Source organism: Lithobates pipiens, unplaced genomic scaffold (genome assembly GCF_037356315.1).
Source record: "Lithobates pipiens isolate NorthernLeopardFrog02 unplaced genomic scaffold, aLitPip1_a1.2 Scaffold_25, whole genome shotgun sequence".
Lineage (NCBI taxonomy): Eukaryota > Metazoa > Chordata > Amphibia > Anura > Ranidae > Lithobates > Lithobates pipiens.
The window spans coordinates 164,716,607-164,860,785 of NW_027507787.1; the positions used below are offsets into that span (position 1 = coordinate 164,716,607).

At 44.3% G+C, this 144,179-nt stretch overlaps 1 protein-coding gene across 1 annotated transcript; it reads right to left on the minus strand.

Annotated features, from left to right (window-relative positions):
- Nucleotides 1-6,363: 6,363 nt before the first annotated feature.
- On the minus strand, nucleotides 6,364-115,961 carry CFAP58 (cilia and flagella associated protein 58). Its single transcript, XM_077455088.1, has 18 exons — nucleotides 115,838-115,961; nucleotides 111,068-111,352; nucleotides 101,431-101,579; nucleotides 94,697-94,853; nucleotides 94,171-94,365; nucleotides 87,764-87,901; nucleotides 84,074-84,233; nucleotides 81,526-81,608; nucleotides 78,743-78,934; nucleotides 71,761-71,922; nucleotides 66,315-66,461; nucleotides 61,872-62,012; nucleotides 61,301-61,524; nucleotides 44,708-44,819; nucleotides 42,074-42,178; nucleotides 12,264-12,383; nucleotides 11,081-11,214; nucleotides 6,364-6,564 (listed from the first exon to the last, which is right to left on the minus strand). Exons 1-18 carry the CDS (start codon nucleotides 115,844-115,846, stop codon nucleotides 6,444-6,446), a joined length of 2,634 nt encoding a protein of 877 aa, XP_077311214.1. The 5' UTR covers nucleotides 115,847-115,961; the 3' UTR covers nucleotides 6,364-6,443.
- Between the last annotated feature and the right edge of the window lie 28,218 nt (nucleotides 115,962-144,179).

The following is a 144,179-nucleotide window of genomic DNA, read 5'->3' on the forward strand; positions in this document are numbered from 1 at the left end:
TACAACTTTTGGAGACATGGGGCTAAGTCAGCTATATACATTTTGTACCAGTCTCCTGGGAGCCCGTCAGGGTCCAGTGTCTTGTTAGGGGGGAGTGAGTGGATTTACGTTTCAATCTCAGTCAACTGAGCATCATTTCAATGGCACGGCCTACCTGTGTATTGTTGCTGACCATGTCCATCCCTTTATGACTACAGTGTGCCCATCTTCTGATGGCTTCTTCCAGCAGGATAATGAACCATGTTACAAAGCTCAAATCATCTCACCACTGGTTTCTTGAACATGACAATGAGGTCCCTGTACTCCAATGGCCTCCACAGTCATTAGATCTCAATCCGATAGAGCTCCTTGGGGATGTAGTGGAATGGGGAATATTCCTCATTGATGTGCAGCCAACAAATCTGCAGCAACTGCGTGATGCTATCAAGTCAATATGGACCAAAATCTCAGAGGAATGTTTCCAAAACCTTGTTGAATCTATGCCAGGAAGAATGAAGGCAGTTCTGAAGGCAAAAGGGGGTCCAACCCGGTACTAGCCAGGTGTACCTAATAAAGTGGCCTGTGAGTGCACATTTCGTGTGATGAGACTATGTTGAGTAATACATTTGTATAGAGGAAGAGTAACATACTATAAGTTTAATTGGGCTTCACTGTGTTCTGTAGATTACACATAGCAGACAAACCTGGTCATTTTTTTGCATGTGGTTTAAGAGTTTTAGGAGTGTCGGGTTAAGCATCTAAAATGAAAATGAAATGCATTATCCGTTGTAACTGGTATGACACCGTCATCGATTTATATAATAGAATTACCAGGGGTGGAAGAATGATTTAGCTTCACTGGAGGTTTGGTATCACAAAAAATGGAGAATGTTTCACAATACAAAATCATTGTCAGATTAGCCGAATTACAAAAGAGAATTCTACATGACCGGTGTTACCGGTCAGTAAAAGAACACATCACCAGCTGATATGGAACTAAAGATCCCAGCATGTCATCCCATTCCCTAGCTGCCATTATGCATTCTTTGGATGAGAAGGGACACGTAGGCTCACTGCAGATTTAGTGGCGTTGATTGACTTTCAATACTATACAATAAATAAAGACACCAGTTTTATACATTTCCTGCTTTTCAACATTTCCCTGCACAATAAAAATGTAAAACACATTATATGGCCAAAAGTTGGTTGACACCTCACAGTCACACTTACATAAGCGGATTTGACATAACATTCCATAATCATGGTCAGGAAAGCCCAATTAACCACTTGCCTACAGGGCACTTACAGCCCCTTCCTGCCCAGACCATTTTTCAGCTGTCAGCGCTGTCGCACTTTGCATGACAATTGCGCGGTCATGCTACACTGTAATCAAACACATTTTTTATCATTTTCTTCACACAAATAGAGCTTTATTTTGGTGGTATTTAATCACTGCTTAGTTTATTATTTTTTACAAAAAAAAATAAACATTTTGAAAAAAATATGTTTTTTACATTTTTTCTGTCAGTAAATTTTGTAACAAATTTTTCACCTTCACTGATGTGCGCTGATGAGGTGGCACTGATAGGCTGAACTGGTGGGCATTGATGAGGTGGTACTTATGGGCACTGATAGGTGGCACTGGTGGGCACTGATAGGCAGCATGGATAGGCGGTACTGATGGGCATTGATTGACAGCACTGACTGGCATTGCTAATGAGCACTGATTGCTGGCAGTTGTGGGCACTGATTGCTGCCACTGGTGGGTACTGATTGCTGCCATTGATGGGCAATGGTGGGCACTGATTGGTAATACTATATTGCTATATTGTATTCAGGGCACTGATGATCAGTGCCCTGATTACATTCCTAGATGTCCCCTTGCATGGAGATGCCACTGATTGGCTCTCCTCGCCACACACTCTGTCAGTGTGAGGCGAGGAGCGCTGATTACTGGCATCTCCACACAGCCAATCACATGGTTAAAGAGCTGCGTCCACGGCTCTTTACAGAGATTGGGGTCGCGCCGTGTCCTAGCAACACTGCGCAGCCGTGATCGGCGTGCTGCGTGTCATATGACATCATCCCAGAACAAGAGCCGCACCGCCCGCCATCATTTGACTGTGAGCAGGCAGTAAGCAGTTAAACTTCCAGCTAGCTAAATACATTCCAGGTGATCTAAACAAAAGGTGTGCAATGTCGGACAGTTTGATTTCTTTAGGAAGCAGTCACAGCCTGAGTAAAAAAGCCTGTCCCCTGCAGGATCGGCTAGTTCATAAGGGCCACAGGGGTGCCGCCACCTTAATTTGTATGCGGGGCACCAGACTCATAGGGTTCCGTGAGTTTTTTTCTTTTTAAATGATTAGGCTCGGGAAGCAGTGCTCTGACCCCACCCACACTTGTAACACTAGCGACCAATATCCACTATTGTTTTCTGGCTCCTCCTCCCAGCCAGTCAGGACAGGAAAGAGATCGGCTGGAGATGCAGAGGAAGCCGCGGCGCCCTGACCATGGAGGGGTGAGTGCAGACCTGGTGGGGTGTTTTCCACCCCCCCCCCCCCCAAAAAAAAAGTTTAGCACCAGCCGCTACTGGACCCTTGCCCTTTAAGTGGAAGCAGTGTTCTCTCTGCAGTGGTCCAACACACCCCCTGCTGAGTTAGAGCTCTCCAATCAGTTGGGAACATGAGCTTTGCTGGTTGCAGAACTATAGGTCTAATTCTGTAAGGGGAGTGTCATACCTTTGTAATGAGACCTCTGCTTCCCCTTAGAGAGCAAGGTAAGCACTGTGCAGCTGCTGATTCCACAAAGAGAGCAAGGGTCCTTCTTTACAGCAAGCTGGCAGGTAACAGACTTTTTTGCTCAAGCTGTTTTAGAAAGAAAACATACTGTATCAGCCTATTTACACCACTTGTGTTCAGGGCTGCTCGCCCACACACCTTCAAATTAGTGGCTGTATTCATGCAGCCGCTACATCCCCATATACCTAAATGGACTGCCTTCACACAGCACAAATGGCCCATTTATGGTTTTCAGTCCCTGTACACACGGTCGGACTTTCCGATGGAAAATGTGCGATCGGACTGTGTTGTCGGAAATTCCAATTGTGTGTGTGCTCCATCTGACTTTACGTCGGAATTTCCGACACACAATGTTTGAGATCTTGATCTAAAATTTTTCAACAACAAAATCCGATCACTTAAATTCCGATCGTGTGTAGACAATTCTGACGTACAAAGTGCCACGCATGCTCAGAATAAATTACGAGACGAAAGCTATTGGCTACTGGCCTCTTTATAGTCCCGTTGTAGGTGTTGTACGTCACCGCATTCTGAATGATCAGATTTTCGGACAACTTTGGGCCAAAATCCGTCTGAAAAAATCAGATTTTGTCATCGGAATGTCTGACCATGTGTACAGGGCAAAACACTAACCGCGTTTCGGGTGCAATTATCGAATAATGACATTGCAAGCATCATGTACATTTGCAGCACGTTTCCAAAACTTCAGGCAAACATTAAGGCTGGGTTCACACTGCAGAGATGCGGGAACGCCGCAAATCCGCGGCGGGTTCCCGCATCGCATGCCTCCCGGCGGCAGTTCACACTGCCCTATGCGAACTGCTGGGAGTGTCAGTGAAACGTTAATGACACCCCCAGATCAGTTCGCATATCGCAGTGCGATCTGCAAACTCGGACAGGAATCGGATCGCATGGGTGTTCACACCCATGCGATCCGATTCTGCTGCGGACCAAAAAAAAGGGTGCGAGTTTGGGGCGGGTGCGATGTAAATTCAGCCATACTATCTGTATGGCTGAACTCGCATCGCACAGAGATCGGATGTGATTTGCACTGCAGTGCGAATCACATCCGGTTCTCGTAGCAGCAGCAGTGTGAACCCAGCCTCAGTCCTGAGATTTATATAAACCAACCACACAGGCGGATAACACTTGATTTGAATACAAAGCTATCTTCTCTCCCCCATCCTCCTCACTGGACAGTGGAAGAGCAGCAGTAGGCTGAGGTCACCCCTCTGCTCTCCTCCTCTCAGGTTGCTCCTTGTTAACATATTTGCAAGCACCATATCGGATTGGCTCCAAGTCCTGCCCCCTTTTCCCATTCTGAGCTCTGCTGTATAGTGATTGCCACAGGCAGTTACTAAATCATATTTAGGTACTTAGGACCAGTTTGCATCATGCCCGCACCTTAACGAAAAGTACCAGTCAATCCAGTGCAGACAAACGCACTATGTTTGTGACCTGTGTTTGTATTGACACCCATTGCAGACTGCAAATGGAGTGCATTTTGCATGTGACGTTAAATCGCACAGGAACGCACAATACGTTCCTGTGCAATTCATGTGCGAACATGCTGTGAACCGGCCCTTACACTGCTTGTACTTGGAAAAATACATTTCATCTTGTATTAATGATAACAGAGCTCTATTCATTTGTGTCTTTTAGAACTGCCTGCAGCTCAGCCATAAAGTTGTTTCTTTTGCTGTTGATCTATCCAATCCCCTCTTGCTAATTAAAAGATAAAAGTTGGATGTAATTCATAATATAGATTTTTTTTTCCCCAAGAAGATAAAACAGTGGAGGAAGATAAAAATAATACAGGGAGATCACAAATCATCCTACTAGAGCAGGGGTAGGCAACCCCCAGCACTGGTGGTGCAAGCGGCACCACCAGTGGTATGGGGCCAGCTGTATGGGGCCCCCGTGATTTCTAACAATGGCCCTGACAAGCACCATACGCACGTGTGGGTAAATACAGAGCCAGAAGCCATTCACTTGTATTGGGGGCTATACATGGCACACGTAGTTCCCTGGGTGGCAAAAAAAGCACACAAAGCTACTAAGTGTCCTTGTGCATGAGGCCTTACATTTCCCCTTTTTGGAAGCTCTCTGCACTGTGTCCCCCTCCTCTCTGCTTCCCTGACTTCCAGTTTGTATTATCTACTGAATCAGGACTATGATTCCTTGTGTGCTGCCTGTAGGACCCATGCTTCCCCGGAGGATACTGTAGCACTAGAGCACAATTCTTCATGTTGTTTAAATGCAAAATTGTCCCCCCAAGCACACTGTATGCGTCCCCCAAGCACAGCACCAAGAGGCATGTAAAGATGCAGTACTGGTCAGGAGTCCACATATCCAGGTGACTAGGCTAGGCCTCCAGGGCGACCCTGCATGGCAGCTTAGCCACCATATAGGCATTAAATGTTCAAAGGTTTATTATGTTGCAAGGACTGCACATAGAAGTGGACAGGAAATGATAATGATGTAAGGTATGTTGCTACATTTTCTTTCAGCCAAAATATTTTTTTTAGGTCTGCTACTGATGTTGGGTGAGATGACCTGACTCACAATTGGCTTTCCAATTTATCCCAAAGATGTCCAGTAGTGTTGAAGTCAGGGCTCTGTGCAGGACACTTAAGATCCTCCACACCAAACTGGGCAAAACATGTCTTTATTAGGGATGAGCTTGGGCTCGATCTGAATCCAGAAGTTAGCTGTCAATGCTGGACCAAAGAGCAGCAGGGGAGAGATCCCCCCCCCCCCCTACCTGTAGTTGAATGTATACAAAGGGGAGTTGATGCTTGCAATATCATTGACCTAATATGACCACATTTTGGCCAATGACAATGACCTAATCTCATTGGCCCAGCAATGAAAGCTAAGTTCTGGGTTCAAACCCATTAGTCTTTATTTGGCTGGCTTTGTCCACAGGAGCACAGTCATGCTGGAACAGGGCCTTCACCAAACTAGTACCACAAGGCTTGAAACACATAATTGTCTAAAATATCTTTGTGTGCTAATGTTTGTCAATAAAGATGTGCTTGATTTTATACACTTGGTTATGAATTTGGATTTCCATGATGGTGGTGGTCAGATGACCATGAAAGTGATGGTCAGATGCCCATGATAGTGATGATCAAACTTTTGCATATATACTGTAGTGTATTTGGCTATAAGACCCCTTTTACACCGAGGGCGTTTTGCAGGTGCTATAGCACCTGCAATCTGCCCTTATACTGCTGCTCCGTTGTCTCCAGTGTGAAAGCCCGTGGAGCGGTGCTCTGGCAGGACGTCAGGAAAAGTCCTGACAGCAGCTTCTTTGGAGTGGTGAAGGAGCGGTGCTTTTACCGCTCCTCCACCACTGCTCCCCATTGAAATCAATGGGGCAGTGCTGCAAAAATGCAGATATTGCGGTGTATTGTGGGTGGTTTTAACCCTTTCTCAGCCCGCTAGCGGGGGGTAAAAGCGCCCCGCTAGCGGCAGACATGCGCTGCGAATCCGACGGTAAAACGCCACTAAATATAGCGCCGTTTTACCGCCGACGATATGGGCAGCTTGGTGTGAAAGCCATCTTAAAGTGAGATGTATATGCAGTTATCAGACTGGTCATATTTATTGGGATAGCTCAAAAGAATAGAGTAAATGAAATGTAAAACATAAGAAGGTAATTTAGGATGAAATTCTGGGGGCATGGCTGAGGGGGAATCCCCCTCCTGTAAATCGGGGCACATCCATTCTTTGCGGCTGAAGATACTGTGGGTCTGTGTCCATCATACTTCTCTCCTTTTCCCTAAACAGAGAAAAGATAGTGGCGTTAATACCCCCCAAAAAACAAGTAAATTAATTTATGCATATTAAAGAAGAACAATATATGTTCAGTATAAAAGTATATGTTCTCAGATTTCCGAGAGATCTGGCAAAAAGACAATTTGGTGCATACAAACTGGATTACAAAGTGGTCTTGTGTGATCATTGAGAAGAATATTTCAATTAAATGTTGTCTGCCCAGAGTTCAGCTTTAAGGATTTAATGGAAACTTGTAATTTGGTTGGAATGTCTGCAGCTCCTTATTTTAAAATGACATGCTGCTCTTCAGTAAGGTCTCTTTTTTACTAGTGATTGGGGAAAGGAAAAACCACAAAGTTGAGCATTTAGCTGCAAAGGCATATGCCAGAGCAAAAATGATCACCACCGTCGTGTTCAGTGGGCAGTACTGCCCACTGTATGTGGCCCATTCAACTAAATAGGGGCACTCCATAACCACCTTGCAACCATGTGCATTGCATGAGCTTGTGGAATGCTAGTGTGGGGTTCAAGGGATTAAAGCAGATGGTGAGGAGGCAATAGGAGGTCTCCTCACCATCTGTCAAATTGCTCCACATTTGAATCGCTCTTCAGAGGGCAACGTTAGTGTAAACTAACCTTTAAACTTGCTTTCTCATGCCTTGGTTTATAGATGACGTGAAACAGAAACCATAACAATGAAGAGACAACCAAAATCAGTTACCCCCCTTGTCACCAGTTTCGTGCAGTAAGCCTGACCCATCACTGCATAAATTTAATCTACATTGTGTTTGATTAAATCACATTACCCCGCAGCCTCGTCTCCCCCATGCAGCCACATAATACGCTTACACCATTATCAATATGCTTCTTTAGGTTCATTAATCTCTGCTAATTATGCATTCAAGGATTCTTGTAAGCAGATGTTTCACTGCTGTTGTGGAAGGAAAATGTACTATTTAACATAGACTGAGAATTTTGTACTAAGAAAACATACTTTTAACAAAGTGAACTTGATCTTGAGCAGAATTTCTAAAACCCCCATACATACCTTTTTTCTTCAAGTCTTCATGTCTGGTGACGACATAGCAATTTATTCTCCTGCTTCTGGTGGGCATTCTTCAGGGACTGCGAGGCACTTGCATGAGCACTGCTCAGTCCTGGAGCACTGTTAGCCCAGCCTGTGGGGTGACGCACCTCCCAGGGAGACTTGCACATGACAGGCTGGGCTCACAGGAAGTGGGCAGCATGATGGAGTATCATTCTGCGACTAGAAATGTAAATTTAAAACGGCGCCCCCAATGTGCAATTTCTAACAATAATTAACCACTGCCTTAAATTTTGGGCTAATGCCCAAAATCTATAAATATATACTCCATGTATTGGGGTGCTGGCTATGTGTTAAAACATCATAAGTGTGTATTTGAATTCATGCAATCAAAGTGAATCAAAGCCAAATAAATGACCAACAGGTTAATTCCAAAATGCCATATGCAAAAAAACTCTTGTGTCAAACAATTCCAAAATACGATATAAAGAAAGACTCATAAGTAGAGGAACTCTATTGATGAAAAACAAAAGTTTTAAACAATAATAATAATAATAACTAGGTCCTTGTAAATATATGTAATATGTCTCTTCAAATCCACTTCTTTTAATTTCACCAGGTGTATATTAGTGATACATGCTATTCTTAATACACTGTACTCTTCTTAAATAATGTGCACCACCACCTAAGGTAAGTGGGACAACTCACCAGATGGCTTAGGGCCACCAGGACCCTCACCGCTTTTGAATATTTGGTCTTTATGTTTGATATATTCTGGACATCTGTTTGCTTAACTTTAACCTTTAATGTTTCCACCAAGATTATCTCAGAATGAGAAAACAATACCCGACAATCGTGCAATATATTTATTAAAATAGGCTAATAAAATATAAAATAGCAATGCATGCACATTTACTTGTGCCCTGGAGAGGCACACACTATGCGGCGCCCTGTATAATACAATTATCGCCAACGCACGTGTCTCTGACCCAGCGTGCGTTCCACCTGGGCCGGATGTGACATCAGTGGAGACTCTGAACTTCCGCTTGAATGGTCTGAATAGTGGCGGAAGTTTTGAGTCTCCACTGACTTCATGCCCAGGTGGAACGCACGTCAGCTCAGAGACATGGGCGGTGGCGATAATTGTATTATACAAGGCTCCGCATAGTGTGTGCCTCTCCAGGGCACAAGTAAATTTGAGTGCATTGCTATTCTATATTTGCTATTTTATATTTGCTATTTTTTATCTGATTAGCCTATTTTAATAAACATATTGCACGATTATCGGGTATTGTTTTCTCATTATGAGATAATCCTGGCGGAAATGCTAAAGGTTAAAGTTAAGTAAGCAGATGTCCAGGATATACCGAACATAAAGACCAAAAATCCTCAAAAGCAGTGAGGGTCCCAGTGGCCCAAAGCCATCTGGTTAGTGCCCCACCCCCCCCTTAACTTAAGTGGTGGTGCACATTATTTAAGAATAGCACAGTGTATTAAGAACAGCATGTATCACTAATATACACCTGGTGAAATTAAAAGAAGTGAATGTGAAGAGACACATTACATATATTTACAAGGACATTATTATTATTGTTCAAAACTTTTTTTTTGCATATGAGTTTTTTTGCATATGGCATTTTGGAATTAACTTTTTGGTGAGAGTACCATTCTGCTCTGAAGAGGACTGTCAACCCTGGGCTTAAAAGGAAGTCAGGGCCAATACTGGAGTTATTATTATTATACACAATTTATATAGCGCCAACGCAGCGCTTTACAATGTATAGGGGGAGACAACACAATTACAGTACAGTTCAATACAAAAGGTACAGGAGGGGCCTGCTCGTAAAGCTTACATTCTAAAGGGAGGGGGTGGTGGTACAAAAGGTAATAGCTACAGAGAATGATTTGATGGGAGGTTTGATCGAGTTCAGAAAGGGTGAAGATCAGGCATATATTTGTATTGGGGGGGGGGGGGGGGGCTCAAAAAAAAAAATAGAATTGTAGACTTTCACTTGAATCTATTGCTAGGGGCAACACCACCACTATTATTTATAACAACAGAAAACAAATTCTTCTTTTGTGATATTTGTAATATTAATCAGCTTTGACTATTTAAAGATCCCATTATGACACTTCTAAGAAACATTTTTTTAAATTGCGTATAAAACCAGATACACTGCTTGCTTTTGCTGGACCATGTGTATCCAGCATACGGGTGACCATAAACTGGCTGACTACGAAATCATAGTCAAGGAGATGTCTGCATAGGATGTGGAGATAAGGCTAAGCGACTCAACTATGAAGGAAAACATAGGAACTGGGGCGCAAAAAAACGTCAGCAGGTGCTCTGGACTGATGAGTCAAATTGTTAAATTTTTGGCTGTAGCAGGAGGCAGTTTGTTTGCGAAGGGCTGGACAGCGGCACAATAATGAGTGTCTGCAGACAACAGTGAAGCATGGTGGTTCCTTGCAAGCTTGGGGCTGCATTTCTGCAAATTAAATTGAAGAATTGGTCAGGATCAATGGTGTCCTCAATGCTGAGAAATACAGGCAGATACTTATCCATCATGCCCTACCATCAGGGAGATGTGTGATTGGCCCCAAATTTATACTGCAGCAGGACAACGACCCCAAACATACAGCCAATGTTATTAAGAAATATCTTCAGTGTAAAGAAGAACAAGAGGTTCTGAAGTGATGGTTTGGCCCCCACAGAGCCCTCATCTCAAAACCATGGAGTCTGTCTGGGATGACATGAAGAGACAGAAGGATCTGGGGCAGGTGCCATCCACAGAAGATCTGTGGTTAGTTCTCCAAGATGTTTGAAACAACCTACCTGCCAAGTTCCTTCAAAAACTGTGTGCAAGTATACCTAGAATTAATGCTGATTTGAAGGAAAAGGGTGGTTATGCCAAATATTGATTTCATTTGGCTTTCTCTTCTATTCATTTACTTTCCATTTTGTTAACTAATAAAAATAAACTATTAACACTTCTATTTCTGAAATCTTTCTTCATTTACAGCATTTTTTCACACCCGTGTAACACTTTTCCACTGTCCTGTACATCCATCCTAATGTATGAAACATTTGAAAAATTTTAATACAATTTCTTGAACAGAAAGCTGCTAAGCAAAAGCCAGTGTACTCTACACCACTGGTTACACTTCACATTCATTAAATCTGAACCAACATTTGGATCTAGTACCTTCCATTCATAATTTCAAAGCATGACAAGATAGGGAGTAAATCACATGATCCCTGCACTTGGGCCAGTTGGGCAGCAAAGGGAAGGTAAATGCAAGAGGTTAGGAGGGCATTTAAGTGACCCTACTGCTTTACCATGCTTGGGCAAAGCATAGGTCCACTTCAGAGGATTACCTTGTGTGAAAAGTCTTGTTTCAGCCAGTCACTTTCTGATCTACCCGGTGGTGCAGACTGTATTTATAAAGGAAACAATACAAGAAACACCATTACCTGGCTTGTTGCTCTTTGCGTTTTTGGGCAAGGTATTTCTTCTTCACATTCTGAAGCTCATTGGCCAGTCTCTCAACCTCATACTTATATTCCTGACTCTGAGATTCGTACATGTTCACTTCTGATGACAGAGCCTACAAACAAGTAAAATGAGAGATGTCTTTGTGAGTACTAATGGCTGTAACTATACACAAATGGTGCCACAAAATCATTAACGGACTCCATGCAGATGCAACAATTGGGGTAAACAAGACTTCATATTAACAAAACACTGTTTGTAATTACTATTCCTCTTTAAGGTTAAATAAGCTACAAGACCAGTGTTTGTAGACACCAGAACAGCACACACACAAGCGTGCACCCCCTTCCAAAACCATGGGCAACAATATGGAATTGTCCCCCTTTCGTCCACTCTTCTGGAAGGGCTTTCCAGAAGATTTTGGTTTGTGTCTGCAAGGATATACAGTATACCCATTTAGTCATTAGAACATTTGTGAGGTTAAGTACTGATATTGGATAAGAAGACCTGGCTTACAGTTGTTGTTCCAAATCATCCCGAAGATGTTCAGTACGGTTGAGGTCAGGGTTCTGTGCAGGCCCACCCAAAATCTTCCACAGTGGAGCTGGCTTTGTGCACAGGGCACAGTCATGCTGGAACAGAAAAGAACCTTCCCAAAACTGTTCCCACAAGTTTGGGCAAATGCTGCTAGGTTGTATGATAAAAGCAAATGCATGGCTGTGTTTAATTTTATACACCCAACAAGCTCATACAGGGGTGATGGTCAGGTATCCACAACCTTTTGCCCATATACTGTAAGTATATAAAAAATTTATAATATTGGACGTAGACAAACATAGATGGCTCCAGATAAACCCATCAAGCCTTTAGAACTGAGCTGACCATACTGGCTGAAAAGTTTAGTTAGCTATTTTAAGCAAACCACTTGCACCTAAAAAAGGTTTATGAGAATGACTTGCCATCAGTGAGAAAGCATTACTTAAGGCCAGACTTTAATCCCTCATATTCTTCTGCATTTTCCAACATGAAGAGAGTTTGAGGCCATTAAGGATCGCAAGATGGCTGCTTCGCAACCACAAAAACCTGGCGTTTGTTCCCTATTTTTTGCAGCTGGAAAATTTACAGCCATACATATGAGGTATGCACATGCTGGCGACTCCTTGCCTTTAGTTGTTTTGTCTTTTCCCGTAGTGTCTGCTGATAGATTTGCAGTTGCTCAGCAGCTTCTGGTCCCGGTTGTCGTGCTAAAATGAGCTTTAACTCCACATAGAGCTTTTCTTTCTCCTAGAAGATAAAAAGAATTATAAATTACCATCACTTTTAATAATTTTAAATAAACATGCAGGTGTGGGGCTGGTGGTCCAGGCCTGGGCTCGGCACAAATTTCCATGTGGCAGACGCTCCCCGTCCCACTACTCCAGCTTGCTTGCCTGGGTGTCACTGGTTCATCAGCCCCTGCGCGGGGGGGGGGAGTGTAAACCAAGACCATACTGCCCCGGCTGAGGGAAGGGCACCACCTACAAATAGTTGGGTGGCACAGCTTACCTTACTGGCTGGGTGTGGGTGCCTCAACCCCCATAGACATGTGTGTGGGAGCAGAGCAGCCTGTGTTCTAGGTGTATGTGGGAAAGGTGGAGGTGGGAGAGTGCCACACTTCTGGAGGATTTCTCTGTACACACCATGGAGCTGAGGGGACCTCACTGGACATATATACATCTGACTGAGTCAGTCTCTCTCTCACTCTTTTTCACTCTTTTTCTCTCTCTCATTTTCATTCTCTCTCTTTTTCATTCTTTTTTTCATTCTCTCTCTCTCTTTTTTCTCTCTATTTCATTCTCTTTTTTTCCTTCTCTCTCCATTTCATTCTCTTCTCTCTCTCTCTCTCTCTCTCTTTCATTATTTTTTCTCTCTCTCTATCATTTCCTTTCTCTTTCATTCTTTCTTTCTCTCTCTCTCTCTCACACTTTCATTCTTTTTTTTTCTCTCTCTCTTTTATTTTATTTTTTTCCTCTTTTTTTCCTCTTTCATTATTTTTTCCCCTTTCTCGCTTTTTTCTTTATCTTTCTCTCTCTCTTTCTTTATCTTCTTTCTTTCTTTCTCTCTCTCTTTATCTCTCTCCCTCTCTTTATCTTTCTCTGTCTCTCTCTCTGCCTTCTTTTCTCTTTCTTTCTCCCTTTTTTCTGGGCGCTGATTTGAAATACTGGCTCCTAACTTTTAGCTGGCTCCTAGATTGAAAGCAAATTTGTCAAGCCCTGTGCTAGGGTAACATCTGGGATTGTCACAACAGTGCTGACTGGCTGTTCCTGAAACTGTCCTAAGGCACTATGACCAAAATCATTTCACTAATGCTTCAGCATTTGGTCACAAGACCAGGGTGTGGGAGTCTGATGCAGCAGTTTCCCCCATCCCCTTACCCTTCACATTTGTGTAGTGCATTACCTCATACACATTAATAGCATGTTAATTTGTGCAATAATGTGCATTGTGTTAAGGTAGTCCATTAATTTTGAATGAGCCACCAACACACCACAACACATGGAAAACTTGGCAGGAACCTTTAATTTTTTTAAGATAGTGACAGAAATGTACAGTTGGCGCATATGCAAAGTACATTTGGGTGCCATTTACCATTCATTATATATGGCACCACAACACAAATCTTGTGTTTTGGCAGGGTGTGTTAAAACGCACAATTTATCAACTCTTACTGGCAAGCAAAGATGTATTTCCACCCTGATGCCCTGTACACATGATCGGACGTTCCGACAACAAAATCCATGATTTTTTTCCGACGGATGTTGGCTCAAACTTGTCTTGCATACACACGGCCACACAAAATTGGTCGGAAATTGTGAATGTCAAGAAAATCCGACTGTGTGTACGGGGCATAAGCGTATGATCAGAATTGAGGGTATATGCTTATAGGTCTGCTTTAGATGCTGGAATTTGAAAACAAGTTTTCTATTAAGAGCTCCAAATGAGAAAATGAGGAATGCGAAGTGAATGCAATTCAAGTGGAAAAGAGGAAATGTGAAAACAACTTTATTAAGAAGAGGGAGGGAAATCTATAAAATCTCCTCTCTTCTAAATAAGACATTGCTGACAAAACCACTTTTATAAAGCGTCCATTATTCTCTCTTCTGCCTGTAAAAGAGCAAAACACTGGCGTCATTTGTTTCATCAGCTCTGTGAAAAGTTCTGACAGCCCAGGGAAGGAAGGCAGGGAGAAGGTGGGGTGTAATGGAATCCGTGTTCCTGTTTTGACATAGAAAACACACAAGAGGAATTCACCATATGATTCAACAGATCTTAATGACTGGGTTCTGGTGCTTCCAGTGAAGGAGTCACAACAGTATACAAATACATTTGAGGGCTCATGCTATGGTTGTCATGTGTCTCAGTTTCCCGCCGACAGTGTCTGTACTGAGGGGTTTGTTCCCAGAAAATGGACATTCCCAGGTTTATCCCCAGGAGTGTGTTGTTATGGCTATTTTAGTGATTTTTAGCATAGATATATGAGTGCATTTGTTGCTTTTAGAGGCTGGGCTTCCCCTATTCAAAAGCTAATGAACTGGTATGACTGGTTCATGAGCTCAGGACAGGAAGTGAGGCTACAGGAAATAGAGGGAGGGAAACAGGACATGAACAGCCACGTGCTGAAGACACAAAGGAACTGGTAGTTGAGGGAGACTCCATGATGACATGGGGGGTATGGTTTTGTGGGTCTGGCTGCAAATGAGGGTGTGGGTTTCTGGACACGGTCAGTAGGATGTCCCTGGATTTCATTTGAAAATCTGGTAACCTTAGCTCATGCACACGGCTGTCTCTCACTGTACAGTGTAAATTTCAGCATATTTTCCTGTCAACAGGCACACAGGTGCTATGTACAGCTTCCTCTAGAAGTTAATAACTGTACACAGCTATACGCATTGACATGGTGCCCTGTGACAGTTTGAGAAGGGTTAGGGGTTACCCATGATTCTCATTGATGCATATTGAGGGGCTCCAGGGTGCTTGTGTCATACAGTGGAAACTGGATTTTCAGTTTTCTCAAAGACTGGTAGAACCTGGTGTGGGTCCTGGAGCCCAGAGGCTTCACAGAGGCTTGGGAGGGATGAAGCCTTCAATCCTGAGTCCAGGTTTTGCAGATAACCAGCACACTGATGTTGCAGGTGTGCACAGCCCTTTTTAGTGTTGAGGCTGAGTATGGTTCAGGGCTTGAGTCACTTTGGGGCCCTACGTTCTATACATTACCGTATTTATCAGCGTATAATGTTTAGGAGGGAATTTTAAGGAAAAAAACTTTTAAGAGGGAAGTTTAAGGGAAAAAAACTTACATTTAAATGCCCATCAATACAGCCTTATCAGTGTCCATCTGCAGCCTTGCCCATCCATCTGCAGCCTTGTCCAGTGTCATTGCAGCCTTGTCAGTGTCAATTGCAGCCTTGTCATTGCAGTCTTGAAGTTTAAAAATGGTGCCGCCGAGATACAGAGTCCTGTGTATCTTGGTGGCTCTCTGGTCCTCTTGGCGGCTCTCGGGTCCTCTCGAGGCCTCTCGGGTCCTCTTGGTGGCTCTCGGGTCCTCTCACAGTCCCGAACGTAGCCGAGAGTACTCAGCTCGGCTCACAGTCACGCCCAGTCCCTGTGTTATGTCCATCATAGGGGGGGACTGTGAGCGTAGCCGAGCCGAGTACACTTGGCTATGTACCTCTGCAGGGCCCCCTATTGGGCGGGGCCCATGGGCTTGAGCCCAGTCAAGCCCAATGGTAAGTCCTGCCCTGGGCAAACCTAGCCCACTTCTAAAAAACACATTAAACAACCAATTTCTCACAGTTACTGCCTGTTTTATCACTTGCCCCCTCCTTTAGATTATAGCCTTTAACAAGCAGGGCCCTCCTAAACCTCTTCTATTGCAACTGTACTGTAATCACTTTACTTTGTAAAGCGCTGTGCAAACTGTTGGTGCTAAATAAATCTTGTATAGTAATGATATCTCTGAATAAAGGTAATTTAGGTATTTTATTAAAAAGAAAAATGGCAAGGATAGGATTAGGATACACACTGCTGTGTCATTCAGTTAGGACGGGGGTCCTCAATGTTTTGAAGAGCGAGGGCCACTTAGGTGGTTTGGTAACCGGTCGTGGGCCACAATGAACTATGGGGTTTCACTGCCCTCCAAACTGCAAATGTAAAAAAATCTTATTGTCCTGAGCCCTCCCCTCCCCCATAAGGCTGCTTTCACCCTGATGCGCTGCATGTTATCCGTGGCTTTCTTATGGGTTACCTGTACTGACCCATAGACTTCTATTATATCTTGCAGGTGTGGGACTGAGGAAGCATTGGCTTATGCAGCTCCTGCTCCCTATGCAAACACATGGTTCCTCCGCTGCTGTCTTCCTGCACTCTAATGCTCTAGGATGGTGGGTCGTCAACCCATTGATTGCGGGCCACATCAGATGGCCCTGGGTTCAGCACCCCTGAGCAAGGGTTTAAATCTACCTAATATACTGTATATCTGATGGCCCACTTTCAAATTACTACATCTTCTCTTCAAGCCAAATTAAAATTTCTCAAACGATGGAGGAAGCCAATATTTAAGAAGGTCTCAAATACACAAACGATGTGTAGGTTGCCTATAATGTACTTGATACCGAGAAATACGGTTTGATGGGACTTGTTGAACTTTTTCTGCTATAAAGTAGGTGTGTCATAGGACAATGGCGGTAAACCATGCTCTACATAAGCCACATTTAGTTTGGTTGCATGGTTAAAAAACAAAAAAGACCATAATATCGACCTGTAGTATCTCTCTACAAGACACTGCGACTACACTCTCAAAAAAGGTTTGATGATGGGAAATGCTGAGAGCGTTATCTGTAAATAAACACTCAATATTGTCCACCACCTGCTGACTTCTATCTCAAAACAATTTATCAAGCAGGCTACGTTCCTCCATTCCTGCATAGCCAGCACATTGCCTCCTCTCACATGGGGTCTGCAGCTGGAATTTACAGTTAAAGAAATATACATAAAAAAAAAAAGCTTGAGAAAAGCTTAATATCCTTATTTTAAACCCAAAGGAATTTTTTTCAATTGCTAAGTATTTTACATTGACATATAAAATTAAATTTTATTAACCTTGATATTTCTATATCTGATGTAATTCTAGGAATAAGTTCATCAGGAAGAGAAAATTCCTCCCCTACCTTCTCCCCTGTACTTTCCTTGCCAGCACATATCTGAAAAATAAATGCTATTGACGCACAGGCTTCAATTTACTAAAGCTAAATCTGTTGTTCCCTTTACAAAGGGAATTTGCACTTTGTAGGGAAATTTCCCTGGAGCTTAGTGAATGTGGTTAAATTTCACTTTGGAAAGGACACCCAATCAGGTGTATTTGACCACGTGACCTCTGAACCCCCTTCATGACCAGGCCATTTTTTGCGATACATTACTGTGTTACTTTAAATGAAAATTGCGTGGTCATGCAACGCTGTACCCAAATCAAATTTATGTCCTTTTTCCCACAAATAGAACTTTCTTTTGGTGGTATTTGATCACCAATTTTTTATTTTTTTTAGCTATAAACAAAAAAAGGCAAACATTTTTTTTTTACTTTCTTCTATAAAACATATTCAATGAAATCATTGAAAAGAATATAATGTATTCATAAATTTAGGGAAATATGTATTCTGTTACATTTTTTTGGTAAAAAGAAAATCTCAATAAGCATATATTGATTGGTTTCCACAAAAGTTATATCATCTACAAACTATGGGATATTTTTATTTATAGGTGACTGTGATATTGCTGCGGACATTCTGACACTAACTGACACTTTCTGGGGACCAGTGACACTAATACAGTGATCAGTGCTAAAAAATATGCACTGTCAGAATGGCAATCTACCTGTTAATCACAGCAGAAGCAAGCCGCCGGCGGTGCGCATGCACGCCCCCTACCCAGAAGAGTATATATACGTGATCTGGCGTACAGGTGCCACCTTCTAGCAGTAAAATTGCTATAGAGTGGACCTTAAGTGGTTATTAAACATTTATTCCATGACAAAGGATTTCTAGAGCACTATGGGTTAGTTAAGCAGAGAGCCTTAGCAGCCTACTTGGTAAAATGGCTTGTCTGAATAAAATCATGTTGTATCACTGGAATGAGTTGCATCTAAACCGCAATTTGACAGGCAGTAAGGAGGCAATGTGACCCCCTCCTTACCTCCTGTTTTAACCCCATTAATGCCGCAAAAGTGTGCCGCAAACTAAAAATGCCCCCCTCCCAATCACAAGTCTAAACGAGCCCATAAAATGTCCCAGATAGCAAGGATTACTTTTACAAATGTGTGGCAGTGTTGCATTGTAAGTCTGTTAACTTGCTGCACATTTTCACTGGCAAGTTGTACACTTGCAGAACACTTGAGGCACAAGTTTTAGTTGACATTTTTCCAATTTGTAGCAAATGTGTGTGGCAAGTCTTTAGCAACAGCAAAGTTGCAGTGGTGAGTCTACAGTAAGACCCCTGCAAGTCTACAGCATGAAAATTCAGCCACAGTGCCCTCCTGTGGTGGGATGACTATTGCACAACAAAACTGAACCAGAACTTGCAGCAGACTTGCAGAAAGTTGATCTGGAGTCATGCAATGCGGACTTGCTACAAATGTGCAACAAACTTGTGAAACCTGAAAGTCTAGCAATAGCTTAGCAAGTCATTTTCAAACTTGCAGCACAATTGCTTGCTATCTGGGCTAGGTCCACCCTTGGATATTGGAGGCTCCAACTGTTAGACCTCCCTTCCCTAATTTTCCTCCTGTCCACTTGGGAGTTGTGCGTGTTCCTCACTACCATTGTGTACTCCAGCTCCCCTCTGCCCTCCATTAGATTCTCCATAATATAAAATAAAATCCAGCGGGAATGGTAAAAAACCTTTCATAATGGCTACAGCAGACAGATGTGCAAACCTGAAAAATCAGTGCAGACATCTCACCAACAGTTTCCCCACTTGGGTGGACTTACCATTTATAGACCCCCTCCCACTGCACACTTGCTATATTGACTTCTGTAAAAGTGAAATAAAAGTGTTTTTTTTTTTAAATAATTGGCTGAAGTTCTTATTCAGAGAGTGTGACAAAAATATGACATTGATTATCAGGCTGCAAAAAAATATAGCAATCTATATTGCGTGCCTATGTGACATAAAGACATGAGAATATTGGAGTGAGGAAAGGCTTGGCAATGACTGGGCACTTACAGTGAGATTGCATTTAGGCTGCCAGTAATTGTCCAGAAAGACAAAGAGTGCTGAATCCGATGGCTTTTTCACAAAAATCCAAATAATGATGGGCAATATTAGCAGAATAGAGAAAAGCGGCTCCCTGCCGTAGTATCCACTGTGGTGCAGAAACAGCATAACAAAATGAGTTGGCAAGGGGAGTCCTTTTTTTTTTTTTTTTTTTAAAGGGCATCAGGCCCCTGCCAAGTTGTTTAATACAATCCTTGCTGGGCGATTTGGGAATGGGGACGGTGAAATACAATAGTCGGTGTTTACAGAGTAGGCCCCAGGAGCTGCGTTTCATTCTGCCACTGCGGCAGGCCAACAAACAGGCAGAAGAATTAAAGCCCGCAAGTGCTCCCTTGCCAGCAGTTGAGTGCGGGCGCCGAGCACATATCTCTGCGCCCGCTCTGCTGTTACAGAACACTCTCCGCTGATAAGCACTCAATAGGTCACTGCGGGCATTTCATTTACAGGATGTTTTTGTACGATGTGTTGGAGGGTGCAAGGACAAAAATGGATTTGGTGTTTTGCTTGTTTGGATACAATAGAACATCTGGAGGATTGATTCAGACAGGTAAGCTGTGACGGGGGGCAATAGCCGCCTGGGTTTTTTGATTACATGGTTACATAGTTAACTAGGTTGGATAAACACACTTTCACTAAGTTCAGCTGCTCATTAACTTCAGCAATTTTGGTCCACAGGAAGGAAAATCAATCGTTGGCCTAATTTCTCAGCTCAAAATACACTATATTGTCAAAAGTATTGGGACACCTGCCTTTACAAGTACATAAAGTTTACTGGCATCTTAGTCCGTAGGGTTTATTATTGAATTGGCTCACCCTTTTCAGCTATAACAGCTTCAACTCTTCTGGGAAGGCTGTCCACAAGGTTTAGCAGTGTGTCTCCTTTACAAGTGCACACCAGTGCACAAAGCAGGGTCCATAAAGACATGGATGAGTGAGTTTGGGGTGGAGAAACTTGACCTCAAACTGATAGAACACCTTTGGGATGAATTAGAGTGGAGACTGCGAGCCAGGTCTTCTCGTCCACATCAGTGCCTGACCTCACAAATGCGCTTCTGGAAGAATGGTCAAACATTTCCATAGACCAGGGGTAGGGAACCTCGGCTCTCCGGCTGTTTTGAAACGACAAGTCCCATGAGACATTGCAAGACCCTAACAATCACACACATGAGGCAGAGGCATGATGGAATTTGTAGTTTCAAAACAGCTGGAGAGCCGAGGTTCCCTACCCCTGCCATAGACCCCCCTAAACCTTGTGGATGGCCTTCCCAGAAAAGTTGAATCTGGTATAGCTGCAAAGGGTGGGCCAACTCAATATTGAACCCTATGGACTAATGCCCTGTACACATGACCGGAATTCTGCTGAAACTGTCTTGCGTACACATGATCACACCAAAGTCCAACCACAAGAATGTGATGACGTACAACAGGACTAAGAGAAGGAAGTTCAATAGCCAGTAGCCAATAGCTTCCGTCTCGTACTTGCTTCAGAGCATGCGTCATTTTTGCAGGGTGGGGGGTCATCATACAGACAAGCGTTTTTCCCGATAGGAATTGGTTCCATCGGAAATATTTAGAACATGTTCCATTTCTAGGTCTGTCAGAATTTTCGAAAAAGAAAAAGTCAGATGAGACATACACACAATCGCAATATACGATGAAAAGCTTCCATCAGACTTTTTCTGTCGGACATTACGCTCTTGTGTACGCGGAATAAGACTGGGATTCCATTAACCACTTCCCGACCAGCGCACGACGATGTACGTAGACAGAATGGCACGGGCAGGCATATTGGCGTACAGGTACGTCCAATATTCGATGCCGCCCTGCCATCGGGAGCGCGCCGCCGGCGGCGCGCTCCCGCGCTGGTCGGGACCCCCGTGAGTCCAGTCGCGGGACCCGCGGACTTGATCGCCGCGGGGATCCCCGCGATCGTCTCACGGAGCGGCCGAATAGAGCAAATGCTGTGTAAACAACATTTGTCTATTCTGCCTAGCAACTAGTGACGCTGATCTCTGCTCCATGTGATTGGAGCAGAGATCAGTGTACACTAAATGAAAGCCCAACCCCCCCACAGTTAGTAACACTCCCCTAGGAACACTTAACCCCTACACTGCCAACCACTGGTTAACCCTTTCACTGCCAGTGTCATTTACACAGGAATCACTGCATTTATATAGCAGTGATTACTGTATAAATGACAATGGTCCCAAAAATGTGTCAAAAATGTCCGATGGGTCCCCCACAATGTCGCAGTCACAATAAAAATCGCTGATCGCCGTCATTACTAGTAAAAAAAAAAATAATAAAAAATTATTAATAAAAATGCTATAAAACTATCCCTATTTTGTAAACGCTATAACTTTTGCGCAAACCAATCAATAATCGCTTATTGCGATTTTTTTTACCAAAAATATATAGAAGAATACGTATCGGCCTAAACTGAGGGAAAAAAATTTTTTTTATATATTTTTGGGGGATATTTATTATAACAAAAAGTAAAAAATAATGCGTTTTTTTCAAAATTGTCGCTCTATTTTTGTTTATAGCGCAAAAAATAAAAACCGCAGGGGTGATCAAATACCACCAAAAGAAAGCTCTATTTGTGGGAAAAAAATTACGTCAATTTTGTTTGGGAGCCACGTCGCACGACCGCGCAATTGTCAGTTAAAGCGACGCAGTGCCGAATCGCAAAAAGTGGTCTGGTCTTTGACCAGCATATTGGTCCGGTCTGAAAGTGGTTAAAGTGCATGTGCGTGTAAAGGCAGGAGTCACAATACTTATACAGTATAGTGTACTCCCATATGTCGACTTTTGGTGAATATGCCCCATAGGCATAAGATGATCAAGCAGTGATCTATAAATCACTTTTGTTCTCCTGCTAACAAGATGGCCCAGTGTAAGGCCTGGTTCACACCTATGTATTTTTTAGTGCGTTTTCAGTTTTGCACAAACACACTACAGTCCATTTAACATGGTTTCCTATGGATGTAGCTCACATCTGTGCATTTTATGGAAAGGGCCAGGGATTTTTTTCTGTTTTTTGTTTCCAGGCTTCAATGGATCAAAAATGATCATTGCAAAAACGCAAAATGCACCTGGAATATGCAAACTGCAAGCTGCATAGGTGTGAACCAGAGCTTAGTAAAAACACTCTATTTGTCTTCATGTGCACCAAGGCTCAGGCATCAAGCACTGCACTGTGGGCAATATATACACACCTATGCATTTGTAGTGCCTTTTGCATTTTGCAGATTTGCACTACAGTCCATTTAAAATGGTTTCCTATGGAACAGGTTCTGTAGTGCAAATCTGCAAAAAGCACTAAAAAATGCATAGGTGTGAATCCAGCCAAAGGGCCAATTAAAATTGTAAGACTAGATATCCAGAGCATCCCACCATCTGAAGTCGAGTCCCCCACCCTCCCTTATATCACAGTGCACCCACATTACCTTGTAATGCTGACAGGAAGAAGCTGGGGGTGGAGCTGGGAAACAGATAGCGCAGGGTCTGGAGGAGGACTAGAGGAGGGCTGAAGTCTGCTGAATGCTGAGAACAGGGGAGGTGGAAATGAAGGGATGTTGTGGTCACACAGAGAGGCGGAGGATCTATAGGAGCAGTTCTGTCCTCTCTTCTGCTAGCTGCTGAGATGGGGGGGGGTCAAAAATAAGTTTCTCTGCAGCTGCATGGAGAAGTGCAGGATTTGGCAGAGGAGTCCTGTTATCCTCTCTGCTCCCGACTGCTAAGACAAGACGGGGGCGGAGATGAGGGGGGTGCCACAGCTACAGGAGAAATGCGAGGGCCACATGAAATGGCCTAGTGGGCTAGATTCGGCCTGCAGGCCTTGTGTTTGACATATGTGCCATACATGAACTTGGCACCCATGCAAGACAAACATGCAGGTGCAGGCGGAGAAAAAAGAGCTTGTCCCAACTCTATACAAACACTCCTAGAAAAAAGGGTTTAAACCACCGCAGACCAGAACAGCCCAGGTGCAAAGTTAGTAAACCCGGTATCAGCCCGTCTCCATCTAGGGCGCACCCACCCCCCATGTTTCACCCATCCACAGGGCTTAAGCATGGAGTCCATGACTAAGGCCCCTGGGCAGGGTGAAATGCGTCAGTGTGTGGCCTGGACGAAGCCGAGTTTACTGACTTTGTGCCTGGGTTGTCCTGGTTTGAATCCGTTTTTCCAGATGTGCCGTCATCCTGTTACAGGTGTCGATGGTGACTACAGGTGACTATTTCTGTTTCAATATGTTTATTGAAAATTTGAATAAGTAGAAATAAACAAGAGATTACAATCTGCTCCTTGAGTGCCCTCACAGGGGTCACAAAACATGAATACAAAATCAAAGGGCAAACCATCACATTATACTTCTAATAAACATAAGATAATGAAGGGAAATGAGTAGGAGATGATATCCAGTTCCAGTACCAAACAACTTGTTCCCTTGTTGTTTCCGGGAGGTGAGCCCTTTTCCTACTACCCCCGTTCACGGATGGTAGCAGTATTTATTAACAATGGGAGAGATTACAAAGGAGAGTAAAGAGACATAGGGAACAGAAGAAGGAAGGGTAAAGAGAAGAGAGGGGGAGGAAAGGAGGGGGGAGCTCGGGCATGGACACCCCGCCAGGAGAAATTAGACCAAGCCCAGGCATGCCGCTTGGAGCGCTGGGAACTCATAGGAGATCCACGGCTCCCATATTTTTAGAAATTTAGCATGAGAATCATGGACAATACTGGACATACGTTCCTGAAGTAACATAGCAGTCATACGGGTCTTAACCCCTTGAAAATCTACCCGTTGTGACTTCCAGGCTTGGGCAATGGTCCGCTTGGCCGCTATAAATAGATAGGTAGCCAGCTTCTGTTGAGGGCCTCGCAAGCCAGGAACTGGGCAATGTAGGAGAGCTAGCTTAGCATCCCTGTGGATCGTTAGGTGAAAGAGTGTCTGCAGCAAGCCAAAAACCCTAGACCAGAACCCCACCAACCTTGGGCAAGCCCACCATGTGTGCATAACATCACCTCGCTGTCCACATTTGCGGAAGCATCTGTCAGTACTCCCAGGGAATGCCCGAGCTGTGCGGGCAGGTACCCAATACAATCGGAACATTACTTTATATGCAGCCTCAAGGGTATTTGTGTTGAACGAGCATTTGGCGACAGTTTTCCAGGCCCTGTTCCAGTCCTCTGGGTCTACTGGAGCCTGAAGGTCTTTTTCCCATTGAGTCATATAAGAGAGGGGTGCTGATGGAGGGCGACCATTCAGGGAGGCATAAATGTCAGAAATAAGGCCTGGGGACCCTGGGGCGTGATGGCATGTATGTTCAAAAAAAGTTTTTTGGAAGGGATAGGTGGACATGCGGGGCAATGTTGCAATCCAATGCTTTAATTGGATAAAGTGATAATGCTCTGTAGCAGGCGCCCTTTGTGTTTCCCGGATACTCTCCCAGGAGGGGAATGAACGCAAGGAAAGAAAATTTTGAACTTGTGAGTAGCCATGCGAAGGCCACCAGGAGAATGCCTGGGGCTCCACCAGACCGGGTGGGAAAAGAGGGTTATGGGTGATGGGGAGTAGGGGTAGGAAGGGGGACATCAGATTGTTGGAAGAGCGAACTGAGTCCCACACCTGCAGACCATGTAGCAGCATGGGGCTCAGGGAAGGAGGGCACAGATTCCTGGGGAGCCAGAGGAGTGCCTGAAGTTAACACGGGTCACAGCCAGGCACCTCCAGGAGCACCCACAGAGGAACATCCGTGGTTGCATGAAGCATAGTCAACGGGGAGATCTGGGCCGCTATGCAGTATTTAGAGATATTGGGGACCACCAAGCCTCCCTGGAGCCTATGTGTATAAAGGGTCGCTCTAGGTACCCTGGGGCGTTTGCGTGCCCATATGAATCGGAGGATCCTATTCTGCAGGAGTCGGAGGAAAAAGGCGGGTACCTGAACAGGCAAAGTGCGAAAATAATAAAGGACTTTGGGAAGGATCGTCATCTTTGCCGCTGAGATCCTCCCTACCCATGAGAGTGTGGGAAATTGCCAGGCTTGCATAAGGGTGGACACCATTCGTAACAGGGGATAATAATTGGCAGAGAAAAGGGAAGAGTAAGATGGCGTCAGTTTGACACCTAAATAGTCAATCGAGTGGGATGCCCAACGGTAAGGAAAATGGTCCTGAAGTCGCTGTACCAGTTCCAGAGGGAGGTTAACATTCAGCGCTGTGGTTTTGGAGGGGTTAATTTGAAGACCTGAGAAGGCTGAAAATCGGTCTAATACTAGTTGCAGGTTGGGCAGTGAGATGAGCGGGTTTGATATAGTCAAAAGGGCGTTGTCCGCAAATAGGTTCACTTTGTATTGAGTGCCCGCGTAAGGGATTCACGAAATATCACTATTGGCCCTGATCGCCGCCGCCAGCGGCTCCAATGCCAGGATAAACAGTGCCGGGGACAGGGGGCATCCATGTCTAGTCCCCCGGAGTATCGGGAAAGGGTCAGAAAGGAAGCCCGCATATTTTACAGACGCCGACGGTGCGGAATAGAGGGCCTGGATCCATTGCAGAAAATGTGGACCAACTCCCCATTTGGTTAGAACAAAATAAAGGTAGTCCCAGGAGAGCGAATCAAACGCTTTATAAATATCTAGGGAGAGCAAGAGTCCTGGTATTTTACGCTGACTAAGTATATGGAGGAGATGGACCACCTTGCGGACATTGTCCCCGCCTGGCAACCAGGCACAAAGCCCACCTGATCCCTGTGAATGAGGGCCTGAAGATATCTGTTGACTCGCGTGCTTAGGACCTTTCCCAGGATACAGGTGACTATTTCAACACACAATACGCAGGTATGTTGGTGTATTTTTGCTGGGGGAGTATTTTGTTGCAAGGGGGGTCTATTGTTGCTGGGGGGTATTTTGTTGCGTGGGGGGAAAGGTCTATTGTAGCTAGAGCTGACCTATTGCTGCTGGTGGACAAAGCCTCTCAGGGGTGTATTTTTGCTGGTGGTCTATTGTTGGTGGGGCTCTATTTTAGCCAGGGGTCAATTTTTGCTGGAAAATCTATTGTTGCCGAGGGTATTTTGGGTGGGGTGGCTATTGTAGCAGGGTGCTATTGGCTACCAAGGATTTATTTTACTGCTTTTCTTGTTATCATTTTAACACATTCAATACAAAGCACCACAAAACAATACTTTACTCTGTATTCTCGATACCGGGAGCTGTATACGGGGTGGAACCAAGGAATGGTGCTCGCGGGTGGGTAGGGGGTGGAGAGACACGGGGTGGCTCAGAAGGAAGGTCAAATTTCGATTTTGTTTTAGTCGTAGTCTTTTGACTAAAATGCCATTTTAGTTTTAGTCGTATTTTTGTCATCTAAATTGTTTTTGTTTTAGTCGTATTTTAGTCAACTAAAATAGTATTAATTTAGTTCATGAAAATATTTTTGTCGATGAAATTAACACTGCTGTCATGTTTTTTTGAGCAAGTGGTACAAATAGCCAATAACACGAGTGTCCTCATGGGACATCAAGAAAAAGAATTGTTAGTAAGTACAAAAAAATTATATTGCTTAAAACAGCCTCTCCATGAGTAAATTGAGTAAAATCTGAATCAGAGATATAATTAGGGGCCTCAGGTACAGTTAGTAATGTAGACCTAGAAGGATCAGAGTTAGACTAGGCTGGAGATGACATCAGAGCTTGCTTAGACCCGCTACAAGCACATTGATTCATTACTGAAAAAACCGACAAAATGTCCATCTCCTCACACATCACCAACTTACTAGAAGACATATCAGCCTGGATGTCACATCACTTTCTCAAACTTAACCTATCCAAAACTGAGCTCATGATATTTCCTCCCTCAGGTGCCAGGTCCCCTGATTTCTCTGTCAATATCAACGGCTCAACTATCAACTTGTCAACCCACGTCAAGGTCCTAGGTGTAATCCTGGACTCTGAACTAACCTTTCGGCCCCATATTCTATCACTATCCAAAATTTGCCGCCTCAACCTCCGCAACATCTCCAAGATACGCCCCTTCCTAACCAATGTCACCACAAAGCTTCTAATCCACTCCCTGGTCATCTCCCACCTCGATTACTGCAGCTCCCTCCTCATTGACTTACCTCTAAATAGGCTATCCCCACTTCAGTCCATGATGAACACTGCTGCCAGGCTCATCCACCTCACAAACCACTCAGCGTCTGCTATACCCCTCTGTCAATCCCTCCATTGGCTGCCACTCAGCCACCAAATTAAATTCAAGATACTAACTATAATTTACAAAGCCATCCACAACCTGGCCCCCAGTTACATCACTAACCTAGTCTCAAAATACCAACCTAATCGTTCTCTTCGCTCCTCCCAAGACCTCCTGCTTTCAAACTCCCTTGTCACCTAATCACACGATCACCTTCAGGACTTCTCCAGAGCCTCTCCCATCCACTGCTGGAAAGCTCAACCCCAATCTGTCTAACTTTCTCCTACTTTATCCACTTTCAGACGATCCCTGAAAACTCTAAAAACTCATCTCTTCAGAGAAGCCTATATGGCCCCCACCTAACAACTGTAAATGTATCTTCTCAATCAGTACATTGCCCACAGTTAATACCTCTTGTATCTCTTCCCTCTTAGATGGTAAGCTCTAAGGAGCAGGGCCCTCTGATTACTACTGTATTAAAGTGTATTGTATTTGTACTATCTACCCTCAAGTTGTAAAGTGATACATAAACTGTTGGCACTGTATAACGCCTGTATAATAATAATAAAAATGGACATAAGGGGCTTTGTGGACACAGGAAAGGTCTTAGTCTCATCCAATAGAGCTGAAGAAGACACCAATGAGGATTATCCAATAGCAATAGGTGGAATAAAGCGCTAGATGAAAGAGGTTAGTTCCTTCTGGGGATACCAAGAAATTCCACCTAGACATAGTAGGAGAGGTCACCCACTGCATACATTTAGTGATTTAGACTCTGCTGGGGATGACGTTGGAGCACTCTTAGCCCTTGTACACACGGTCGGACATTCCGACGGAAAATGTCCGATCGGACCGTGTTGTCGGATAATCCGACTGTATGTGGGCTCCATCGGACTGTTTCCGTCGGAAAATCCGACTGACAAACTTTTAGAGCTGGATATAAAATTTTCCGACAACATGATTCGATCGGACTTTGTCTGATCGTTTGTAGAGAATTCCGATCGGACAAAGCGACACGCATGCTCAGATCAAATTCCTAGACCAAAGCTATTGGCTACTAGCCTGAACGTAGTCCCGTTGTAACTGAATTACGTCATCACGTTCCAAACGATCGGATTTTCCAACTTTGTCCGACCGTGTGTAGGCAACACCAGTTTCGGACAAAATCCATCGGACAAAATCGGACGGATTTTGTTGTCGGAATGTCCGACTGTGTGTTCAAGGGCTTAGACCCTCTGCAAGCAGACTGTTCCATTACTTGTGTGCAAACCAACACAGAAAAAATCTGAACATCAAAAGACGCCTAAAACACAGCACATAAACCTGGTCTAAATCAATATTGGTTATAGCACTGTGACATGAACCTGGTAGAGAAACAGATTGACAGATATTTCCGTAAAAATGAAAGAGACACATAGGTACAACATCAATCATAAAAAACGATAAAATGTGGCTAGTCCAGAAATAGACATAAAAAAAAAATCTGACACTAAGGCTAAGCATGCTGCTATGTGCTGCGGAGAGGGAACGCTATGTGTTTAAGGGAGGGGAAAAACACAACACAAAAACAATTAGTATCATTAATAAAAGTGCTTTATTAAAAGACAAATTCCTACACACAAGGTATGAGTCACAGCACACATAGGGGTTGACAGGCAGGGGAAAGAAAGACCATACACCATCCACAATCCCCGGCCAGGGGCATGCATAGCTGGGCATACTGAGAAATTGTATCTAGACATAGTAGGAGATTGCTGTATGAGCTGGGGTCACCCTTTGCGGCGTGACTGTTCTCTGTGAACCTAATGCCATGTACACACGACCGGACTTTTCGAGGGACTAGGTCCGATGGTCTTTCTGATGGACTTTCGACTGACTTTCCGAATGAACAGACTTGGCCACACACAATCACACCAAAGTCTGACGGATTTGAACGTGATGACGTACGATCGGACTAGAAGGGAAGGTAGTTCATAGCCAGTAGCCAATAGCTGCCCTAGAGTTGGTTTTTGTCCGTCAGACTAGCATACACAGGAACGGATTTCTAGGTCCGGCGAAGTTCTCGTGGGAAAATTTAAAACATGTTCTATTTCTAAAGTCTGGCAGATTTGTGGCAAGCAAAGGTCCGATGGAGCCCACACACGATCGAATTGTCTGATGGACTAGTTCCATCGGACCTTTGCTGTTAAAAAGTCTGGTCGTGTGTACGTGGCATTAGAAAAGATATTTTGCACCACAAAGCAGAAAGCCATGAGGCCCAAGTGAGGCAAGGTGTCTGCAAGCTCAGAAGCTGGAGCTGATGAGGGTCGCAGGTGGGCAAATCCCTGGAGGAGAATGGATGATCAATTAGATGCTTCACCAGCAAGAACGAGATGATGCTTTTTCTAGGCTAAATGGTGGAAGAAAGCACAGAATGCATATAGTGGGGAAAATAATTATCTGATCCCCTGCAGATTTTGTAAGATTGCCCATTTATAAATAAATTAAGGGTCTATCATTTTTATCATAGGTGTATTTTAAATAATAGAAACAGAATATCAACCAAAAATTAAAAAATAACATGATAGAAATGTTATAAATTTAGTTGCAGTTCAGTGAGTAAAATAATTATTTGATCCCCAAGCAAAACATGACTTATGCCCCGTACACACGAGAGGGATTAAGTCTGACAGACCTCCAAAGGAGTTCCGCCGGAGTTCCGACGGAGTTCTGGCGGACTTTTCGACCGAACGGACTTGACCACACACCATCACACCAAACTCCGACGGAGTCGAACGTGATGACGTACGACTGGATTCGACGTAGGAAGTTCATAGACAGTAGCCAATAGCTGCCCTAGCGTCGGTTTTAGTCCGTCGGAGTAGCACACACACGAGCGAATTTTTCTAAGGGGACCGGGTCCGGCGGAGTTCCGTCGGGAAAATTTGAAGCATGCTTCATTTCTAAAGTCCGTCAGACTTTGGCGAAGCTAAAGTCCGTTGCAGCCCACACACGATCGGATAGTCTGACGGACTCGGTCCGTCGGAGTTTGGATGTCGAAAAGTCCGCTCGTGTGTACGGGGCTTTAGTACTTGGTGGAGAAAAGCTTGTTTGCGGCAATGAGACATATCGCTGCTCCAGGTGAGTATAATAATTCAAAAAGCAGTTGGCTACCAGGTTTGCACACATCTCAGGAGGGATTTTGGTCCATTCTTCTTTACAGATCTTGGCGGCGTATTGTGTTACCAATGGTTTGTTTGGTGACTGTGGTGCCAAATGCCTTTCACAAGCTATTCCCGTGTAGTTCTGGGCAGATCCCTCACTTTTCTCATGATCATCCTTCCCACATGAGGCAAAATCTTGCATGGCATTCCAGATCGAGAGAGACTAATGGTTATTTTGTGTTTCTTCCATTTGCGCATAATCGTTTTAACAGTTGTCTCCTTCTCACTACATTTCTTGCTGATGGTCTTGTAGCCCATTCCACCCTTGTGCAGGTCTACAATCTTGTCGCTGACGTCCTTTGTCACCTCTTTGGTCTTCCCATGATGGTGAGATTTGAATGGAAGAAAGAGATTCTGCGGACAGGTGTCTTTTATACACATAAAGAGTTGTCTTCAGCAACACCTTCTTAAAATGGCAGGACTAATCTGTGTACTACATAATGTAGCCAGTCTGTGGGAGCCAGGATTATTGTTGGTTGGTAGAGGATCAAATACTTATGCCGCATACATATGACCGGACTTTCTGGCAGAAAAGGTCCGACGGTCTTTCTGACAGAGTTCAGACCGAACGAACTTGCCCACACACGAATGGACCAAAGTCCGTTCATTTTGAATGTGATGACATACAACGGGACTAGAAAAGGAAGTTTAATAGCCAGTAGCCAATAGCTGCCCTTGCATTGTATTTGGGCCGTCGAACCAGCATACAGACGAACGGTTTTCCCAATAGAAATTGATTCCCTCGGAAAGATTTAAAGCATGTTATATTTCTAGGTCCCTCAGAATTTTTTTGAAGAAAAGCAATTGGAATATCCCACACATGATCGGAATATCCGACGGAATGATTCCGTCTGACCTTTTCTGCCGGAAAGTCCGGTCGTGTATACGCAACATTATTTTAGTCACTGAACTGCAACTCAATTTATAACACTTGTATCATGTGTTTTTTCTGGATTTTTGGTTGATATTCAGTTTCTATCATTTAACCACTTAACAACCGTCCGGTAGCCGAATGAAGGCTACAGGGCGGTTGCTTAACTCTGGGAGGGCGTACAGTGACGCCCTCCCAGAATTCCGCTCTCACGCCCCCCCTGGCAGCATCATGGATAATGGATCACGCTCATCGTGGCCGTTTACCACGTGGTCGCTCCATCAAATGACGGAACAATCACTTGTAAACAAACCGGCGTCATGGGCTAGATCTGTAGTTCCCACAGCTCTGCTCACTGACAATTAACCATGCAATACCCTGCCAATACTCTGCAATACCCTGCCAATACTCTGCAATACTCTTCCAATATGCAGAAATACTCTGCAATACCCAGCAATACCCTGCCAATATTCTGCAATACCCAGCAATACTCTGCCATAAACTTCTATACTCAGCAATACCCAGCCAATAATCTGCCATACCCAGCAATACCCAGCCATACTCTGCAATACCCAGCCATACTCTGCAATGTAGCTACAGGCATCATTCAGATATCAGCTTTTTCACCGCTACGATCAAAGTCGGAATCGTTTTTTTATTGTTATTTTTTTTTATTTCAGGCTTTCCAGCATAGAGGTGAGATGTGGGACCTTACTGACCCCATATCTCACTGTAAAGAGGACCTGTCATGCCATATTCCTATTACAAGGGATGTTTACATTCCTTGTAATAGGAATAAAAGTGATCAAAAAATTTACTTTTGGGGAAAAAAGTGTCAAACTAAAATAAAGTAAAATGAACAATACATATTTTTTTTTTAAAGAGCCCCTGTCCCCGTGTGCTCGCATACAGAAGCGAACGCATACGCAAGTCCCGCCCACATATGAAAACGGTGTTCAAAGCACACACGTGAGGTATCGCTGCGAACGTTAGAGTGAGAGCAATAATTTTGGCCCTAGACCTTCTCTGTAACTCAAAACATGTAACCAGTAAAAAAATTTAAAATGTCGCCTATGGGGATTTTTAAGTAGTGAAGTTTGGCACCATTCCACGAGTCTGTGCAATTTTGAAGGGTGACATGTTAGGTATCTATTTACTCGGCGTAACTATATCTTTCACATTATGCAAAAACATTGGGCTAACTTTACTGTTTTGTTTTTTTAAAGCACAAAACTTTTTTTTTTTTCAATCATTCGAAAAATTGCTGCGCAAATACAGTGTGAGATAAAAAGTTGCAATGACCACCATTGTATTCTCGAGGGTCTTTGCTAAAATAACATATACAATGTTTTGGGGTTCTATGTAATTTTCTAGCAAATAAATGAGGATTTTTACATGTAGGAGAGAAATGCCAGATTTGGCCTGGGTGCTCCAGAACGCCTGAAGGTGCTCCCTGCATGTTGGGCCTCTGTATGTGGCCACACTGTGGTAAAAGTCTCACACATGTGTTATTGCCATACACGGGAGTAATAGCAGAATGTGTTTTGGGGTGTAATTTGTGGTATGCATATGCTGTGTGTGAGAAATAACCTGATAATATGACAATTTTATGAAAAAAAAAGGAAAAAAAATCTTGATTTTGCAAAGAATTGTGGGAAAAAATTACAACTTCAAAAAACTTGAATCGAATGTCTTCTTTCTAAAAAGGGGTCATTTGGGGGGTACTTGTACCTTTCTGGCATGTTAGAGTCTCAAGAAATGAGATGGGCCATCAGTACTTCAGGTGTGATCAATTTTCAGATATTGGCGCCATAGCTTGTGGACTCTATAACTTTCACACAGACCAAATAATATACACCAATTTGTACTTATTGTTACCAAAGATATGTAGTAGTATAAATTTTCGCCAAAATTTATGAAGAAAAATTACTAATTTGCTCAATTTTATTACAGAAACGAAGAAAATTTAATTTTTTTTACATTTTTATTTTTTATTTTATAGAGCAAGAAAAAAAACAGCAGTGATTAAATACCACCAAAAGAAAGCTCTATTTGTGTGAAAAAAAGGACAACAATTTCATATAGGTACAATGTTGCATGACTGAGTAATTGTCATTCAAAATGTGAGAGCAACAAAAGCTGAAAATTGGTCTGGTTATTAAGGGGGTTTAAGTGCCCAGTGGTCAAGTGGTTAAAATACACCTATGATAACAATTATAGACCCTTCATTTCTTTGTAAGTGGGCAAACTTACAAAATCCGCAGAGAATCAAAAAATTATTTTCCCCACTGCAGCACTCCACCTAGACAAACACACAGAAAGGGTGCAAATGCCTAATGCATTACCACCAATATTTATTATTTATATCAAATCACAATGTCATCTAGCCATGCATGCTAATGTTGGTAAGCTGACTTGTTTTGGGGGACAAGCCCCCTTCCTCAGATCTAAGCCAAGCTAGTGCAACATCACATCCTAAATACAAAATGTACCTCCACAAAAGAGCAATTACGTGGGTGGACATGTAATATACGACATAAATCATATAGAACAAAAAAGGTAAGTACATAGTGCTCTCCATTTCTAAAAGGTTTATTAAAATCCCAGACTTGCCCCCGGGGTATTGGATAAACCCGTAACAAATAATGGGAGATTGATTCCTTTTTTATCACGGTTTTACTCTTGTGGAAAATGTTTAGTCTGTAAAACATCAAGAGTAAAACAATAATAATAAAAAGTAAGCATTTACTGCAACAGCTACAGGTAAAACATATGGAAAAGATTTTATCATTTGTACACCAAAACGGAGTAGCTTGTATGCTTGAGTGTCCTTGCTGTATTCAATACGTGGGATGGACCTCTAGATCTATGCAAGCAAGGATACATGAACATATTCGTGACATAAAGTAAGGGGAAAAGGAACATATCGTATCAAGGCATTTTAGTAATTTCCATAATAGGGATCAGTGCCAGGACAAGGTCACCTAGAGCCCAGGGCACATGCCATATTTTGCCCCCCCACCAAGATGTATGGGCTCCCTCAAAAAAATTGCGCACTAATCTGCATGCTAAACCCAAAAAGCATAAATTCACCCTCCTCCCAGTACAAGTCCACCTCCCTGCTGAAATCCCCCTTCCTAGCAAAAAATTTCTGTCCCTCCCGCCAAAAAAAATCTCCCCCTCGTAGGACAAATCCTCTACCCCTCAAAATTTCCCTCCAAGCACAATTCCCCCCTTCCACTCCAAATCCCTCCTTCCAGCATAACTTTCCCTCCCCCAACCTAGCACAAATCCCCCCAAATTTCTCCTTCTAGCACAAATACCTCCAATCATCCCAGCTAGCACAAATCCTCCCCAGAAATATTTCTCCTCTATCATTTTACTCTTATAGCACAAACCTTCCATATCCCCTTCCAGTATACATTCCGTTCCCCCAACCTAGCACGAATCCGCCCCAAATTTCTCCTCCTACCACAAAATACCCCCCCCCCCAATCATCCCTAATAGCACAAATCCTCCCCAAAAATATTTATCCTTTATCATTTTACTCTTATAGCACACCCCCCCCCCTTCCTAGCACAAATCCTCTTCCCCCCAACAAAAATCCCCCCAAGTCACCACTCCTTGCACACTTTCCTAAACCAGCCCTCCCAGAACAATTCTTACCCCCTGCAGCCCCCCAAATTTCCCTTCTCAACACAAATCCCCTCCCACCCAATCTCCTTGTGTTTTTTTTTTGTAAGATTTACAGTAGCAATGATCGTTCTAATTTGTGTCCTCATTAGTTTGTTTAGGATATCATGATGCTTCCGGGGTTAAGAGGATGCAGGTTTATTGAATTTGTCATGGGATGAAGTGTGTACAGTGTAGCCATGGTGATGCGGCTTGTGGCTATTTAATCGCTTGCCTACTGAGCACTTTCACCCCCTTCTTGCCCAGGCCAATTTTCAGCTTTCAGCGCTATCACACTTTGAATGACAATTGCGCAGTCATGCAACACTGCACCCATTTGACATTTTTGTAATTTTTTTCACTCAAATAGAGCTTTATTTTGGTGGTTTTTAATCACCACTTGTTTTTGTATTTTTTGCTAAACAAAATTAAAAATAAGTTTCTGTTACAAAGTTTTGTTGACAGGCAGCACTGATGGGCACCTATTAGCAGCACTGATGGGCACTGATAGGCACTGACAGGCAACACTGATGGGCACCGATTAGCAGCACTGATAGGCACCGATAGGCACTCACAGGCAGCACTGGTGGGCACTGTTGGGGTTGTACTGATAATCAGGACACTGATTATCAGTGTAAACGTCTCCTGTGTGGATTGCCGCTTATCGACTCTCCTCACGCACTGTCAGCGTGAGGAGGGGATTGCCAATAACCGGCAGATCCTGTTTTCACTGTGATCAGCTGTGATTGGACACCAGGGTAAAGAGCCGCTGTAATTGGTTCTTTATCCCAACCTGCGATCAGCTGTATCTGGTGTATCTGGAGAACACAGAGCAGCCCCGACCCTCTTCTTCTGGGGTCTTCCGCCAGCGCTCCAGGCCCCCCCCTTCATCGGGTGCCCCCAAGGAAAGCTGCCTGGGGGGGCACCTGTGCGTGCTCGCTCCTGAGTCCAGCTGCTGCGTCCATTGGCACAGACAGCGGGACTTGGCCCTGACCCCCGCTCCTGTGTCACAGGATTTAATTGACAGCAGCCAGAGCCAATGAGGAGTGCAACAGCACAAAAAAAGGGGGGGGAGCTGCAGCACAAAAGATTGTTCACCTTAATGCATAGAAGTGGTTGTTAAGCCACTATAGTATAAGCATGCCATCCCCTCTGTTAAATGACATTGTGTGTCCCTGGGCTGTATGAAAAAAATGCTGATGATACCTTATATCAGAGCGTCTCCTGGCACTCACGTGACTCCTTGGCTCTCTCCTATGCCCCGCTGACAGCTATAGCGGGAGGGACGGAGAACTCCAGCTGTCAGCACGGGAGGAGGGGAGGAGAGAGGAGAGAGAGCCGAGGAGTCACGTGAGTGCCAGGAGACACTCTGATATAGGTAGAAATCGTCATCCTTTTTATACAGCACAGGTACAGGGATACAATGTTATTTAACAGAGGGGATAGAATGCTTATACTATAGATATGATAGCAGCAGGAGGGGAGGGATCATGGAGTGGATGGCGCTGACTGGCAGGGAGGGGAGGGGAGGGGGGAGGAAGACACAGAAGAGCAAAGAGCAGGGCTGCGGATGACAGAGGCATGTAAACTGACCATGGTGTCAGGGCTCAGCAGCCATGATAAAACATGGTCAGTTTACAGAGCAGAGGGCAGAGCCAGGCAGGATCAGCCAGGTATTTCAGGTGGTATGGGGGGGGGGGGGGGTCAAGTTACACAGAATAAGCACTGTGCTGTTATTCATGCTTTAAAGAAAACAGGATCCATTTTATTGTTTATGGGTAACAAACACATTAAGTCTTTACAATCACTTTAAAATGTCAGACTGGAGTTCTGCTTTACATTTCCATACATAATAGAAGTCTGTACAACCATGCAAGAAGTTTCACTTTAAAATATGTTGCAGCTTGTGCAGCATTTATGTACTTCAGTACATAAGTATCAGTCCTTGCTTGGTGGTCCCAAGCACCGGCATTGTTCAGGTCTTTTTCAGTCTAGACCTGACTCCTGCTAAGTGCCTAGTGTGAACTGTCATGACTAATGGTTCTGTGAGCAATATGACCACCAGCACAAGTGACAGCAGCACTTAAAACTAGAACCTTAAAAATGATTCTGCTCTCAGCAAGATCAGTTTATATACAGCAACATGTCATTTTTATTTGCAAAAATACATTGTCCTCTATAAGAACATCTGCAGCCCCCCCTCCCCCCCTCAACCTCTTCCTAGTCAAACCACGAAAAAAAGCAAATCATTTAATATTATCTTTAAGTGGCAAATAGAACATCAATAAACACAGACAACAAAAATACCATTCGCCAACATCCCCGCTGACACAAATGGTACAATTAAGTCCGCCGGAGTGCCAGCCTTGGAAGGGTTTGCATAAGAATTGATAGGGTGCACTGATATTTCATTTCAAAGTCTGCCAGATGAACTCCCAGCCAAGGAGGCTTCATCTATTAAGCTCTATTGCCACCTACTGCTACGTTTGTAAACTGCATCCTGTAGACCTGAAAAGATCAAGAGCTTCAAAAGGAATTTCTGAGTGCGAGATGGCAATTACCTGCCAGGCTGAGAAACTGCTGCTCTTGCACTGTATGGATTTAGCCTTTGAACATATGTTTAGCTTTAAGAATTTTTTTTTATTATAACCTTAATTTTAACCCTGGAACTTGGCACTAACTGTTAGCACATACTAGGAATTCAGTCACCTGCCATAGGGTTGTCTAAGATGCCGCAACAGGAGATGTTCAAGTTCAGCACAACTTTGTTGAAAATAGAGAACCCAAATTCAGGTAGAATTGATATTTAAGCCCCAAGAATACAACACTGGTAGTGATTCTCTTACTACTTATTTTGTATTTTATTTATCCAGACACAGACCCCTCAGTAAATATTGGATTCCTGTAACTTCACCTACAAAGCCCAATAGACCATAGGTACATGGTTGCCCACTGGTAGACCGGGCCGCTGATAAGGCAGTACAACCAGCCCTCCTGTACTGGTCCTGGGCCCCATCAATTCAAAAGGGGGGTCCAGGAACCTGCTGAGCAGGAGGGCCGGCTGTACTGTCTTATTGCAGACACCGATCCTTTTCTGCCTCTCCCTGCAGCACTGCCAGCTTCTGCACTTCTTCTCTGCTTCACTGCAGATGGATTGGTTCTAGAACATTTCCCCTTCGATCTGCTGTCCGGGCCCCCCGTGTGTCCCTTCTCCTCACAGCGCTGCCAGCTTCCCTCCTGCTGACAGCTGCTGCAGGCACACAGGGGGATATTTCAGGATGGAGCGTGGGGGAAGGGGCCGGTAAATATATAATTTATTGGTCCCTTCCTTTCCTGAATAAACATAGTGAGTGATCGGTATCAATCATTCCTGTGTCCATTCATCACTGAAGCATGGTAAACTGTTTGCTATGCTTCAGTTTGTCAATGAGCATGAAGCCTCCGAACGCTTCCAATTCCTTTAACTGTGCAGCTAAGACTGCAGAGAAAGTGAATGATAAATCTATGTCCTCGGTCACTTTCGGACGGGGGAGGGGGTATGCTGTATGGGGCCCAGTGAATTCTAACAGTAGTCCTGCCAGCAGACATGTGCAATTTGGTTCGTTAATATTCGTTTTTCTGCCAAAAATTTAATTTTCAGAGATTTGGATGTATCCGAATTTCTGAATAGACAGTAACGAATCTGAAAAAGGTATAACAAAATTTTTGGATTCATTCATATTCGTTCAGATCATTAGGAAGAGCCAGTTGTTAAGAAGTGGGCAGCCGCCACATCCTTAACAACCATGACTCATCTGCTGTCAGCCAGATTCCTCGCTGACTGCAGAATGCAAACAAACAAGTGTCAACAATAAATAAAAAATAAAACAGTGAGGGTGAGGGTCTTCCCCAATCCACCTGCCAAACACAACGTGTCCTGTTCAGTGACACACGCCGAATGACAGGTAAACATGGGGGCAAGGCCATCCGATGACTTCACCAGGTGTCCCCACCCCCATTTTTACCTTTTATTTGGCAAATGACGTGTCCCATGGAGAAACACTCTCCAAATGACAGGTAGACATGGGGGCTGGGTCGCCTGGTGATGTCATTGGATGGCCTTGCCTCCATGTTTACCTGTCATTTGGTGCATTTCCCTGAACAGGTCACGTCGTGTCCAGCAGGCAGCAGGTTGGCATTCATCGTGATTGACGTTGGGGACATTTTTGTTTTTGTTTTTTTTTGATAAAGGATTTGTCAAAAACTGTGTTTGTGTTTTTTTTTTTTACTTTTGACATGTTTGTACCCCATACTTATTCGAGGGGGGGAATAGATTCTGATAAGCCCCAAAGCTTGCAGATCCCCACAACCCCCTCCCAGGGTTGTGGAGAAGAGTTCCTTGTCCCCATAAACATGGGGGGAAGGTGCTTTGCAGGGGAGCCAGAGTTCTTCAGAACGAATGCTGAAAATACAAAATGAATTCTAAAAAAAAAATAGGTCCATTAACGAATACATCTGAAAACAAATTCTTCAACTAACAAATGGATCCAAAAAAGAAACAAAACAAAATGTTCCAACGTGCACATGTCTATCCCCAGGATATAAAGCCCATCTTTGGGAAATTTTTAAATTATCCCTTGAAGTGGTACTGCGCCTGTACTGCAAGGGTTAATAGCTTATTTTGCCTAAGGGAGAGGAGAAACACGTTTACTTACCTTACCTCCGCTAGCCGGTAGATGGCACTCTCCTACACTCCAGCAGTGGGTTTTCCCTTGGCATCAACATGTTAAATGCAGATCCAGGGCGTTGGGATCCCAGACCACTAGAGTGCAGGGGAGAGAAAGCTGCAAGGACCGGTCTAGCAGCAAGGAGGAGTTGAGGATCAGCAAATCTTTTTTGTTCCCCTAGACCTAAATGAGAAACTAACCCCTACAGTGCAAGTGCAGCCCCATTGCAAGGGATATATTTTAGTTGCCTGGAGTTGGGCTTTAATACAGATGAAAAGTCTGGCTGTAGAATGTCACAGCCAAACCCATGGGTAAGTAAAGGAGTGACGCACCGAGCAATATCGATGACATCCTAAATCAGAGGTTTCTACATTTTTTAAACAACTTTACTGTCATTCAGAATTTAGGAGGGACAGACTGTAGCCAAAGGCAGTTGAAAATGCCCCAACATCAGTGAGAGTAAACGGTACCTTAGGCTTGGTGGTCAGTGGGAGTAAAAAAATGACATAGCGGCCATTGTTAGTGACAGTGGGAGGAATAGTGCCCCAGCATTGGCATTAGTGGGAGAAATAGTGCCACATTATTGGTGTCAGTAGATGGAATAGTGTCCCATCATTGGTTTCAGAGGAAGGATTTGTGCCCCATCATTGTGGGAGGAATACTGCCCCATCACTGGTGTCAGTGGATGGAACAGTGACCCATTGTTGGTGTCGGAGGGAGCACTATTATATCAGTGGAAGAAATAGTGCTCTATCCTTGGCATTAGTGGGAGAAATAGTGCCACATCACTGGAGTCAGTAGGAGGAATAGTACCCCATCACTGGTGTCAGCAGATGGAATAGGCTTGGATTTTTCCTGGGCAAACCCCAGGCCTTGTTGTTACCTGATTTAGCCTTCCAATGCCACTTACTGCTATAGCCAGCTATAGATGAGGGAGGTGGCGAGTTTTTTCATATCGTATTTGTATTGGTGCAGCAATGCACCAACACCTTTGCAGCCATTGTGCTACATGCTGGGTGTTTGGTGTACTGCATGTAAATTTAAGAAGGGGTGGGCTGCCGTTCAGTCCACCTGACCTCATCTATCCATTAGAATGCATGTGCCTCCACTGTGGGGACACTCATACTTTAGTGTTAGGACCACAGATACAAGGGTGCCTTGACGAGGCTCTGTGGCTTACACATGCGTTTGCAAATGCGTGCGGACTAAACCCCTGTTTTTAACGTACTGTTAGACAGGTCAATTTGGTTGTCTGCGAGCTGGTGGTAAGTAGGCTTGGATTTTTCCTGGGCAAACCCCGGGCCTTGTTGTTAGCGGATCGAATAGTGTCCCATCATTGGTGTCAGAGGAAGGAATTGTGCTCCATCACCGGTGGAACAGTGACCCTACGTTTGTGTTAGAGGAAGCAATAATATCCCCATTGTTGTCACTGGAAGTAGTACTCAATTGTTGGTGTCATTGGGAGAATAGTGCTCTATCATTGGTGCCGTGGAAGGAATATTGCTCCATCCCTGGTGTCAGTGGGAGGAATACTGTTCCATCATTGGTGTTAATAGGAGGAATAGTGCCCCATCATTAGTGTAAGTGAAAGGAATAATGATCCATTGTTGGTATTTGATGGAGAAAAAGGGCCACACCATTAGTGTCAGTGAGAGGACTAGTGCCCTATTGTTGGTGTCAGTGGGAGGAATAGTGCTCCATCAATGGTGTTAATGGGAAGAATAGTGCCCCGTCATTCAAATATGGAATATCGGTTTCATCTTCAGGGGCCCTTAAAACCAAACGCTTTCAGATTACCGTCTAGCATCAAGGTAAGGAATCTTTACTGGTTGTGCGACAGAGCACAGCGATAGCCGACGCAGGGCCACTAGCAGAGCTGAGAGGTGGAGATATCAATGTCATTGAGCCAGGAGACCCAAACCTAATGCCCCCCCCCCCCCCCCAGTCCTGATGATGACCAGCGTTCAGCCAGACGGAGAGGACAAAAGGGGCTAATCGGCTGAGTATAACGACTGTCTTACCTGTAGCAGCAGCTCCTTCTCCACCACCTCCTCGGTTTTACTAATGAGACGTTTCTGCAGAGTGTGTATCTTGTGGATGAGCTCATAGGTGCTGGGGTCACTGGCCTGTTGTGGAAAACATATCGTCAGGCTTAATTAAAATGGCAGTGCATTAATCATCCATCACTCAGGCCGATCCGCTGTATGGCGACGATTGCTAGAACTCATACTATGTACAGAAACCTTATTCTATGAATAGATCTCAAATTAAAGTAGATGTAAACCCAGTCTCTATAATATCACAAACTGCTTCACTGATACCTTTTGTTTTGTATTACTATTTTTATATTTTATTAAATGTGTCTTTAAAGTGGTATGACCCCCCCCCCCCCCCCAAAAAAAAATGTAATATATTGCAGCTTATAAATGTGGTGACTGCTGTAGTTTTCTTTTTTGAGAGTTTTGTTCCCTTTATTTTCATCTAGTGACCCAACTAACAAATTGAAGTCAAACTCCATCTCCAGCTAACACTTTTTAAGCAGTTACAGCAAGTGTTTTTTTTTCTTTTGAAATAAAGGTTTTACATAAATTAATAAAAACTGATCATTGCATGCACCCCTGGTAGTGGTAAATGATTTATGTCAACCTGGTCTGTTAAAGGACGGTGAAAAATAAGAAAATTTCAGCTGGCCATAGATGGTTCGAATCTCAGACTGCTCAGCAGGAACTGGACGAGATTCGAACCATGTATGGGCAGGCTCAATCGATCAACTTGGGTACAACCAGCCTGCTGGTTTTTAAATGCGATTAATGCTAACTGCTGTTATAGCCTCTAGCAATAATCACTGTGTTCTCCCAGCAGGTTTCCCCATCAGGAGAGCACGATGGCTTCACAGGAGCGATTACCCTGTCAACATTGTCTGTGTTAATGGGGAAATCAAACAAATTTCTTTCCTGCAACAAAGAAAATAGCTTTGTCTATAACTGGCCTTCCTGACCAAGTCACCAGGTGAAAGTAAAGGAAAAAATAAATAAAATGAATGCAGTTGTGTCTGCAGTCTCTGACTATCTCCTGCAATGTCTGCAGTCTCTGACTATCTCCTGTACTATGTTTGCCATCTCTGACCATCTCCTGTATTATGTCTGCAGTCTCTGACCATCTCCTGTATTATGTCTGCAGTCTCTGACCATTTCCTGTAGTATGTCTGCAGTCTCTGACCATTTCCTGTAGTATGTCTGCAGTCTCTGACCATTTCCTGTAGTATGTCTGCAGTCTCTGACCTTCTCCTGTAGTATGTCTGCAGTCTCTGACCTTCTCCTGTAGTATGTCTGCAGTCTCTGACCTTCTCCTGTTGTATGTCTGCAGTCTCTGACCGTCTCCTTGTATGTCTGCAGTCTCTGACCGTCTCCTGTAGTACCATCCCTTGCACCATGCCTGCAGCCTCTGACCCTCTCTGTATTTTATATGCTGCCCTTTGAGAGTCACGCATGAGGCTCCCCATATCAAGAAAGTTGACCACCACTGCTCTAGGTATATAGGCTGGGAAATACTAAAAACAATCTATCCTTCAATCACAGCATTCTAATTAGCAGAAATACAATTTTTTTACTTTTTTATTCAGGTCATGTGATCATTCTTCTTTTCTCCACTGCACAACTCCACTCTATGGGTTGGGTTAAACCACATCTACTGTCAATCATCAAATCTACCTTCTTTTCCCCACTGCATGGCCCGGATCTGTGGATGGGGCTAAGCAGTGAGCAGCTGCTGTCAATCACCCAGTGAGAGCTCCGCCCTCCAGGCGTTTCTGTCTGTGATCTGGGTATAAGGAAGATGAGGGGGGCAGAGGATGCTATGGAGCATGTGCACAGGGGTGGCAATGCTGCAGAGGAAAGATCAGCCTACAGAGTGTTGCCACTGGGAATGAGGGTAAAGCTAAAGGGAAAGTGCAGGTAACTGGCAGGATCACCAGTTATTCACTACATACTGCAATGGTTGAAAAGGAAAAAAGGAACACAAACAGATAATTGTATTGAAGAATCTCTAGTTAAGGAATACATGTCGGATTTACTGACTCTTTAATGACATTGCCCTTCATTATATCTGCACAACCCCTTTCTCTCTGTTCCACCAGGATCATGCCCACAGTTGTGGGTAGACAGTGGGGATGCCTGTTAATTGTGACATCCCTGGAAGGACAAAACTTTAAGTCCAATCACTTCTTTCTCTTCCTGGTGCTGCCTGAGCTCTGGGTCCTGCTGTCAATCTACAGTAAGAAGGGGAGTTTCTGGGTGGACATTTGAGGCACAGGCTATGCGCCTATGCAGTTCTCTAGTTCATACTGCTTGGCCCGCCTCCTGCTCACTCGCAATGATTGGCAGCAGCAGGAGGCAGTGGCCCTCACTGCTGTTTCTGAGCCAATGAGGTGGGAGAGAGACGATGCTATGGAGCACAGAGCTAGATTGAGATTGGGCTCAGGTACATTTAAGGGAGGAAGCTGCACTCAGAAGGTTTTTTACATTTATGCAGAGAATGCAAAAACCTTCAGCCTATAAAACCACTTTTAATTTAAATTTTAACCGTTGCATTGCCAAATGTTTGCATTTGCCTGGACATGCACGTCAATACCACTTCAACAAGCCCAATTTTTATACCTCGAGTTTTCTCCATCTGTGGACATTCATAGGGTTCTCCAGCTCCTCCTCCAAGGCTCTGCACCGCGTCCTTTCTTTTAGCAGCTCCCGCTGCATGTGATAGAGCTCCCGCCTATAAAGCATTACACATACCAATTTAGAAGAAATCCAGATAAAACATACACAATGAATTTAGAAGACTTTAGTGTAGTTGCAAATTTGCATCTGCTCTGTATATACTGATGTAGACCTTATTGAGACTTATTAAAACAGACTTTGCAGTTAAATGGCTTATGTACCATGTGACTGCTGTGATTGACTCCCAACCCACACTGCTGGCTCCTGATCAGACGCCTTAACCAAGAGCTGATGGCAGGGGAGATTATGGGGCCCCCAGGCAATCAGACATTATGGGGCCACACAGTATACACAAACACACACACACACAGTATACAATCACACAGTATACACAGACATGTTTCTATTGGCTGAGAAGGTACTGGAGAGGTGGGGTAGCTATAATATAAGGATTTCTAGACCAAAAGGATGTCAGTAAGGGACATTTCAGAGACAGATGTAAAAAAAAAACATAGCTTTTTACATACTTTCCCTGGTTTTCCTGAGGCTGGCAACCCTGATGGGGCCCCCTAGTGGCACGGGGCCCTCGGGCAGTGCCCGAGTGGCCCAATGGTCAGTCTGCCCCTGGCTGATGGTGACATCTCGATCAGTGTGCTGGGAGCATGCAATAAGATTGCTTTTAGCATACAACCTAAGGCCACCATGAATGCATACAGTGGTGTGAAAAAGTGTTTGCCCCCTTCCTCATTTCCTGTTCCTTTGCATGTTTGTCACACTTAAGTGTTTCGGAACATCAAACCAATTTAAACAATAGTCAAGGACAACACAAGTAAACACAAAATGCAATTTGTAAATGAAGGTGTTTATTATTAAAGGTGAAAAAAAATCCAAACCATCATGGCCCTGTGTGAAAAAGTGATTGCCCCCTTGTTAAAACATACTATAACTGTGGTTGTCCACACCTGAGTTCAATTTCTCTAGCCACACCCAGGCCTGATTATTGCCACACCTGTTCACAATCAAGGCATCACTTAAATAGGAGCTGCTTGACACAGTAAGGTCCACCAGAAGATCCTTAAAAGCTACACATCATGCCGAGACCCAAAGAAATTCAGGAACAATTGAGAAAGAAAGTAATTGAGATCTATCAGTCTGGAAAGGGTTATAAAGCCATTTCCAAAGCTTTGGGAATCCAGCGAACCACAGTGAGAGCCATTATCCACAAATGGCGAAGACATGGAACAGTGGTGAACCTTCCCAGGAGTGGCCGGCCGCCCAAAATTACCCCAAGAGTGCAGCGACGACTCATCCAAGAGGTCACAAAAGACCCCACAACAACGTCCAAGGAACTGCAGGCCTCACTTGCCTCAGTTAAGGTCAGCGTTCATGCCTCCACCATCAGGAAAAGACTGGGCAAAAATGGCCTGCATGGCAGAGTTCCAAGGAGAAAACCACTGCTGAGCAAAAAGAACATCAAAGCTCGTCTCAATTTCTCCACAACACATCTTGATGATCCCCAAGACTTTTGGGACAACATTCTGTGGACCGATGAGACAAAAGTGGAACTCTTTGGAAGGTGTGTGTCCAAGTATATCTGGCGTAGAAGGAACACTGCATTTCAGAAAAAGAACATTATACCAACAGTAAAATATGGTGGTGGTAGTGTGATGGTCTGGGGCTGTTTTGCTGCTTCAGGACCTGGAAGACTTGCCGTGATAAAAGGAACTATGAATTCTGCTGTCTACCAAGAGATCCTGAAGGAGAATGTCCGACCATCTGTTCGTGTACTCAAGCTGAAACCAACTTGGGTTCTGCAGCAGGACAATGATCCTAAACACACCAGCAAGTCCACCACCGAATGGCTGAATAAAAACAAAATGAAGACTTTGGAGTGGCCTAGCCAAAGTCCTGACCTGAATCCTATTGAGATGTTGTGGTATGACCTTAAAAAGGCCGTTCATGCTCGAAAACCCTCTAATGTAACTGAATTAGGACAATTCTGCAAAGATGAGTGGGCCAGAATTCCTCCAGGACGCTGTAAAAGCCTCATTGCACGTTATCGCAAACGTTTGGTTGCAGTTGTTGCTGCTAAGGGTGGCCCAACCAGTTATTAGGTTTAGGGGGCAATCACTTTTTCACACAGGGCCATGATGGTTTGGATTTTTTTTCACCTTTAATAATAAACACCTTCATTTACAAATTGCATTTTGTGTTTACTTGTGTTGTCCTTGACTATTGTTTAAATTGGTTTGATGTTCCGAAACACTTAAGTGTGACAAACATGCAAAGGAACAGGAAATGAGGAAGGGGGCAAACACTTTTTCACACCACTGTATGTGCAGTGGCTGAGTGTTAAGGCCCACCTTTCTTGCTGCCAAATATATGCATTACATGGTTGGCAAGAGGTTAAAGTGGAAGTAAACTCCCCTATCGTTTTCAGCCAAGGAAGCTGCTATTTTTGCCTCTGTTTAATCTTCAACTGCTATGGTTCTGCACATGTGATTCGTTATGACACCAGCCATTAGATGGTTTGATAGTTTGGCTGAGAGCACAGCCAATGTGCAGTTAGCATTCCCGGCATGCCTTTTTTTTTAACTGTTTAAATCAATGGGTTTACTTCCACTTTAAATGTATTTTTAACCCCTTCCTGCCTGTTCCAGTGTCCCTTTAAAAAGTTCTGAATTGGCACGTGACCACTGTGATTGGCTGTCTAAAAGGTCACATGATCAGGAGCTTGTCTCTCTGGTTAGCGACCGTTAGTTGGGACAGAGAGCGGTCTTTGATAATTTGGTCTCAGTGCTGGGAGTGTACAGTGAGCGCGATCTCAGCACAAAAGTATCTGTCGGCATTTGTATCTGTGGGCGTTAAACAAAAAGAAAAAGCAACTCTAAGTGCAGACTATATAAACGCTTTAATATCGGCCCACAGCATCTGCGGGATAACGTCACCGGGAGGGGGAATGAACCGCGGTGATGTCAGAGGCAGTGGGCCACACTGCAATCCAGTGCCACGTTGGAAGATTCTGGCCAGCTTCTCTATACATCCACTACTGTGGCAACAGACCCTGGTGGCTCTTTGGCAGACATTACCTCCCAGGTCTTCACTTTGATGAGTTTATCATTTAAATACATTATGTGAGTGGCCATTTTTGGTTCTATTAAAGTGTTTTCCTTTTTGTCTGATCATATATACAGCGCCTGCTTCTGCTCATTGGATTAGCTAGCCCTGATGAACGGACTACTCTGGACTTTTCATAATTTAATACATATGGACTCACTTTATGGGTTGCAAGGTGTTTGGACCTGGTTGTGCCTACATTCTTTATTTTTTTGTGCGGGCTTTCAAGCCCACCCTTTTATAACTCATATGTGTTATGTGGGTGGAAAAATCTGATCTGATATCAGCCTCCTGCAATCACCTGTATGGCATAGCTCAGACTGGGAGAGGGACAGGCAGCACAAGGAGTCAATCGGCTGTGCTGCAGTGCTCATGTGCTAATAAGGGACATGCTGAGAGTAGGGTGAAATCTTTTGCTTCTCCTTTCACTGTCCAATCACAGGCTGGGGGAGGGACCAGACCTGAAAGTGCTGCTTATCACAGCATAAAATAAATCAGGCCTCCTGACCTGCCAGTAGAGCTGTGCTGTGTGACAGAGTTGTGTAAATCTAAGGACTGGATAGACAGAAATACAAACTTTGGCAGATTAAAAAAATACCATATACGCATTTTCCTCTGTGTATTTAGCTGCTTGCCTGGATGGGATATTTTGATTTGTGCATTAGCTGGCCTGTGGCTGGTTCTCTCTAAAGAGATCTGCTATGAATGCAACAGCTGGCTGAACGTCTATCTAGACTAAAAAAAATTGAGTTAAGGTTCACATGTCAAACTTGTTTGCTGTCAGGCTGAGATGCTGCAGAAGGACAAAGCCTGGCAAACGCTCAAATCATTTTGCATTTATCGCTTTAAAAGGCTGCCAGTCACTCCGCTTGAAGAAGGTCTTGCAGGTAAGGTGAAGCTACGCACTGCCTGCCTGCGATGGGAATTTTAATTGGATGGGAGCAGCCAATTATTCCACGGTGGAGCGGTTGACTTTGCAAATTCTGCTTTTGTTGCTCAGATGAATCATTTAAAATGACAAGAGTTTGACTCTGACGGTTTTTATACTTCCCACTGCAGTATTAGAAAGTGGGGAGCAGCCTCGGGTTATCATGTCAGGGCTCTGCAAATGACCAGCTGAAAGGAGATAGGGATAATACAGTGTACAAGAGATGTCATCTAATTTACACTATTCTTCTATGGGATAATAGGAGAGATCATTGTTATGGCAAAACTAAACATGACAACCCCATCACATTTCTTGTGTTCACTGCTGCCTTCATCACTCTGGTTCTGTATACTGTCAGGTTGGGTCAAAGTGAGAGTTGATAAGGGTCATGACTTTGAGAGGCCAGAATGTAAAGTGAACATTAAAGTGATTGTAAAGGTTTGTTTTTTTGTTTTAAATAACAAACATGTTATACTTACCTGCTCTGTGCAAGTGTTTTGCACAGAGTGGCCCCGATCCTGCTCTTCTGGGGTCCCCGGCCAGCGATCCTGGCTCCTCCTCCGCATCGAGTGCCCCCACAGAGAGCTGCATTCCATGGGGGCACTCATGGTAGTGCGCTCCCGAGTCCTGCTGCTGCGTCCATTGACATAGACAGCAGGACTCGGCCCCGCCCCCGGCTCCCATGTCACTGGATTTGGTTGACAGCAGTGGGAGCCAATGGCTCCTGCTGTTATCAATCTATCCAATGAGGACCCGAGACAGCGGCTGGAGTTGCTGGGCTCGTTTTCAGCACTGGAACAATCTGGTTTAGGTAAGTAAAAGGGGGGCTCTGGGGAGCAGCTGCACCACAGAAGGTTTTTCACCTTAATGAATAGAATGCATTAAGGTGAAAAACCTAGAGGGTTTACAACTCCTTTAAACTCCCCCTACTTTTATTCCTAACAAAACCCGCCAACCACCACCACCATCGTACACATTTATTTATTATTATTCTTTATTTTAATTTTGTATTATTGTTATTTGAATGTGTTAGTATTATTATTTTCATTTATTAAATCAACATTTATTTAGTCAATTATTTATTTAATTAATGTATTTAATTTATTATTATGCTTTTTATAATTATTATTTTCATTTATTTTAATTCAAGTCATTTGAGTTCCACTATTCTTCTATGGGATAATAGGAGAGATCATTGTTACCTTAACATGACAGTTCCGTTGTATAGAGATTTTTATCTCAAGTTCCTTATTTTGTAGGAAACATGTAAAATAATCTCTAGACGAGAGAAAGTTCCAAATTACAGAAAGCACACACATACAAGGCCGCCCAGTACATGCTCTGGTGACTCTTATCAGAGCGTCACTTATATAGGATTCTTATGACACATCACTCATATCAATGGCAAACATAGCATACAATTGGCAAATTAGGGCACAATGCCAGGCCAGGCCCTTCCAATTGTTTACTCCAATCTAAGTTATCTAAGTTGTTTATCACACAAAGCTCAAGACACCATTTTAGCTTCATTTAGACAAAATGGAAAATACAACAACATATAAAAGTAATTGTAAAGGCTCCTTTTTTTTTTTTTTTTAATAACAAACATGCTATACTTACCTCCTCTGTGAAGTTGGTTTTGCACAGAGCAGCCTGGATCCTCCTCTTCTCGGGTCCCTCTTTGCTGCTCCTAGCCCCTCCCTCCTTTGAGTGCCCCTCAGCCAGCAGCTTGCTACAGGTTGTCACCCAAGCCAAGTCAGAGCTCTCTTCATCCATTCAGAAACGGAGCCCCCCCGACCTGGCCCCGCCCCCTCTCTGCCCTGATTGGCTGACTGACTTTGATTGGCAGCCATGGAAGCCAATAGCGCCACTGGACAATGCCAGAGAGAGAATGAGCTCAGGTAGGTAATTGGAGGGTGCTGGGGGGGCTGCTACACACAGGAGGCATTTTATCTTAATGAATAGAATGCATTAACATAAAAAAAAACTTCTTCCTTTATAACTCCTTTAACTATTATCATAATTATATCAAATTTCTTGTGTTCACTGCTGCTTTTATCACTCTGGCTCTGTATACTGTCAGACCAGGATCCAGGGAAAGCTGATACAGGTCGTGACATTGAGAGGCCAAAATTTAAAGCGGGCATTCCCTCACCCACTTTTATTCCCCCAACAACCCCCCACTATCGGACATTTATTTATTTTTAAAATGTTAGTTTTTTATTATTATTATTTTAATTTATTAAAGTAATACTGAAGTCTCCTTTTTTTTTTGTTTAAAAATAACAAACATGTTATACTTACCTGCCCAGATCTTCCTCTTCTTGGGTCCCCCACCGGAACTCCTGGCCCCTCTCTTCTGCCAAGTGCCCCCAAAGTCCGTCAGCTCTGCACCTTGCTAGGCATAAAGAGGTCTCGGGCCACGCCTTACCACCCACAAGGGGATCCTGAAACTGAGGGGTTTAACCAAACTTTGTTGAATATGTTGGGGACTCTGCCTCCAGAGTAGAAACAGCACTGGTAGTTACTATCATAAAAAACATCCGGGGGAACATGCGTGCATACATATACACATGGAGCAAACACACACACACCCACATAGATACATGCTCAGACAAAATAACTAAAAAAATAAATGAATAATTAATGTCTATGAAATACAATAAATGCACAAACGGAACTAATCTGAAATGTAAATATATAAATGAATTGATAATTACTGTAGCAAATATCCAATGATACATGTGTGCAGCTCCAAAAAAAATCCCAATCAGGCGACAAACATACCGAAAAATGGAAAAGTACAAGGAGAACAGTAATAGCAACAAGTCCCTACTCCCACTGTGTTGCCAGAGTAAGAGGAAGATAATGAGGACGAGGAAGATAACGAGCAAGAGGATGATGAGGAAACAGTGCCCTACTGGATGTGGCTTACAGAAACTGAGACTGATGCAAGAACAACAAATGTGAGAGAAGGAGGAGAGCTGACCAAATCAATACAAAGATAACCCATTCCAGATGTTGAAATCCTACCATCATTCAGGGAAGCTGACCAGATCAAGGTTGAGAGTACCAGTCCAACCTCTGAGAAAGAAGTAAGAGACTTGATTTGTTTTTCTGATAAACCCTTGTTATTACCTGAACCAGATTGCCCTTAAAGGGCTGCAGTCCCCTGGATGGGTGGTGAAGAAAATAGAGGATGTCAGGTGCCTACCACTGGACTCATTGAAGAGATTGATCTATTCCCTCCATGGCCAAGTTTTGAGTCTGCAGCTATGGATCTCCCTTTGGAGTCAAGCAGTCCTGATCATGCCAGGAGCCCAACAGGAAAATCTGTTCAACCCTCTGAGAAGTATTCTCCTGTTCGGTTGAGACAAAATATACATCCTCCGAAAAGACTCACTTGTGATACTTTAGGAGAGAATTCTGATGAACTGATTCATACCATTCAGAGGCAAGTTCCCACGCCTAATCCCTCTACCATCAATTGGGTAGGGGGCGACTCTGTTCTGACCTCTGACACCAATGGGTGGGACACGGCAATTGCCCTGGCCTGTTCAAAAACGAATTTTCATTTAACTGAGAATGTATATAAATGGTTTCAGCACGTGGTTAATACAATTTTAGACTTATTATTAACCCTTTCTTTTCATAAAGTTTGAATATTATGCCTGTAATCCAGAGACATTTTGCAGTATCTTTAATATGGGGTTGGCTCCCTCTTGTGTTGGCTGGACTCTATGTGTCATTTCCCTTTTCTTATAACACAACGCAGAGCAAAGCATTGTGGGGTGTGTAGTTCAGAACGCTGAAGTTTCCATTCCAGCAGGACTGGTTTGAACTATGAGTACCAGATTGCTGGGAATAGAAGAACAGACTGCTGGGAGAGGACATAAAAAGGGCTGGAGCGGCCTGCTTCACTCTCTTGGGACACTGGCCTACACAGGGAGGAGCCGTTCAGCTGCACTCAGAAGGACCTTTGCGGACAGCATCGTTTCTCTTCACCAGCAGACCGGAGGCTGTTCCAAGTTATCCAGCGATGCCTGCACTTCAGATCCGGGTAGACCGCAGTATGGTGTGGTGGACACAAGGATCCAAAGGTAGTTCCTGAAAAGTCTCATCCATCGCCTGCATTGCTTCAGCAGCTTCTTTATCCAGTGTGGTGAACGGGCATAGCCCAATTAGATTTTTCTGAACACTGCATACAGACATCTATTTGCTCTGCCCAGTTTGCTGGTAGCCACTGGAAGCTAGTTCATATATTCTTTAGGACACTGTATGCAGACATCTATGCCTGTTCACATCTTTGCTACTTTTTTTTTTATTTCAATGGTTTTTATTGAGGTTTTCTCATGTACAAAAAGATAAGATAAAAAAACAGGGCATAACCTAATATATACTAGAACATAAGGTGAAAAATAGTAGAGTAATAACATTAACATAACACAAATCACATTTGAACTTAAGTGGTAAATATATTAATAGCAATAGACGAGGGGTGAAGGCATTGTCCTCACACCCAGGCACTCCATCTAGGAACTATGTTGTGGGATGGAAGGCAAGGCCCTCCCCTCCTTCCCCCTACGCTGGGATATTTTTTTTACTTGATATGCTTTTTATTGAAAGTTTTCCAGCAATAAATAACAATATTGTACCTTGTAGAAAAGGGAAAAAAAACAGATTACATATCGAGCAAGCTAGTACGCTAGAGCTGCTATACCCCGCCTGCTCATTAGTACCTGCCCTCAATGCACTTTTCCCCCCGCCCTATCCCCCCCAAACCTCCCTCCCATCCGCCCACCCCACCTCGAGCACGCAGCGCCGGCAACAACCGTCCCGGTCGTAACCAGATAGCTATATCCGTATAAAAAGGAAGGGAGAAAAAAAAAAAAAAAAGAAAAAAAGACGAAGAAGAGAAAAAAAATAAAAAAATAAAAAATAAAAAAAAGGGAAGAGTGAGGAAGAAGAGAATCCTCCCCACAGTCCACCCCTAAGAGATTCCGCCTAAGGGGGGGAGGGAGGAATCTCCTCCCTACCACCCACCCAGCAGGTACTGGTCCATTCTTATGTTGACCTCACTCCAAAGGGAACCCCATGTCGCTCAGCCAAGGATTCCATAATATCTCGAATTTTCTTAAATTATTTAGCTTTATAAGCATTGTTCTCTCACACCATATTAAAGAATTGATTGCATTAACCCATTGTCCAGTTTCCGGGGGATTTTTAGCTTGCCAATTGATTGCTATCAGTCGCCTAGCTTGATATAAGCACTTCAGGACGGATGGCTTAATTGGCAGAGGAATTTTTGTCTCTTCAAATATCCCCAGTAAACAGGCCCTGGCCTCGGGTTTCAGGGTGGTCTTAAAAGCCCTGTTTATTTTAAGGACTATTTCTAACCAATAGCTATACAGTTTTGGGCATTTCCATACCATATGGAAGAGATCACCCGGTGCCCCACATCTAGGGCATTCATCACTAGGTTTCCTACCCATTTTCCATAGCTTCTGGGGGGTGTAGTATGCCCGGTATATAAGGAACAAATGGGACACTCGCTGAGATGGAGATATAGAGGCCAAGTGCCCCTGTTCGAGCGCTTTAGCCCATTGTTCCTGAGATATCGAGCCAATGTCCCCTATCCAGCCCTGCCTACTCTTGGCTGGGCCTTCGCCTTTCAAGAAACTACCTCTAAGCTTTGTATATAACCGCGAAATCTGGCCTTTTGCATGCCTACGGTCCATAAGGCCCTGGAGCTGGGGGATTTCGGTTCGCTCGATAGCGAGTGTCCCGTATTGGGCTTGAATTCCGTGTCTCAGCTGTAAATATTTATAGAACGTCCTATTAGGGACATTAAATTCCTGTCTAATAGTTTCAAAGGGTTTCATTACGTTCCCCTCGTAAAGATGCACCATTCTATTAATCCCCTGGCTATCCCATTCCGGAGATCTATCTACCTTGTTTAATTCGGACAGATGGCGATTGCGCCATAGAGGGATATAAGTAGTTACTCCCACGTATCCCAACTTTTGCTTTGCTTGCTGCCATACCTTCCTCATTAGGATATTGGTAGGGCATCTATGAAGAAATGAGTTAGCCTCCAGGGCTTCGGGTACCAATTTATGGGGTGCTCCTAGCATCCTCAACTTATGGTTTATAGGCCCCCCCTCTTGGAGCCCCGCCCCTGCTAAATGCTGGAGTTGGGCAGCCAGGAAATATGCGCCCAGATGGGGTATGGCCAACCCTCCCTCCGTGACGGGGAGCTGCAGCGTATGCAACCCTATCCGGGCATGCCCCTTTTTCCAGATTAATTCCCGGATAAGCGAATCCATAGTTTGGAACCATTTCTGGTTAATCCAAATTGGGGAATTATGTAAAATGTAAAGTATTTGGGGTTGCCAGAGCATTTTTACTAGGCTGCAGCGTCCCGCCACCGAGAGAGGGAGGCCGCACCACCTGTTAAGTTTCGTCTTCATTTTCAGCAGTAATGGTGCTAAATTCTCATTAGCATATTGGCTTACATCCCCAGATATCCAGATACCCAGATACTTCAGCTTAGTCACCGTCTCCAAGCCTACTATCGTTGAGGGCACCCCCTGTTCCCCATGCCTGGACAGTGGTAGAAGGGCTGATTTGCCCCAGTTGATCTCTAAGCCCGATTGTTGACCAAACTCGCCCATCAGATAGACCACTCTATTCAGGGTGGAGTCCACATCTCCAATAAAAAATAGGACATCGTCCGCGAATAGAGCAATTTTTTCCTCATCACTACCCCGCCGAAATCCCTGTATATCCGGGCAGGATCTTACCAGAGCCGCCAGGGGCTCCATAGCCAATACAAATAGGAGGGGGGACAACGGGCACCCCTGTCTTGTACCTCTCTCCAGTTGGAATATTTCAGAGACTTCAGTGCCCATCTTAATTTTGGCCCTAGGTTTATTGTACATTAGTTTTATCCACTGGATAAATAAAGGGCCGAATCCAAACCTCTCTAGGACCCTCCACAGATAGCCCCATTCCAAACTGTCAAAGGCCTTAGTGGCATCTAGTGCTAAAATAGCACCCACCCCCTCGTTATCTCTGGGTATTTGAACGTTAAGGAAAACTCTTCTAATATTGGTACTGGTTGCCCTACCCGGGATAAAGCCCGACTGGTCTGGATGTATAAGTTTATGGATATATGTATTTAACCGAATTGCTAGTGCCTTGGCTAGTATTTTAATATCCGAGCATAACAGGGATATCGGCCGGTATGATGGAACTTCCTGGCAGTCCTTCCCCTCCTTCAAAATTAAGATAATATTGGCCTCCAGCATCGAGGCGGGAAGTTCCCCCGTCTCCAGTGCATAGTTCAATGTCGCCAAGAGTTCCGGTAGCAGCGCATCCCCACAACGTTTGTAGATTTCTACTGGTAGGCCATCTGGCCCTGTAGATTTATCGTTGGGCATTGCGGCTACTGCGTTTTTTAATTCTTCCAGCGTAAGTGGTGACTCAAGGGATAATTTGTCCTCCGTTGATAATGTTGGGATTGCTGGCTGAAGTAAAAAGTCAGTAGCTAGATTACCTTGTCCCTGGATGGCGGATTTATATAAGTTTTTATAGTAGTCATGGAGTACCCTCATGATCGCGGGGGGGCTGGAGACAAGATCGCCTGTTGGAGACTTAATTACCTGGGCTACTGTTGGCGCACCATTAGTTTGAACCAGGAGGGAGAGGGCTCTGCCTACCCTTTCTCCTTCGCCAAAGTAATGCTGACGCTGAAATATCCGCCTATTCTCTGCTTTTTTTAGAAGAGCTATTTTATAGACTTGTTGACTGGCCAACCATTCCCGCTGGCTTACAATCGATGGAGCTTCTATATATGCTTGCTCTGCCTGGGCGACCTTGTTTCTCATTACTTGGTCTTGTTCTCGAGCTTTCCTCTTAATAATTGCGACTTGTTGTATTAGTGTGCCCCTGATGTAGGCTTTTAGGGAGTCCCAGACTATACCCGGAGGGGCAGAGCCCCTATTTATTTGAAGAAATTCCCCTATCTTGTCCTGGGGGGGACTTGGCCCACCCATTAGTACCAGCCAACCCGGATTTATCCTCCACTCTCTTGGACCTGGTCTAGCGCCCAAAGACAGTATCATGGACAAGGGGGAGTGGTCTGAGACCCCCCTTGCTCCGTATTCTATCTCCTGAACCACCTCCGCAGCTTCTTTATTGCCCAGCACCATATCGATTCTTGATAGTGTGCAATAGGTGCTGGAGAAGCAAGAATACTGTCTTGCTTGAGGGTGACGTGTTCGCCATAGATCATTTAATCCTATTTCAGAGACAAAGCCCTGCAAGCGCCCTATTTTGGTCACCACTGGAGCAGGAAATCTGTCCATATGCGAGTCCAGCGTTTCATTAAAATCGCCTGCTACTATCCATGGGACATCTGGCTTATCTAGACAGAACGCCATCAGTTTAACCATTACCTCCAGTTTGAAGGGAGGGGGTATATAAACGTTGGCTAAGATACATTGTCGCCCGCTCAGCAGGCCGTATAAAAAAACAAATCTTCCCTCTTTGTCAATAGAGGACTCCTTACACAGAAAATGCGTGTCCCTCTTAACGAGAACACTCACCCCTCTAGAATATGATGTATAAAAGGAGTGGTAGTATGCCAAAAACTTCCGGTTACTTAATAGTGGGGCTGTGCTAGGGGTTAGATGCGTCTCTTGAAGAAAGAGCAGGCCGGGGCCTCCCCTTGCTGTTTCCAGCAAGACTGCTGCCCTCTTTTTTGGATCTCCCAACCCACTCACGTTCCATGATATGATATGTACACTACCCATAGATGTTAATACTTTCTAATCCGGGCGGGGGAAGGGGGGAGGGAGAGGAGGGGGCCCGCCCTCCCACGACGGGCCCACCGCCCCACCCCCCCGATTCCGTTGTACCAGCTATGCGTGCCCGAGGTGCCCCCCTTAACCCTACTAAAAGGGGGGCGGAAAAGTAACTAGAGATCCTTTTTATGTTCCTCCAGCCACCTTTCCGCCTCCTCTGGAGTGCCAAAAAAGAAAGTTGAGCCCAAGGCAGTTATACGTAGCCGGGCAGGATACAGCAGAGCATAGTTTATCTTGTATTTTTGGAGAGTTCGCTTAATAGAGATAAACTCGGCTCTCTGTTTCTGTAGGTCTGGTGAAAAGTCTGGGTAGAACGAAACCCTAGATCCCTTATAAAAGACATCGTTCAATTCCCTGGTCCTTCGTAGCAAAATAATCCGGTCATTATAATTCACCAGTCTCAGTATCAGGGGCCTAGTACGGCCCTCTGGTGGGTGCGTGCCTATGGGAACTCTATGGGCCCTTTCAATGGCGAAAAGGGTGGTAAAAGAGGTGTCGCCCAGAAGTTCCCTGAACCAATTTTCCAGAAAGTTTATAGGGTTAGGCCCCTCGCTTCCCTCTGGTAGACCAATCAGACGAGCGTTATTCCTACGGTTTCTATTTTCCATCGCATCTAATTTCACTGTCTGTATTGCCATTTGTTTCTGTAGCCCAATTATTTTTTGCTGTAGTGGGGAAAAGTCATCCTCAATCGTGCTTAATCTTCCTTCCAGGACCGTGGTTCGTTCCATTGTGTTGCTCAGTAATTGGCCCATGGAGTGCAGTTCAGTTTTAATACTGCTTAACTGGTTGTCGAGGCCACCTATAGACACCTTGCATTCGTTAACTGCTTGCAATATATCGCGCAGTGTAGGTTCACCATCCTCTATTAGAGGGGATTCCAATGGGGCTATTATGTTATGCACTGTCTTACTTGCTGCTATAGCTGCGTCATGCATCTTACTACCACTGGGTGATCGGCTTGGATTAGATGTTAATTGAGTAATACTTCTCCTTTCCGAGATACCCCCCTGTGTCCTTAGCTGCCCTGCTGGCTGGTGGGGCCCTTTTCTGGTAGGAGAGGTTGCATGGGCAAAGCGTTCCAGTTTTGCTGCCGCTGTAGCAGATGCCTGGTTTGCTTTTTCTTTGGCTGCCTGGGTTTTTTGATTCCCGTCACCAATCGGCCCGTCCTCGTTAGCCCGCTTGCTAAGCATAGTAAGCAGCTAGGAGTAGTAGTTCACAATAGGCCTCCCTTAGGATGGGAATAGTAGTGATATTACTAAATTGCAGCAAAGTCACTCCCACACACAAAAAAAAAAAAAAAAAATTTTTTAGTATGAGTAGGTATGGTATAAGTCCGTACGGTATAGCAAGAGTAATACAGTGGCCTCAGATCAAGAGGACAACAAGCTGACCATACAAGCTGACCATGTAAGCAGGGGAGAGGAGATTGATCCACCGGCAATTTATCTGATTCTCAGCGCTGTATTGAGTTTGCGCAGGTTGTTAACAGTTCATCACTCTGAAAACACAGCAATGCAATCATATGGAGTAAAAAAAAAAAAAAGGAAGGAGAGGGGGGGGGGAGAGGGCTTCCCCCAACTCCCTCTTGCAAGCAGGGCCGTCGAGCCGTTCAGTGGGCCCTGATAACGCCAAGAGCCTGGCAGCCTCTACCTCCCAGCAGGCAAGTTTGGTGGGGCAATAGCTCTAGACCATTATATTAGTCATTTATATACCAACCCCCGGCTTCTGCACCCCACGATTCACTCCCGCATTACCCTTAGCCTAGGTAGGTGCCATAGGCTTCTTCACAAGTGTCTACGGGCCGCCACCTGGTTCTTCTTAGTACAGACTGCTCGCACTGCCGAGTTGCTGTAGCCAGTCTCACGGTGTCCCGCCGGGTCTGCTGGGAAGGTTCCTTCGGGGTCCCGCTGGCTCCTTCGGCTCACTCCTGATGCCACGGTACTGATAAGTGAGGTCCTAAGCTTGCGCTGGTACGAGTTCCCGCGAGAACTCCCGCTACTATCGCCAAGCTCTGCAGCGTTCAGCGTTCAGCGTGATGATTTCCACGGACTCCAAGGTAAGGAGGCTAGAGCCGCTGTAATGGGCTATATTAGGCTCGGGACCCGGCTAGGCACCGCTTCTACGAACAGGCTGACTTCTTCGCATGGAGGGGGAGTGAGGGGAGACTAGGTCCGGGCGTCCAGCATTCGCGTTCTCTCACTCACTCACTCCCACATCCGACCACCCACATCTTTGCTACTTAATCTGACCAGATACCACACATTTAAAATCATACAGGAACAGTTTAAAGTAAAATAAGGATACACTCACATAGCCACTAAATCTGTTATAGCCAATTGCCAAGGATCCCTTTAATCACAACATTACAAAGCTAGATGAAGACTTCTGGATTTAAAGGAGTAGCACTACAACCTTTTTTTTTTACCCTCTCTCCATCTGCTCAAATGACTAAAGTAATTTTAGCACAGAGGGCCTGTTCTTCTTTTTCTGGAACTTTATTTAAAGGAGCCAAATTTAACGCAATAGTTTGCATGTTGTTTACAGGTTTAATATTGCTCAATGAGCAAGGAGGATCCATGGGGTTTTTAGGTGCAGAGTGAATTACCAAAACATCAAATATAATGTTTAAAAGTTTGTTTATTTAAAAACCCCAAATAAGGTTAGAAGCTATAGCAATGGGCAAGTACAATATGATAAAGTATTATCAAGACAGTATATGATGTAGACTTCCCAACATGTTTCGATCCTTATTTTGTTTTTTAAAATAAAAAAAACTTTTAAACATTATATTTGATGCTTTGGTAATTCACTCTGCACCTAAAAAATCCCATGTATCCTCCTTGCTTATTGATCAAATTCAGGGATGTGGTGCTTAGATTAAATTGAAACGTCCAGGACCAAAAAAAATTCCTCTTTAGGTTGTAATATTGTTAATGGCCTGTGGGTTGAGGAAACAGAAGGGAGTGAGCCTGACATAGGAAATAAAGTGCCAGTTCCCCACCCCATTCTGCTGACCTGTTCACAAAGGTTTCTGTGATTTTGGTAAGGTCTAATCGTATTTGAATCATAATGTGTACTTTGTGCTTTATTGGCCACTGAAGGGTTCAAATCAAGTTTGCTTTTCATAAATAGAGTTATAGTGTTCAGATAAAAATACCTTTTACCATTTGCAGTGTGTGGTTCACATTTTTCTGTGTTCTCATTACTACAGTAAAAAATTGTAACTGTTTTACTGATAGTGTGTGAGTCTCTTATTATTGATACAGTTGGTAAGATGACTGAACCCAAGGTGTCAGAGGTGATGGAGGATTTGCAGAATTGGGGCAACCAGTGGGGTGCAGAGTCTATTAGCAGCCCTTACGAGGGTACCGCTACACTGGGTACACCACAGTGATGACTGCCTCTTGCAGTATGTCCCCACTTCCCAACCATGCCTTTAGCATATCCCTCAATCTCCGACCATTTAGAGTAACATATGTGTGGTTTCTGACAGTGTACTGTAGCATTACATATACTGAATATTATTTGTGGCACCTTCAATGATGTCACAGGCTGCAGTTGGGGCCCACTATTCTTCAGAAGTTAACCACCATCACCCACACACAATGAGGATCTCCTTACCTGAGGTCATCAACATTGGCCACAGTCTTGGTGAGGATTCCTTTCTCTCTTCTCAGCTTCTTGATCTCAAGTTTGAGCAGTCTGATGTCCTCCACCCTCTGTTTGTACTGACTCTCTCCTTTATTTAGGATAGATTGCTGGATTTTAATCTTCTCATACAGCAAAGCCAATTCATCGTTCCTACGGACCAGCTGGGTTCCTAAAATATCCCTCTCGCTGATCACCTGGGTACAAAAACAGCCATAGGTACATAGTTAACTAGACTGAAAAAACACAGATGGCCACCCCCTGCGAAGAGGAGAAGAAGGAGAAGAGAGGAAGTCACAAGAAGGGAAGAGAAGGCAAGACCAAGAGGGCACAAGAGGGGAAGAGTAGAGAAGGGCATGAGAGGAGACGGGTATGTCTAGTGAATAAAGAGCGGCATTAATTAGTGCCTTTTTTATCTTACTGAAGTTCAGCTTTAAAGGCAGTTCACCTTGCCAGCAACCACAGAAAAACTGTTTTGGGGTTGGAAACATTCTTTAATGTCACAGAATGTGTGTGGATTGGTTGTAGGTAGAGATAATAGTACCTGATCGAGTTCCTTCTTCTGCCGAAGTCTCTCTGCATCAGCATCAGACAGAATTTTCAGGAGCCTCCTCTCTTCCGCCTTCTGGCTGTCAATCAGTTGCTGTGTCTCAGTCGCTTGTTGTTTCAATTTCTGCAATTCAGCCTGTTAGTGAGAACATGATGGAGATTAGTATACAGTGAAAAGCAGAGTCAGCACTTAGGCTGCATTCACACCTGAACGTAGCGCTTTCAGGCAGGAAATCTTGCGAATTTACCACGATTTTGCGGCGGTCTTTACCACAATTTCGCAACGTTTTTTACGGTGTTTTGCCGCGATTTTGTGCAGGGCAAAAGGTCAATGTAAAAAGAAGAAAAACGCCCAAATCTGCCAGATTCGATCGACAAAAAAGGGTCCGGAACTTGTTTGAGCTTCAGGCGTTCGGCTTCAGGCGGCTTGGAGTGGAGATGTGAACCATCTCCATTGAGAATAATGGATTTTTCCCCTCTAGCGTTTTGTAGCTTCAGGCTTCAAGCTACAAAACGCCCACCTGTGAATGCAGCCTAAGAGGGAGAAATGGGCAGATCTCACTGTTAGAACAGAACTCTGAAAATGGACAAACAAAAATGGTCAGTAAAAAGATATCACATTAAACAAGCCCGCATCAACTTTTTCAGTCATTGTATTATCCAAATCAGATCTGGGATACCTTCAGCTGAAAAAATATTGACTGATTGGAAATTATTCTTGATTCAATGCATTATACTTGCAGAAAATGTTCTTAGACTAAAAAAAAAAAATACATTTATACATTGGATTTAGTTATGCTTTAAAGTGTACACTCACCTTTTCTGAAAAGGTGAACTAACAATGTGTACATGCTTCTCACTCCCCGGTCCCTGTTGTACCTCTGCTGATGATGAGCTGTCCGTGCTCATTCAGCTGTGAAGTCGTCCGGGGATTTGAAATACACACTATTTTCCCTCTTCTCCCTGTAGGGCTTCTGGGACAGATGAGAGAGATTCTGATTGGTCAACGCCATCACAAAGCATCACTCTGATCCCCCCTAGAAGCCCTAGAGTTGGGATTTCAAATCCCTGAAGTGCTACATGGGCTGAGTGAGTACTGACAGCTCATCACCCACAGAGGTAAGTACAATATGGGCCAGGATGGAGCATGTACAGAGTTAGTTCACCTTTTAATTTTTTTGTCTGAAAAGGTGAAATAACCCTTTAAATATAACCTCAGAGCCCCATTCACATGAACAAGCATTTCCACTCACGATTTTTGTTGGGCGATTTTCATGCAATTGGCAGCATACTCACTTCAATGGGATACCATATGTGCATTTGTCACCCAAAAAAAGCTCCTGCTCTTATCTGGGCGACAAGTTTAGCACACTTTAACACGTGTTTGGCCGCAAAACCGTAGGATTCTGTCGCGCAACAATTGTGGCAGAATCACACCCCATTTTGGCTGCCATCAAGCCACAGGGACTAGTCTTGCATGGGGAAGATTAGATAAATTTATCTCTGTTCTCTAATCCCCTAGACAAAAATGAGAAGTTCATTTTTTTTGCCTGAAGTTGGGCTTTAAAGCGGAGCACCACCCAAGGGGAACCTCCGCTTATTTGCCTCCTCCCCCCCTCCACTGCCACATTTGGCACCTTTCGGGGGGGGGGTGGGGCGGTTACCTGGTTTTGACAGGTACCCTCTCCTACTTTTGGCTGACTTTGCTGCTGCAAACTCATCCGGAAGTTCGCCCCCCTCCTCCATACCCTGCCACTGGACCATTCACAAATCGCAGAGCATTTTGTGCATGCGCAGTAGGGAGCCGGCTGGGAATCCACAAGGCTTCACTGCCGGTTTCTCTTAACCAAGATGGCAGCCGCAGCATCCGAGAGCCGACTGAAAAATCAGCTCGGGTGAAGACACAACTGGATTCCTGGACACGTAAGTGTCCTAATATTAAAAGCCAGCACCTACAGTATTTTTTTCTGAAGGAACCTGGAGCTCCGGTTTAAGACTAGTTAGGCTAAGGCTGGAATTCTACTTTAATTGGCAAAAAAAATATCTTCAGTCTGCAGATGCTACTATAGCCTGAAAGTGGCAATGTTCATCTGTTTAATACTGTAATTGTGAAATATAATTACAGTATTAACCAATTTTAATACAGATGTAAAAAAATATATAAATAAATGAAAATATATATAGCTATATCTATATATTTACATTGTGCAATGTAAGCCCTAAATATGAAATAATACAAAAAAAACTAGAGCAGTGATTTTATTAAAATGCTTTATGAAAAAAAAGTCTTATATGTCCTTACAAAAAATATTGAAGTCATTGTCAAGTTAACCAGTGCATGCTGAGGCTGCTAATTTAGTCCCAGCATTTAGGCATCAATCATTTCTGGTCGCAAAAGGGTTTATTAAAAAAAAATAGTGAATTCCCTTCTGTTAGGAAGTGACATCAAGGCTATAAGAATATTATCTCCAGCTAGCTGGTGAAATCAGCTGTGTGATCGGTGTAATAGGAGGACAGCGCCTTCTTACAGTTAGTTCTTTGCTCAATGCAGAAGGAAGCAATAATAATTTGGGTGACAGACCGAGCTGCCCAGGGCTTTGACTAATACGTGCCTCATTTACGGACACCTTTCCTCCTAAATAATTGAGCTGCAAAGGCGTCAGTGTCAGACTGATAACTGCTGAATCTTGAGCTGGCCGAGTAAATGAGATGCGTGTGCCGGTAGCGAGATGTACGCTGGGAGAGGATGCTGTAGATTTTCACTGACGGCGACAGGTGTGAAGAATGACGAGGAGATGAGCTTAAACTCATCAATTGTTCCTCTCGTCTGCCGATCGATCAGTAATCTGTCAACCATACCATGCATTTTTTAGGAGAAACAGCCAACAGGGGCCAGAGATAGGGCAAAGCTCAGGACAAAGAAGGAAACTAAGAGAGATGAGCGATCTGATTTGCTGGGTTCAATATTCAACCCAGAATGTTGCTGACTAGAGGCTTGAAGATCTTCAGGAGAGTAAATTTAAAAAAAAAGTTTAAAGTCTTGCTGTAATATTTCCTGATGTATTGTTGGAGAGGTTAAAGGGCTTGTTCAAGAATTGTAAATAAATAATAGGCAGCACTCTAAACCACTAGCTTTTCAGGTTTTCTACATTTGGGAAAGGAAGCTCAAAGACATAACAATAAATTGTAGTACATGCACAGTCTCACATGTCCCCAAGGTTCCTCTACATAGACAGAGCAAACAAGCATCATACATCGATCAGCCATAACATTTTGATTACCTACCTAATATTGAGTTCCCCTTTGGCTGCCAAAACAGCCCTGACCCATCAAGGCATGGACACCACTATACAAAGCATCACATTGCCTCCACCGGCTTGCTTTCTTACTATTCTGCTTCCTGGTGGCATCTCTTCCCCAGGTAAGGGATGCACATGCACCCAGCCATCCACATAATTCATCAGACCAGGCCACCTTTTCTCATTTCTCTGTGGTCCAGTTCTGACACTCACATGCCCAGTGTAGGTGATTTTATCTGTGGACTCGGGTCAGCACGGAGACCCTGACCGGTCTGCAGCTCTGCGGCTCCAGATGCAACAAACTGCAATGCTCTGTGCATGCTGACAGCTTTTCTATTGAAACCAGCATTCACTTTTTCAGCAATCTGAGCAACAGTAGCTCTTCTATTTGATGAGACTACACAGGCCAACCTTCTCACTCCGCCTGCATTAATAAGTTTCGGCTGCCCATAACCCTATCGCTGACTCACTGGTTTTCCTTCCTTCGATCACATTTGGAAGGTCCTGACCACTGCAGACTGGGAACATCCCACAAGAGCTACATACAAGAGTGTGCAGGTGAAGTGGGACAGAGAGGAGTGGGTGACAGATGGATTTATGTACTGTAGTCCAGCAGACAGTGTATGTAGGATGGGCACTTTGTTGGCTGTTCAAACAGGAAGTTGGGAGCTCACTGGATTTCTGATAGATTGACAAGTAGTTTTCTGTATTTTTAGCCTTTTTAAAGAGTTAAAAGGAATTCTGGGATAAAGCTAACTAATCATAAAAATGCTCTCTCACCCGCCTAACACCTATTCTAATTAATCTAAGATCTGTATACTTACCAATTATTGGCCGCTCTAGTCCAGTCACCTGATCCCCTGTGTCAACCAGCGGTGGCTGCAGGGGAGAGGAGAAAGCGCTCGACAACGGCTGGTAATGCCTGAGTGATGATGTCTCCCATAAGCTTACCATAGCCCATCTGTTTGTCGGAGCTCCCTCCTTTTCCTTGAAGCTGCTGCTAGCTGACATAGGGGAGCCCATCACATGACGGACCAGAGCAGTCTGAAAATAGATAACTATATACATTTTTAGGATTAGTTAGCTTTATATTGGTATGCTACTTTCAACCATCACACGTAAATTTACACAGGACGAACCCTCAGAGACTCTTTTTCTTTCTCTATACGCTGATGGTCGAGGTGAATCTTCACAAGGGCCGTCTCTTTGGAGAAAATCTCTTCTTTCAGCTGGTCCACCTGATGGTTCATGATCTTCAGCTTCCTCTTCATTTCTGTAATCTCATCCTAAGGACATAGCAGGTGTTATCATCATCATTATTATACAGAATATAAATATTCTGGCAACAATTTGCACAACACTCTATAACAGTGATGGTGAACCTTGGCACTCCAGATGTTTTGGAACTACATTTCCCACGATGCTGATGCACTCTGCAGTGTAGTGGAGCATTATGGGAAATGTAGTTCCAAAACATCTGGGGTGCCAAGGTTCACCGTCACTGCTCTATAATATAAAGCAGGCTCTCAACCAGGGGTCCATGGAAGCCTAGGGTTCCTCCAGAGGTTGCTAGGGGTTCCTTGAGCGAGGAGCAGTTTTTGCCAATCAAAAAAGTTGCCACTGAAGCCAATGATCTATTTTAGTTATGTACAGTATAAGAGGGGGGATTTTCCCACTGACCCCAATGTAAGGTACATTCTTCTCCTAGACCATCACACTAATGTACAGTGAGCTGTAGATGCAATAATTTTAAGCGATGGTTCCCTGAGACCTGGAACATTATTTTAAGGGTTCCTCCATATTAAAAAGGTTGAGAAAGGCTGATATAAAGGGAGACAGTACAGATAAAATACAATTCAATACAAGAGAGTTAGGAGGTCCCTGCTCATAAAAGCTAAATCTGGCCATAGACGGGAACATCCCACAAGAGCTACATACAAGAGTGTGCAGGTGAAGTGGGACAGAGAGGAGTGGGGGACAGATGGTTTTCTGTAGTCCAAAAAACAAGGCTGATAACACTGGTTGGGCAATTTACTGGCTGCTGAAACAGGAAGCTGGGAGGTCACTGGATTTCTGGTAGATTACAATTCAATGCAAGAGGGTTAGAAGGTCCCTGCTCATAAAAGCTAAATCTGGCCATAGACGGGTAGTTTTTTTTCTTTCGTTAAGTGGACTGATTCCTCCTTTGGGGCAGATTCCTCCATGCACTCAAATTAGGTGGATGAAGGAATCCTGCCAGGACATTGTACAGACAGCAGGACTTGCCGCTGTCAGAATACACTGCTCAACAACTGCAGCTGATTGGTTGCAGCCGCTGATTGACAAAAGTGTTCCAGCATATCCAGCTGGGACGGCCACACAGACATTAAAATTTGTCCGGTCCCTGCTGATCAAACCAAATTTCGAAGCATCTGTGGCCAGCTTTACAATCTAAAAGGGAGGGGAAAGTGATATAAAAAGGTAATAACTGTGTAGGGATGATTTGGAGAAAGTAAAAATTAAAATGGATGTAAACACTCACATATACCCAGTGAAGTGAACAGCCTCAGATGATACACAGGGATGAAACAAATCTCCCTACATAAGTTTTACATGTATATCTGCTGTCTTCAGCTTTATATACTGTTTAGAAAGTTTGGATCATGTTAGGAGATTTTCTCTCCCTGGTTAGCACTGCAGTGAAGCCTGGGCATACAGGCAAGACAGCTGATTGGAGGCAAGGCACACACCCCCTTTGCTCATAGATAGAGACTTTCAGAGGTGATTGTTGAATCTTTCAGGGCTCTGCTAATCTATTTATAGCAACCTCCCCAACACAAAACTCAAGCTGCTTTTATCATATGTGACGGAGAACTTGTCAGAAGTTATCAGGCTGATAATAGAAGAATGGAGCAGGAGACAGCTATGGCATACAGTGCTTTGAAGAGAGATAAAAAAAACACTGCAGATATATGTGCCTAGCTCACATTTTCCGAATCGGATTTACATCCCCTTTAACCGCTTCAGCCCCGGAAAATTTTGCCCCCTTCCTGACCAAAGCACTTTTTGCAATTCGGCACTGCGTCGCTTTAACTGACATTTGTGCGGTGGTGCTACATTGCACCCAAACAAAATTGATGTCCTTTTTTTTCCCCACAAATAGAGCTTTATTTTGGTGGTATTTGATCACCTCTGCATTTTTTGTTTTTTTTGCGCTATAAACAAAAAGAGAGTGACAATTTTGAAAAAAACACAATATTTTTTACTTTTTGCTGCAATAAATATCCCCCAAAAATAGAAAAACTTTTATTTCCTCAGTTTAGGCCAATATTTATTCTTCTACATATTTTTGTTTAAAAAAAAAATCGCAATAAGCGTATTGACTGGTTTGCCAAAAGTTGTAGCTTCTACAAAATAAGGGATCGTTTTATGGCATTTTTATTATTCATTTTTTTTATTAGTAATGGCAGGACTGCGACATTATGGCGGACACATAGGACACTTTTGACACTATTTTGGGCCCATTGTCATTTATACAACGATCAGTGCTCTGATGCACTGATTACTGTGTAAATGACACTGTCAGGGAAGGGGTTAACCACTAGAGGGCAATGAAGGGGTTAAGGTTGTCTTAGGGAGTGATTTTAACTGTGGAGGGGGTGGGCTACCACTGACATGTCAGTGATCACTGCTCTCAATGACAGAGAGGAGTGATCTCTGTCATGACACAAGCCAGAACGGGAAAATGCCTTGTTTCCATAGGCACTTCCGCATTCTGCGGCTCCGTAACACGATCGCCGGGAGACCAGCAGACATTGAGTCCCCCGATCCAGCGGGCCCGATCACACTGTACGAGGCAGGCGCACGTGCGTGGCTGCTATTCCCGCCTCTTTCAGGGGAAGTACAGGTATGCCCATTTGCCAACCACTGGCATTGTGCCGACGTATATCGGCGTGCAGCGGTCGGCAAGTGGTTCATTTGTTAGTTGGAGGCAGGATAGGCTTCCCTGAAGAGATGGGATTTCAAAGATTGCCTAAAGGTGGATAGAATAGAAGATAACGAGACAGAGTGGGGTAGGGAGTCCCAGAGAATGGTAGAGGCTCTGGAGATGTCCTAGAGGCAAGCACTATAGGTGACGAGGGAGCCAGAGAGCAGGATGTCTTTGGAGGAGTAAAGAGAATGGCTTGAGTGATATTTCAAGACAAGTTGAGTGAATTTAAAATTGGGCACCACAGTGGCTACATGGTTAGTCCTCCCGCCTACCAGCACTAGGGTTGTCAGTTCAAAACCCAACCACAACACTACCTGCCTGGAAATTGCATGTTCTCCCTGTGCCTGTGTGGGTTTCTTCCCACGCACCAAAAACATGCTGATAGGTTAGTTACCTGTAGTAAATAAAATAAAATAAGTGCCAAACTGTAATGCAGAAAGAAAGGGCTGTCGCACACAAGGAAAATCACTAGCATCCAATTTATTGTATGAGACATCCACTAAGATGGCAAAGACTTTCCTGGTCCTAGGGCTGCCCATTCTAATACGTCACCCAATGGATGCTAGTGATTTAACCGGTGTATGGTGGCCCTTCCTTTCTGCACTAAGTCTGTGAGCATGGATGGCTTGGTTTGCCTCCGGCTCCTGATGTTCAAGTGGCTGTGGGGAGAAGTTGCGTGGAGCGGAGAATTTCTTGTTCAATGTCTGCCACACCATAACATTCAAGTCTCAATGGAAAATGATTTCAAAGACAGATTATGTGTTACTGACAAAAAAAGACAGATTGTGTGCAAATCCAATGGGGTTGATTTACTAAAGGCAAACAGACTGTGCACTTTGCAAGAGCAGTTGTTCCAGAGTTTAGTGAATGAGATGAAGTTCTGCTGACTTCTATCGTCCAATCACGTGCAAGCAAAAATTGTGTTTTTATTTTTATTTTCCTTGCATGTGATTGGGTGTTCTTTGCAAAGTGAGGCTTCTTCTCATTTACTAAGCTCCAGAGCAACTGCATCCTGCCCCAATATGTTTTGGGGTTGTAACCCTGCCCCGCATCAGGGACCACATTTTTTATCATCTTTTCTCTGCCCTGTAATGGAAAGAAGGAGTGAAGGAAGAAGTTTTCCTGGCTACCATAGAAAGAAAGGAAAAAAAGAAAAAGAAGGAAAGCCCAAACATCATAGACACATGTCACATCTGTTGTGGGATTAGTGTGGTGAAAGCCATTTCTGCTGCATCAAAATCAATTCATCAGAAGATGAGAGTGGGATAAAAGCTTTTGATTTGATTGACCCTGATGTGGGGGGGGGGGGCAGAGGTACAGCCCCCAAAACACAATCAATTTGCAAACAATCTATCATTGGAATTAATTTGTATTTGGACTTGATTTAATTCTAAGATCACGTGTGTCTGTCACAACCCAAGGTGATTGCAGAGGCCCTTCAGCTGAATGGTTGGTAAAGTAGATCTGTCTAGCTGCAGCACTCGTGATAAACTTAGGGGGGATAGTCTGTGTAGAGGTAAGCCAATGACAAGAGAGCTGCAATAGCCAAGGCGAGAGGTAATCAGGGAGTGAATTAGTCGCATGGTGGTGTCATTGGCTAAGAAGGCCCTTCTCTATGCTCTGAGCCTGAGATAGCCCCTGCCAGAATCCCCAGCTCTGTTCCTGTCCACCTGAGATGTTTGGCTGTTCCTGTCCTTCTTTCTGTGTTCCAGCTGCTACATTCTCCATAGAATAACAATAATTAAATAATCCAGTAAGGATAGTGAGAACCATTTATAATGGGTACAGCAGGTATTCAGAACTAGGAACTCGCAGCCTCCCTGAGGGATAGAAGAGGCTGTTGGGGCATGGTGTAGCTCTCTAGTGTCTACCAAAAACTGACATCAGCAATGGATGGATTGACCCTAAACCAATGATATTTAAAACAGGATATTATAGACTATACCAGCCTTTCTCAAACTTTTCAAACAGAGAGGAACCCTTAAGGCAATATTCTGGTCTCAGGGAACCCCTGAATATAACTACAACACTTGATACATTAGTGTGATGATCAGTGGGGAGAATTTACCTTACACTTAAGGTCATTGGAAAGAATGCCCCCCCTTACAGAAAGCTAAAAAGATCAATGGTGTGATTGGGAACTTATCTGAGAGGCAGAAATTGCTCATTGCCCAAGCAACCCCTAGCAACCTCTGGAGGAACCCTAGTTGAGAATCACTGGACTATACTCTGCAAATTAAAAGGGATATCTATTGCCCATAGCCATTAAGGGGGTAAAGCAATCTAATTTCAAGGGTCTCAAGTGTTTAAATGATCAATCACAACCAACTCCCACTAAAAGACTGTAACAGCTCCATTGTGGAGGTGTATGTACAGTATATGAGCCCCATTATCCTACCATCACTCTATACCATGCTACTCATTAGGCCCTATAATCCTTTGTTTCCAATCCATCCCACGTTATCAGGTGTTGTTCAATCTCCCTCCATTTTGCACTGCTCATGTCTTTGATTATTATGGTCAAACTCTGCAATCTGTTTCTTTGGGCCTAATCCTACATCCCTATTCCTCCCCAGCCCTCAGGATTGGATTACTAGCTATGGTTTGGTTCATACCTGAGCTTCAATTAGATTTTTGCTGTACAGATTGCGGTCTGATCTCACAGCTTCATACAAGTTCTGCTGTTGCTTCAACTTCGTTTCTGCCTCTGCTATCTTCTTCTTATAGTCAAAGATTTGCATCTCCCGAACTTTAATATCCTCCATGTGCTGGAGAACCTGTGAAGAGAGAGGAAGACAATAGGAGACGTTAAAGAAAAAAACAATGTTTTACAGGCACACTGTTACATGGTAAAATAGATAGACACAGTCAGGATGAAAAATGTCTATAAAGAAAAAACTGCATCTTCAGAAACACTGGTCTATCCAGAGGAAAAGAAGCAGCCCTAAAAGGTGAGGTCTAAGTTTCTTTAACACTTTACTACTGCCATATGTTTATAAATGGTGGAGTAATGGACAGTTATTACAAATTAAAGTGGTTGTAAAGGCTACAGGTTTTTTACCTTAATGCATTCTCTGCATTAGGGTAAAAAACCTTTTAGGTGCAGCTTGCCCCTGCAGACCCCTTAACACCTACCGGAGCCCAATCTTGGTCCAGCGCTGTGTCGCGAGAGCAGCAGTGCTACTCTCCCTCCTCTCTGGACTCAGTAAGAGCAGTGGGAGCCATTGACTCCTGCTGCTATCAATCAAATCCAGTGACAAGGCGTTGGGGACAGGACTGAGCTGCACTGTGTGTGTCAATAGATGTACACAGTGCAGGTCAGAATCGAGAGATCACACGAGTACCCCTCCTAGCAAGTGGCTTGATAGGGGGCTACTCGAGGGCAGGAAGAGTCAGGAGCGATGGCAGGAGACCCCATAAGAAAAGGATCGGGGCGGTTCTGTGCAAAATCATTGGGGTGGCACAGTGGTGTAGTGGTTAGCACTCTCACCTAGCAGTAAGAAGGGTCGCTGGTTCGAACCACGACACTACCTGCCTGGAGTTTGTTCTCCCTGTGCCTGCGTGGGTTTCCTCCGGGTACTCCAGTTTCCTCCCACACCACAAAGACATGCAGGTAGGTTAATTGGCTTCTGTCCAAAGTTGGCCCTAGTATATGAATGGGGACCTTGGATTGTGGGCTCCTTGAGGGCAGGGACTGATGTGAGTGTGCAATGTGCAGGGATAGGGACAATTGTAGACACTCACTCAGGTTGAACTGGATGGACTGGTGTCTTTATTCAACCTTACTAACTATGTAACAAAGCAATTACATATAACATGTTTGAACTTTAAACAACTGATCAGCAGATTGTACAACTGAAGTCTGCAGCACTCAGTGGGCAGCAGGAAAAGGCATGCATATCTAAAGGGGTGGCAAGGATGTGTTCTTTTATAGAATGCTCAGGAACAATACAGTGACTGTCAAAAGCCCTAAAGATCATGCCCATACATGACAACAATAAAAGTGACTGATGTCAGAGAAAGCTAATAACTGTGAGAGGTAGACCAACAGCAGTAGCGATCAGGAGGAGAGAGGATTGATGATGATTGAAGTAATTCAGACAGGAAATGAAGATGGACTCAAGATAGCCGTTATAATTGCAAAGAGCTACAGTGCCTTGAAAAAGTATTCATACACCTTGACATTTTTCACATTTTGTCATGTTACAACTAAAAACTTAAATATATTTTATTGTGATTTTATGTGATAGATCAACACAAAGTGGCACATAATTGTGAAGTGAAAGGAAAATTATAAATGTACTTCTAAATGTAATTCTACTTTGTAGAATCACCTTTCACTGCAATTAGAGCTGCAAGTCTTTTTGGGGATGTCTCTACCAGCTTTACACATCTAGGGAGTGACATTTGTTCCCATTTTTCTTTGCAAAATAGCTCAAGCTCTGTCAGATTGTATGGAGAGCGTCTGTGAACAGCAATTTTCAAATCTTATATAGAAGGGGAGAGAACTAATGCGCAAAACCAAACTCACTAAGAATAATGAAATAAAGGATATGAGAAGCCGCCAACATATATAAGTGTTCCCACACAGATAGAAATGTAGCGCTGTTATGCCTAACGAGTACGCGCTATGTGTTAAATTTAGTTTTTGCCCAAAACTGTAATGAGTTTTGGGGCTAATTGTGCTAAATTGTGTTTTGGCATCAGTTTGGCTGGGCTGTATAGAAGTTCTGCCTGGTCATAGATGGGGTTGTACACCTGTGGGAGGCTGGAGAACACAGTCTGGTTGGACGCATTGAGTAGCAATCTCTATCTCTGAACCAATCAGTGGGAGTTTGTCGCACTGCATAATCCGGGAGAGGGTACTTAAGGTGCCGAAGTCACGTGGTTCGGGGTTCCGTTCCAGAAGTTGTTGCTGACTCCGTGGTCCTGGTCCTCCTGACCAGCCCCCAGAGGCCCTCATGGCCTGAGGTGCGGATCCATCTATTTCCAAGCCTCAGAACTGGTTAGTTCGAGGCACAGTAACTGGAAGGAGGATTCTAAGGTGTTCCGGTGCCGTCTTGGGTTTTGGAGAGGCCCAGCAACTCTACATGCGACCAGGGAAGGACTCTTCGGTAAGAGAGCCATGCACAAGGCTGGCTGCTCAGTAAGAGCCTGGAAGCAGAGCTGCCATGGACATTGATTGAATCCACAGTTCTTAAGGTATCGCCGGACCGACTTAATAATTCTTTTTTTTTTTTTTTGCATCAGTTTATAGCACGCCATAATCTCTCGTCAACAAATTTGTGGCAAGTTTTACGCCCTTGTGATTTTTGGGTGCCCTTCTTCTTATCGCCACTATTTTGCCTATTGGCAGTGCTGCTTTGACATCACATGCAATCCTTTTTCCTTTTTTCCTTTTTTTTAACATCTTCCTCGATTTTATTTTTATTTATTTTAAAGAAATTCGGAAAAGTAGGAATATTACAAAAATATGCTTCCTATTCCATAAACTTATATTTTCCCGTCCCCTCCCCCTCAGATCTCCCTCCCCAACCCCCCCCTCTCTCTCTCCGTCTCTCTCTCCCGCCCTCTCCCTCCCCTCCCCTCGGGACCACTCATTCTGGGACATTCCCTTGTTTCTTATACTCCAACCATTTTCCCCATTTGCTATGATAAATTTCCACTTGATCTCCTCTTTTAAATATTGATTCCTCCATTGATCTTAACCACTCTACTTTAGCTAACCATTCCCTCATGGATGGGGACCGACTTAATAATTCTGGTACAGTTAGAAAAGTTCCTACTTCTACCCTTCCAGTTGTAACCAAGTTTCCAAGTTTTCAACCAAGTCTGCGTGACAGACTTTGAAAGGCTAAAATTACCTGTTGGCTGCTAAACCTAAATCTTAAAGTGGTTCTGCACCTAAAAAAAAAATATTAAAAGCCAGCAGCTACTAATATTGCAGCTGCTGACTTTTAATAAAATCACACTTACCTGTCCCAGGGTCCAGCGATGTTGGCGGTGATCGCTCGTCTCGCTGCTGCCCCCGCCGCCATCCTCTGTCAGGGAATCGGGAAGTGAAGCATCGCGGCTTCACTGCCCGGTTCCCTACTGCACATGCGCGAGTCGCGCTGCGCGTCTCTTCTGGTCCCCCGCTGTGTCCTGGGAACTGTGTGTTTCCCAGAACACAACGGGGGGGGGGGGCGTCTGCGGGGGTCTGTGGCGGTCTGCCCGGAAGTGGGTGCAGATACCTGGATTATCCAGGTAACTGCACCCCCTTCCCCCCTGAAAGGTGCCGATTGTGGCACCGGAGGGGGGGAGGGATCAGATTAGCGGAACTTCCCCTTTAGGGTGAAGAACCGCTTTAAGGATTTATCCAACCGTTAAAGAGTCCAGTTGCGAGCGGCTGTTCCCTGGATTGTGTACATAGAGAGAGACTTTTATTGAAGTCAACAGTTCCAAGCACCTGAGATAAACTCTACCCTGATACCCTCTATTCCCAACTTAAAGACTGAGTTTGTTCAATTGTTTTTTGCAAAAATAAAAATCCTAATAAGGAATTCAAGTGTCGGTCTCTACATCAATGCTGGGAACCCCTAGACAAGGACAACGTGTACGAGCTGGAGGAGGTAATCGGTAAGCCCAGAAAAATTCAGCAGCTCCTTTGGGGGTCAGTGCTACAGAAATAATGTATATAAGAAGGTATGAGGCGCCAACTAAAAAAATGCTACACAAAATCAAGTGAAAAAATTTATTATAGTGACAAAATATAAATATAACACACTGTCAGCCACTAACAGGGATGTGCTGCAGCCAATGTGTAAGCAACTACACATGACAAATCTTCAACAAAGCACTGAGTAATAACCATACAAAACATTCATAAAGTTCAGATGGATTCATAAAGTGCAAATGGATTCCAAAGGTGTAATATATAATCTATTAACGTCTAATAATCTTTTAAAGTGCATAGAACATAATAAAGTGCAATGTCCAAAAGTGCAATCGAATTCCAATGAGAAGGGAGCAGATCTCCATATAACAGTTCATATAAGAAATCATATCATTCATTTCTTATATGAATTATTATATGGAGATCTGCTCCCTTCTCATTGGAGTTTGATTGCACTTTTGGACATTGCACTTTATTATGTTCTATGCACTTTAAGAGATTATTGGACATTAATAGATTACCCATTACACCTTTGGAATCCATTTGCACTTTATGAATTTTTTTGTATGGTTATTACTCAATTCTTTATTGAAGATTTGTCACATGTAGTTGCTTACACATTGGCTGAGGCCCACCTGTTAGTGGCTGACAGTGTGTTATATTTCTTATTTTTCACTATAATTCATTTTTTAACTTGATTTTGTTTAGAGTTTTTTTTATTTGGCGCCTCATACCTTCTTATATACACAATTTTCAACTCTTGCCACATATTCTCAATTGGATTTAGGTCTGGATTTTGACTGGGCCATTCGAACACATGAATATGCTTTGATCTAAACCAGGGGTCTCCAAACTTTCTAAACAAAGGGACGGTTTACTGTCCTTCAGATTTGAGGGAGGCCAGACTGTGGCCAGCCTGAATAGAAAATGTTCCAGGCATGAGTGGGAGTAAACAGTGCACCCCATATTTGAAATTAGGGAAGGAAAAGTGCCCCATTTTTGGTGTCAGAGGACAGAATAGCATCTCATATCAGTGGGATAAATATTGCTCCAAGCACCAGATAAAGGCAAGCAAAGGGCCACATCTGGCCCCCGGGCTGCAGTTTGGAGAACCCTGATCTAAACTATTCCATTGTAGCTCTGGCAGTATGTTTAGGGTCGTTGTCCTGCTGGAAGGTGAACCTCAAGTCTCAAGTCTTTTGCAGACTCTAACAGGTTTTCTTCTAGGATTTCCTTGTATTTGGCTCCATCCATTTTCCCATCAACTCTGACAAGCTTCTCTGTCCCTGCTGAAGAAAAGCATCCCCACAACGTGATGCTGCCACCACCATGTTTCATGGTGGGGATGGTGTGTTCAGGGTGATGTACGGTGTTAGTTTTCAGTCACACATAGTGTTTTGCTTTTAGGTCAAAAAGTAAAATTTTGGTCTCATCTGACAAGAGCACCTTCTCCCACATGTTTGCTGTGTCCCCGACATGGCTTCTCGCAAACTGCAAACGGGACTTCTAGTGGCTTTCTTTCAGCAATGGCTTTCTTCTTGCCACTCTTCCATAAAGGCCAGATTTGTGGAGTGCACAACTGATACTTGTCCTGTGGACAGATTCTCCCACTTGATCTGTGGATCTCTGCAGCACCTCCAGAGTTATCATGGGCCTCTTGGCTGCTTCTCTGATTAATGCTCTCCTTGCCCGGCCTGTCAGTTTAGGTGGACGGCCATGTCTTGGTAGGTTTGCAGTTGTGCCATACTCTTTCCATTTTCGGATGATGGATTGAACAGTGCCCTGTGAGATGTTCAAAGCTTGGGATATTTTTTTATAACCTAACCCTGCTTTATACTTCTCCACAACTTTATCCCTGACCTGTCTGGTGTGTTACTCGGCCTTCATGATGCTGTTTGTTCACTAAGGTTCTCTAACAAGCCTCTGAGGGCTTTACGGAACAGCTGTATTTATACTGAGATTCAACTGCACACAGGTGGACTCTGTTTACTAATTAGGTGACTTCTGAAGGCAGTTGGCTCCACTAGTTTTTATTTAGGGGTATCAGAGTAAAGGAGGACTGAATACAAATGCACGCCACACTTTTCAGATATTTATTTGTAAAAAAAAAATGGAAAACCATTTATCATTTTCCTTCCACTTCACAATTATGTGCCACTTTGTGTTGTCCATCACATAAAATCTCAATAAAATACATTTACGTTTTTTGTTGTCACATGACAAAATTTAGAAAATGTAAAGGGGTACGAATACATTTTCAAGGCACTTTATATTTTGGAAGTGCAGGTCTTCTGGGAATTGAGAGTATTCTCTTTCAGCACAAGGGAGAACAAGTGTGAGAAAAAAAAGGAAGACCGGAATTCAGTTTAAAGGATAAGTTCACCTTTAGGAACATGTAACATGTTCCAGCCATTTTTAACATGCTCCCAGTGCTGAAGCCACTGCCTGCCCCCCCACCCCCCCCCCTCCCTGTGACAGCAGTACAGGGAGAAGTTCCCTGTATTAGCTGTCACTTATTATCACGGCCGTGCGGGCGCATCATTGAATCACACACCTCTGTGTGTGTGAATGAACTACAAGCCCCGACATCCTTTGCGGTTGTCAGCTTAGTCTTCAATGAACTACTACGGTGCTGTGGTAGTTAAGTGATTCCTCCTGTCAGATTGTATCTGCCTGCCTGTACGGGTTGTACGGGCACACAGATACACTGACAGATCTGAAGAAGACCTTCATGGCACCAGCAATTTTCTGATTGCCGATGCAATGCTTTACAGGCCCTATAAAAAAAATGTGCATTTATTATGATTTTCTAAAAGGTGAACCTATCCTTTAAGTTCAGCACTTAAAAATGTATAGTTCTATATGAAATGACCGTACAAGAAAGGAATTGGCCTCAAGTCTGCTGATCGCTGCCTTGGATCTAAATAAAGTCAAGGACTCACCTTCTGTGTCAGCTCGCTGGCCTCATTGATGTAACGGTCCCTCTCCTTCTCCAGCTGGTAGATAATCTTCCTCTGTTTCTGGGCCTCTTCTTTATAATTAGTGATTTCTTCCTCCAAGTTCTTTTTTGACTGCTCATGGAGTTTCACCAAGTTGAGCTGCTTCTGGGTGGCCCCGGCTGCTTTCAGAAGGTTCTACATACGAGAAATTAATGATCGGTATTCTGCATTTTAACAGAGATTTAGAAAATGGTCACATTTGGACAGTTTAAAGTTTTTAGCTCTTGTAGATGGACATCACAAAAGAAAAGTTATTTCTTAACAAAAAAATGCATGGATCAACCCTGTTCTGCTATGTGCAGAGGAGGAAAAGTAAAGACCACTCATGACAGTTAGATACACTCCAGCTAAGATGAAAAGGTAAAGAGACTGTCACCTTGCCCATTCAGGGTTTCTAAAGCCCAGTGACAATCACCATTCCAGTACTTTGCCACAACCAGTGCAAAATGCCAGATTCTCACAGGTATGGGGGAGCACGGGAACCTCCTCCCCATAATGCAGTGGCCAATTGCCAGGCCAGAACACTGTCACATGACAGAGGGGGTGATATTATCACCCAGCGTAACTTCTTTGCAACCACCATTTGCAATGACAGCAGCAGAGGAAGAAGTGGTTGGTATAAGTGGATTGAAGGTATAAAGAATCCTAAACAAAGAATTTCTTTAAACTTTTTGATGTATAAACTACCTACTCAAGGCTTCCATTTTTCTCCAGGCATAGATAAAATGTATCAGTCCACCCTACTGCAACTTTTTAGTTGATAATCTGATGATCTTTTTGTTCACCTGATTTAAAGAAGAATTCCAGGTATGGACATGGTATGATCTACCTTGAACCTAATAACCATGTATATAGCATACCAGGCCCCCACTTGCTAAAGCTCCCATGTTGGCCGCTTCTCCTGCCTTCCCCTTGGCCCATCCCTAGGATCACCATATTTACAATGTATATAGCCTACCTACTCAAGGCTTCAGTATTCCTTCGGGCAAATATAACATAAATCAATCTACCCTACTCCCTTTAGTTGATAATCTGATGATCAGGGACACTTTTTGCTCACATGATTTAAAGAAGAATTCTAGGTATGAATATGGTATGGTCCAAGTGTGGTCCAGCTCTGACCAATGTAATCATGCATATGGCGTACCAGGCCCCCACTTGCTGAAGCTCCTATGGTGGCCTCCTCTTCTGCCTACTCCTTGACCCATCACTGGGATCACCATACATACAAGGCATATAGTTGACTTACTCAAGGCTTCGGTTTTCCTCCGGGCATAGATAAAACATATCAATCTACCCTACATCTTTTAGTTGATAAAGTGATGATCTTGGAACCCTTTTTGTTCACCTGATTTAAAAAAGAATTCCAGGTATGGAATTAGTATGTTCTAGCTTGGACCAATGTAACCATACATTAAGCATACGTGGCCCCTACTTGCTTGCTCCCACGGTGGCCAACTCTTCTGCCTACTCCTTGGCCTACTCCTTGGTCCATCCTTGGGATCATCTTATGTACAATGTACAAAGTCTACCTACTCAAAGCTTCAGTATTCCTTCAGGCATAGAAAAAATGTATTTACCCTACTCCCTTTAGTTGATAATCTGATGATATGGAATCCTTTTGCTTACCTGATTTAAAGAAGAATTCAAGATATAGACATGGAATGGTTAATGTATGGTCCATCTTGGACCAATGTAACCATATACAGTATATAGCATACTTCGCCACCCACCAGGCATGGATAAAATGTATCAATCTACCCTATTCCCTTTAGTTGATAATCTGATGACCCTTTTTGCTCACTTGATTTAAAGAAGAATCCCACGGTGGCCACCTCTTCTGCTTACTCCTTGGCCTGGTCCCCATAGATGCAATGGAGTGGATTTACTAAGACTAGAGAGGGCAGGATCTGGTGCAGCTCTGCATAGAACCCAATCAGCTTCCAGGTTTTATTGTCAAAGCTTAAAGTGTTACTAAACACACAACAGTAAAATCAGTCTATATATGCAGTAAAGCATGCTTGTTATACTCATTGTGGGACCTAAGGGGTTAATCTATTTGCATTGTGTATAAAGGCTGTTTGATCCTGTCTATCTGATCCTCCTCTTCTTCCACTGTCTCCAAAAATAACCTGATATTTACAAAGCCAGGCTCAGTTTGGTGTATATTGCTAGAGAGTTTTTTTTTTTTTTTTCCGGAAGAATGCATGTGATCAGCACAGGGCCAATCAGCACTGTCCAGACATGTATAAACAGAGGATCAAGGGAAAATAAAAACTCCACCTACAAGCTTTCCTACGAACTGATACAAGTCACAAGACTGCTATATACTGCTGATACGAAAAGGTATTTATCAGTTTATAGTTACCAAAATAATTGCATTTCCATGTTCTGCGTACTGTGGGAGACCAGATACAGTGAATGCAGGGTCCTGGGTTTAGTAATACTTTAATTGAACAAGTTGGAGTTTGAAGCGGATTGGCTACCATATACAGCTGCACCAGATTTTGCACTCTCTGTGTTCAGTAAATAAACCCCTATGTTTTTGCCCAGAAAATAATTTTCCCTACAGTAATAATTGTTCCAGAATCTGCCTGCAGCAATTCTAAAAACAATTTAGACTGACAGAAAAGAAATATAATGACAGAATAACCATCATTCTAGACATAATGACTCTCGGAGAAGGGTGGTGGGGCTTGGTGTTTCCATGGTTACCAGTTGCTCACCTTGTTCAGCATGTCCCTTTCTCTCACCAGATCGTCCACTGCCTTCTTATCTAGCTCAGTTTGTTTTTTTGCAGACTCCAGCTCTGAAGAAACAAAAACATATTATAAAGCTAAGAAGGGAGAACTGTCTACACAAGTTTAAAAATTCAATGTCAATCCTCGCACTCCATAAATTCACACCATTGACACAGCTGCGTCCAGTTTGTGAAATATATATAAGAAATACAAGATCTGTGGCATCTCATAAACCTCATGCACATGGGTGTGTGGGAGCACACAGCGTAAAATCTGGGCGCATTTCCCGCCTTGGGTCCAGAAGCATATAACTGCATGCATAAACGCATTTGCGCAAATACTGGGGTATACCCGCGTACAGACATTGATTTCTATAGGCGGCTCCCGGGTGGAGAAATGCACCCAAACTTTACATTGTGTGGCCCATGGCACCAATGTGCATGAGGCCATAATGTTACTTATCGATAGAAGGTTAAAGTGGTTGTAAACCTCAGACATGAAATATGAACAAAGCATATCCCCCTAAAGTGTGTACTTCTCAGTCCAGAGCACTAAGTGTAATTTCTGTCTGCTGCCTCATTCCTCTGCTATCAGCATGAGTCACTTCTGACAAGTTTTCCTGACACCAAGAGAAAAAAGGTGACAGAGGAGGGATCTGCAGCAAATAGCCTGCAACTGACAGCCTCAGCTCTGTTCCTGTGTGCTGTGTGAAGGGGGGTTTTCTTTTTTACTCCAATCAGCTCTCAAAGCTCTCCTCCCTGAGCTATGCTGAGTGTAAATTAAGCTCCTCATGCCCTTTATTTCTGAAAGCTCAGACAAACGTTATAAATTCTGCACTTTGAAGGGATGTAGAGAAGAGTGCACTGTAGATAAACAGGTACAACGTATGTAACAGGATTTGTTTCATCTCTGTGTATGACCTGAGACCCGTTACTTCACTGGGTATATGTGAGGGTTTACAACCACTTTAAAGCATGCTATGTTCAAACTAACAGCTGTGCCTTAGGGTGTCAGGGCCAAGCATCCCGTTGGTAATGTGGAATATTTTCTAAGTGTTCTGTTTTAAGCTTTCAATCCTCCATACGGATACTGGGAAGAATTCAATAAAGAATGTATCACATTTTTATGGCAGTAGGGTCCCTTACCCCCACTTCTGGCAGTCCCCCACTGGCACTGTCCATTCCTTCCTCCTCTGGGTGCCTCCTTAGAAAGCCAGGTGCTAAGGAGGCACCCAAGCACACGCTCCCGGGCCGGCTGTGTGCATCCATACACACACAAAGAGTTGGTAAGCCACGCCCCCACTACCTCTTCACAGGAATTTGACTGAGAGCCTATAGTTCCCCCTGCACCCAGCGTCTCCTGTGAAAGCAGGAAGTGAGTGAAGAAGTGCCATAGCCAAGACAGCACCGACAGGAGTCAGGTAAAAGTGTTAAGGGATGAGGGGGAAGTAGAAGGTAGTGGTAGTGGGGCATTTGTCACCTTAATGAAAAGAATGCATGAAAGCGGAGTTCAACTCAAAAATGGAACTTCCACTTTATGTGCTGGTGACCCCTGACATGCCACATTTGGCATGTCATTTTTTTGAGGAAGGAGCGGGTACCCTGTTTTTACAAGCCTTCCGCTCCCACTTCCTCCCCTGGTGCCGCAGCGCTGGAAGGAAGATCACCTCTCCCCCCCCCCTCCCTCCCTGCAATCTTCTGGGACATGTCACAGGTCTCAGAAGATTGCCCAGACATTCACAGCACACAGCACGGCTCGCACATGCGCAGTGCGTTCCTGGCTGTGAAGCCACAGCTGGGTGCCAACAGTTAAAATGACGGTGTTATGGAGAGGAGAGGGAGAAGAGCGAGGCTTTGTGCGCTCGCATCGCTGGACCGTGGGACAGGCCAGTGTCTGATTATTAAAAGTCAGCAGCTACACTTTTTGTAGCTGCTGACTTTTAAGTGGGTGGAACTCCGTTTTAAGCTAAAAAAAAACGTTTCACTTTAGAACCGCTTTAAGACCAACTCTGAGTTGGCATACAGAGAGACACCAGTGCTCAGAGTGGAGAAGTATGTAAGTGTGAGGAGGGCTCAAGCAGAACTAAACTCTCTCAATCAACATGAACTATTTTTAATCTTTATGCTGCCGGCATTGGTAACTAGACTATATATTGTTTTTTACTTATTTTAAACTTTTTTTTTTACATTTCTTCAGTTGCTTCCTGGTTCTTGGCCTAGGCCAAATTGATGTAAGGGTCTTCACTGGCATGTTTTTTCTTTCATGTAGAGGTGGAGGGGCTTTCTCAGCTAAGCACACCCTCCTGCCTGCATGCCTGAGCAAAGGGCAGATGGTTTGTGATACAGCTACATTCCAACCTGATGGTGATCTAATCCTTCCCGACTCCGTAAAAAAAAAAAACTGTAATAAAGAAATTTTAATAAAGAAAAAGACTTGAAAGTGTCCTGCATGCATCTGCCACACCCAGCTACATAATATTATCCACTACTTGTCCAGATCAATCAAGCAGAATATAAGAATGGAATAACTATACCTCTCTCAAGTCCAGTAATTTGATTTTTCAGGGTCTCCCTCTGTTGCTCCACCTCGATCTTCTGCTCTTCCATTTGTCTGTACTTTCTTTGTATGGACTCTCTGGCTCTGGAAAGTTTGGAGATCTCTTGCCTCATCTGGCTGACTTCATCTTCTCTAGACTGATTAACAAGATCATGATGGGGTTATCAGCAGAGTTCATACATTTTAAAACCCACCAACATGACGGTGAAGCCAGCTGCTCAAATCAGACACCTTCCAAATAAGGTCCCAGAGCTGCCAGTAAATAATCCCGAAAATGGGAGTCAGCAGGTTCTCCTGCAGGCTTATAATTGTTACCTAGGCTGCATTCTCAACTCAGTTTTTATCAGGCGGACCGGATCGAACCCTGTATTGTCCTCTATGGAGTGGCATATGTCAGTGGACACATGTCCGCTAATACCTTCCACCATCAGATCCGATCTGTCTGGCAAAAATAGAAGGATGGTGGTCCTATTTTTCATCTGTCCAGCGGATCGTTTCCATCTCCATAGAGGAGAGTGGGGCTGTGTCTGTGTCAGCTCTGCATAGCAGAGCAGACAAGGACCTGTCATTCGCTTGCTCAGTGGAGAGATTCTCCACTAAACAAGTGGATTCTGCATAGCAGAGGTGACTGTGTGAGGCTCATTTACACTCATTTACACTTTATTTGACTTTAACAGTGGGGGAGATGATGTGGACATTACAGTGGGGGAGATTACGTGGATATTACAGTAGGGGAGATGACATGGATATTACAGTAGGGGAGATGACATGGATATTACAGTGGGGGAGATGACGTGGACATTACAGTGGGGGAGGTGACGTGGATATTACAGTGGGGGAAATGACTTGGACATTACAGTGGGGGAGATGACGTGGATATTACAGTGGAGGAGATGACGTGGATATTACAGTGGGGGAGATGACGTGGACATTACAGCAGGGAAGATGACGTGGATATTACAGTGGGGGAGATGACGTGGACATTACAGTGGGGGAGATGATGTGGATATTACAGTGGAGGAGATGACGTGGACATTACAGTGGGGGAGATGATGTGGATATTACAGTGGGGGAGATGACGTGGATATTACAGTGGGGGAGATGACGTGGACATTACAGTGGGGGAGATGATGTGGATATTACAGTGGGGGAGATGACGTGGACATTACAGTGGGGGAGATGACATGGATATTACAGTGAGGAAGATGATGTGGATATTACAGTGGGGGAGATGACGTGGATATTACAGTGGGGGAGATGACGTGGATATTACAGTGGGGGAGATGACGTGGATATTACAGTGGGGGGAGATGATGTGGATATTACAGTGGGGGAGATGACATGGATATTACAGTGGGGGAGATGACGAGGATATTACAGTGGGGGAGATGATGTGGATATTACAGTGGGGGAGATGACGTGGATATTACAGTGGGGGAGATGACGTGGATATTACAGTGGGGGGAGATGAAGTGGACATTACAGTGGGGGAGATGACGTGGATATTACAGTGGGGGAGATGACGTGGATATTACAGTGGGGGAGATGACGTGGATATTACAGTGGGGGAGATGACGTGGACATTACAGTGGGGGAGATGACGTGGATATTACAGTGGGGGAGATGACGTGGATATTACAGTGGGGGAGATGACGTGGATATTACAGTGGGGGAGATGACGTGGACATTACAGTGGGGGAGGTGATGTGGATATTACAGTGGGGGAAATGACGTGGACATTACAGTGGAGGAGATGACGTGGACATTACAGTGAGGGAGATGATGTGGATATTACAGTGGGGGAGATGACGTGGATATTACAGTGGGGGAGATGACGTGGATATTACAGTGGGGGGAGATGATGTGGATATTACAGTGGGGGAGATGACATGGATATTACAGTGGGGGAGATGACGAGGATATTACAGTGGGGGAGATGACGTGGATATTACAGTGGGGGAGATGAAGTGGACATTACAGTGGGGGAGATGACGTGGATATTACAGTGGGGGAGATGACGTGGATATTACAGTGGGGGAGATGAAGTGGACATTACAGTGGGGGAGGTGACGTGGACATTACAGTGGGGGAGATGACGTGGATATTACAGTGGGGGAGATGAAGTGGACATTACAGTGGGGGAGATGACGTGGATATTAGAGTGGGGGAGATGATGTGGATATTACAGTGGGGGAGATGACGTGGATATTACAGTGGGGGAGATGAAGTGGACATTACAGTGGGGGAGGTGACGTGGACATTACAGTGGGGGAGATGACGTGGATATTACAGTGGGGGAGATGAAGTGGACATTACAGTGGGGGAGATGACGTGGATATTAGAGTGGGGGAGATGATGTGGATATTACAGTGGGGGAGATGACGTGGATATTACAGTGGGGGAGATGAAGTGGACATTACAGTGGGGGAGATGACATGGATATTAGAGTGGGGGAGATGACGTGGATATTACAGTGGGGGAGATGATGACATTACAGCAGAGCTGCACGATTCTGGCCAAAATAAGAATCACGATTTTTTTGCTAAGACTAAAAAGATAATGATTCTAGCAATTAAGTAATTTTCTAGCAAAAAAAAATCGATTTTAACTTGAAATCAACAAATGTCAGAAAAAGATTTAGTGTTTAAGTGGTTAAACTTTTTTCACTTACACACAAAGTCTATTCCATTAACAAATCGTTACAATGTTTATACTTAAGTTCAACTGATAAAGAATGTTTTGATTCTTGGCAGACTCTTCCTTTCTTTTGAGGGCTGTGGCTTCAGAAGAGCAGAGAGAATTCTTTGCATAGAAAGAATTGTGAAACACTTTAGTCAAGATTGTGATAACGATTCTTGACGATTAATTGTGCAGCTCTACATTACAGTTATAATTAATCAAAATTATGATCACGTTTAACAGATGGAAGTCTCAATGCCTTCATGAAGCTTAACCTCACCATGTATCAACCAGACTACAAAGCCATCAGCAAAACCATGCATCACCAGAAGTCGCATTAATGGTAAGAAGTACTTTATTCATCATTGGTTAGCAACAGCATAACAACGTTATTAAAAAGAATTCAGAGGTCATGTCATGTTCGGCAACTTTGTTCTGTGATTTATCCCTTAATAAAGAACACCTGATTGTTTAATTCAGAGACTTTTTGTACTTTAAATGTGTGCATTTTATGTAAGACCAACACGTTTACTTGTATTTAGTTTTAAACATATTGTTCATGGCTCTCTCAGCCAAAAAGGATCCCTACCCCTGATGTACATCCTACCCTCCACCCCAACCCGATCCCTGCTATCTCCATGGATGATTAGCTTTCACTGTTCACACAGCTAGTGCAGGGGTCCAGGATTTGAAAGCTCTGGTACGCTTCTCCTTCTTTACTTAGCGATGCCAGGACTGATCAGAGAAATTCCGATAGGTCAAAGAGGACACATGCCAGCACATGGCCAATCAGAATTGCTCTAAACAATCCCAGTAGAAGGCAGCAGCTTTCAAATCCTAAGACCCCTGCACTGACTATAGATATGTTTTTTATTGTATACTTAGGCTAAGATCACACTTGGGTCTCTGAAAAGCGATCCATAGTGAATTGTATTTCAGAGAAAGCTAAGCATGCAGAAACACATGAGGCCATTGGGGACATTTTTACCTTTAAGTCCAGTTGCTTCTGCTGGTTCTCCTGGGTCAGCTGCTCATTGGTGATGCCATGCTGCTCGTTGTCCTGTTGCAGTTTGTTGTTTCTCATCTGGAATTGCTCCAGCTCTTTGGTGACTCTCTCGTTCAGGATCTGGGGAAGGCAATCATAAAAAAAGTAAGTAGGCAGAATGGGCTTATTCACAGTGCAGTACATGTTTTGTAGTTGGAGGCAGTCTGAAGCATTTGCTTGTTGTTTTTCCTTTTTCCCTTTACAAATTCCCTGATGTGAGAAAAAAAAAGACAACCCTCCTCTGTGCATGTCACTGATAAAGGTTTCACTTTGTTACTAAGGACTTGACATCCCTAGTTTTGAGACTAAGGCTCACCCTTTAGCAGTCGCAGCTTGAGTAGAAAAGCATGTCCCAAACTTCTGCAGAGAAGGACTGTTGCAATCTGTGTAGAAGCAGTGGTCTCTCTGCAGAGGTCATCCCCTGTTAGTCAGAGCTAAAGCCTCCAATTAACAGTGAGCATGAGCTTTGCTGACTGCAGAACTCTGCTTCTGACTCAGCAGGGATCCAGTCAGACCTCTGTTTCTACACACAGGGACCACTGTTTCTACACACAGAACAAAGGTCATTCTCTGCAAGAAGCTGGCATGGGACTGACCTTACTACTCCAGTTTGCTGCAGATAAGGACCACTGTGGAAGCAGCGGTGTCTGTGCAAAGGTCTGACATGCCCCCTGGGAGTCAGAGCTAGAGCCTCCAATTAGCAGCGAGTATAAGTAAAGCTGTTTACAGAGCTCTAATTTTCACTGAGCAGGGGTGTGCTAGACTGCCTCTGCAGAGAGACTGCTGCTTCCACACACCGAGCAGGGATCTTCCTCTGCAGGTGGCTGACAGGGGACAGGCTTTTCTACTCTGGCTGTGGCTACTTTCTAAAGCAAACTGTAAGATAACTGCAGGGTGTTGCTTTGCACATCTTTTGTTCTGATGCCCCTGGAATGTATTTGTCAGGTTTTTTTTGTCTTGCCAAGCATATGCCTATGCATATATGTGGCCTCCTGGATGTGAATCTTTATCTGTGGGGTTGCATATATGTGCTGCTGTGTTTGAGGCTGGGTTCACACCTATGCGAATTGGATGCGGGTTTCCCTGCATCCAATTCGCATAGCAGGAAATTGTGACCGCCTCTCTATGGAGCCGGTTCACACATCTCCGCAGCGGCTCTGGTGCGAATTGCACAGGAGCCCTGTGCGTCTTTTGGTCCGTTTCAGGTCCCAATTTAGCCAATTCGAGCTGAAATCTGTCGTAAAACTGTGAATGGTGCCCCCCCGGACTCCTGCTGTGAGCCAGAGCATGCTGCGGTATGAACCCAACCTGAAGCATTAGCACATAAACCAAGCTGTCAGTACTACCGATCAGGAACCAGGAGGCCCAGTTCCCAATCAGCCTCTGATCAGTAACTCTACCCCTGTGATGTGCTCTCCTCTTGGGCAAAGAAAAAGATACACTGTAATATGTACAAGATACATTATATAATACATTGTATCGTTTTCCCCTTGCTAGAGGAGAACATAGTAAATAAAGATAAAATAGCTAAAGCAGGGTTTAATCTAGGTCAGTGTCAGGGTTAGAATTGGGGTCAAGGTTAGGGTCAAATGTCAGTGTCAGTGTATTTTAGGGAAGATTAAAAAAAATGTTTAACCTCTTCAGGTCCACCCCACAGCAGTTTTACTGCTACAGGGCAGCACCTGTGTGACAGATCACGTATATATACATACGCGTGATGGCTCTTCCAGGTATGGCGCACACATGCGTGCCACTGGCAGCTTTGCTCCCGCTGTGATCACAAACAGTGGGAGCCCAGCCGCCTCCACCGCCGGACTGTTCAGTACACAGGCAGTATTGCTATCTGCCCATGTAAACATGGCAGATCGCCGTTGTCAGTAGGGAAGGCACGGATCCTGTGCTCCTGAAAAGCAGAGACATGGATACATGCCTTCCCTTAGCAAACCCAGCACCTCCCCCACTACACTAAAACACAGGCTGAGCACACAGTTAACCCTTTGATAGCCCCTGATGTTAACCCCTTCCCAGCCAGTGTCATTAGTACAGTTACAGTGAATATTTTTAGCACTGATCACTGTAATAATGTCATTGGGGCTCAAAAAGTGTCAAAAGTGTCAGTTAGTGTCCAAAATTGCCTGCCACAATATCTCAGTCTTAATATAAGTCACTGATCGCCGCCATTACTAGTGAAAAATGTAAAAAAATATCCCACAGTTTGTAGATGCTATAACTTTTGCAGAAACCAATCAATATATGCTTATTGGGATTTTTTTCACCAAGAATATGTAGCAGAATACACATTGACCTAAATTGATGAACAAAATTAGATTTAAAAAAAAAAAAATTATTGGATGTGTTTTATAGCAAAAAGTAAAAAATATAATTTTTTTTAAATTGTTGGCCTTTTTTTTTGTTTATAGAGCAAAACATACAAAACGCAGAGGTGATCAAATACCACCAAAAGAAAGCTCTATTTGGGGGGGAAAAATCTAAAGACATATATTTTATTTGGGTACAACATCGCACGACTGCGCAATTGTCAGCTAAAGTAACGTAGTGCCGCATCGCATAAAATAGCCTGGTCATGAAGTGGGGGTAAATCTTCAGGAGGTCGAGTGGTTAATTTAGTATCAGTATTATGAACAGTCAGTGTGTTTAGGTAGCATAAAAAAAGCAAAATGTGCACTATTGTTTTGGGCCTTACTACAGGTACAAACAACAAATAATATACACATATAAGGTATTGATGCGATTGTTAGGTTGTTCTTTCACGGGAGGTTATGATAATAGAAAGAAATATACAGGTACACTTTTTAAAACTATTTTGTGACAGTTTTCATTTGATAAGTAAAAAAAATAAAAAATAAATTAGGAAATATTTATTAAAATTTATACCACATTAGATATATAAAGTAGTTGCAATGATATGTACAGTTTGACTAACACATGTCAAAATTACAATACTGTGTTCAGGCGGTTGGTTTACGCACCATCATGAAGGGGTAAAAAGAATATTTAAGGTTATAGGTAAATGTAGTATTTGCTCATGTCAGACATGATCTAATTAAACAAGCATAAAACTAAAAAGTAAAAGAATAAATAAAAGTAAACTACACAGTGCCCTATGTTATGCAATAGCTCTCCAAGAACAGTTCCTTCTTTGAATAAAGATAATTTCTCCTGCGCCTTTCAGAAAATAAAACTGAGATTTGGAGCAGCTGGCAGCTAAATATTTAATGTACATTTGCCAAAGTGGAGCCCGCATGTCACAGTAATCATTGTAAACGAGAGTATAACCGGTAAAGTGCCTCGCCAGCTGTACGCCGAGCGGCACATCCGACCGGCGCGCTCTTCGCGGTTTGCAGATATGGTTGTAATTAGTGATCTTTAGTAGCGTGCTTGTAATAATTAGTACACTAATTGCTAACATTTGTTCTGTAACATTTTATCACGAGAAAATATCTGCTTCCCATTTCTTTCCAAGTTTGAAAGACTTAAAGCGACCCTGTCAGGAAAGTTAAACTGACATAACAGATCTACTGGTTGTAAATACTTAAAACTCTGCCTGCACCACTGAATGCTGCTCTGTCCTCCAAATTGTGCTGGGAAGCTGACACTTTGATCTCCTGCCCCTCCTCCCTCTCCCTTCCCCCATCCCAAAGTCCTCAGTGGTTCCTTCTGCAGACCTACATATCACTACAGGTTACAGGAGGTTAATGGGAGCAACTACTGAGCACTGCGGGGAAATTAGTAGATTGATACTCCTGGAAGTGTTGGTTTCCCAGCAGACTCCAGCTGACATTTTGATCTTATGTTCGCTCCCCATCCTGAAGTCATTAGTGGTTCTTCCTGCAGACTTATATATCCATACAGGAGATCAGTTGGAAGCAGTCACTGAGCACCGCAGGGAAAACAGTACATTGACACTCCTGGAAGTGTCGTTTTCCCAGCAGACTCCAGCCCGTGCCCGTGGATCCCAGCTTACCTTAGAGAGGTCGGGAAACTCCTTGTTCTGCTCACCAGGTCCCTCCTAAGTGAGTAACCCTGTGTCTATTAGGGGTATAGGGTGACCGAGAACCCCAGACGGGTCTGCACTAATCAGACTCCCAGTACAACCACACAGGTTTTACTCCTGTTATCCTGGGGCTTATATGTGTGATATGTCATATCTGTGATTTGTGTTGAAAGAATGAAGGGGAACATTAATATTTATGAAGAATATCCTCAAGAAATATATGAAGATAGATAAATAACGCCCCCTTTCATATTGCTAGAATATTGTAAGAGTATCTGATAGACCATTGCTAGATAGTTTGAGGTGGAGTGGGGGTTGTTATGTGTTTATTGTTAAGTGGCTGTTTCCCATTGTTCTATTGTTTCTGTCTGGCTTGGGAGCAAACTAATATGGGATGTATATGTGGATTAGCTTAAGGGTTAATGAAATCACTGTCAGCTCTTGGTTGCTAAAGGAGGGGGGGGGGGATTTCGCCAACAGCCCTTCCTAAACTAAAGATTGTCTACTGTTAAAAAGTTTGAATATACCTGTGTCTCTTGTTTCTGAATGTAGTTTACCCTGCCTGTGCCATTATGCAAAGAAGGGGGGATTATCCACTGAGTGTATATCTCTTTGTGCCTATGTTTGAATAAAAAGTTGTATGTTTCTTACCACCCTACACTGATGTCTCGACAAGTGACAGGGTGGGTTAAGGAATCTTGTATCATGCTGGTACCCGGCAAGGGAAGCTTATACGGCAGGCATACCCCTCTTGAGTACGGGGTCCATCACATTGATGTTCCCTCCCCATCCCGAAGTCCTCAGAGATTCCTCTTGCAGACCTATATAGCCATACAGGAGATCAGTGGGAGCAGTCCCTGTGCACTGCAGGGAAAACAGTAGCTTGACACTCCTGGAAGTATTGGTTTCCCAGCAGACGTCAGAGGACGATTGCTTGTCAACCAAGCAGAGGTCAGCAGCACGAACAGCAGGAGAGGTATCCTTTTTACCAGGTACACCTCTTTGCCAGATTATTTTCGCAATAAGGAACCAAACATAAAGAGGGAACCATAGATTACTAATAAAAAAATGTTGTATATGTAATCTATGGATCCCTCTTTATGTTTTCACTGAACGTGACCTGTTGAATGGGGCTGCTCCGCAAGCATCCCTCAACCGGATGCAATGCACATTTTTGTGGCATGCTTGTGCAGGGTTTAAGGGGCTAAAGCAGGTGGTGAGAAGGCGATACAATGCTTACTGCCTGTCAAACACTGTCCAATGAACAATCTGAATGCTGATCAGAGAGCAAAGCACATGTGAATGAATCCTTAGAGATTGATAGTACCTCTGTGGACCTACGTCTATGAAGGTAGAGTTGATTTTGGTAGTTTGGTATTGCTGTTATAGCATTCATCCCAGACCAGTGTCCATATGCTGTCTCCATGTACAATCCCGTTATAGACATTATCCCTTACATTTGGCTTACTATATACAGTGCCTGATTGATGCGCTCCTTGCCCGGCCTGTCAGTTTAGGTGCACGGCCATGTCTTAGTAGGTTTGCAGTTGTGCCATACTCTTTCCATTTTTCGGATGATGGATTGAACAGTGCTCCGTGAGCTGTTCAAAGCTTGGGATACTTTTTTTTATAACCTAACCCTGCTTTAAACTTCTCCACAACTTTATCCTTCACCTGTCTGGTGTGTTCCTTGGCATTCATGATGCTGTTTGGTCACTAAGATTCTCTAACAAACGTCTGAGGGCTTCACAGAACAGCTGTATTTATACTGAGATTAAATTACACACAGGTGGACTCTATTTACTAATTAGGTGACTTCTTGCAATTGGTTCCAGTAGATTTTAGTTAGGGGTATCAGAGTAAAGGGGGCTGAATACAAATGTACGCCACACTTTTCAGATATTTATTTGTAAAACATTTTGAAAAACATTTATCATTTTTCTTCCACTTCACAATTATGTGCCGCTTTGTGTTGGTCTATCACATAAAATCCCAATAAAAAACATTTAAGTTTTTGGTTGTCACATGACAAAATGTGGAAAATTTCAAGGGGTGTGAATACTTTTTCAGGACACTGTATTACTTTGTTATCTTATGTAATGACAAAGTTATTGCCAAATAAACAGGCCCATAGTGGAATGTAAAAATGAGTCTGATCCATGCGGAAAATATAAAAGTACGGGAGCTGAAGTTATTCAAGTGTAATATAATCTGAGGTCTATGCGTCTCTAGGCAGATTCGCTTTGTACAGTACTTCCATTTATGTTATATAAATCAATATCTTTATAAGTCAATAATGACAATAATCAGCTATGGATGGATAATGAACACTCACCTTCGTTTCTTTGAGTTGCTGTTCCAGTTTCTGAAGCTCCTCCTTGTTCTTCTGTATCGTTTGCTGTAAAGATTTAATTTCGGACTGCTTATTGTCCAATTCAGTCTGCACATTGTTCAGGTCCTTCTCCAGCTTCTCTTTTTTCCGAGCTTCTCGAGACGCCTCATTCTGACGCACCTGTATTTCCTGCTGATACTGGAATATAGAACAGAAGAAAGAGTTATCATTACTCAACCATGGAATTCATAAACCTCAGCCTGGTTCTGCAAAGCTCATGGTTAAGGCGAGTCGAAAACCGAACGAAACTCATGGTCGTTCATTTTTCACATCATTAGTGTGCCAGCTGTGACACGCGATTTTCATACCAAAATCTAATGTAACTGACCCAACATGGTGCATTTTCTTTAGAAAGACGAAAAAAATGTATGGCACAATCGTATGCAACATTTTCGTTTTTCGATCGATAGAACATTTGGTTTTCGACTCGTCTATGGCCTGCTTTACCTATACAAATGTGTGGTCTCACCTGAGACATGTTCTGCTCCACCTCCTCTTTACGTTTCTCAGCCTCTTGCTGCTGATTGGCCGCTTGCATTAGATTCTCACGCAGCTTTACTACTTCGGATAGCAGTTGGTCTCTCTCTTTGGTCAGCTCCTCCTTGACACTCAGTAACTCGTTCAAACTATAAAAGTGATATAAAAAGTATATACAATTTATGCAAGAGTGTCAGTGTTCACATGAAGTGTTCAAATCTTAATAAAGCCTGCGAGTTTTGGGATTCTGCTTACAGATGGCGAGAATGTTTTTAGACCTCTGTTTTACTATTAGGTGATTATTAGCCAACAAACAAGTTGATTCATTTCACTTGCTTGAATTTACATTAGCGTATTTCCAAACTTTCTCACGCAATTCTACAGTTAGAATTATTTCAAGCTGAATTCCAGGAAAACATTTAATTGTGGTTCATACACCTCATATATATATATATATATATATATATATATATATATATATATATATATATATATATATATATATATATATATGTGGCTGCCCATTGCCCAATGGAGCTGGCTCCTGCATACTCACCACTCACCGATCCAGAACCGGTTCTCCTTCAACATGAGTAAGCCCAGGACCTGCCCCCGAGGGGATAATTATCAAGCAGTTGCAGGTTCACAGGTGGTGCTGTGAGCCCTTATTTGGTGAATTGTGGATGGGTTGCTTTGGTATCCTGGACATCCATCTGAGGTTGTACTGGCTTTTGAATGTTTCTGGTGATCCTACTATACTGTGTCCTATTGACACTATGATGCCACCCTGCTTTTGCGGCAAGCTCTTTGGTTGCTGGGATGCTGGAACGTTTGTTATTTTAATTGAAAAAAAAAACGTGGATTTAATACTGCTTTAAGGCTTGCCTGGCAAATTTCTTGTGGTGTCCAAGTGCAGTCCACTCTAAGTCCTACTGCTGAAGGGAAGAGTGTCCTCACATTCCTGTTCAGTGTTCTGGAGTATTTCACAGCTTCCCTAAGCCCCATCCAAGTCAAACTGCAATACACTTTAAAAAGGCAACCCTTAAACTGTTTATTGAGCCAGAGGAGTGAAAGTTGCTGTTTGCCTGGCTGCAGTTACACTAGTGGGAAAAGAACCTGGGACACAAATCAGCAGCCCTTGCAGGGTTTGCGCTACATAGTGTAGGTGGCACCAGCATCCTAGCATCCAGCTCAGTAACATTGACCTGTGTATAAGGGGCGTTACTGAGCTGCAGTAAGTACAAAATATCTGGTATACCATGGGGAAAATAATGACTTGGTCCTCTGCAGAGTTTGTTAGTTTGTCCACTTACAAAGAATTGAATAGGTGTATTTTAAATGACAGAGACAGAATATCAACCAAAAATCCAGGAAAAAAAAATATAATGCAAATGTTATAAATTGAGTTGCAGTTCAGTGAGTAAAATAAGTATTTGATCCCCAAGAAAAACATGACTTAGTACTTGGAGGAGAAACCCTTGTTGGCAAGCATAGAGGTAGGATGTTTCTTGTAGTTGCTTACCAAGTTTGCACACATCTCAGGAGGGATTTTGGTCCACTCTTCTTTACAGATCTTCTCTAAATCCTTAAGGTTTCTTGGCTGTCACTTGGCAACTTGAAGTTTCAGCTCCCTCCATACATTTTCAATAGGATTAAGGTCTGGAGACTGACTAGACCACTTCATGACCTTAATGTGATTCTTCTTGAGCCACTCCTTTGTTGCCTTGGCTGTATGTTTTGGGTCATTGTCACGACCCATCTTCAGTGTTCTGGCCGAGCGAAGGTTCTCATCCAAGATTTTACAACACATGGCCCCATCCATTGGCCCCTCAATGCGGCAAAGTTGGCCTGTACCTTTACCAGAGAAACAGCCCCAATGCATAAAATTTCCACCTCCATTCTTGACTGTAGGGATAGTGTTCTTAGGGTCATAGTCAGCATTTTTCTACCTCCAAACACGGCGAGTCGAGTTAATGCCAAAGAGCTCAGTTTTGGTCTCATCTGACCACAGCACTTTCTCCCAATCCTTCTCTGAATCATTCAGATGTTCATTGCCAAACTTCAGACGGGCCGGTATATGCGCCTTCTTGAGGAGGGGGACCTTGCAGGTGCTGTAGGATTTCAATCCATGGCGGCGTATTGTGTTACCAATTGTTTGTTTGATGACTGTGGTCCCAATTGCCTTGAGATCATTCACAGGATCCTCCCATGTAGTTCTCAGCTGATCCCTCACTTTTCTCATGATCATCCTTACCCCATGAGGCGAAATCTTGCTTGGAGCTCCAGACTGAGGGCGATTGATGGTTATTTAGCATTTTTTCCGTTTGGGAATAATCACTTCAACAGTTGTCTCCTTCTCCCCAAGCTTCTTGCTGATGGTCTTGTAGCCCATTCCACCCTTGTGCAGGTCTACGATCTTGCCCATGATGGTGAGGTTTGAATGGAAGAAAGATTCTGTGGACAGGTGTCTTTTATACACATAACGAGTTGTCATTAGGAGCACCTTCTTAAATTAACAGGACTAATCTGTGTACCACGTGAGCACATACTGTAGCCAGTCTGTGGGAGCCATAATTATTGTTGGTTGGTAGGGGATCAAATACTTATTTTACTCACTGAACTGCAACTCAATTTATAACATTTGCATTATGTGTTTTTTTTTGGATTCTTGGTTGATATTCTCTTTCTATCATTTAAAATATACCTATGATAAAAATGATAGACCCTACATTTCTTTGTAAGTGGGCAAACTTACAAAATCTGCAGGGGATCATAGTTACATAGTTAGAAAGGTTGAATAAAGACACCAGTCCAACCTGAGTGAGTGTCCACAATTTTCCCTATCCCTGTACAGTGCACACTCACATCGGTCCCTACCCTCAAGGATCCCACAATCCAAGGTCCCCATTCATATACTAGGGCCAATTTTTAGACAGAAGCCAATAACCTACCTGCATGTCTTTGGAGTGTGGCAGGAAACCAGAGTACCCACCCGGAGGAAACCCACACAGGCACAGGGAGAACATACAAACTCCAGGCAGGTAGTGTCGTGGTTGGGATTCGAACCAGTGACCATTTTTACTGCTAGGCGAGAGTGCTAACCACTACACCACTGTGCCACCCAAATCAAATCATTATTTTCCCCACTTTAGATACTTTGACTGTAGGGCTACCCTCCCCCCAGACTGCCACTTGTGGCAGTCACCTCAAGCAGCCCATAGATGATTTGATTTTCTTTACTTCCACCATGGGTAGAAGGGAAGAAAATGGCTTGATTGCTCCCTGTGTCCCCCTGGAAGCAGAACACAATAGCGCTGCAGGAGGCATATCAACACTGACTGTGTCAATAGGAGAATGCCTCCTGCAGCGCTATTATGTTCTGCTGGCAGGGGGGCACAGGGAGCCTTCCTGGCCAGTAGAACACAATGATTACTACTAGCAGCAATAGCCACCGTCAGTAATCACATGTAAAAAATCTGACAGACTGGTTGTACCCATCCTGCTCATAGATGGATCAAATCTCAACTGGTTTCTGCATATATGGCTTGCATTAATTAGCCCTATTGGTACAATGCCCATGGATATAACCCATAAATATTTAAAAACATACAACACCATCCCAAAAAAATGTATAATCTGACATTAAGAAAGATTTATACATTTTACATTGCAAACTGAAAACCTTCTGGTACAGTTTATAGTGATGCTGGGTTCTTTTTTTTTTTTTTCTTTTTTTTTTTTAACTAAAGTGGAGTTGGTCTTTGACACTGAATATTCAGATTTTTGCATAAGCATTTCTGGTTCTGTTTAAAAAAAAAACTGTGTTATATGAAAAGACTGGTGTGATAAGGGAAAACTAGCGATTTTTTAGATAAAATAGCTCAGCTATTGGCTCTCTAAATTTAATAATCCGAGACTTACCTACTCTACATGACCCATAACATGGTCACTCCTAAATCTTCATCTTTGTTGTTCTCGATTACTTTTCATATTTATTTGTTTACTTCTTCTTATTAGTCTCCAGTGTGGGGAACTAGACTGAAAGAGCTTTTTATCTTTTCTACGTTTTACAAAATAAATAAAACCTATGAAACTCAATTAGGGCCTATGAGATTTTCTTAGCTGGAATATTACAAAAAAAATCTTTATTTAATACTGACAGCTACAGAAATACATGGACTAATTACTGGGCATGTGCTCCAACCAAGGCCAATAAATGATAAAAAGCTGCATAAAAGGAAGATGTGTAATACAAATTTCAAAGAGCTATGGTTAGAAGCAAGAATAAATATTAGGAACAGTTTTTAGATATGAGCTCTCATGGCCTCCTACATCAATTTTAGTTTAAAAAAAAAATCATTATAAAGTATTTAAAGTTAAATTGAATTCAATGGGGTGGATTTACTAAAGGCAACAGACTGTGCACTCTGCAAGAGCATTTTTCTCCAGAGCTTAGTAAATGAGGGAAAGCTTTACTAACTTCCATCATCCAAAGTAAAATTGTTTTATTTTGGTTTTTTATTTTCTTCGCATGTGATTAGGTATTCTTTGCAAAGTGAAGTTTCACCTCATTTACTAAGGTCTAGAGCAACTGCACTTGCAGAGTGCCCCTGCACTTCCAAAGTGCACAGTCTATTCGCCTTTTGTAAATCAACCCCAATGATTCAACCTTTTTATTTTAGCAACCCCTCCCTCTTACACAAATTGTTAAAAAAATGTATATATATATATATATATATATATATATATATATATATATATATATATATATTTATATTTAAAAATAATAACAAAAAAAGCCTATATAGGCAGTAGAGGTCTTGCATGGATTGCATTGTCACACTGGGGTGGATTTACTAAAACTGGTAGCCAATCAGCTTCTAATCTCAGCTTGTTCAATTTAGCTTTGACAATAAAACCCGGAAGCTGATTGGTTCCTATGCAGAGCTGCAGAGCGGCACCAGATTTTTCACTCTCCAGTTTTATCAAATTGTGTTATTAGAGGTTGAGCCTCAGACAGACTTTTAATGTTATTATTTTTGATATTTTCAGTATAAATGCCGGCGTCTCCCTCATGGGTCATATTTTATTTATAGGTTTTTTTTCCCATCTCCTTTTTTTCACCTATATTATTATATTTTTGTCATTAGAGTAAAGACCTTGGATCTAGAAGACACATTTTATTGTAAGCTAGCAATACAAAAAAATGATTCATATCCTTACTTTTCAGATTTTTTTATGCTCTTGTGATTGCTACGTCACAGCTATCCCAGGAAGCAATGGGGTGGATTTACTAAAAACAACTAGACTTAGCACTTTACAAGTGTAGATTAGTGAACGTGGTGAAGTTGACTTTCATCATCCAATCATGTGCAAGCAGAAAAAGTTTTTAGTTTTTTTTTTTTACATTTTCTTGCATCTGATTGGGTATCCTTTACAAAGTGAAGCTTAAAGAGGAAGTAACCCCTCTCTAAAAATTTTTTTAAAAAAAACACCCTGAAGGACAAAGGCATAATGAGCTAGTATGCATAGCAAATCCCCTGCACCAGAGCAGGTAAGTATAGCACGTTTGTTAATTTTATGGGGAAAAAACAAGACTTTACAATTACTTTAAGTAATAGTGACACACATGTATTGTTGGGATGTATTTCCAAATAGTATTATGGCATGTATCTGTATAAGTTTCTATGATATTTTAGGATACCCATTCTACATTTAAATTTTTGTATAAATAAAACATTACATATTTTTATATTTACACTTTTTATATATTTTTACAACTAACTTTGTTTATTCTGTCCAAGCTGGTACCGAGATAGTCCATTCCCCCCCCCCCCCCCCCCTTTTAGACAACCTTCAATAGTTCAAATACAGATAGAGAATCCTCACATATCAAACTGCACTTCAAACTCCAATTTTTAAGGTGGCCATAGATCAGTCAGTTTTTTTTCATTCAACCAATAGGTTAAACAAAAAAAACGGATTTAATACCAAGTAGATTGGGGAATCAGGGTGTAAAGCTGGCCATAGGTCAATCGAAATTTGGCTGGTTCAGCAGGAACCAGCCGAATTTAGATCAATATATAGCCACTGTGGTTGAATAGAAGTTGATCTACCAATTAACTTCTGTTAAACCACCCTGTCAGACTTTAGTCACTTGATCAGCAATGCAGCCTATAGCCTGCAGCATTGATCAGTGTATTCTGATGGTGGGGAAGTCTGCTGCAGGCTATAGGCTGCATCGCTGATCAAGCAGCTAAAGTCTGACAGGGTGGTTGAACAGAAGTCGATTGTCTATGGACACACACAGCCTGGCTCGGAAGTATGCATGCATGCATGCCTGCTTAGTACCCATCTTGCTAAGGAGGCACCTGGAGCAGGGAGAAGGTGGCAAGACCAGCAGAAGCCCGCCAGAACAGAAGACAGTGCTTTCTGTGTAATATTGCAAAGAGCAGGCAAGTATGACCTAGTATTTATTTTTAGTTTTTATTAGACTTTAGTAGCACTAAGCTTATATGGGAGTTGCATGATTGTGTTTACTTATAATGTATTTTAATTACCAAGGAACAATAGCAGCTCCCATAGTCCTATCGTCACACGTTTAATATATGCTCATCTCTTTTACATGGAAAGCTAAAACATATTAAAAAGACTATAGGTTCCATTTAAAGCTAAAATATAGATCAGTTCACCATGGATATTTGTTTATAGGTTTGAGCTTTATACCTGTGCTCCTGCCCCATGGATAACCCAGATCCTTGCTCCACCAGTTTGGACAAATTGTTAATCTCGCCTTTCAGAGAGTTGATGGTTTCTTTAGCTTTTTGGTCCTTCTCATAGGCCGTATCCACCATCTTCCATGCCTTTTCTATTTCCTGTGGCCAAAAATATAACAAAAACATAAAACTGTGGTCAGATCATTCACAAGGTTCACATTTCCAGCCAAGAAGATGAAGTGAAGCTGTCCTGTACTAAAAGTGCTGAAAGTGCAGAAAAGCTTTCTGTTTTAACCCCTCTTCACACTACTGTGATTTGTCATGCAATTTGACAGTTAAAAATTGCATGACAAGTCGCACCCTATACGTGCCTATGGAACCGTTCAAATCGGAGAGCTTCTGATTTGCACAGATTTGAAAAAGGTTCCTGATCTATTTTTGGTGATTTCATGTGCGACTTGCATTGACAACTGTGCATGAAATCGCACAGATTTTGGCAAGCCTCACATAAAATCACATTGACCGAAGTAGCGCAATTTCAAAGCCATGTTGAGTGTGAACGGGGGCTATATGCTAATGCTAACAATGGGCTGACTCTTGGGAGGAATTATGCAACTATCAAAATGTTTTGATGGGTGGATGTTAGTCTGGAGGAGTAGTCATTCCTAGGAAGGTTGCACTTGCATGCAGATTACCTTAGGTACCAACCGCATGTAATGCTGAGCCTCCATGATTGAAAAGAAAGAACTGAAATCAAGAGAATGAAAGGGGCAGGCCAGGGTCAGTCAGGCTGGGGAGGAAAGAGCTAGATGATGCTATATGTCATCCAGCTCTTAATGCACACTTTGAGAAGCTAAAATCAGAGTAAGCTGTTTTTAAATACCGGAAAGGAACCTGTACAACTGTGCAAGACTGAAGAGAAGGCTGGAGTTTGGCTTTAAAGTTTATTTAAAGTGGGCTTCCACCCAAAAGTGGAAGTTCCAATTATCTGCCTCCTCCCACCTCCAGTGCCGCATTCGGGGGGAGGGAGGAGCAGGTATCAGTTTTTGACAGGTACCCATCCCCACTTCTGAGAGATCATTCGGAAGTTCTGCCCCCCTCCTCCTTCCTCCGCCACCAGGCCATTCAGAAAGTGCAGCGTGATTCTCGCATGTGCAGTAGGGAACTGGCCGTGAAGCCGAAAAACTTCACTGCTGGTTGCCCTTACTACAAATGGCGGCGGTAGCACCTGAGAGCCGAAGGAAGCATCAGCCGTGGTGCCGACATCGCTGGATTCCAGGACAGGTAAGTGTCCTAATACTAAAAGTCTGCAGCTACACATATGTGTAGCTGCTGGCTTTAAATTCTTTGCTGGGGGGTATGAAACTTCACTTTAATCGCTTGCCAACTGTATAAATTACATATGCGGCGGCAAGGTGGCTCTGCTGCGCAGGATCACGTATCTAGTATGTGATCCTGCACCTACACGTCTGGGGGGTGCATGTGGGCTGCTGGCGGCCGGCTCCTTCTGTGATTATATACAACGGGAGCTGATCTTCGGGTACGGTGGACTCGATGTCAGCCAGGACCCACCGATCATTCACCACAGAGGCAAAATGGCGATCTCCCTATATAAACAGATCACTATTAGTGACACGATCATTATTAGTGTCACTGGTCCCCAAAAAGTGTCAAGAGTGTCAGTTAGCTATAAGTCACTGATTGCTGCCATTACTAGTATAAAAAATAAATAATTCCATAAATATATCCCATAGTTTGCAGATGCTATAAAACTTTTCCGCAAACCAACCACTCCCTAGGAGCACACTTAACCATTTTATTGCTCCTGATGTTAACCCCTTCCCTGCCAGTGTCATGTATACAGTGCATTTTTTTAGCACTGATCACTGTATTGGTGTCACTGGTCCCAAAAAAGTGCCACTTAGGCTGCTTTCACACTGGGGCGGTATTCAGGCGTTACAGCGCTAAAAATAGCGCCTGTGTAGCGCCTGAAAAAAAACAGCCCCTTTCCCTCCAATGTGAAAGCCGGAGGGCTTTCACACTGGAGCGATGCGCTGGCAGGACGGTGAAAAAAGTCCTGCTAGCCGCATCTTTGGAGCGGTGAAGGATGTATTCACCGCTCCTATACCGCTCCTACCCATTGAAATCAATGGGACACCGTGGCAATACCGCCGGCAAAGCGCCGCTGCAGCGGCGCTTTGCGGGCGGGTTTAACCCTTTTTCGGCCGCTAGCGGGGGTTAAAACCACCCCGCTAGCGCCCGCAGACCGCCGCTAAAACGACGGTAAAGCGCCGCTAAAAATAGCGGTACTTTACCGCCGACGCTGCTCCCGCCCCAGTGTGAAAGCAGCCTAAGTGTCAGATTTGTCTGCCGCAATCCCGTTAAAAATCTCTGATCATCGCCATTACTAGTAAAAACAATAAAAAAAATAAAAAAATTAAAAGTCCATAAAAATATCCCATAATTTGTAGACGCTATAACTTTTGCACAAACCAATCAATATACACTTATTGGGATTTTGTTTTATCAAAAGTATGTAGCAGAATATATATTGGCCTAAATTCATGAAGAAATTTGATTGTTTACATTTTTTATTCGATATGTTTTATAGCAGAAAGTAAAACATTTAGTTTTTTTCAAAATTGTCAGTTGCAAAAAAAAAGGCAGAGGCAATCAAATACCACCAAAAGAAATCTCTATTTGTGGGACATACATTTAATTTGGGTACAGCGTCGCACGCCTGCACAATTCTCAGTTAAACTAAAGCCCCATACACACTATCTGTGATTAGACAATGCAGATCACAGGCAAAATCAGAAAAACCAATCAGAGTGGTTCTGTGCCTTATGATCACTGCGAACCAATCGTAAGAATTTTTAAAGATGTACCGCAGGTAGTGGGGGTGATGGAAGTTTGGGGGGGCTCTCCAACTGGAGCTCTGCTTCAAAATAAAATCTGCATCTTTACTGTTTGGCAGTGTAAATGAGCCCCTTAAAATGGCCAGAAAGGAACAGAGAAATATTGAGAAATAGAGGTAGAGGACCCATCAGCAACTATCTCCCCACCATCCTAACTAATCCTGATTCCTCATTTACATGTGTTCCTTCAAAGTCACTCTGAAGACCCTTCCTGATTGTAATCTCTAGTGATTACCCCGTCATTTTCCTCCCCGTAACTCCACACCTTATTATGTTTGCAATTACCTCGCCCGTAATGCTCTTCAGAGCTGAACACGACGCAGGACAATGAGACCCCCCCCCCCATTAAAATTATGATTTAGTAGTTTTAGTATTCTGTGACATAAAATTAGGAACACCGTGTCATCTGAATCAGAGCTCATTTCTTCAAATAAACCTGACTCTTCTTTTTTCTTTTCATCTACTGATTTCATTAGAGAAAAAGGACCAGGAAGATTAGCATTCCATCCACCTGGGGAGAAAACTGATCCGATGTTTTGCATTGCAGAAGATTGTGGACAGGAGAAAATGTCATTTTATAAAGTGAAAAGGTCTCTGCAATGGAAGAGTTATTAGACCTCCTGCCAACTGGATGTTTCTCTGTCTCTCCTAGACGCCTTTCCTCCTGGCAGTGGCATTTTGGCATAAAAAAACTCTTGACGCTTGTAAATGCGATTAAAGCATTAGGCATGTTTAGCCGTGTCAAACTTTTGGATGCTCGTTGGTCAGAATAATCATTTATTCTGACCATCGAAGTGGATTAAAGCTCAAGCGCTAAACAGACTTATCGGTAACATGCGTTTACATGCGTCACGCATTTTTCCATCAAAACTGCTCCTGGACGCACTATCAATGGGTTTTTTCTTTTGCCTCTAAACTCCTTTAAAAGCCTAGGGGGTCGATTTACTAGAACTGGAGAGTGCAAAATCTGGTGCAGCTCTGCATAGAAACCAATCAGAAGGTTAAAGTGTTTGTTAACCCGCAAAAAAAAAAAAATAGACACCCTGTTGTCTTAAAGCAGATTAAACAGCACAATGCTTGTGCTGTGTAATCTGCCCCTCTCTAAACTGTAAAAAACCTGCCTTAACCTGCCATTGCCTGTGTCCCCCCTCTCTGCTCTGACCACAATAATCATGGCTGCTGAACCCTAACCTCTGTCACCTGCAGCTCTCCTCTCTTCTGTCCTCCTCAACCCCTTCTTCCCTGCCTGTCAGCTCCGTGTTCTGTGCCCCACCGATATTAGTAGAAATTAAAAATTATAAATGGTCACTGGCAGCCCCTCTATTATAGGCAGGCATACCACACTGTATAAATCTTTTATAAAAATTAGGCATATAAATACCTTTTAAGAGCGATCTTCAGGCTGGTCATGTGACTCGTGGCCGGTCTCCAAGGCTACTGCAGGAAGGGCTGAGCGGCTATGTGACCTCCCCAGCAGACGTCAGAGAGAGATCTCGGCCCATCCTGCAGTAGCCATGTATTGGAGCTGCACAGCGGCTGAGAGTCACGTGACCGGCCTGAAGATAGCTCTAAAAAGGTATTTACATGCTTTGTTTTTATAAAAGACATGTAGTGTGCTATGCCTGCCTATAATAGAGGGGCTGGCAGTATATACTTTTGGGTTAGCAACCACTTTAAGGCTAGGTTCATACACATCCTCTACATCCAATTCGCATGACAGGAGAGAGTGTGACCAGCTCTCTATGGAGTCGGTTCACACACCTCTGGGGCTGCCGCGTTCCGCATTTAAAAAGGGTCTCGTGCATTTTTGGTTCCAATTCAGGTGCGAATTCAAGCAAAAATTCAGACCTGATTCGCACCTGAATCGGTGAACCGTGGCCACAGCATATGTGAACCCAGCCTAAACCCAGGGCCTTACACTTACTTTTCAGATGGCCTGGGTCTCCTACCTCCCCTCCATCCTAGCTGTGCAGCCTCTGAAAGACTGTTTAGCATTGACACATCTGGAAGTGTCCCCGATACTCGGCGTAGTTCTTTTCTGCGACTCCAAGGTCACTGCCGAGTCCTATTGGGATGTTGAAAGATGGAAGCACAGAGCTGTTCACTTGTGCTTACTGTTTCCCACATGCTCCTACTGATGGTCTCCAGAGCTCAGTGACAACCAGCAACATTCAGCATCTTTCATCCCAGGGTGTCAGGGTCACACCCCTTGGGAGGTGCACCATCATACTGCCTTGGGCCCACAACACTACTGTACTGAATGGCCATTACATCTAAGGGTCCTTTCACACAGGGCAGATCAGTGTTGATCCGCCCCGTGGATATCCGCTTACTCAGCAGGGAGATGACAGGTCTGTCTCTGCACACTGCGTAGGGACGGACCTGTCACAGCGCCGCTCTCCCCTATGGGAGATCGGGTGACGATGGACCGCAGTGTCCGTCGTCACCCGATCTGATCCGACGATAGATGGAAAAATTGCTTTTTCCTCCGTCACACTTTTTCGGATCGGAGCGGGTCGGATGTCAGCGGACATGTCACCGCTGACATCTGACGCTCCATAGAGCTCTATGGAGCATCTGTTCAGGTCCGCCTGAAAAACTGACAGGCGGACTTGAACGGATCGGTAGTGTGAAAGGGGCCTAAGCCTAAGGGGTAGCAGCAATCACCAGGATCCTACATGTGTGTCTCTACTCACAGTATTCCTGGATACATAAAGCTATGAGTAAGCACTCATTGGTAGTGTGAAACGTGTTAGCCTGTATTACTTTGCTGTGGTTTGTACAGTGTGATCCTGTTTTTACAATAAAAGGCACAAGAAATTTTCTTTTGGAATACGACTGTCCAGAGTTTTCTAGTTACCTTCGTTTGCTGTATGCCTTTGCCGGCACCCGGAGCTCTTTATTCCTGGAGGAAAGGTCTTTTGTGTTCCTGTGGACCTGCCTGGAGCAGTGGTATCCCTCCTATTCCTGGATACATAGATGCGCCCTTCCAATATCCAACAGACTTTCCTTAAAGGAGCTGTAAAGTCTCCAGGTTTTTCACCTTAATGTATTCTATGTTGTACACCCCCTCCTCCTAAAAAAACTCAATTTGCTTGGTCTCCATGGCTGCACTCTCCGTTGGTTCGAATCCTATCTCATCGCACCTTCAGTGTCACTTACAACTCCACTTCCTCCTCTCCAACTCCTTTTACTGTTGGGGTCCCCCAAGGTTCTGTCCTTGGACCTCTACAATTCTCGATCTACACATCCACCCTGGGTCAGCTGATAGCCTCCCATGGCTTCCACTACCATTTATATGCTGATGACACCCAAATCTATCTCTCTACCCCTCAGCTCACCCCATCAGTCTCCTCACGCATCACTGATTTTCTAAAACCAAGCTCTTAATATTTCCCCGCCCACATGCCCATTCCCCTGACTTCTCTGTCTAGATCTATCAGTCTGTCCCCACATGCCAGGGTGCTAGGGGTAACCCTAGACTCTGAACTGTCCGTTCAGGCCCACATCCAATCCCTGTGCAAATCATGCCGCCTTAGCCTCCGCAACATCTCTAGAATACGCCCCTTTTTAACTAATGACACCACCAAGCTTCTTATTCACTCCCTTGTTATCTCTCGCCTCGACTACTGCAACTCACTCCTGATTGGATTACCTTTACATGCAATATCCCCTCTTCAGTCCATAATGAATGCCGCTGCAAGACTCATTCACCTTACCAACCATTCAATGTCCTCCATCCCTCTATGCCAATCCCTGCACTGGCTTCCACTCACCCAATCATCCATAACTCTGCCCCCCAGCTACATCACTAACCTAGTCCCAAAATACCAACCAAGCCCCTCTCTTTGGTCATCCCAAGACCTCCTGCTCTCTAGCTCCCTTGTCACCTCCTCCCATGCCCGCTTCCAGGATTTCTCCAGAGCTTCTCCCATCCTTTGGAACTCCCTACCCCAATCTGTCCGACTGTCCCCTAATCTATCTATCTTTAGACGATCCCTGAAAACCCTTTTATTTAAATAAGCCTATCCTGTTTCTAGCTAACACTGTTTTACTTCCTCCATCAGCTCATTCCCCACAGCTATTACCTTTTGTATCAACTGACCCTTCCTTTTTAGATTGTAAGCGGGCAGGGCACTCTGATTCCTCTTGTACCAAATTGTAATGTAACTGTAATGTCTGCAAACGGTTGGCGCTATAAAAAACCTGTACAATAATTAATAACAATATAAATGAATGTGTGGGGTTAAGCCATTCTACCTTTTTTTAACCACTTCAATATAGGGCACTTACACACCTTCCTGTCCAGACCAATTGTCAGCTTTCAGCGCTCTCACATTTTGAATGACAATTGCACGGTCATGTGACGATGTACCGAAAACAAAACTTTTATATTTTTTTCCCACATATAGAGCTTTCTTTTGGTATTTGACCACCTCTGGGGTTTTTATTTTTTGCGCTACAAATAAAAAAAGAATGAAAATTTTGGGGAAAAAAAAAAGTTTTCTTTGTTTCTGTTACAAAACTTTGTAAATAAGTATGTTTCCTCTTTCACTGATGGGCACTGATAAGACAGTACTGATTGGTGCTGATGAGGTGGCACTTATATGCAGCACTGATAGGCGGCACTGATATACAGCACTGATGGGAACTGATAGGTGGCACTGAAGGGCACACATAGGTGGCACTGGAGGCCGCGTATAGACGGCACTCATGGGTGGCACTGATAGACGGCACTGATGGTCAGCAATGATCAGAGGTGCTGGGAGACATCGCTGATGGACACAGAGTGCCATCTCTAATGGTCAATGATTGCCAGCCCTGGTGGGCTCTAGTGGACTTTCCTGGTGGTCATGGGTGGCCATCCCTGGTGGCCATGGGTGGGTATCCTTGCTGGCCATGGATGGGCATCCCTGGTGGTCCTGGGTGGGCATCCTCGGGGGGCTGCACTTATAATCAATCAGTGCAGACCCCCCTGTCAGGAGAGCAACCGATCGGCTATCCTGTACTCGCATCTGTTAGCGCGAGTGAGGAAAATACATGGCTCTTCCTGTTGACACTGTGATTGGACATAGCTAATCACGTGGTAAAGAGCCTCCATCAGATCGGTGATGCTGTGTGTCAGACTGAAACACCACACCACCAATCCCCACGCTGAGCACGCCGGGTGTTTGATTGCAGCTTATTCTGCTGGACGTCATATGAAGCTCAGTCAGGATAACTGAACCACTTCCTAGCCATCATTCTGCTATAGGCCGGACGGGAAGTGGTTAAATAAACCATGTAGCGATTAAAGCGGTATTAAATCCAAAAATGTAATATATTGCATCCTATCAATAATTAAATGTGGTTTTCACCTGGTAATCTGGCCAGTAACACACCTCGTGTATTAGAATGCTTCCCCTCTGGATGAAGGAGCACAGGGGGTACTTTTGGACAGCAGCATTGTCATTCTAGGTACTCACAGATTTAAATACACAAATAAATTGAAGCCAAACTCCACCTAACGCTGTATAATCAGTTACAGTAAACATTTTTTTCCTTTTGGGATAAAGGTTACATATATAAATGATGATCATTTTAAGCACCCCTGCCCAGTGTTGAATGGTTTGTCTCATCTCTGTAACTGGCACATTCTGCTGGAGAGCTTGTGCTTTTGAAAAAAAGACTTGCTGGCTGGATCAGCAGAAGAAAATAGAAGAAAGAAAGCCTAATGCTCCATTCACACCTGGTCGTTCTGAATTGCGGGTGGAATCACTGTGATTCTGCCCGTGATTCAAAACTGCAGCAAAGCGCACGATGCATTTGCAATGCCATTATTTCTCGATGGCAACCCAAACGTGGCGCAATTTTGCGGTTTGAGGTGCGATTTTGCGGTTTGAGGTGACACGGGGGGTGGGGGGGTTATTGTTTGCCACCCCCCCCCCAAACAAAAAACCATGAGCCGTCGCTGATGAAAGTCGACATCAAATCTGAAATCTGATGTATAATTGTGTGGTTTATTTTCTAGAACTGGAGAGTACAAAATATGGTGCAGCTCGGCATAGCAAGCATTTTACCATCAATGCCCACCTGCTCCAGTGTGAAAGCCACCTTAATTACAGTGCTTAAACTGTGATAGCACGGCCATCATTCCACTCCATGCTGATCAGCAAAGGGCTGTAGTGCCTTGCAGACATAGCGACTGAGGGACGGACGATCGTTATCATCTTACTTACCTCTGGGAGGATTTTTCCCCTACAAAATGAGCTTTTTTAACCCTTCTCAAATGTGAGTTGCCAACTGTATGTTTTAATTAAAGTGCCTAAACTTAGAACCCTTTCATACTGGGGCACGGGCCACGTTAGCGCTAAAGTTCCGCTCGTTTTAGCGGCGCTTTACCAGCGCTGTGCAGGCGTAAGCGGGGTGCTTTTAACCCCAAAGAAGGGGTTAACAAGGGGTTAAAAGCGTCCGAAAAGCGCCACCGTTTTGCAGGCGCTTTGGCAGCGCTGCTCGTTGATTTCAATGGCAGGGGCGGTTTAGGAGCGGTCTATACACTTCTCCCGAACCGCCCCAAAGATGCTGCTTGCAGGACTTTTTTCTCCATCCTGCAGATGCACCGCCCCAGTATGAAAGCAATTGTCAGTTAAAGTAACAAAGTGCCATATCGGAAAAATAGCCTGGTTATGAAGAGGGGTAAATCTTCCAGAGGGCAGGTGGTTAATGTGTGACCAGCATGCTGCATCTCACCTTCTTCAGAGATGCAATGGTGGTCTGGTCCTCCTGAGAAATCTTGAGCGCTGTGGCCACTTTGGCGGAGTTGGCTACGATCTCGGAGTTCAGCTCCCGACATTTGGACATCAGACGCTTTTCATTCTCATTGGATTTTTTCAAGACGGCGTGCAGCTTCTCGTATTCCACACGGAACTTCTCCAGGCTTTTGTCGCCAGTAAGTTCACTGAGCACCTCCTGGAAGTCTTTCTCCAGTGCTTCAAATGCATTTTCATCCGTCAGGAGGCCTTTCTCCACCTTCTCCTGTATGGGGAGACATACATCAGTTCAAGGTCTTACATTACATTTTACCCCCAGAAAAAACAACCTTTTTTTATTTTTTTTTGTTTTTTTAGATTGAGGAAGGATCAGAATTCCCACTGGATTTTTACCGATATCTAGGGATCTGTTATGGCTCATTTAAACTTGCGGTTGGGGGGGGGGGGCAGTAAAAATGTGCAGTTGAGGTGTTTTTTACCACTCCCCTTTAAAGTGATTGTAAACCCTTACATATACCCACAGAGATAAAACAAATCCTCCGACATAGGTTGTACCTATTTATCTGCAGTTTTCTGTCCGCTACAGCCATTGAAGGTCCAGAATTTATAAAGCTTGTTTGAGATTTCAGAAAACGGGGCAGAGAGCTAAAGTGACACTCTGCAGAGCTCATTGAGAGCAAATTGGAGGGAAGGGACAACACACACAGCATGAACAAATCCTCCTACATAAGTTGTATCTGTTTATCTGCTGCACTCTCTTCTCTATATCCATTTAACCATTTGCCGACTGCCCGCAGTAGCTGCACAGTGGCCTCTTTAAGGGGTATAGGGAGCGCGCCCGCTTGCGTCCACCATGGTACTGAGGCCGCGATGTCCCCTGGGCACGCGCGATTGCTCCTGACAGAGCTAGAACGAGGATCTGTGTGTGTACACACACAAATCCATGTTCTGTCAGGGGGGTGGAGACAGATCGTCTGTTCCTAGTATATAGGAACACTGATCAGTCTTCTCCCTTTGGCAGTCCCATCTCCCCCCACAGTTAGAACACACAGAGAGGGAACAAATTTAACCCCTTGATCGCCCCCTAGTGTTAACCCCTTTCTTCTCGGTGACATTTATACAGTAATCAGTGGCTATTTTTAGCTCTGATCGCTGTATAAATGTCAATGGTCCCAAAAAAGTGTCAAAAGCATCCGATCTGTCCACCGCAATGTCGCCGTCCAAATCACAGATTGCTACCATTACTAGTAATAAAAAATAATAATAATAAAAATGCCATAAATCTATACCCTATTTTGTAGACGCTATAACTTTTGCGCAAACCAATCAATATAAGCCTATTGAGATTTTTTTTTATACCAAAAATATGTAGAAGAATACATATCGGCCTAAACTTAGGAAAAACTTTTTTTTTTTAATTTGGGGATATTTATTATAGCAAAGAGTAAAATATATAGTTTTTTTCAAAAATGATGCTTTGTTTGTTTATAGCGCAAAAATAAATAATAAAAACCGCAGAGGTGATCAAATACCACCACAAGAAATCTCTACTTGTGGGGAAAAAAAGGACATCAATTTTGTTTGGGTGCAGGGCCCCATGACTACGCAATTTTCAGTTAAATCAATGCAGTGTCGTATCGCAAAAATAGCCCGCTCAGGAAGGGGGGTAAATCCTCCCGGGGCTGAAGTGGTTTTAAAGTCCAGAGTGCATAAAGCTTGTCTGAGACTCGATGTCAAAAAAGGGGGCTGAGAGCTGAATTCACACTATGCAGAGCTCAGTAAGGAGGACTCTAATGCCGCAAACACACGATCGCACATTCCCACAACAAAATCCATGTTTTTTTTCCAAAGGATGTTGGCTCAAACTTGTCTTGCATACACACGGTCACACAAATCTTGTCGGAAACTCTGATCGTCAAGAACGCATTTCCGACAACAAGCTCCCATCGAACATTTCCTGTCTGAAAATCTGACCGCGTGTACGCGGCATAAGAGCTGATTGGAGGGAAGGGACACACCCCCACCCCACAACACACAGCAACAGAGCTGAGGCTGTCAATCACAGGCTGTGTGCTGGAGCTTCCTCCTGTCACCTTTTTTTCTCTTGGTGTCAAGAAAACTTGTCAGAAGTGACTCAAGGTTTACAATCACGTTAAGCTTCAAAAGGTAATGGACAATGGTAATGGAAGCTGCTCCAAGAATTAGACCCCCCTGTCATCGTTCACAGACAGTAATGCCCACCCATTCATCTCCATTGGACTGCGTCTGAACTGTCCTGCAACCGTAAGCAGTACATGCTGTTGCGGTGTTGGTGTAGGGTTTCAAAACAGGCAGTTAGGTGGTGTTTCTAAAAACACCCTAGAAAAAAGCAGATCACACTTGAGAGGGTTACGCTAGTGTAAACAAGCCCTTAAAGTGATTGTAAACCTCAGACATGAAATATGAACAAAGCATATCCTTCTATTGTGTGTACTTGTCTCAATCCAGAGCACTAAGTGTCATTTCTGTCTGCTGCTTCCTTCCTCTGCTATCAGCATGAGTCTCTTCTGACAAGTTTTCCTGACAACATGAGGAAAAAAAGGTAAAGCATCGCTTATGGAGATTTTTAAGTACTGTAGTTTGTTGTTATTCCACGAGCATGCGCAATTTTAAAGCGTGACATTTTAGGTATCTATTTACCTGTGTAACATCATCTTTTACACTGTACAAAAAATGGGGTAAATATTGTGTTTTAGATAAAAAAAAGTGCAGCACTATACATATAATAAGTGCATAATCAATAATCTGTACAAAAAAATTGTGTAAATCCAAAAAAAGTCCATAGAGAGAAAGTCCTCTAGGAAAGTCTGTGTGTGTTGAATAAAGAAATCCAGAAACCGCAAACGTGACACCCACAGCAAGTTCACACTGGAGGCTTACCAGAGAGCCAGGGAGGTCAGTAAATGCTCATTCAGACCTTAGATCCACTCTTATGCCCCATACACACTGTAAGCCCTTGTACACACGGTCGGAGAATCCGTCGGAATGTGTCCTATCAGACCGTTTTGTCGGATATTCCGACTGTGTGTGGTCTGCATCGGACTGTTTCCGTCGGAATATCCGTTGAACCAAATTTTCCAACTTGCTGGAAATATTTTCCGACAAACTGCTCCGATCGGACATACTCCGATCATGTGTAGAGAATTCCGATCGGACAAAGTGCCACGCATGCTCAGATCAAATTCCTACATCAAAGCTATTGGCTACTAGCCTGAATGTAGTCCCATCGTAACGAAATTACGTCATCACGTTCTGAAAGATCGGATTTTCTGACAACTTTGTCCGACCGTGTGTATGCAACAGTTTTGGACAAGATCCGACGGACAAAATCCGACGGATTTGGTTGTCGGAATTTCCGTCCGTGTGTACAAGGGCTGAGATTTTCTTCTGATTTTTTCTTTCAGGTTTACCAAAACCATGTAGTAGAAGGGCCTGCCTGACTGCATACAAATTGCAACTCCTAAGGTTTGGCCTCATATTATATGGTTTTGGTAAATCTGAAGACAAAAATCAGCAGGAAATCTGATAGTGTGTATGGGGCTTTAGGAGCTCAGGTGTCTTCTCAAATGGCCCCAGATGGTAGGTAAAAGGATAGATTCCCAGACAATCCAGGAGGCCTCATCAGGTACCCCAGTGGTGGCTGGTGTTTTTTTTTTTTTGGTTACGGGCGGGCAGCGTTCCGGCGGTGGCTCCTGTGTCCTCTTCTCCTCTCCATCGCGGCGGCTTCCGTCGTGCATCTTCTCCCTCCTCCTCCTAAGCATTCAATAGGATTGCATGTCCTTTCAGCCAATCGGGTGACAGGTCTCAAGACCCGCTTCCTGATTGGCTGCGAGGAGGATCAGTGTGGCAATAACGAATATTCATTCACTACTGTCACACAACTGGGTGGGTTCGGAGCGCAATGCTCTGCACCCCGAGCCCATCCTTTTTTGAAGCCTATTAGAGCCTCTGGCTTTACTCATGTGCTTAAAAAAAAAAAAAAACCCTCATTGGAATCCATGTGTCCAGAGCCCCGAATGTAGATTAGGGGTCCGGATGCATGGATGGGGGGGGGGGGGGGGGGGCTGCGCTAATGTGCCCCTAATAGACGGGCTCCGGCTGTAACCGAGGCAACACACCAAACAGCTCATTGTGCCAAACAATGTTGACATCCTACAGAACTTCTGACTATCACAAACTTCTCCATAATTATCTTTTTTTTTTTTTTTTTACATTACTTTGTTCTTGTTGATTTTTATTTGTTTTGTGTTTTGCTTTGTTTGAATACTGATGATTAATCATTTTTTTATTATTTTACTTTTTTTTTTGTTTACATTATATTATTGTTTTATATTTTATTATGTATTATTAGAATTTTTTGTTGTTTACGTTACATTATTAGTATTTTTGTGTGTTTTTTTTTTTTACATTTTGTTATGACTTTTATTATGATTTTTTTCTTTTTTTCTTACACTATATTATTATTGATCTATATTATACTGTATATATTGTTTTTACATAGTATTGTGATGAGAATAGTATTATGTTGGTCCCATGCTGGGACTTGTAGTACACCCCATGGGATCCTGTCCCAGGTGTGGAGGACTATAAATACCAGCATGCCCTGCCAGCTCCTGGTACACTTAGACACACCACCTCTGCCCGCAGGGTATGCTGGGACTTGTAGCCCCCCAAAGCCGGTGCAGCCCGGGCGTCCTCCGCCTTCTCTCACCTCCGCCATGCTGCTCTCTGTCCCCACCGAGACCCCGGGATAGAAAGTCCTGGACACCGCCAGCTGCCTCCTCTCTCCGTCTTCTCTACTTCTCCGCTCCGCGTCTGACGGTTGCCAGGTAACCGCCAACACTGAAGCTCTGCAATCATCCAAAGCGCCCAGGAAGCCGCCGCTGCCATGTTTAGTTTTGGCGACAGAGAGGGCAAAAGTTGTATTGGGGTGAATGTGTGGTGGATGGCATGATTATACCGCAGGTTTATTCCTGTATAGCGCAGAGGGGGGAGATGAGGAAGGTAACTGACACACTCTGGGGTCAATGAACAAAGACACCCTACAATGGAGAGAATACCCCTGCCCCTCATTGTGTCACATTACCAGTTCTTTGTTTACATTGTATGTATGGACGAAACGTTTTCTGAAGTTTCAGAGTAGGGAGGGATTAAAACCCCTGCAAGGTTATATTTTGTGTCTCATTGAGATGTTTTTTTTCACTTCCTGTCCCAGAAACACAAAAGGAAGTTCCCATTGCAAGTGTAGCGCTGGTTCCTGATGAGCAGGCGCTATGTTTTTTGAAAAGTTAATTTGCCTGAAGTCACAGTTGGGTTTCGGGACTATTTCTCAAAATTTCTGGTCTCAGTACCAGTCCAGCTGGGTTGCACTGGGTTCTCCTTGACCGCAGGTGTTGCTGTCACCGCTGGCAAGAGTAGAAACGCAGTCTAGCTGTATGCATTGAATGCCACTATTCTCTCAGAACCAGTCCAGTGGGAGTGTTTTCCTGCTGTGCATTCTGGGGGGTGGTATTTAAGGTACCGACACCACGTTGGCGGGGTCTTTTATTTTCTGTTTGTTCGGTTCTGGTGGTCCTCCTGACTCAGCCCCATGGCCTTCCTGGCCTGGGGTGCGGAACCATGCATCCTGAGTCTTGGGGCTGGCTGGCCCGAGGCGACGCAACTACAGGGACAGGCCTTAGTGGATTTTGGGGGCCTACTGATCCAAGGGTGGTCCGGTGCCGTCTCATCTGAAGGGAGAGGCCCAGCAACTGAAGAAACCCAGGGGAGGACTCTTTCAAGAGAAGACCTTGTGCAGGGCTGATTTCTCTGAAGAAGCCTGGAGGCTTAGTTGAAGGACGCAACCTGGATCAACGCTCATACAGTATTGCCGGATCGGCTGAGAGAACCTGGTACAGTTCTTTAAATGTATCCACATCCCTCAGTAACACTCAAGTGTATCTCACACGTCTGTTAGGCCTAGTGAGAGAGGTCTATCCAGGGGTTGTTAAATCCATTTGTGAAACAGTTTCTATTCTCTGGATTTTTCCTAAAGACTTCAATTTTTGCAATCCAAGTACCTGAACTCACTCCTAACCCTCTACCCTTTATTGAGAGACTCTGTTCTGTTCTAAATAAATAACCCAAAAGAGGATTCAGTGTCAGTTTCCATATTCTTTGGGCCATCTACCACGGGAACCCCAAGACGGAGAAGCAAACAAGTGAGGTAACGGTAAGCCCAAATAAAACCAGCAGCTCCTTCGGGGGTCAGTGCTACACAAGATTTTGCATTACCTAACCTTCAAATTTTGGATTTCTCCTCACTTTCTGTTTCAGTGATAATGGTAACCAGAACGAATATAGAGGTAAATCCCCCATATGGGGACACAGACAGCAGTAAAAAAAACTCCAGAGAGGATCTAACCCAGTCTCTCTCAACCAGAGTTCCATGGAAGGCTGGGGTTTCTTTAGAGGTTGCCAGGGGTTCCTTGGGCAGTGAGCACTTTCTGCCTATCAGACCTGTGACCAATGACATCAATTTGTGTCTTTACACAGGTGGCCATGGTGGGAGGCTTAAAAACAGGTGAGTGAGCCATGGTTTTACGTTCCCCCCATTTAAAATACCTACCTAAATTCTATAATACAGCTGGAGGGGGCTCTTCGCGTCACAAGGAAAATTTAACAAGACACGTGCCAGGAGAACCTTCTGCCAATGACCACCAGTCTAAGGTGCACCTTCTCCAAGTGACCACAAATCCAAAGTGGACCTTCTCCTAGTGATTATGTCAGAGACCATGAATCAGACTGAGACAGAAGTACAATTAAATCACACTTGTTTATTAAATAAAAAGGTAAATAGAAAAAGCGTAGTCAAAGCATAGCCAGAGTCCAGTAACCGGATAGAGTAGTCAGCCAGGCCAGAGTTCAATAACTGATGGGCCTTCTTAATGTGACCAATTTGGGATGGTCCTTCTCCTAATGACTACCAATATAAGGTGGTCCTTTTGCCAATGACCACAAATCTAGGGTGGACCTTCTCCTAGAGACCACCAATCTATGGTGAACCTTCTGCTAATGACTACCAATTTAAGGTGGCCCTTCGTATAGTGACCACCAATCCAAGGCAAACCTTCTCCGTGTGACCACCTTTCTAAGGTGGGCCTTCTCCCAGTTACCACCAATACAAAGTAGGCCTTCTCCCAGTTATAATTATCTAAGGTGGACCATCTCCCAGTGACCACCAATCTAACGTGGACCTTCCCTCAATGACCACTTATCTAAGGTGGACTTTCGCCCAATGACTACCCATCTAAGATGTATCTTCTCCGAGTGACCAATTTAGGATGCTCCTTCTCCTAATGACTACCAATATAAGGTCGACCTTTTTCCAATGACCACCAATTCAAGGTGGATCTTCTCCCATTGACTACTAATCTAAGATGAACCTTCAAACAATAACCACAAATCTAAGATCGACCTTCCCCCAGTAACCACCAATCCAAGGTGGACCTTCTGGCAGTGACTACTAATCTAATTTGGACCTTCCCCCATGACTACTAATGTAATTTGGACCTTCTCCCAGTGACTACTAATCTAAGATGGACTTTCACTCAATGTCCACTAATCTAAAGTGGACCGTTTCCCAGTGATCACCAATTTAAAGCAGAACTTCTTCCAATGACCACAAATCCAGTGTGGGCCTTTTCCCATTGACCACCAATCTAAGGTGGACTTTAGGAGAATGCCTATTCTAAATTGGTGATTAATGGGAGAAGGTCAATCTTAGATCAGTACAAAGAAGAGAGAGGTGATATGGTTGACCGATGGGCTGGGCCTACACCCCAAAAAGACAGTAGAGTGGAGAAGGAACTCCCCCTTATGAGACTTTACTGGCCCTAGTGCACAAAGAGTATGTAAAAGGAGTATAAAAAATGTATTGAAATATAAACAATAACATTTGAATCAATAGGTGGTCAATCACCTATTGATTCTCAATAAATGTTGTAAACTTCTTTTACATCACCAATCACCAATTTAGAATAGGCATTCTCCTAATGACCACCAATCTATGGTGGACCTTCTTCCAGAGGCTTCCAATCTAAGGTGAACTTACTGCCAATGACCTCCAATTTAAGATGGATCTTTGCCCAGTGACCATGAATCTAAGGTGAAGCTCCTCTCAGTGACTACCAGTCTAAGGTGCACCTTCTCCAAGTAACCACCAATCTAAGGTGGACCTTCTCCAAGTTACCACCAATACAAAGTAGACTTTCTCCCAGTGATTAATTATCTAAGGTGGACCTTTATCTCAATGACCACTAATCTACAGCTGACCGTCTCTTAGTGACCACCAATTTAAGGTGGAACTTCCCCCAATGACCAAGGTGGATCTTCTCCCAGTGACCACCAATCCAAGGTGGACTTTCTCTCAGTGACCACTAATTTAAAGTGGACCATCGCTCAGTGACCACCAATTTAAGGCAGAACTGAAATTGAACAGAAAAAGTCCCGCATGCTGCATTTTTGGTATGCAAAAATTCACCCAAAATGCCAGATATAATAGTAGTCTAGGGGAAAATGCAAGTACCACCCATGAAATCCATAGATACACTGAGCTGCTGTGTGAAAGGGCCCTTATACTTTAAAGTGGAGCTTCACCAAAAAGGAAAAGTTGCACTTTAAGCCCTCCTCCCCCTTTCCTCATTTTTTTTTTGGGGGGGGGGGGGGTGCATGATGGGGAATGTATACCTAGTTCTAAAAGGTACCCACTTTCACTTGGATCACCAAGGCAATCTGAGCTGAAGTTCTCCTCTCCACCACCCTCCCCGCAGTCTTCTGTGACACAGCTAGCTTTCCACAGTTAGAATGCAGGCACCAGAAATCCAAAGGCTAGTAAAGAACTTGCCTGGGTGAGGATGGTGTTGTGCTGTTATTAAAAGTCAGCAGCTACAGGATTTGAGGATTTGTGGCTGCTGACTGAATTTTTTCCAGTGGAAAAACACTTTAACCACCTCATTACCACACTACACGGCTCTCTCATTCTGGGAGGGCGTCCTCCCAAAGCCACGCCCCCCTGGGATGCGCATCAGGCGCGCTCTATGATCGTTGTGTCAATAGGACACAGCTGATCACAGACCATGGTAAAGAGCCACAGCAGCCCTTTATCACATGATGATCAGACTTGCTAATTATCGCCAGTCCTTTTCTTGCGTGCTGTGTCTGTGTGAGGAAAGGAGTGCTGATAACTGGTAAGGCTGTCAACACACTGTTTACACTGATATTTAGGGCACTAATCATAAGTGTCCTGATTATCTGTGTGGGCCCATCAATGCAGCTTCATAGGTGCCCATCAGTGCAGCTTCATCAGTGCAGCCTTATCAGTGTCTATCATTGCAGCCTCATTGGTGCACATCAGTGAAGAAGAAACATTACTTATTTGCAAAAGTGTTTAACAGAAACTAAGAAAAACATTTTTTCTAAATTTTCTTTATTTTTTAATTTGTTTAGCAAAAAATATAAAACCTAGTGATAATGAAATACCACCAAAAGAAAGCTCTATTTAAAGAAAATGATAAACATTGCACATTGTCATTTAAATTGCATCCCTGAGCAAGAAGGGATGAAAGTGCCTTGTATTGAAGTGGTGAAAGTGCAGTTATCCTATAAAAGGCTGATGCAATTCCATAATTGTACAATAGATGGCAGTACAGCTCAGATATTTTCAGTTGCTGTATTTATTCATTGAGTGATTATAATTTGGTTAATTACTGTCTACACATCATCCAAGCATCCTGCGAAAAAGTGATTTGTTGGGGGGTGATTTCGCTTAGTAAGTAAAGAATAGCCCATTAAAAAATAAATATATTTAAAAAAAGTTTTCCTTGCACATGATAGAAGTGAACACAATCTGTTGTTAGTTACTTGAGCATTCTCTAATCTTTCAGGTTGGATTCACACTGCCGTGTGGAGCGGCTCACAGCAGGGGTTCGGTGCGTCCCTGTTCTTTGTTCCAGGTCCGATTTCTGTACGAATTTTTGGCTGAATTCGGACCTGTAGCGGACCAGAAGATGCACAGGACTCCTGTGCAATTTGCTCCAGAGCCACTCTGGAGATGTGTGAAGCGGCTCCATAGAGAGCAAGTCACAATCTCCTGACATGCGAATTGGATATAGGAAAACCACATCCAATTCGCAATAGTGTGAACCCAGCCTTAGTGTTTCAATGATGGATTTTCCTTTTCATAATTCATTTAAATGCAGAGGTTAAAAAAAGGTTTAACTTAACCTCCCTAGCGGTGATCCCGAGTCTGGCTCGGGTTGGGATTTCAGTACCACGAGCGGTAACCCCGAGCCAGACTCGGGATCGCATCGCTGGATACAGGGAGGATACAGGGAGAGGTTACTTACCTTGTCCCCTGGATCCAGCGATGTCCCCCCGATGTGTGTGCGAGCCGTCCTCTGCTCGATTCACACAGTGCCCGAGTGCCACCGAACTCCGTTCCCTGCGACGTTACGGCGCACGGGAGCGGAGATCGGCGTCAAATTCAAAAAAGTAAAAACACACATACAGTACTGTAATCTTACAGATTACAGTACTGTATAAAAAAATTACACACCCACTTTGTCCCTAGTGGTCTGTGCAGTGCCCTGCATGCACTTTTATATTATAAATACTGTTTTTTTCTGCCTGGAATTTGAAGATTGCCCATAGCAACCAGAAACTGTCACTTTATGTGAAAAGTGATTTTAGACCAACTAGAAAACAGCGATAATAAATTAGAATCACTTGCAGAATTGAGCGATAGCGATTTGTGGGGAAATTCGTCTCTCAAACACTAAATCTAATGACAGCGACAATTCTGCAAATGAGAAAATTTCTGTGTTTTTGGATTTTATTACATTATTGAATAATTTTTATTATTATTTATTATCATTATTTATTATATTATAAACTTTATCATACCCGGGATGTCTGCTAGACTCTGGTTTGGACAGATTTAAGTGAGTTAGTTATTCCTAAGAATTACAGGCCTACAATATAAAACGCCAAATTTCTATGCAAAATAATTGTACCGCTTTCAGCACCTAAAATCAGAACTAATCATACCGCCAAGGAGGTTAAAGGAGTAAGGCTTTCCAAAATATATCACCCCTTTTGTATAGATTCTGGTGGAACCAATTCCTGCATTTAGTGTGTTTTTGACAAAGGATACACTAATATGCTTTAAAGTGGTTGTAAAACGCAGACATGAAATATGAATAAAGCATATCCCTCTATAGTGTGTACTTGTCTCAATCAAGAGCACTAAGTGTCATTTCTGTCTCCTGCTTCCTTCCTCTGCTATCAGCATGAGTCACTTCTGACAAGTTTTCCTGACATCAAGAAAAAAAGGTTGACTTGGGAGAGAGCTCCAGCACACAGCCTGTGAGTGACAGCTTCAGCTCTGTTCCTTTGTGCTGTGTGAAGGGAGGGGAGGTTTCCCTTCCCCCTAATCAGCTCTCAGACCTCTCCTCACTGAACTCTGCAGATTGTAACTTTAGATCTCTGCCCCTTTTTCTTCTGACAGCTCAGACAAGCTTTATAAAGTCTCCACTTTGAACGAATGTAGAGAAGGCTGTAGATAAATGGGTACAATTTATGTAAGGGGAAATGCTTCATCTCACCTGAGGCCAGTCACTTCACTGGGTATATGGAAGGGTTTACAAACACATTAAAGGGAGGCTATCATATGTGATCCTGTTATCTTTACCTGCCTTTGCAAAGCATATGTAGCGATGACACTTTGGACAAAGTGTCTGTCATGTACAAATTTAGTGTTTTCCTCAGAACAGTAAAGGGGTTCTGAGGGTTAATTATGTAGGTTTAACTTTGACATCAGTTTGGCTGGACTGTGTTAGAGTTCTGCCTGGTCATGTGTACAGTTAGGTGTACATGACAGGCCAGAACCAGGCCTGGTTGGACATTTTAGGTATCAGCGTTCCCCGGAGCCAATCAGTGGGTGCGCCGGGCCCCGCTGAGGAGTCTGGGGAAGGGTACTTTACATGTGGAAGTCACGTGTTCTAGGTTCGTTAGTGAGGCCTTAGTGGTCTGTTCCTGATTCTGGACCAGGGTAGCCCCGCGAGGGGTCCTGATCACGGGAGCGTTCATCGCTCCGCAACATGTTTCGGTTGGCTAGCCCCAGTGGACCCGTCTGAACTGGGGTAGGGATCCGTCTGTCCCCGAGTCTCGGAACCAGCCGGTCCAAGGCGCAGTAACTGAGGGAGGATTCAAGGCATCCGGGTGTGCTCTCGGCTTGGAGGGGCACCACAGCTTGTGTAAGTGACCGGGGGAGGACTCTTCGGAGGAGGGCCAACAAGCTGGCATACTGAGAAGTGCCTGGTTGCTGAGTTGTGAAGGACATTGACGAATCCATGCTTTTTACTGCCAAGGAGACAGAGAACGCTCCAGGTACTGAGAAAAAAGGTTCCTGTTCACTTCTGTTACTAGTTACTCAAGGTCAAAGATTTCACAAGTTCTGGATCAAAGTGCTGACTGCCATAATCTCTGGCTAGAGATTTGTTCAGCATTGAAGCGCTCAGCTGCGAGTGGCTACTCTCTGGGTGGTACTAGAGACTTTCTGATATTAGCAGTTCAAGGTGCCTGAGTTTCTTCACCCTTGCCCTCTGTTCCCATACGAGACTGTGTTTGTTGGATGTTACCCCCTGCAAATAAACTTGCACTTTTATGGTGTCAGCATCCAAAGTGTTGGGTACTAACTCTGGGAACCCCTAGAAGTGGAAGAACCAGCCAAGCAGAGGTAACCGGTAAGCCCAAAAGTTAAGGCCGCCCTGCCAAGGGTTATGGCCGCTACACATATAAACACTAACCCCTCAATGCCGCCTCTATGGGCTGACAAGAAGGGTTCCAGATTTTCTGAACTGTGACTGGCTGCATGGTCTTACCAGCTCATTAATGAATGGGGGGGGGGGGGGGCGTGTGCACCAGGACTGCGCAGCGGCACATACATAGCTCCCAACTGTCCCTGATTTGGAGGGACTGTCCCTGATTTGGAGCAATATCCCTCTGTCCCTCATTCCACCTCATTTGTCCCTCATTTTGGTCTGATCTATTTAGTTGTATTTATATCGTTTCTATTTATATTTATGCCACTTTCAGATGGCATAAATGAGGCACAATTGCCTCTTCCGTTTCAGGACCAATGTCCCTTTAAGATAGGGTTGCCACCTTTTCTTCAAGTCAAGCCCGAACACTTTAGCAGCGCATGATTGTCACATATCTGCATATAGCAGTCATAAATGGGTTACATTGCAAACATTTTTTATATAATCCATTTTAATGAAATATAGTATTTTACTGTGCTGAGGAATGTTATCATGAGTTACCGACTCAATTACACACATTTCACTGACAGCATCCCTTCAGACTATTTTCAGAGGTTGGGTGTTGTGGATTTGTGGGCAGCTGCCCTAAACAAAAATGTCTCTCTGCGGGGGGGGGGGGGGGGGGGTTTGGATGTGGTCATGTGACTCTCGTTATGCCATGCTGAAGGATTGTCCTGTGACTTACTCAGGTAATCCTCTCTGAACAATCAGTTTAACTATTTATTACTGGATTAGTGAAGCTTGCCTAGACCAAGCACTCTGCAACAATAAAGGGGAGATGTGTAAAGAGATTCGGCAACTTTAACACATTGCACACTTTTCATTGTGTGCCTCTTATTGTATTGCAGCAACAGCTTTGCTGGCAACACTGGTGATAACGTTTGGATAATTATCTTATGCTATCGTAATGTATGTGTCGGCGTTGGGCTTCGATCCAGCGACTGTGTTGGTGAGTGATCTCGGACCATCTGTCCTCCATTGTTGTCCTTTGTACTATCTTCTGAATACGAGTGTCAGCTCTTGTTTAGCATTCAATACTGACTTAAAGGGTAACACCACTTTCATGAGAAAATAAAAAAAACAATTAGCATATACAATTGCTACACAAGTCATTTTGTAATTGAATGTTATTAAAAAATTGCCTTTCCTTTTCAGTCTGCAGCTCTGTAATTTTCTGCAATATGGCAACCTGGAGGTGTTCTGTACTCAGAATGCCCCCCCGCCCCCGAGTATGTAAGTACCTGCTTGTGTTATTGGCTCACTGATTTTTCCAGAAGTCTACACTGAAACAGAAGTCAGATTTTGAGCATCCCCTGCAGCAAAAATGTCATTTTTGGTGAGATACTCTCAAAGTGTAAATCACGTCTAACGGGATGCAGAACCTGACACTTTCCTCAGTGCCCTGCAAGTGCAGCAGCAGCTTATTGATTATTATAAAGTCACTCCCATTAATTATGCACATGGACACAGACAAATAAAACAGCTATTTCTTCTGAATAACAAGGTAGGAATCTGCAACAAAGTTTGTTAAAATCCTTGTAATGTACATAGATCACCAAGAGGGGAATGTTATGCGCAACAAAAGTGGTGTTACTCTTTAAAAATAGATCATGAGAATCAAACTTTCTGCATCACTTCTTTGTAAGTAAGCCTTGCTGCTTTTGAAGGGACTACATAATAGTGCTATACTATCTAATAAATAGATAATGTATTTATTGGCGTATAACAGGCACTTTTTTCCCCTTAAAAGCAGGGGAAAATCACGGGTGCGTGTTATACCTTGATCCCCTGCAGTTCTGAGCCTCTGGGCGGCTTTCAGCCACCTTCGGCTCTTCAAGGCGGCTTTCGGCCATTATCGGCCGTTCTCGGCAGCCGAAAGCTGCCGAGAAGAGCCGAAGGCGGCCTGAGGCCGCCGAGAACTACCGCGCTCCGCTAAGATACACATCCGGCTCTGTATCTCTGCGGCGGCATTTTAAAAAAAATAAAAAAGACAAATAAAATAGACAAGGCTGCAATGGTGGACAAGGCTGCATAAGGCTGCAATGGTGGACAAGGCTGCATAAGGCTGCATGACAAGGCTGCAATGGTGGACAAGGCTGCAGATGACACTGACAAGGCTGCAGATGGACACTGATGGGCATATAAATGTAAGTTTTTTTTTTTTTTTTTTCCAAATATAAGTTTTATTCAGAATTTTCACACATATAGGGTAGAGTCCCCAAACAAGAAAGTACAACATAGACAGTGAAGGACGCAGCCTCCCGAATGTGCATCACAGTAACAGAAAGTACAATTGCCAACCTTGCAGTACATTGTAAATAGCGAGTGGATCCCACAGGTATCACTCCCTCCCCCGATTTCGGTGGAAGGGCCAAAGACATATCAAGGCCGATCAACATCTCCAGGCCCGGGCCCGCTGACAGAGGTCAAGGCTATTGTAAGCAGGCAATAGGTAGCAACCAGAAGAAGAGGAATATAGTGAACGCACAAACAGAAGAAAGAGGGGGGGACAAGAGACGTGGGAAGGGGAGTGGGATAGGTTAGGGAAGCAGTGAGGGGAGAGGAGGGGGTGTTTGAGGAAAGAGGGGAGTAGGGAAAGGAGAGACAAGGAATTAATTAGGAAAGAGGAATGGAGGCGATTCAGAGTTCCCCCTATTGACGCCTGTCGACCGGCACCTCTCCACTCAACGCTCCAAAAGATTTCTGCCTTCTGTCGAATACACAAACGCATTCCAAAGAGACCAGGTCTTTCTGTAAACTTCCTGCCTATCTTGGGCAGTCATGATCAAATCCTCCATTTTGTTAATATCTTCCACCCTCCGTAGCCACATTGCCACGGAGGGGGGAGTTTGTTGCTTCCAGAGCAGAGGGATACAAGATTTGGCTGCATTGGTGAGATGGCGCAATATGGACCGTGCATATATCTTAGGGGGTAGATCCGATACGTGTAAGAGGAAGAACGCCGGGTCATTCGGGATCTGCCACTCTGTGAACTTTTGGGCTATGTTTCGGACAGCCGTCCAAAAGTCAGAGAGCTTGGGGCAGGACCAAAAGACATGCAGGATCGTACCTCCTGTCTCCCCACAGCGCCAGCAACATGCAGACACGTCCGGGAAGATAAGGTGGAGGCGGCTGGGAGTCAGGTACCATCTCGTGAGGATTTTATAATTCAGCTCCTGTGTTTTGGTGCATATTGAGGATTTCAGGGTGAACCTTAGAACCCGTGCAATTTGCGCGGGTGTGAAGGTGCGATCCAGATCTCCCTCCCATTTCGCGAGACTAGAGATACGGTGCGTTTGAGGTGGGGTATTCAATAATACATACATTTTAGAGAGAAGTCGGGAGATGGGTTCCGTGCCAGATATGTATTCCTCAAACACGGTCAGCGGTCTGGAATAAGCCGTAGGATTCGGGATGGACTGTAGAAAGTGATGTAGACGCACGGCGTTCCAAAAATTCAGACCATACAGACCCCTGTGGTCCATAAGGTCACCAATAGAGACCCAGCCGTCACGTGTTACAAACTGAGGGGCCCTAGTAATGTTGGAGTCCCGTAGCCGCCTAAACTGCGTGGTCGGTAGACCCGGCAGGAAGCCAGGGTTACCAAGGATCGGTGTCAGTGGCAACTCCGCGGTCGTCAGGGAGTACCACAACGCCAACCTTCTCACTCTGGTGGAGAGTATTGCCTATAAGGGGGTGAGCGTTCACCGCTCTCGGCAACGTGGCCCTGCACCAGAGAGCAGACTGCAATGGAGCCGGACATTGATGTTGCTCAATTTGGACCCACAATTTGGTGGTGTGGTTGCGACCCCAATCAATCACTCTACTCAAATGGGAGGCGCTGTAATACTGCCCGACGTCCGGTAACGCTACACCCCCGCATCGTTTCGGGAGGGACAGTTGAGAGCGCGGTATCCGAGGCTGCTTCTGTGCCCAGACAAAACGGGTAAACAGGGCCTGCACCTGTCTAAAATATGCAGGGGGGATTTTGATCGGTAAAGCCTGAAACAGATATAAAAATTTAGGCAAAATGCACATTTTCAGTAAATTACATCTACCGAACCAGGAATGTGTCCCCTTTTGCCAAGAGTCCAAAAGCAGCCGCGTCTTAGTAAGTAAGGGGGGGAAATTGCATACGTACAGATCCAAAAGGTCTGGAGGAATGCTAGTGCCTAGGTAAGTCAGGGCAGTCGTCGTCCACTTGAAATGAAAGCTGGAGCGCAAAGTGGGAAGTAATCGTGGCGGCACCAGTATCCCCATGGCTTCCGATTTGGTGAAGTTTATCTTTAGGTTAGATAACGTCCCGTACACCTCAAACTCCTTGAGCAGGTTCGGTAAGGAGATGCTGGGGTTAGTCAATGTGAAAAGCATATCGTCAGCATAAGCCGAAAGTTTATATTGCGCGTCACCCACAACAACCCCCTGTATGTCTAGGTTCAGTCTCACCGTGGCTAGAAAGGGTTCTAAAGATAGTGCGAACAGGAGAGGAGATAGTGGGCAGCCCTGGCGCGTTCCATTGGTTATCGGTAAGGGAGTTGACAGTGTCCCATTGATTTTAACTTGCGCTGTCGGCCTGGAATAAACCCCCGATATACGTGCTATCATCCGGTCCCCCAGTCCCACGTGTCGGAGCACAGCAAACAAAAATGGCCAACTTACACGGTCAAAGGCCTTTTCAGCATCTGTATTCAACAGGACACACGGTGATCCCGCCGTTCTCACCACATGAATCAGATTAAGCACCTTTGTGGTACTGTCTCGGGCCTCTCGGGAGGGAATGAAGACGACCTGATCTAAATGGACCAATTGCTGGAGATGGCTTGCCAGCCTAGTGGCCAAGATCTTGGTATAAATTTTTAGATCCACATTTAGGAGAGAGATCGGTCGGTAACTACCGCAGGATGCCGGGTCCTTCCCTTCTTTATGAATCACTGAGATGTGAGCAGCTAAGGAATCTCTAGTGAACTCCCCTCCCGTCCCTATGGCGATGAAAAGCGCAAGCATGGGCTGCCCCAGTATGTCTAGTAGTCGTTTATAATATTGCAGCGTATAGCCGTCCAGTCCCGGAGCCTTCCCCGGCTTCATCGTCCCTATAGCGTTATGAATTTCCGTCATGATAATGGGGGAATCCGGTTCCTCCCTCACCGCTGGTGACAAAGAGGGCATTTGGGACCTCTCTAGATAGTCGGTCAAGGCCGTCGGAGGTGGGGGGTGTGTCTTTAGATTATACAGGTCCGAGTAAAAATTCCTGAACTCACGGGTAATATGCATGGGTAAGTGGATCTTCCGGCCCCCCGGCGCCACGACATGGGGAATATAAGTCAGAAGTCTGCGCTCCCTGACCATTCTCGCCAGTAGCTTCCCGCACTTGTCGCCTGCCTCGTAAGTCATCTTGCGGCAAGATTGTAGGGCAGCTTTAGCCCTATAATAAAGTATATCTGTAATCTGTTTCCTGGTGGTTAGTAGGTAATTTTCAGAGGATTGTGAGGGGGCATGTTTGTGTCTGGCCTCTATGACGTGTAGCTGAGCTAAAAGCCGGTCCAACTGTTGGGTGCGTTCTCGTTTTATCCGTGCCCCATGTTTTATGAGGACCCCGCGCGCTACTGTTTTGTGGGCCTCCCACAAAACACCCGGAGCACAGTCTGGGAGGTCATTTTCCTGAAAATAACAACGCAATGTTTTGGTGACATCTTCCAAAACTTCCGGGGTTTGTAAGAGGCTTTCGTTCAATCGCCAAAATCTATTCGTCAAGGAGGAAGCATCAGACAGTCTGTAAGTAAGGAAAACCGGCACATGGTCCGACCATGTCCTGTCACCTATGGAAGAGCTTTCAACCGCATGCAGTTAGGAGTGGGGGATCAGGAAGTAATCAATTCTGGTATAGAGCTTGTGCATGGGGGAGTAAAACGTGTAATCTCGCTCACCCGAATGTTGGAGTCTCCAGATATCTATGAGTTGTGAGTTATGCAGCGTCCGTGCAATGCGTTTAAGCTGTGCAACCGGCATGGAGGTCTGACCAGACGAAGTGTCCACAGACGGGACCAACGGGGCATTAAAGTCACCCCCTAGCAATAACTGCCCAACTTTAAATTCCTGCAATTTTTCCATGGTCTTCTCTAGAAAAGTGGCTTGGAGTTCGTTAGGGGTGTATACAGCCGCCAAAGTTACCTGCACGTGGCCAAGAAGCCCCTTAAGGAATACATATCGGCCTGAGGGGTCTAACAGGGACCCCTGGCACTGCCACGGGAGTTTACCAGAGAGGAGTATGGAGACCCCTTTGGATTTAGCTAGCGGGTTAGTCGAATGATACGTCCACGTGTAATGTCTATTGCGTAGGTATGGTAGTGCAGTCGGTTTAAAATGCGTCTCTTGGATAAAGGCAATATCTGCATGGAACCTTCTTAGATCAGCTAAAAGAATGCGACGCTTTTCGGGCGTATTAAGGCCCTTCGCGTTGAGGGAGAGAACTTTCACATGTGACACCGACATGGTCAAAATGGGGGGAACCACCAAATCGGAGAGAAGGGGGGGGGGGAACACCTGGGTGGGCAGACGGGGTTAATAGGAAGGGAGGGAGGGTTCAGGGGGGATCAGAGCGGGGAGAGGGTAGGGATGGGGGAGGGGAAGGGAGGGGGGGGAGAAGGAAAGGGATCAGAAGAAGGGATGGGATGAGAATGAGCAGAGGGAAAGAAAGGAGAGATGGAGACCAGAAAGTCCGAAGACAGATGCTGGTAGAGAGAGAGAGAGGAAAAAAGAGGGGAGAATTGAGTGGAGGAGAGAAAAAGAAGAACAGAGAAACCGTAACACAGGAGTGGGCCTAGTGCCCCTGACTCCCTAAAATAGAAATAAGAGCATATAGTCTCCCCGGGGGAACAAACCGTACCCCCCGGTGAAATATGCCAGCCTAATGGTGGGGACGAGACTGACAGGGAACCAGGTAGCCAGCTCCACAGGCCCGCCTCCCACCTCTGGTAGATCACAAAGGCACTATGCAGAACACCTCAAAAGTTTAAAACAGAAATATAAAAAATAATTAACCAAACCAAAAACCAACAGTGCAGATAAATCTTACAAACAGAGCCGAAGGACAGAATACGGAGCCGCAACCCAGGGAAGGCGGTCAACAGGTCATCCCGCAGCCGGGTAGGGCAACCAGAGGCCCGCCCGGGCACATACAACCCGCTGCCCCCCCCAGTCCCCCAACCCCCCCATCCCCGGACACCCCCCACCCAGCATGAACAGCGTGTGCCGCCCGCTGTGGTACCGGACCCGATGCATCCTCCCCAATCCATAAAGAGTTGCCAAAAAACAACCCACCTCCCTCCTCCCGGAGAACATTGCAAGCAGGTCCCATAGTCAGTCAGCAGATATAAGGGTTAGCGTACATCCGATCGTCTGAGCTCCAAGTACCGGTCGTGCAAAGACAGGTCCCGTCCGATCGGGTCACGCGGGCGGCCCGGTCGGCATAACACCCCAGCAGCGTTTGTGTACAAAGTTTAGGCGGTCCTGCCAAAGGGTATAGAGAAACCGTCGGACCTCGCATTGGGAGCCAGTCCGCACGTAGAGAAGTGCCGATACAGCAGTGGAGTCTAGCAGGCAGTCTTACTCTGAGCCAACCCAGGGCCAGTTAAAAGCAATGTTCCCTAACGAAGGGTCGTCCGTATGAGGGATCATCACCTCTCAGGTGGCACAGAAGTGGTGATTCCTGACCCAACCCGCGACCCGGTGTGGAGATACGAGCCGTCGCACGGAGAACATCCTCCCAGATAAGCAGTCAATGAGGCAACTCCAGCAATGGCTCAACGGTGGGGAGGGGAGGCCAGGGAAGTAGCTGAGAGGGAGCTAAAAAGGGGGGGGGGTCATCCACAAAGGCCACAGCCGCAACGTAGGACAGCGGTATACCGCACAGGACGGAGGCGGTGGTGAGGACAACGGTGATGGCCGGAGAAGGGGGGGGGGGGCAGCAGACCAGAGATCAAAAAGAAAAGGAGATACCTTAGAGCTCGCGGGAGTCCTCTCCCGAGGGTGCCCTGGGTCTACGGCGTTGTCGCTGTTGTCTGGGTGGAAAGTCATTCCGTCGCCCCCGGGTTGGGTCTTGTCCTTGCGGGCGAGGCAGAGACGCTAGCCAGTTCGTGACAACGATGGGCTCCACGTCCAGGAAACCGAAAAGAGCGGGTAGTGATTCCACAGCACGAAGAGTGAAGGCCCTCTGGTCCTTGCGGAACGTCACCGAAAGCGGGTAGCCCCAACGATATGTAGCTCCACAACGGCGTGCAAGGTCCAGCAGGGGCTTCAGTAAAGCACGCCGCTGGAGGGTGGCACGGGAGATGTCCGGGAGGATCTTCACCTCTGCGCCGTCAAATTCCAAGGTAGGGGCCTCCCAGGACTTCCGCGGAACCTCCTCTTTAAGGCCATAATGGTGCAGCCGACAAACTACGTCCCGTGGCCGAGTCAAGTCTGCAGACCTGGGGCCCAGAGCACGGTGCACTCGGTCAAACTCCAGTCGAGACGGTAGGTCTACTCCCGGGATACTGCGGAAGATCGCAGCAACCGTGTCCGCCAGATCCTCTGCTCCCATCGCTTCAGGCAACCCCCGCAGCCGCAGGTTGTTTCTGCGGCTGCGGTCTTCCATCTCCTCCAACCTCAATTGCTGCGTGAGGAGCATGTCCATATGAGCTTCTTGTGAGGCCTCCATTGCTTCCATCCGCAACTCCAGGGCTGACAGAGAGTGTTCCCCGCTAGCAACCCTATTCACCAGGTCTTTCACTTCCCCCCTGACGAGAGCCATCTCCTGGCGGTGAGCTTCTTCCACCCTATCTATCAAGGCGGTGATGTCTGCTCTCGTGGGGAGAGCTTGCAGTAGCAGGCGGAGGTCCGCATCAACCGGCTGCGCTGAACGGGGGGTCTCCATAGTGTCCCGGGCCAGACCGTGGGTCGCCAGGGGTGTCCCCATTTGCGGAGCAGGCAGGGAAGCCTGAGAGGTCACCGAGTCGAGGTCCGGCGAGGAGCAGGTAGCCCGGTCAGCGTCCACGTGGGCGCGCTCCGCCGCCATATTGGGGCCTGAGGAGCGGTGCTGAGAGGTATGAAAAAGTCTCCCAATATCACCCGAAAGCGATGCAGGGGTCGACGGTCGGGGAGCTCTGCTGAGTTTTTGTGAGGTCTTCTTTTTTGAGGTGGGCATAGTGCGATTCAGCTGTAGTGTAGTCCGTTAAGGCGAGAGACGGCCGGGAGCTCAGGCGATGCACGTCTCTACCCTTCCATGCTCAGGCCACGCCCCCCCGTAAGTTTTTTTTTTCCCTTAAACTTCCCTCCTAAAAGTTTTTTTTCCTTAAAATTCCCTCCTAAACTTGGGGTGCGTGTTATACGCCAATAAATACGGTAATATGATGCCAAACTGGTTACGTGAATAAAGTGTCACAGTGCAAATAAATAGCAATCTATAAAGTGACACGGTGCTCAGGGCCATCTTTAGCGCAGGGCAAACGGGGCACCTGCCCTGGGCCCAATGTTTGTAGGGGGGCCCGCACTGCTACCCGCGAATTGGGGCCCCAATGAAAGTTTTGCAGAGTGCGCAGAGGACACGGGAGGGGAGGCTGTATTCCCCTGCTAGCCAGCTGAGAGGGGGCAGGCCGGGAGCTCCACTGACACTCTGACCCCACCCCCCTGCAGCCTGTATGCTCAGAACAGAGCTGCTGTAGTGAGAGCCAGTGATCGGAGTGGGAGTGTCAGTGGAGCTCCCGGCCCCGCCCCCGGACCTCTGTATTCCCCAGCCAGTATAGAGGGGGCAGGGCCGGGAGCTCCACTGACGCTCCCACTCCGATCATTGGCTCTCACTACAGCCGCTCTGTTCCGAGCATACAGGCTGCACAGGGGCGGGGTCAGAGCGTCAGTGGAGCTGAGCATACTGTCTCCTGCAGTATGTCCGCAGTCTCTGATTGTCTCCTGCAGTATGTCCGCAGTCTCTGGTTGTCTCCTGCAGTATGTCCGCAGTCTCTGGTTGTCTCCTGCAGTATGTCCGCAGTCTTTGATTGTCTGTCTCCTGCGGTATGTCCGCAGTCTGATTGTCTCCTGCAGTATGTCCGCAGTCTGATTGTCTCCTGCAGTATGTTCGCAGTCTCTTATTGTCTCCTGCAGTATGTCCGCAGTCTCTTATTGTCTCCTGCAGTATGTCCGCAGTCTCTGATTGTCTCCTGCAGTATGTCCGCAGTCTCTTATTGTCTCCTGCAGTATGTCCGCAGTCTCTGATTGTCTCCTGCAATATGTCCGCAGTCTCTGATTGTCTCCTGCAGTATGTCCGCAGTCTCTGATTGTCTCCTGCAGTATGTCCGCAGTCTCTGATTGTCTCCTGCAGTATGTCCGCAGTCTCTGATTGTCTCCTGCAGTATGTCCGCAGTCTCTGATTGTCTCCTGCAGTATGTCCGCAGTCTCTGATTGTCTCCTGCAGTATGTCCGCAGTCTCTGATTGTCTCCTGCAGTATGTCCGCAGTCTCTGATTGTCTCCTGCAGTATGTCCGCAGTCTCTGATTGTCTCCTGCAGTATGTCCGCAGTCTCTGATTGTCTCCTGCAGTATGTCCGCAGTCTCTGATTGTCTCCTGCTGTATGTCCGCAGTCTCTGATTGTCTCCTGCTGTATGTCCGCAGTCTCTGATTGTCTCTTGCAGTATGTCCGCAGTCTCTTATTGTCTACTGCAGTATGTCCGCAGTCTCTGATTGTCTCCTGCAGTATGTCCGCAGTCTCTGATTGTCTCCTGCAGTATGTCCGCAGTCTCTGATTGTCTCCTGCAGTATGTCCGCAGTCTCTGATTGTCTCCTGCAGTATGTCCGCAGTCTCTGATTGTCTCCTGCAGTATGTCCGCAGTCTCTGATTGTCTCCTGCAGTATGTCCGCAGTCTCTGATTGTCTCCTGCTGTATGTCCGCAGTCTCTGATTGTCTCTTGCAGTATGTTCGCAGTCTCTGATTGTCTCCTGTAGTATGTCCCCAGTCTCTGTCTCCTGCAGTATGTCACCAGTCTCTGATTGTCTCCTGCAGTATGTCGCCAGTCTCTGATTGTCTCCTGCAGTATGTCACCAGTCTCTGACTGTCTCCTGCAGTATGTCGCCAGTCTCTGATTGTCTCCTGCAGGATGTCAGCAGTCTCTGAATGTCTCCTGCCGTATGTCCGCAGTCTCAGATTGTCTCCTGCCGTATGTCTGCAGTCTCCGATTGTCTCCTGCAGTATGTCCACAGTCTCTGATTGTCTCCTGCAGTATGTCCGCAGTCTCTGATTGTCTCCTGCAGTATGTCCGCAGTCTCTGATTGTCTCCTGCAGTATGTCCGCAGTCTCTGATTGTCTCCTGCAGTAAGTCCGCAGTCTCTGAACCTCTCCTGTAGTATGTCTGCACTGTCTGACACTCTCCTGTAGTATGTGTATTAATGTGCCCCTTTACTTGCTCAATTATTTAGGATTGCTCCACTGCTCAGTGAGAGGTAATGATGTGTATTAGCCTGTTGCAACCAATCAGCGAACAGTAGTGATATGCTTTAATCTCTAGCAGGCAATCAGTAAGTGGTAATGATGTGCATTAACCTTTAGCAACCAATCGGCAAGCAGAAATTATGTGTTGTAACCTCTAGCAACCAGCCAGCGAGCAGTAAGGATAGGCTGTAATCTCTGGCAAACAATTGCAATCACTGCATGATCTGCTGCAGTAAACTGATTTTGAGTCTACCTGCTATTTTTTGTATGTCTCAGAATGGAGGGGGGCCCCAAGAAAATGTTTGCCCAAGGCCCAATCAAAATTAAAGACGGCCCTGATGGTGCTAATAAATGTCAATCCATAAAGTGACAAAAAATATATCTAAAATGTGTCAACAAAATAAATCAATCAAGTGTCTAAAAAGATGATGGTAGAAATCTATTTGCCATCAACAACAGATGACAAAATGCATTAAAATTGAAAACATAAAAGTCAGGTGTTAAAAAAATCCAAAAATGAACATATTTAAATATTAAAAATATGATGGATTAATAGTCTATGAAAAATAATAACATCCTCCAAATCACATTGGTGGGTATCAACAATGTTCCAGATATATCACTAAATGTTGCAGTTGTGATTTATTAATGGTAATACTATTCCATGTATTTTCTCCTGAATTATGGTCTCTCAGAACTCTCACCTTATAACTATGTAATGTCTCACATCAACAAATGGTAGGTGTTATCCCAGTGCTTCTATGAGGGGTCCTGTTGGATAGGGATATACTGCAGATAGTGCCCAGGATATCTCTCCCTTTCAAATTCCTTCACACACGTGTCCTGGATCGCTCCGGTATTACCATAGCATAAACAGGGCGAAGGAAAATAGAAAAAAAGGTGAGAGTATTTAAATATTTTTATTTTTGGATTTTTTTAACACCTGACTTTTATGTTTTCATTTTTCATGCATTTTTATCATCTGTTGTTGATGGCAAATAGATTTCTACCATAATCTTTATAGACACTTTATTGATTTATTTTGTTGACACGTTTTAGATATATTTTTTGTCGCTTTATGTTTTTGTCACTTTATGGATTGACATTTATTAGAACTGTGTCACTTTATATATTGCTATTTATTTGCACTGTGACACTTTATTCACGTAACCAGTTTGGTATCATATTATCTATTTATTAGATAGTATTGCACTATTACGTAGTCACATAGAGAATTTTCTCTTTTGTTGTATTCATTCTAAGTCAAAATCACTCTATATAGATAGATAGCTTTATCATTTACTTTGTATTAATGTGAACACCCTAGATTTTGCAGACATTTTTAATTGATCGCGTCACAATATTTTGAGATAGACATCATTATTTATCACTCCTAGTAGCGCGAATGACACACATATACACATTACTCTACATAGTCTATCCCCCCTTCAATCCATCATGAATGCTGCTGCCAGACTCATCCACTTTCCCACTCTCTCCGTGTCTGCTACTCCTCTCTGTCAATCCCTCCATTGGCTTCTGCTCACCCAATAAATTAAATTCAAAATACTAACAACTTACAAAGCCACCCACAACTCAGCCCCAGCTACATCATTGACCTGGTCTCAAAATACCAACCTAATCGTTCTCTTCATTCTTCTCAAGACCTCCTACTCTCTAGCTCACTGATTCTCAACCAGGGTTCCTCCAGAGGTTGCTAGGGGTTCCTTCAGCATTGGGCAATTTCTGCCTCTCAGATAAGTTCCCACTGACACCATTGATCTTTTTAGCTATCTGTATGGAGGTAATTCTTCCCAATTACCACAAGTGTAAGGACCATTCCTCTTACTGACCATCACACTATTGTATCGTGAGTTGTAGAGTTCTAATTTTTAGCAGGGGTTCCTCGAGACCAGAGAACTATTTCAAGGGTTCCTCTGTCTGTCTTGAAAATGTTGAGAAAGGCTGTTCTAGCTCCTTCATCACCTCCTCCCATGCTCGCCTCCAGGACTTTTCCAGAGCTTATCCAATCCTATGGAACTCCTTACTCCAATCTGTCTGATTATCACCTACTCTATTTGCTTTTAGACAATCCCTAAAAACCCTTCTCTTCAAAGAAGTCTGTCCTACCCACTCCTAACAACTGTATTTTCATTTTCTCCATCTGATCATCCCCCACAGTTATTACCTTTTATTCCACTTGACCCTCCCTTCTAGATTGTAAGCTCTAACGACTAGCAGGGCCCTCTGATTCCTCCTGTATTGAATTGAATTGAATTGTAACTGTACTGTCTGCCCTCATGTTGTAAATCACTGTGTAAACTGTTGGCACTATATAAATCCTGTATAATAATAATATTGGGATTTTATGTGCTAGACCAACACAAAGTGGCACATAATTGTGAAGTGAAAGGAAAATGATAAATGGCTTTCAAAATTTTTTACAAATAAATATGTGAAAAGTGTGGTGTGCATTTGTATTTAGCCCCCTTTACTTTGATACCCCTAACTAAAATCTAGTGGAACCAATTGCCTTCAGAAGTTGCCTAATTAGTAAATAGAGTCCACCTGTATGTAATTTAATTTCATTATAAATACAGCTGAAGCCCTCTGAGGTTTGTTAGAGAACCTTAGTGAACAAACAGCATCATCAATAGGTTATAAAAAAAATATCCCAAGCTTTGAACATCTCACGGAGCATTGTTCAATCCATCATCTGAAAATGGAAAGAGTATGGCACAACTGAAAACCTACCAAGACATGGCCGTCCACCTAAACTGTCAGGTCGGGCAAGGAGAGCATTAATCAGAGAAGCAGCCAAGAGGCCCATGGTAATTCTGGAGGGGTTCAATAAAACAAAACTAACTTCGAGGCAAATTGTACCATGTTGTCTCTTTAGGCAGCCCATAGTGCTCTGTGAGTCCTTTTTCATGCATTAAAGTATATATAAGGCATGGATGAGCGAGTTTGGGGTGGAGGAACTTGATTGGCCTGCATAGATTCCTGACCATAACCTGATAGAACACCTTTGGGATGAATTAAAGTGGAGACTGCAAGCCAGGCCTTCTCGTCCAACATCAGTGCCTGACCTCACAAATACACTTCTCGAAGAATGCTCAAACATTCCCATAGACACACTCCTAAACCTTGTGGACAGCCTTCCTAGAAGAGTTGAAGCTGTTATAACTGCAAAGGGTGGGCCAACTCAATATTGAACTCTATGGACTAAGACTGAGATGCCATTAAAGTTCATGTGCGTGTAAAGGCAGGCATCCCAATACTTTTGGTAATAAAGGGTTTACATTGTAGCTTCTAATTACAGTAGAATGTGTCGGTGTATGCCGGGGCTGTGAGTCACTCTCTGCTCTGGAAGTGATGCAGGTCTGTCTGTAATTCTCGTGGTGGGATGACACGTGAGGTTTATGAGAACAGTTTTCATGGCTCGGTGTCACATTTTATCCCCCATCTTTGTTCTATCAGCGATGGGTGGGGGAATCCCACGCCTAATAGAGTCACGTCTGAGTCACGGCAGAATACCAGACCCGGGGGCAAGCTTCCTCCATGCCAGGATTATTGTGTTTAGGATGAAGTTGCAAGCGTGTTACATGTATGCTGTTGTAACAGCTTGTGATCATTAGATACAAAGCACGGAAAATAAATAGAGTAAGTCTGGATTAACACCTATGCAGTTTTAGTGCTTTTTGCATTTTGCAGATTTGCTCTACAGAACGTGTTCCATAGGAAACCATGTTAAATGGACTGCAGTGCAAATCTGCAAAATGCAAAAAGCACTAAAACTGCATAGGTGTGAATCCAGCCTTATTGCATGTTTAAAGTGGATCTGTTATAGCAGCTGTCCTCAACCTTTTTGGCACTAGGGACCAGTTTTCGTGGCAGACAGTTTTTCCGGGGATCGGGGGGATTGGAAATGATATTCACAGAGTCTGTCCTCAGCCCCGCTTCACAACACAGTTCCCCCTTTTAAAGCAGTTCCACAGTGTCCTCAGTTTCCCTTCACATCACAGCCCCCCTTTACATTACAGTGCCCCTTTACACTGCGGTGCCATAGCCCCCAACTGTCCCTGATTTTGAGGGACTGCCCCTGATTTGGACCGATGTCCCTCTATCCCTCTTTCCTCCTCATTTGTCCCTCATTTTGGTCTGATCCATATAGTTGTACATCAAATTAACTTTTTATCTTTCAAAAAGTGTCTCCCAGTGCTAATCCTTTCATCCAATTTCTAAATTGCTGCATTTGCACATTTCAAGGCCGATATTAAGGAATAGTAGTGGTAAAAAAAAGCCCTTGTGGATTTAATTAACCTTTTTTCTGTGGTTAGTTCTCCTTTAAGGGGGTGTGGCAGTGGGCGTGTCCTATGCCTACATACATTTGTTAGTAGGTGTCCCTCATTCCCATCTCAAATTGTTTGGGAGGTATGCATCCCCCTTTACACTAATGTAATGGGTCTGCACTGTAAAGGGGCACAGTAATGTAATGGGGACTGCACTATAAAAGGGGTATAGTGATATAAAGGGACTGCACTGTAAAGGGGAACTGTAATGATTGCAGTGTCCCTTTACAGTGCAGTCCCCTTTATACCACAGTGCCCCTTTACATCACAGTGCCCCTTTAAATTACAGTGCCCCTAGCAATCACAGCCCCCCTTTTCTTCCTCACTGCCCCATTTCAGTCTCTGCCTCACTTGCACAGTCCTACCTGTGGCAGAGCAGAGGCAGTTATCAGCCATGTGCCTTCACCCAGGTCTCCCTGCAGTTCTGGATGAAGGTTGGGAGCTGCCCAAGTTATCATGTTAACAAGCAGGTGATTACCCGAAAAGACTCCTGCTCCTCCCGCCACCCTGCTCTGCTTATAGGATGACATCATCAGCGTGGCGGGAGACCCGGTGGAGAACACACAGGCTAAGTGGCATGGCTGCACAGCAGGAAGTGAGCGGAAACTGCGCGGTCTGTGATAGTCCTGTCTGGACCGCAGTCATCGCTCACCTCCAGTGTTAATTTCCTCAACTAAAACTATTTTGACAACTAAATTAATACCATTTTAGTCGACTAAAATACGACTAAAACTAAAACAATTGAGAGGACTAAAATACGACTAAAACTGAAATGCCATTTTAGTCAAAAGACTAACATATGACTAAAACTAAAATGGCATTTTAGTCAAAAGTGTATGAGTAAAACTAAATTGAAGTTTGACATCAAAATGAACACTGGTCTATAGTGCATGTTCAAACCTAAATTCCATAAATAATAACATATTTGATTTTTCACTCCAGCGGTATATAATGAGTTTGGAAATTGTAGAAAAAATGCTTAAATAATGCATTACAATTTAACTACTACACCCAATAGATTTTCTAAATTTGTTTTAGTCAACTAAAATGTATGGGAGATTTTAGTCGACTAAAATGCACCAACTAAATACGACTAAAATAAACAATTGCAGGAGACTAAAATGGGACTAAAACTAAAACACCATTTTAGTCAAAAAACTAAGACTAAAACTAAATCGAAATTTGCTGCCAAAATGAACACTGCTCACCTCCTGCTGCATGGTCCGGTCATCAACAGGCCGTGGACCAGTACCGGCCGGAGGCCAAGGGGACTCCTATGTTATAGGATTATTTTTTTTACGCGCTAAGTACAGCATACTAGCTAAAGGATCATTGTACCACTTCCAGGTATCTATTAACACTTCCAGAGATGAAAGTATCCCCCTGATAATGCCTTTGTAGTGGATGGACCGTATTGGCCTTGCACTTTTGATTCCAGATTCTGATCCCTTAAAGGAGAAGTACAGCCAATGCTCTTTTAACTGTACTTCTCCTGTGGATCACATGAGTGCAGTTCATTCTGCACTCCTGTGACCTGTTTTCAGCAGACGGTGGGCTGAAGCTCACTGTCGGCTGATGTCACAGAGCCGGTCCATGCTTGGGAAAGTTCGCCCACAACTAATATTTTGGTGGGTACTGGAGGGTTAAAGTGTTAGTAAACCCACAACAGTAAAATCAGTCTGTATATTCAGTAAAGCATGCTTGTTATACTCACTGTGTAACCTAAGGGGTTAATCCTCTGCATTGTGTAAGAAGGCTGTTTGATCCTGTCTTCTCTGATCCTCATCTCCCACTGTCCACAATCCATCTCCTAATAAGACAGAGCCTTTGGAGTCAGGCTGCACATGCTCAGCTTGGTGTGTATTGCTGAAGATTTTTTTCTTTTCTTGGGGGAGTGCATGTGATCATCACAGGGCCAATCAGCACTGTCCAGGCAGCGGGTCAGGGGTCCTGTACCCTAATTGGACAGTCAGAGTAGAATGATAACTCCTCGTACAGGCTTTGATAGATTGATAGAAGTCAAATAACTGCTAGAAACTGCTGATGAGAAAAGGTATTTAGCAGTTTAAATTTATTAAAATAATTGCATTTCCATGTTCTGTGTAATGTGGGAGGCCAGACATAGATATCCTTGGTTTAGTAACACTTTAAACCACCTGACACATTTCACTATGGGGCCCATAGTGAGGGATTTTCCTGATCCCTGCTGGATTCTTTTATTTATTTTATGTTATGGAAAATGTTTGCAGACGACAGGGAACACCCATTTGTAGCAGGAGAAAAGAGACTGTGGGCCAGAACAGCCCTATGGTAGTGAGATCTCAGAACTGAGAAGATACAAGAAACATATGAGCTAGTCAACCAACCAGACACCACCTGAAGGGTCTAATGGCCCTTTAATGATTTGTATTTATATATAGGTACAGCTGCCTTTTTTTTGTTTGTTTAAATGTACCATAAATTTGTTTAAATGTACCATTAACTAAGCTGCAATTTGCAAACTGTCCAGTGGGTGGCAGCCAATCACCATAATACTCCACTTCTGTCTGACTCACAGAAAAGGTATGTGGACAAGTTGTGGTTTCCATGTTTGCTGTATTAGCTGTACGTGATGACATCATTATCCTTTGTGCAGCTGTTTGTTACATTTTAGACTATTTTGTTTCTGTAAGAAAACACTTCCAACTAGTTATCTGGCCATTGTCTACCTGCTAAATCCTGTTTCGGTATAACAAGCCCTTGGTTCTCTCATTGTTACCCTTGGCTATGTGAGAAAGATGACAGAACCTTTTGACTATCTTAATAATGAATTGTAGTAGTATTTGCACATAGTGTCTGGATTCTGGAGTATCAACAGGCAATTGAGTAGTTAGGTCCAGGCAGAGGTCTGGGCAAGCAGCAGGCATCAGAGTTGTAAGCAGTAGAGGCTGGTATCTGGATTCTGGGCTGGCAGCGTCTCTGTGCCAAAGAATTATAACTGTATTCTTGGTTTGTAACTTTCAGCACTACTTACCTTCCGCGTTCCAGTGTAGCATATGCCTCTATGACTCATGGCCATGCGCACTTATGTGCTTTACCAAGAGCTTTGCAACTTAGGTCCAAGCAGCGATAGTTCTCAGGCAGCAGGCAAGAAAGTTATCAGGTTCTGGCAAAGATCTGGGCAGGCAGGAGAGTAGTCAGCTTCAGGCAGAGGTCTAGGCAGGCTGGAGGCAAGAGAGTAGTCAGGTCCCGGAGGAGGTCTGAGCAGTGGGAAAAGGAAAATGCAGCTTCAGGTGAGCGATGGGACCACGTAGGCTGGTGAATGGTCTCCTCCCAAGGGTGCTAGCCTTGGCTCGCCAGCCGTGAAAGGGTAGAAAGAAATAGATGGCTGCATTCCAAGGTAAATGATAAGTCTCTCTTTAATGTAAAATCCGTAACATGAATGACACTACAGGATGAAAAAGCAGGTACAGGTATACACGTTTCACACAGCAATGCTGCGCTTATTCATTGCAGGCAGGCAGCAGGCAAGAAAGTAGTCAGGTCAAGGCAGAGGTCTGGGCAGGCAAAAGAGCAGTGAGGTCCAGGCAGAGGTCTTGGCAGGCAGCAGGCAAGAGAGCAGTGAGGTCCAGGCAGAGGTCTGGGCAGGCAGCAGGCAAGAAAGTAGTCAGGTCCAGGCAGAGATCTGGGCAGGCAACAGAGTAGCCAGGTCCGGGCAGAGGTCTGGGAAGGCAGCAGGCAAGAGAGTAGTCAGGTCCAGGCAGAGGTCTGGGCGGGCAGCAGGCAAGAGAGTAGTCAGGTCAAGGCAGAGGTCTGGGCAGGCAACAGGCAACAGAGTAGCCAGGTCCAGGCAGAGGTCTCGGCAGGCAGCAGGCAAGAAAGTAGTCAAGTCCAGGCAGAGATCTGGGCAGTCTGCAAGTGAGAGAGTAGTCAGGTCCAGGCAGAGGTCTGAGCAGGCAGCAGCCAAGAGAGTAGTCAGGTCCAAGCAGAGGTCTGGGTGGGCAGCAGGCTAGAGAGTAGCCAGGTCCAGGCAGAGGTCTTTACGGGCAGCAGGCAAGAGAGTAGTCAGGTCCAGGCAAAGGTCTGGGCAGGCAACAGACAACAGAGTAGCCAGGTCCGGCCAGAGGTCTGGGCAGGCAGCAGGCAAGAGAGTAGTCAGGTCCAAGCCGAGGTCTGGGCAAGCAGTAGGCAAGAGAGTAGTCAGGTCCAGGCAGAGTTCTGGATGGACAGCAGGCAAGAGAGTAGTCAGGTCCAGGCAGAGGTCTGGGCAGGCTGCAGGCAAATGAGTAGTCAGTACCCTATTTTGAAGCCTATTAGCCCTTGTACACACAGTCGGACATTCCGACAACCAAATCCATCGGATTTTGTCCAACGGATTTTGTCTGAAATTGGTGTTGCATACACACT

What these genes read in the sequence shown, in the direction of transcription:
- CFAP58 (XM_077455088.1), bottom strand. An exon ending in AGCAACTCAAAGAAACGAAG is followed by an intron (nt 87,902 to 94,170) that starts GTGAGTGTTCAT and finishes TGCCTTCCCCAG; the next exon opens with ATCCTGAACGAGAGAGTCAC. An exon ending in AGAAGAAGGAACTCGATCAG is followed by an intron (nt 61,525 to 61,871) that starts GTACTATTATCT and finishes TTTTGTACCCAG; the next exon opens with GTGATCAGCGAGAGGGATAT.